The sequence below is a fragment of the Indicator indicator genome, chromosome 10, assembly GCF_027791375.1.
Source record: "Indicator indicator isolate 239-I01 chromosome 10, UM_Iind_1.1, whole genome shotgun sequence".
NCBI lineage: Eukaryota > Metazoa > Chordata > Aves > Piciformes > Indicatoridae > Indicator > Indicator indicator.
The window spans coordinates 7,275,012-7,419,190 of NC_072019.1; the positions used below are offsets into that span (position 1 = coordinate 7,275,012).

The window sequence follows — 144,179 nt, forward strand, 5'->3', positions numbered from 1 at the left end:
ATATCCTCATACTATCTAATTATTCTGAGCCAGATCAAGGATAAGGACTTAAATAGAAAAAATATGCATGATAACTGGGAATTATTTAAGAAATGCTAACAAAATACCTAAGACATTAATAACATACAACTGCAGACTACTTTGTTTAAGAAACCTGAATGAATCAAAATTATTGAACATATACTTAATGACTAATTGACTGGTCTCAAAAGTGACATGTAAATGTGAAATATTAAATGCCTTTCTGCTTTAGTCCCATGGGAACTGTTTTGGCCATGTGCTATACGACAATTTTATTGATTGCCAAAAGGAAAAAAAAAAAGGCAAATCCTGGTACCACTGCAGGATAACAAAGACTAGGGAAGTGGTAACTCACAAAGGGGACAGCCCATTCATACTGACCATGCTGATCTCTTGGTAAACTGGCTGCAAGCAAATATATGAAGTCATATATCAAATAACGAGCAGGTGCTGATCCTAGAATGGAGGAATCTATGTGAGAAAACACAGTGGAAAGCAGAGCTGCTGGGAGTCCTCTAGATAACCAGCTAAAGGTGAACCTCACTGCATCACTAAGGCCTGTGCACTTCATCAGGGCAGAAACAACAGAATGAGGCTTGAGAGGTTGTTATAAGCAGGCTGAATCACATCAGTACTCAGCACCAGTGTGACCATTTCTGGAACAGTGTGTCCCTGGTTCCTGTCTTCCCTGAAGATGCCACTGATAAACTGGAAAGAGTTCAGGGAAGGGTGACAAGAATGATTACACTGTAATTGGAAAATAAAAGCCATAGCTCTTTAATTTATCAAAACAAAGGTTAAAGAGTGTCATGATCAGAGCATTTTTTTTTCCTCAGCAGACCGAAACATACATCCACAAACTTCTAAGTGGCGCAATCTTCCTTCTTCCCTCCCAGATTTTATGAATCATGGTGTCCTCAAAAGTTACATAAAAGGGCAGTTCTGGAACTCAGTGATTAGATTTTTCTAAGTAGATTTTTCACTACTTTTCAATTCATTATTTAATTCATTGAAGCAACCTGTTTAGATATCAGTAGAAAAGATAAGAGGGGGGAAAAAAGGTCTAGCAAAGTGGAAAAGAAAAGGGAGAGAGAAGAGTAAGTTTAAAAGTTAAAGAAAATAAATAAATGTTAGCAACACTGTAGAAAAGAGTTCAGAAGAAGATTTCTCATTAAAATGAAAAGACAGTCTTAGAAATCTTGGGTTAATTTACACCACACTAGGCACAATATGGGGCCTCAAATAAGTTCTGCATTTACATTAAAATGCACATTATTTCTGGATCAGGGGCATATAATTCAGCATATATTATTTAAAAGGCTACATGTAATTGTGTTACTTAGAGAATCTACAAATTCAAACTGTCAACATGTCTTGCACCAGCCTGTATAAGCACATCAATCCAAGGACATTGGGTATGATTTAACAGACATCTAGTAAAGCAGCTGCATACATGAAAAATACCAAGCACTAGTGCTTTGACAGGCAGTAGACAAAAAAAAAAAAAAAATTAGAAGATTCTTATAAAAGACTGAGAGATTCTAAAGTGATTTTTGAAAATGTAGAACCTAATTAAACTTTGACTGAAGACTATGGGTGTTATGTAACTGGCTTAAGAAGAAGAAGAGAAGGCCCAGAACAGCATATTCCAGCTGATCCCATACTAATTTCATACTAGTCCAGCATCAAGTATTTACTGGAGGAACCAACAAGAAAGACAATGGAATCAGCTAAGTGGTATAGGAAGCATAAGAAGTTCTCAAGATCAATTTCCAGAAATGTTATCATTTTGATAACAAAGTTTTGTTCTTTCTACTGTAGCGTTTTCTACTACAGAAGAGGTAGGAAGTGCTAGAAGTACAGTCAACGCGATCTTCAGCCTCACCCCAGCACTATGCAGAGCTGCCCTTCAGGAATGGGCAGTATTTGGAGTTCAAATCCATGTTCAAATTTCTTTGAACTTTTTTTTTTTTTTTTGCATTCAGTGTTATTTGTAAGGCAGTAAGACCCTGCCATTTCCATCCACACTCTTGATCAGATACTGTCAAATGACAAACATCTAACCTTCTAACAGCTGCCTTTATGTTACCTACTTACCTTAAATAAAAAATAACCCAGCTTTCTGTGCCTGTTTAGTTAATATATTCTTAATCCTTTGCTGCCAATATTCTTCAGAGCCTTTTAGAAGCATCCACCTGTGACCCTGTTTCAATACAAGGATTTTGCCAAAGGCAAACACATAACAAATTACTTCTAGAGGGAGATACCATATTATTAGATCCAAAAATAGCCTTTCCAGATAGATTTGACACATTCAGTCTGATAGATTTCCTAAATGGCCATATTTCTTTCTGAGGTGGTCATTTCTGCAACACAGAATTTGATTTTGTGCAACAAAAATCAGATCAACTGAAAATCACTCTTTTTTTGAAAAAGAATTTTGATGTGCAGAATTACAATTGAACAGTCATAATTTTATGTTCTGTTAGCATTATCTGAGTAAAATGCCTGGGAGCCTACAGTAAAAACCAAAACAAACAAAAACCCCCAAACCAAACCCAAACAACTCAGACAAGTCTTTACATAAAAAAACCCCAAATAAACAACCAACCAACCAACATTCCTGAGGAAAAACCATGGAAAGCATGTGGAAGGAAATATTTTTCTTTATCGATCCAGGACACTGGATGAGATGCTAATTCACCCATAAATGTTCAATATATGCAAATACATCTGCTGAAAAGCTATCAATGGAATAGATATAATACAAATTAATTATATATATATATGTGTGTGTGTATGCATATGTGTATATATATATTAAAAATTTCTATATTACAAATGATAATAAAATTTTAAAAATTTATATATATAAAAATTAAAACAATAACAACAAAAAACCTGCAAAATGCCAAAACTACAGATCGATCTTCCTAAATAGAATGGCATCTTCCATTAGTCCTCCTTAGGAAATAGTTTATTTTAAGAAAATATCCCTTTTAATTAATTCAGTTTTCCTCTTGTCAAGCTTCATTTAAGGTTTTTCAAAAGCAATTATGCCTCGTATCTTTTTATAAGGACGTTGGAGTCTACTCAAATTAATCAAAATGAAGATATTGTGCTTTTCAATGAATTTACATTTGGATGTATTAAAATCTTACCAAGAGAAAGCAGGGTTAAAGCTACCTCTAGACTTCATGAGAGGATGAGAAAGCCTGCATATGAAAGCAGTCCCCGATGAATAATGACTTCCTTAAACATATGAGAAGTGCCAATCCAGTAGCATTATTGTAGCTTCCCCAAGTGAACACCATAGGATTCATAGAAAATGAAGAAGGAAAAGATCTTAAACCATCTAATCCAAACTTCTTTCCAGAGATACTTCAGCTGAACTAGAGAACAGGCCATCCATCAGTTGACTGCTATGAAGGGATGTTAGGGGCTGCCCTTCAGATGGAAACTGTTGGGAGTAACTGGATGAAGTGAAAAAACTTCCAGTCCAGTTTATCAGAAGATCATGGGTCTGGCCCAGGGGCAGTGTTTAGCAGGTTGTTGAATGAACAAGGACTGGAAGCCTGTCCAAGAGGAAAGGAAAATGTTTACATAAAAAGCTGGGGCAAGGCAGAAGAAAAACTACTTCTGAAGCAGCAAAACAAGCAGCATGGTGGCAGATGAGCTGGAGAGGTTTTTCAGACTGATTTTGATCCACAAATTACACATAAGGGAAAGAAGCGTCTTAAAAAACTCCTGAGATGACCTATCCTATGTCTGAAAAATGCTGAGATATGGTAAGCAGTTGCTCACTGTTGTTCAGAAGTTTGCATTTATGTAACCTATTTCTGTTAGTGTGTGCATCAGTGAAACTGCATGGATGTTGTGTTAGAAAAGATAAGCAACAAAATTAAAATCCAGTTGGAACAGCAGACTTGATACAGGGCAATTAAGCAATTAAAATAACCTACTCTGACTTCTGGCATTCTACAGAGTATCACAGAGGCTACCCCCTACTTAGAACTCCTCAGAGCACATCTAGAATAGTATTCCATTTTACCCCAGTAAAAAGAGATGTTGATGGACTGGAGTTGAGTGGACAGCCACAAAGATGGTCAGGAATGAGAGCACTTTCCCTCAAGTAGTTTGAGGGAACTGGGCTTGTTCAGCCTGTGGCAGGCTTAGAGGGGGCATATCAGCAGCTCTCCAGTGCTCGCCAGGAGAAGCAGATGGAGCCAGGATCTTCACATGGTGCAATGGCGGGCAAAAGAGAAATTGAGGCAAAGAGGTGCTACCTGAATAAAGACAATCATTTTCACCACGAAGCCAGCTGAGCACAGGTTGCCCAGGGAGGCTATGCAGTCTCCATCCTTGTATATTCTGCAAGGTGAGACTAGATACAGCTCTAAGCAACCTGGTCTGACCTCAAGAACTGCCAATGGTCTGACCTCAAGAACTGCCAATGGTCTGAGCAGAATGTTGGACTAGAGATGTCCTCAGGTCTCTTCCTGCCACCCGATGATCACAGATCATAGTTCATGGCCTTTTAGCATCCCGAAGCATATGAAACGCCTTGCTCTTCAACGCTAAAAGAGGATGCCAAGGATAAAGACCGCGGGCACACCGGGAAGCTTCACCCCCGCTGCTCTACACCCGTGCGCAGCCCTCCCTCCCCCCTGCACTGGCTGCCACAGCCCTCCCAGCGTGCGGGGCGCGCCTGAGGACGGCAGAAGCAGACGGTGCCTCCCGAGGAGCCGGGTCCGATCTCTGCCGGGGCACCGTGCCCGCGGCTCTCAGCCAAGCACAGCCCCTGCCCGCCTCCGCACGGGTGCCTCTCCGCAGGCACCCCCTGAAACTTTCCCCGGCAGCCTGCGCACGCTCCTCGTCCCCGCCGGGGTATAACGTGCTTTCGCTCCCTCCGTGCAGCGGGGACGGGGAGGCGGGCAGTTTACCTCCCTCCTCCCCACCGTCCCCGGCTCGGCCGCCCGCGGAAGCCTCGCTGAAGCTCCCGCATTGCACCGTCGCGTCGTGCCGTGCCCGGGGCTCGGCGCTGCCCACCGCGCCCCGCCGGCGCCGCCGGCCTCGGCTGGCGGTATGAGCGCCGGCGAGGCGAAGGAGTATCTGGCCCGGAGGGAGATCCCGCAGCTTTTCGAGGTAGGCGAGGCGGAGGGAGTGGGAACGTTTTCCGCGCCCGTCGGGGGGATGCTCCGCGTCGGCACCTCTCAGCGAGCAGCGGGCTGAAGGTGGCTAGAAGGACGGAGCTGCCAGAGGCTGTGGCGCGCGTACCTTGCGCGGGGAGTCGGGTCGCGGAAGAGGTAGCCCCCACCCCGGACCCCGGGCCGGGAGCGCTACCAGGAGACCGTGGACTCGGGGCCGCTTGGTGGGAGCTGCCGGCCGCAGAGCTAGCGCGGGAGCCGCTGCCTCCTCCCTGAGTCTCCGCGGACGCGCTGTTAGCTCGGCGGCCGCGCCCCTCCGCGCCTCTGCGACCGCCGCCTCTGGCCTCCCTCCTTCAGCCACCTGGGGAGGCAGCGAACTTGGATGTCCGCAGGGCAAAGGACCCCCCAGGACCTCTTTGCCGAGGAATTCAGGTGGGGGTTATCTTTAAGGATTTGTCCAGATTTTCATCGGTCCGGGTGAAGAAATAACCCACACCTGTTCCGTGAGGTTTTGTTTAGCTTCCTACAAGTTACATGCTGCTAATGGTTGATAATTACTTCTCTGTGCAGTGTGGATTTTTTTTTTTCCCAAATCAGACATCCTGCCATCTATATAAAACACAGACAGATACATATGTGTTTTCCCTGCTTTCTGCTGAAGCCAGACATTTTTTTTATGTATTTGAAAATTACAGGGCACAGACCATGCTAATGTTTTACTAACACATTTAAAAGGTGAATGGTTTCACAAGAGATGCAGACAAAACTGTTTTTCTGTACAGGTTCAAAGCTTTTTTTTTTTTTTTTTGTGTTAAATGGTGAATATCTTCTGCTAAAATTTATGGCTAGTTGCTGTGACCGGTTAAGTAGTATAATATGGCATAGATGCTACCATGGTAGAATTTATGTCCTATTTTATAAATTCAAACCCTGAATTTGAGATACTTTGTTACTAATGCCAACTGGGACTCAGACGTTTATTTGCACAAAAATTAGTGAAATCACAAAGGAACAGAAATCCTCCTGGAAGACATCTATTGTTAAGAGGAGGTTGGATGCAGTTGTCCTCTAGAGAGGTGAGATGATGACTTGTGTATCAGTTTGTCAAGGAAAATCAATTCCCATGCGTCAGAAGACAATCTAGTGTTCCTTCTTCCATTCTCCCATAATGCTCATAGGTAGGATGGGTGCAGAATTAATGCTGTAGGCATGGGTCTTCTAGTGGCTGGGAATTCCGTCAATTACATCTGGAAGCACCTATGAACTTTGAGCTTGGGGTTCAAGATACTTGAGGATTTCTTGTGATTTTTTAAAAATCTTTTTTTCATGATTTGTGCGTAGACTGAAGAGTATAGATAAGATACACATGGGTGCACTGTCTTTAAGGAAAAGATGCATTTTAGTGGTCTAATAAGCTACACAGAATGTGGAACTTTTGGGGCTATCTGGCTTGTGCATTGCCTTGCATGTATTTGCCAGTGGTCGGTTTTGTGTCATTGGCAAATCAAAATCATAGGATTTTGGCAGGCCTCACTCTCGTGCATTGGCTTGAAATGGAGAGGCTGAATATACAAGGAATAAGGAGTTTCTCTATGTAAAATAAAATTTAAAACAAAAGTACCTGTTTTTTCCTGGAATTATAGTGTGTACTTCTGATTGTACCTTGCAGAGTCTGTTGAATGGATTAATGTGTTACAAACCCGATGATCCTATTGAGTATTTGGAAAGCTGTTTGCAGAAAGTGAAAGAGCTTGGAGGACCAGAAAAGGTGAAATGGGACACATTTGTCAGCCCAGAAAAGAAGACCTTGCCTCCACTCAATGGAGGACAAACTAGGAGGTCTTTTTTCAGGAATGGTAATGTGTTAAGTATAAAAATTACTGTATTTCCGCTAGTGAATTATTTTATACTTACTTCTACAGCAGATCATACCTCATTCTGATTTTTCTTAGGCAGGGGACTACTCAAGGATTCTGTTTCCTTGTATTTTGGCATTTGTTTTTCTCCTCCAATAATGGAGAGGAAATTGTGATCATTTTGAAGCCTCATGTTGGATGTTTGCTATGTAAATTTTTCAGCACGTTAGTGGAGATATTTCTTACATGCTGCCTAAAATATTTGCAGAGAGGGATAAAGTTGACTCAGTGCACTTGGCACATGTTTTTAGTTGGTCCTTATGGATGATACGTGCATGGATGACTTCAGTGTAGTTGCACATAGGTTGTTTTTATAGTTTATATTGGAGCTAGATGCTAATTTACTAAATAGAATGCGCATTATAAACTCATAGAGAAAGAGTGTGTTGTAAAATCTAAGCAAATGTCATGCCAATACCTGTAATTATTTTATTTGTAATGCTAACAAAGAGTAATTAGCTCATCTTTCAGTTGCCATAGTTATTCTGTCTTGCCATCCAGCATTTCATTAAACTAATTAGCAAGAATACTATTTGTGTGTACAACATGTATCACCAAAAGAGTTCTGCTTAATAGCACAGGTTATCTGCACATTACAAGGCTTTTCTTCCCAGAGGCCACAGCCAGCTCTAGGTGCTATGGGCAGATTTTCAGAGAAGTTGACATGCTTGTGAAAAAATGCTAAAGGAAGCTGGCTGATTCTGGTTTCAATTTAATAAATCAGCTAAGCAGAGGCAAAGAATATTTAATGCAGCAACAGCAAGCATATTGTAAAATTCAGAGGTATTTGTGCTTATTTATTATACCTACTTAAATCTGTGTACACTGTAGATTTTGAGTTTTCTGTTTATTTCCACAACTCCCAGTTTATCTTACTATTTTACAGTGATGCCTGATAATTCTAACTTCCCATACCGACGGTATGACCGACTCCCTCCGATCCAACAGTTTTCGATAGAAAGTGACACTGACCTCTCTGAAACTGCTGAGCTAATTGAGGAGTATGATGTATTTGACCCTGCAAGACCTCGACCAAAAATTATCCTTGTTATAGGTATGAAGCAGAATAATTTTGACAAGAATTTATCTTTGTTACTTTGCCTTTTTATTTGTACTCAAAACACATCGAATGCCTGTGTGTATTTAAATACAATTTTCCATCTGTGTTGGCAAGTGGTGCAGCCCAATTAGAGTGTATCAGAAAGTGAAATCACACAATTAACCAGGTTGGAAGAGACCTTTGAGATCATCAAGTCCAACCTATCACCCAACACACCCTAATCAACTAAATCATGGCACTAAGTGCTTCATCCAGTTTTATTTTAAACACTTCCAGGCACAGTGACTCCACCAACGACCTGGGCAGCCCATTCCAATGGCCAATCTCTCTTTCTGTGAAGAATTTCTTCCTAACATCCAGGCTAAATCTCCCCTGGTGCAGCCTGAGACTGTGTCCTCTTGTTCTCTCACTGGTTGTCTGGGAGAAGAGACCAACCCCCACCTGGCTACAACCTCCCTTCAGGTAGTTGTAGACAGCAATAAGGTCTCCCCCGAGCCTCCTCTTCTCCAGGCTAAACAACCCCAGCTCCCTCAGCTGCTCCTCATAGGGCTAGCACTCCAGACCCCTCACCAGCCTTGTTGTCCTTCTCTGGACATGTTCGAGCAACTTAACATCCCAATCGTAACATTTTTAGGGGTCACAGTGAACACCTGTGGTCATGCTCTATAGACTGGATGCCTCTTAGCAGCTGGAAAGCTCACAGTTTGCTAATGCAGCACATCTACATCTAAAACAAACCTACCTCATGCATTTCAAGATAGCTCCACAGTGCTCTTCAAAACATGCTCCCCGTCTGAACTGAAACACTATTGTAGATGTACTCAAAGCTGCTCACAGAAAAGGATATTTAAAAATATTGGATAAGCCAGCTCAAAAAAAGTCATATGGAACATTTGTCTTCTCTGTTTAGAACCTTGAAAACTGACCAGTATGTCCAGCTGTGAGTGTACATGGTCATGAGTCCACTGATAAATTAATCCCTAGGTGTATTTTTCAGTCCCATGCCAGCTACAGGGAGAGTCAGAGATCAGTTAGCATTAGTTAGTTGAGCTCTCTCCCCAGGTTCATGTGTGTGCCCTTTCTAAGCAGCTCATACCTTCCAGCCTCAAGCTAGCATACTGTTTATTAAGAGGTATCTGCAGCTTTGGTCTAAGTCAACATCTTACTCTGCTTCTGAATTTTAAGTTCTTTGCGTTATTTCCCTTGCCATCTGGGGTAGTTGTCCTTTGAAGTTTTACTGCCAGGCCTAATTCTCTGATTCTCTGGACTATTTAAACAGTTAAAGCAAAGGTGCCAGGTAATGGAGAATCATGTTTGGTCTGAAAATCCTTACTCATTAAAAAGCGAGAGGTTGCAGAGAATAGTATGTAGTATGGTGAAAGAGTATAGAAGTGTCTTTGCATTATTGAGCAGGGTCTCTAAGAACGGTATGTCCTCTAGGCTCTGCATCCAGCAGTCCTCAGAAATGTGATGCTGGAATACACTGAAAACAGAAAATCAGGCATTTTTCTAGATGTTTGTACTATACCAAAATAATTGCATAGGCATTTGAGTTTTCTTAATCTATTGTTTTGGAATTACAGATCTCAACATGGCGAATCTCTCCATGCATCGTTGAACTACAAAGCTTGCATGAGATGGAGAAAATAACACATGCCTTCCTTTCATCTTAATTAATTAACTGGCCCTCCTTTTTATAAAGCAGAAAAATTGGCTCTGTTTCAGTGACCACAGAAAGCTCTTAATGCATTGAAATCCATGTACCTCTACTGCAGGAAAGTGATGAATGAAGGGGTAATTTAAGTGAGATAAAGAGAGATTGGCTTTCACCTCTGGAACTGAGTGCAGGGGTATTTGAAGTGAAATCCTTGAATACCAGGCATGTAGTGAACAGACCATGGGTTTTATAGAGCTTTTCTTTCCCTCCATTTATATAGAGAACATTGTAAACATTCCACAAAGGCTATTTCAGTTTTATTTTCCAACTGAGTTTCTCTGAATCTTTTATAGTGTGATCTGAAAGAAACACCACACTGTATGCAGCTTAGCAGCTATCGCCCAATTTTTTACAATGTCAAGAAAATGTCTCCTAAATTCAACTTTCTATTGAGAATGCATAAATACACACACTGGAAAGAAGTAATATAGTGAATAGAAGAGGAAAAAAGATTAAAAAAGAGTGTAATATTAATTTCCAGATTGCATAAAATGCCAGCAAAAAACTTCACTGAGGCAAGATATTTATGTGTAACTGGTGGTAACTAACCATACTGCCTAGCTCACGTGGTACCAGTCCCATTCGTTACTGGAGACCAAAATGAATAAAAGCTAAAGACCTGTCATTCAGCCTCACATTTTTAAGTGAATTTTTCTTTAATAATGGATTAATCCAAGATCTTTTTAATGCCTCCATAAAGGTTTTTACAACTTCTTTGCTTTATGAAATCTATTATACTTATAATGAACCAGGTAGCTCCGAGGCAAAAAGAGAATTCCACAGATAAAGGTGGAGGTTTTGTTCTGTTTCTGTATTTGCAGAAAAGTCTGCTGGTGACATGTAAAGCTATAAAGCTGCAAAGTGGCTGTGTGACTAGACTTTAGAAAAAATCATGTGGAACCAGCCAGGATGGCACACCTCTAAATCACCACAAAATTAAGTTTCTAAGCCATTATAATACTAGGAAACTAGATGGTGTTTTAAAAATGTGCTTCCTAATGTATTTTGACAAACACATTTTTATGTTGAAACCACCTGAATACAAAGATCTTAAAAAACTAATTACCTGGTGTCATTGGCCCCATAGTTTAGTATGGTTTTAAACTATACTTAATTAGAAATATTAGTTAACATTAAGAGAATACATCTTCCTTTTATAATTAAAGTTTAAAGGGTAGATGAAAGAAAGCAGGCAGCTGGCCCGTTGATTTGTTAAATCCAGTCCACAGATGGATTTTGAAATCCTAATTCTTTTCACAAGTATTATTATTATTACATGAATTTATTTTGGATTTAAACCAATATAAGCTAAAATGAAATTTTAAACTTCTATTGACAAAATCAGATTTTAAAAACTGCTTTAGTAAAACTTCTGGGGCATACAAATCTTCTCTTGAAACCGGTTAACAAAGACAATTTTAGATGTAACAACTGTTCCCTAGTCTAGACATCTTCTAAGAAATATGTAAAATAGTCACGTGCCTCTTGATACATGAAAAGAATAAAAACAAAAAGTGATTTGATTTTCCTTTGTTGTGAACAATTGCTAGTATGATTTATCAGAGAGTCAAGAATGGTTCTTCTCTTTAATGGCAAAGCAAAGCTTGGACTAAGAGGAATGTAAAGTCTATCTATATGATTTTTAGAAGGTTTTTTTCCCCACTTCTTTTATAGTTTTACAGAGACTGGTGATTTTTCAAGTAACAGTTCTGTTTTCTCTGGCTTCTTTTGTATCTCTGCTGGAATGCAGATACCATTTTTCTTGTCAAATTTTCTGTTCCTAATTTTCTACACTACCTTTGTATGTTCTGTATCCTTATTGCTTGTGGGATGCAGCACAGTCTGTTTGAAATTTGTCTTGAATCTCCAAGGCAGAAAACCTGAATTTCCTTCCTTGGAAATTTTATATCTGCAGGAATTAATCACAATATTCGCTCCAGTATGTTTTATAAACCCTTTGGTCTGAAGCAAGTCACAATCTACCACCACTTTTTTTCCAGTAGCAATGATTATTGCCAGTAAGTACAGCCACATAAATTTATATTAATATACACATATGTATATAAACATAAATAAGATACAGTTATGTGTTGTGCTCATTAGTTTGCAGTATGTGGCTTTATATATAGAGAAGGTGCTTATGGAAATTTACAGAGTGAATAAACATTGCAGTTATGAGTAATAATTTATTAATTCACCTTGCAAAATCTGTCCTATACAAACAGGCAGCAGTCATTGAACAACTAGCTGCATTTTTGGTGCTGTTGTTTTCATCTGCATAAGAAAAAAAAAAAAGGGCACTGGGAATCAGTTACTCCTAACCTACTGTCATTCCAGATTACCAATAGCCTGTAACAAACTGTATCCTACGTGGAATTACCTTGTTTGAACGTTTGTATCAGATACATTTTTGACCCGGGAGTGAAACACAATGTAAGGTTTGATGCAATGCATTTGTCATGGGGAATGCTGAGCAGCCATCAAAGGGAGCAGAGAGCCAAAGCAAGACTGTGTTGTAGCCAGTTTAGTGGAGGAGATGACTCCTGGTACATCGGATGCTGTGTATCTACCAAAGGGAAACATCCTTTATTCTAACAAAGAGGATAGCTAAACTCTCTATCAAAGAAAGTGTTCCAGCTGAAAAAACTAAGCCCATCTAGGTCACCTAGGAGAACTGCAGTGGATAACCTAATATAATCTGCTCAGAGAAGAGAGAAAGCTTGTTCCTTTTTAGGAGAGAAATAGCAAGTGAACTGAATGAGGAGAAAATGTTATTCATTTATAACCTTACTGTATAGAGATAAGATATAGCTTTTCATTTATTTCTTGTGTGTTTTATGAACATCTGTAGCTCTTTTGACAAGTCAGGTGTTAGGGAGAAATGCTTTTATTTGCATTTTCATTAACCTGGCTTGATTTAAGCTTCAAGCTAAAGGGGTAATGATAAAACTTTTTTTTTTTTTTTTTACTTTTTTTCTTTTTCCCCCAAAGGTGTAATTAAATTGTGGGCAGGATATGGGAACGCCTTAATAATATGCAAATTTCCCTCTGCATTATCTTCAGGTGGGTCCCAATCTGAGTTGCAAAGGCCTTTTGGAGAGTTACCATCACAGCATCAGGGGTACAGAATAGTTCCCTAGTGACTACTGGTGACATTGAAAACACTAACTTGTAATATTGGGGTGCAGGTTTGAACCTTGATACACAGAGAGTGTAAGCAAATATTGTAAAGCTTATCCTACAGTCAGATCTGTATTAATTGCGTAAAATGCCTAAAAGCTGTTTGATGAGGAAATAATGCTGGTAATACGGAAAGGGTTATATGATTACTAACAAGAAGTTCATTGTATTGGTACTTACTTTCAGTGTGTTGCAGTATTTTTTAAAGTTTATAGAAAATGTGTATTTAATTTTTAATAAATCTTAAGTCTATCTGTTGAAATAAAATGCAATATTCTCACACACAGTTCCTCAATACTCTATAGCTGCTTAGCTTCAGAAAGAATATAAAAACGTTTTTTGTTGCTTGTTTGTTGTTTGGGTTGTGGTTGTTTTGTTTGGTTTTGTTTTGCTTTTGTATGCTATTCAGTAACATACGCTTTTCTGTATACAAACACAGAATTTTTTATCAAAAGCAGTTCCCTGTTTTTACATAGGAGAGTCCAGTTTCTCTGTTCTTCACACCATAATGTTTCTTTTGGGTTCAGACATAGTTTGATTTTTTTTTTTTTTTTAAACGTATGTTCTTGCTTCTGCTGCCCAGATGACCTTCACATCAGCATTCCCTGCTCTGTAATGTAGCTGATTTTGATACCTATTCTGCCTGTGACAGATTCAGAGGTCTCTTTATTCTTCAAGTTGTCTAGCAAGCTGAACCCAAGAAATTGCTTCTCTATCAGATGTTTCAAGCATCAGTATCAAAAGTATGTGTGATTCAATAAAAGTCCTTGTACCAAATCACTATGGAAACATCTCAGCTGATTATTCAATATTCTTCTGTATTTTAAAATTAGAAAACCTCAGAAACTCATGAAAGCATATTTAGGAGCAGATTTTATTAGTTCTATTCCATGACTAGTCCCCTGATTTAATTGGCTTATTTAACCAAGTATGATTCTTTCTGACATGAATATGCTTCAGACTGTCTGGCTCTGTCTTTGGATTCACAGAGTTGAAGAGATTGCTTCTTTAGTCTGTTCTTCTACTACAAATCAAGAAAAAGTCCTTACCAGGAACAAGCCTAAAAGAGTGTGTTTGGTTTTAATTCACAAGTAGATTTGTATTCTTTTTTTTTTTTACTTCAATTTACAACTGTTAGCTCCGTAGATGGTAGATGAGACCCATTTCTAATAGCTAGTAACAAGCCGTGAAACTGCAGGATTTGCTCTAGTAATGGCTGAAAGATTGGTGCCAATGGCAAAGTCTAACATGTGGGGATGAAACATTAATTGAACGTTTTGCTTATAATTAACAATAGGTGGCCCGGGAAGCGGTAAAGGAACACAGAGTCTGAAAATAGCAGAACGTTACGGATTTAACTACATATCAGTTGGTGAATTGTTAAGGAAGAAGATCCACAGCACAAGCAGCAACAGAAAATGGAGTCTAATTGCCAAAATAATTACTACTGGAGAACTGGCCCCTCAGGTAAAGTGTATCCTGTGTTAATGTTTACTTTCGAAGGAGTCATACGTGCTGTATTAACATGCACTATCAGGAAAACCTCCTTTACGACACTGAATGAATAACTTCTTTTCTTTGTGAAAGGAAACAACTATAACTGAGATAAAGCAGAGATTAATGCAGATCCCCGATGAAGAGGGTATAGTGATTGATGGATTTCCCAGAGATGTTGCCCAGGCAATCTCCTTTGAGGACCAAGTAAGAGATTGTTTTTTATTCTTAAAATAACTTACATATCTCTAGAACAGTTAAGCTTCTTGAAATTATCGATCGGATTCCAAGAGAGACTAGATGTTATTTCTGACTGAGCATTGCTCTTTAAACTTTTGCAAGTGCATAATTACAGGTTGACAAAAGCTTTTCGCTTTGGTTTACATTATATGATCTTATGTCTGAAGACAGAGTGTTTTGTAAAAAGACTATGTGGTAATATAGCAAATAACCCAAACCTCTTGTCTCAGTAGTGAAAATCCTTGCAAGATGAAGGAGACCACATCAAATCTAAAAATGAATACTTTTTTGTATCGCAGTGATTTATAAAGGGAGAATTATATTTCCATATCTATTTGTACGATTCAATCTACATTAAGAGAAATAGGTTTGAATCAATGCATATCTTCACAGCGCTTTTAATCTCAAGTTTGTTACAGTATGTTGAAAAGACTGCAATAAAATAAGGGTCCAAATTGTCCCTGTTTTACAAGTTTTTGTTATTCAGATATTACTCAGGTTTTTAAAAAAAGAAATTTAAGTAATGTTGGTTATTCTAAACTACAATTCTAAGTTTTAGTCAGCTAAAACTCTATTCCTGAGTTCTCTGCACATGTTGTTTCCATGTGGGTATTTTAAACAAATCTAAAAATAGTTAAAATCATTGGAAAAACAAACAGCTTATGTCATTTTCTGATCAAGTGATGTTAACATAACAGTTACGGTCACAAGTAAAGGTTGCAGTTTCAGTGCTGAATTTTTAGCGCACCCGTCATGCAGAGTCCTTTATGATTGCTGGTGCACTACCATCTCTGTACTTTGAATTCTAAATGACATTGCCAAGACAGAAGTAACAAAAGAAAGCAGTTAATGAGACATTTCATTAGTGTGCTTCTGTAAGGTATTATTCTGGGCAAAACCTAGAAGATTGAATTGAGGAAATTAAAGGAAACAGACAAAATAGTTATTACAGAAAACCTCCAATGACTGCCAGCTCTATCTCCTTATAATTAACAGAATAGAAAATTGATTATTTTATAAATGATACAGCAGAGATTTAGGCTTAATGGTCATTTCCTTGACTCACTATTTTTGTCCAGTGTGGTTGTATGACTTGGTGCGTTTCTTGGTGCTGTAATTTTGTGTCTGATGAAAGAGTGGGGGGATGTGAAACTGGAAGAACTGACAGGAGTTAAGTGCTTTGAGTTATCCTGGGGTCAGGTTCTCCTTGTACAAAAAAAAAACCAAACAGTTAAACAGCACTGGAACACTCCTCATTGGGCCCATTAGTGTAATACCACTAAGGGAAGTCCAAGAGGTGACAGGAAAAGCTCGGGCAGTACTCTGCTGTAGAAGGGGAAAAATACGGACATTGTGTTTCATGCATATTTGGACCCTCACTTTGTACCATTCTAGCATGATTTTATAGCATTTCCTCATCTAACTTGAAACATTCCCCTCTGCCATCCTGGTCAGCTCTTGTTAACTATAGAAATCTACATGGAAAAAAGATTGAGAGAATGACAGATGATAGAAATCGTAACTTTTTCTCTTTTTTAGTGTGTGCTGTAGATTGGTCTTTTTTATTTTAGAAGAAACAGAGAATGGATTTAGTTATTTTAGACCTGAGTATATTCTCAGAGAGTTCCTTCATTTCATGCCTAATGGAGTCTGCTAAATCATACTCTTCAAGGCCTAATTCTGCCTGAAAGGTAGATCAAAAAAATCCTGTAGCTCTTAATATAAGGCCACCTTTCAGCCTATCATAAATATGGGAAAGGAAGGAATCATAAAGCTTTTATAGGAGCATATGAAAAAAAATCTGGTCTTTTTAGTCTCCCCGTTTTTCATTGTTCTTTGCAGCTGACCTTTTGTACGAGCACCAGTACAGGTTAGGGGTTGACCTGCTGGAAATTGGCTCAGTGGAGAAGGACCTGGGAGTCCTGGTGGACAAGTTAACCCTGAACCGGCAGTGTGCTCTTGTGGTCAAGAAGGCCAATGCTATCCTGGGAAGCATTAAGAACAGTGTGACCAGCAGGTTGTGGGAGGTTCTCCTCCCCCTCCATTCTGCCCTAGTGAAGCCACATCTGGAGTACTGTGTCCAGTTCTGTGCTCCCTAGTTTGGGAGAGACAAGGAACTACTGGAGAGATTCCAGTGGAGGGCTACAAAAATGACTAGGGAACTGGAGCATTTCTCTTACAAGGAGAGACTGAGAGACCTGGGGCTGTTCAGCCTGGAGAAGAGAAGATTGAGAAGAGACCTTATCAATGCTTATCAATATTGAAAGGGACAGGGGTCAAGAGGATGGGGTCACAGTCTTGTCAGTGCTGCCCAGTGGTAGGACAAGGGGCAATGGATACAAACTGGAACACAGAAAGTTCCACCTAAATATAAGGAGAAGCTTCTTTACTTTGAGGGTGACAGAACACTAAACAGGGTGCCCAGAGAGGTTGTGGAGTCTCCTTCTCTGGAGACTTTAAAAACCCACCTGGATGTGTTCCCATGTTGGACTAGGTGATTTCCAGAGGTCCCTTTCAACCCTTGCCATTTTGTGATTCTGTGAAATAAATGTGCAATGTATATATTTCCACATATATCTGTTTAATCCAGTGGGTTACATTCAGTGTTATTTTGGATTTATATTTTAAAGAAATAAAATGTGCTTGTTGTTTCTTGAAATTTCTCTGTTCAGTCAGACGTAATGCTAGCTGCAGACATAAATAAGAAGGTCTTGTGGTGAGGGACTGTTGGCAGATGTGATACCCATCATCCTTCACAGGATGAGGCTGACTAATCCAAGACATGTCCTGTTATTTACATTAAACATGCTAATATTTTTAAGGCACTCAGAGATTGCTCAATGGGAAGTGCGGGTGAGTTGTGGAGAATTCAGTAATTAACTGTTGTGATAATTTGTGTAGGTCTGCAATTAAAGATGCTGCGGGTGTTTCCCACAGCCTAGAAATGTTTTCTAGCAATGTGTAGAAGCACACAGCAGAATTGCTCTCATTAGCCAAAAGTGACATGATGAAAAATAATTTGTTGACATTTCAGCAAAGTTTTGATTAAGTATTAAGACACTTCATAATTAGAAGATCTGTTAAATACTGGAACACCCTTCTGAAGAAAATGGTGAGATACTACAAAATGCAAATAGTCAAATCACATTATTCTGCCATAAATATGCCTTATTCTTACAAAGACATCCCCTGTTGAACACTGAGATCTGTTAGTAAAAATGTCTGAACAAGAACTTGTTCTTAGTTATCACTAATTTTGTCATGGGTGTACACTTTTACAGTCTCTTGAGGACCATTGCATTGCAAACAGAAGAAAAGGTTGTATGACACAAGCCATTTTAAAGGTTATGTTTAGGAGAGCTGCCAAAAGATGCATGGAGTAGGAGTTAGTATTTATGTACCTGTTTTCCCTCATTCATGATCCCTTCATAGCTATTAATCATTTTGATTACAAGGGTTCCAAAATGCAGTCGTGTGCCTTCAAACAGTGACCGTATACGTTATTATTTGTTCACAAAGCAGTTAGAACACTTCTGGATTTTATGATGTAAATTAAAATAGTGATGTTGAGTTTGTGTACAGGTAAATAGAATATGCTTCTCAGTTCTTTCAGCCCTGTAGGTTATAGAGTAGATGCCAGTGGGAGGAAAGAACAGCAGGGACAAGAGTGACTCTTCATTTATCCTTCGTCATTTGAGTATGTTGGGATGCATATTCATCTGTAATCCCATGGAAGCCTGAAGTAAACAATGAAGCATTCATTTTTTTTAAATGTCACTTTCCACTGTATAGCCTTTCTACTTTGCCCTTCTTAATAGAGAAAGAAACAAACTCCAAGAATGTGTGTAATAATGACAAAAATTAATGGGGGGAGGGGGAGAGAGTGTGAAGGACAAGTTATTAAACTGAGTGGAAAAAGAGATGAGTAATACAAGATATTGAGAGAGCAGGTAAGGCTGGGACAGAAACTGAACAAATGTGAGGAAAATAGGAGCTCTAAAAACAGCCTACAAAAACCTAGCAGCATTGTAGTTCAAGAAAGCATTTCTGGTCATTATTGATCATAAGAAATCGATATTGCTTTTTCACTCTCTTTGTGAGGCACAATGCAGGGGTCAAGAAAGTATCTGGACCCAATGTCACATACAGGGCCTGGAGGTGATAAATTGAACTAGGTGTGAGCTTTTCACAATGCCCAGGGAAAAGTGGACAAGGAAAAAGCCTGTATGGTTTCTGGTCTAAGCCAAGTCATCTCCCCTTTCTCCAGCACACACTGTGGACAGTAAGTGATGAATAACTGAAAAGCAAGGTGCAAAGGGTGTGAAATCTATCTTGCCCCAAACACGAAGACTATAGTTCCCTAAATGCTATTTACTGAACCTTTTCATGTATATTAGTATATGGCTTTCACCAGTAAGAATTGTGCTGAGTTTTTGTAAAAGTAAATTAATTTATACTGGAAGTAGTTCACCATATTATTAGCAGAAAAAGAAAACATCAGCTAAGATGCCTTGTTTCTCTGGCAAGCACATATAAAATCTGTGTTGTTTGCAGACATCTTTATTTATGCTAAAATAATTCCTTCAGTTTTATGGCTGACATAGTTGTAACTGAGACCTGACACTGTTTGAGCTTTCATGATCTCTTCACTTTGTGAAAATTAAAAAAAAAAAAATCAAATGGATATATGTATGTCTGAGCTCTAGTTACAGTACCTGCATAATGTTCTAGTATAGAAATATACAATGATAATGAATTCTTGTTGAACTTTGCTTGTAATTGCTTTTGGTACTACCAGCACATTTTTATGCCCTTGACTAATCCAGAAGCTGAGCTTCTATTTTTAGTGAAAAAGCCAAAGCAAACCGACTTATGCTAACATACCCAAACATAGGTATAACTAAAAGATGATGATTTCTCCCTTATTATGTTGCCAGACTCTTGTGTGGACAGTAAGTTCTCAACATGTTGCTAGGCAAGAATTGTAAGAAAACACATTGAATCTCAGTGACTAAAGTGCCTAAGATGAAGAAAGCTCTGTACCATTTACAGCACTCACAGTATTTCTCTTTCTGATTAGATCTGGAAACCAGAAGTAACAAACACTGTTTCTAATCAATAATGTCAGTCTGTATGAGTGGATTAAAATACACTTCATACATCTGAGGAATTTTACATTTTAATTAAAGATTTTTTTTTCCTGTCTGTTTTACTGAGTTTTGTTAATATCACTATTCCTATCATCTTACTTTTCAGTGGGGAAGAAGTCTTTAATACGACTTTAGTGATGTTTTCAGATTTTTAGCCATGCTAGCCAGCAACTGCCATTCAGATCACTTACTTGCACCAGCTTAATTTCTTAATGGTCAGCTACTCATTGCAGACTCCTTGCAGACTCCTTGCAGCCTGTGAGAACTGCAGTTTTCTCTGAGTTTTCTTTGAACTTCTTATCTGAGTTGAAATCAGGCCTGCATTTTTCTCTTTGGAAACTGAGTACGTGACATCCAATTTGTCTCATTGGAAGTCTTAGATTGTTTGCCGAATCCTGACTGTCCAATTACTTAATTCCTGAAAGGACTCCTTGGAGCCTTCTCTCCTCCAGGCTGACCAACCTTATTTGCAAGATGAAAATGGCCCTGAGGTCATGTGACCATGAGAATCTATGCCCTCACTTTTAAAACAAAGTTCCAAGCAATCATGGTTGTGGAGAAAAAAAAAACAAAACAACACATGAATTTTAATGCCTTAAAGGCAAATAGAATGTCCAGCTCATATATCTGTATTAATTTGTGATAATTTTGAAGTCTTACTGCACAGCAGAGCAGATTTATTACTGATTTATTAGCCTTTCAGTTTGATCCTAGGCATAAAGCTATCCTAAACCACAAATTTCTTAAGGTATCCATGATCTACTGAGTGCAAACAGTATAAAGGTATTTAGATTCCAAGCACACATTTGAAAATGCCAAGGAGAAAATTGTTTATTTACCATTAACCTGTCAGCTTGAAATTCAGCAAGTCATCCATACCATCAGCATGGTCAAGCATGCTAAATATCTTTCTCTCCAGTAACAGCTGTGATGAAATGCCTTTGACTGGTGTATAGAACTTAAATGATTCATGAAGAAAAAACTGCATTTTGACTTTCTCTGCTATCTCTCACATGGCAACAAGTTTTTACTCTTCCCAGGAGAAATAATTTCTCACTTCAATATTTTCAAGTTAATTTCAAGTACTGCTTTGGTTTATTTGTTGGGTTTTTTTCCACTTCCAGTCATTCATGCATAACTTTCCTTCTGATTTCAGTAATTCCTTTGCTAACATTAACCTTATTTATTTCAATAAAGTAAGTACTGATGAAGTTTGCCTAAAATTATTAATTTAAGCAAACTTAAAAAAATAAATTCTATTTAACACAATTTAATTAATTTTAAGTTTTGTAATAGTGAAATGAAATGTGGAAAAGGTATTAATATATAATTAATAAATAAATAGTCATTAATGTATGTACATTGATTCCTTGATAAGAGAGAAAGACTATTTTTGTAGAAATTCTCTTTAAAATATTTTTGTGTTACATGAACTGAGTGACGAGATTGCATTTGAAGAAATAAAAGCTTAATTTAAATAACAGAGGCAGTAGATTTTATCTGATTCTTTGTTTAAAATGTCTTTAAGAATGTTCATAAATGCACTACACCTACAATGAATAACTGCTTCATCTTGGCTGCCGTTAGGACTAGCTTTTTTTAACTCCTAAACATATTCCTTATGAAAACTGTTATGGGAAAGAATTGTGCTAAAGTAGAACAAACTATAGCTGGCACAATATAGGATGCTGGGGAAAACTGACTTACCCTCTCACAGCCTTGCAAGCTAAGGACACCAATACTGTTCCTCCAATTCTGATACTTAAACCACCAAGCAGAAATTATGCCTGCAGTCCCCTCAAAGTCTGACAGAGGTGTTTGTGTCCCACTGACATATGGCTTTTTCATATGACATATGCAATGAGCTTTGCAGAGAAAACCTGCTCTTTCAGGGGCCAGGAGTGTGGGCTCCAGAACAACTAGAAAAATCAATGTAACCTTTCTGTGAATCTTCTGAAAGGGAAAGGATCTGTTCTTTGAAGTAGGTTTTTGGTCTGGTAAAGCTATTTTTTCTGTATCACAATCTTATGTGTTTTCTTTTACTCCTTCCTCGACCTCTATCTCCCTTTTCCCAAATCTCTGTGTCACAGTATCAGAGTATCACAGTACATTAGAGGTTGGAAGGGACCTCCAGAGATCGAGTCCAACCCCTGCCAAAGCAGGATCACTTAGGGTACTCCACACAGGAGTTCATCCAGGTGGGTTTTGAAAGTCTCCAGAGAAGGAGACTCCACAACCTCTCTGGGCAGCCTGTTCCAGTGCTCTGTCACCCTCACTGTAAAGAAGTTTCTCCTCATGCTGAGGTGAAATTTGTGTTCAAGCTTGAACCTGTCATTTTTTGTCTTATTATTGAGCACCACTGAAAAGAGATTGTCCCCCTCCACTTGACGCCCACCCCTCAGGTATTGATAGACATTGATGAGATGCCCTCTCAGTCTTCTCTTCTCAGTTCCTGGCTGAGAAGGCTCAGTCCCCTACTGGATGTATGCACCCAGTCATCTGTATGTGGAATGGTAGGACTAGCACATCAGCAGTCTGCATTGTTCTGGTTCATCTCATTCGTTCTCCTGGGTCTTGTCAGTTTTACAGTGCATTCTTAAAGTCAAGCCTGATCAGAAAGCCTTTAGAATGGTCTTATCATTGTCTTCTGCCCTGGAAGCTCTTCGCTGCTAGACAAACTAGGTAAAGAAGAGCTCATCTATTGCTGGTCCTTAACCATCAGAAGAGGACCTGATATTCTGAATTCAGAGTGGATGGAAGTGCCTGCTGATCAGTTCTGAACCTTACATCTTTCTTTGTAGCATTAGCATTAGTGTTCATACAGACAGAGATTCCTGTCAGCTGGCTGCCCTAGACAAGTGAAGATCTGAATCAGTTCTTAAAGATACCTACCTGTCAGTCAACGATTAGGGGGCCTAATTATGTACTCTGGGCAATTTGCTGGAAGCTTATTTCTTGGGCAGTGTAAATACAGTTCAAAACTAGTCACCAGGAAAATTTCCATCAGCAAGAGTCATTCTTTGACAACATGATTTTGCAAGAAAAAAAATCTATGCAAATAGTCTAGTAACCCAGAAGAGATGGAAATATAAAAGGAAAATCAGTAGTTACAAGGGAGAACACCCATACAATGTACATAAACTAACCTGTTAGTAACCTTTACCAATTAGAATAAAATGCACTGTTAAATTAATGACAATTGTTCATGAGCTGTCAGTTAAGTTTTCTCAGGAGTATCTAGTAGAACATACCAGGAATTATGAAACAGAGAATTTTCATCTTTTGCCTAATGAGGAATAATGAGAGAGTGTAATTGTCTAATTTCTAGCAAACAAGCACACTACTCTCACTAACAAGAGGAGATGCAGAAAATATTCCCTGAGATAAGAGACCATCCTTCCACTTATACTGCTTTACATCAATAACATCACCAACTCGCATAGAATTACCCTCAATTTTCTCCTTCTTCTAGTTTGTGAAGGAGATTCAGACCCAGTGAGAGTAGGATTTACTTAGTAGCAAATGCTATTCTGAAAAATGAGAGGATGTACCCACCAGTTTTATCTTGAGCTGATGCCATATGCTCTTTGTCTCATTTAAAATTTAGAAGGTTATGAATAACCAGAAACTTGTCTGTTCCCATAGGCAAAGACTATTCTGCTGAGTTCTAGTTAGTAGTCACATTGAGTTCCCTGAGCTCCACAGTCCTTCCTTGCATGCATTTCTGGACATAACAAGACCCTCTGCCTTCAGCACAACGTAGGTGTGCTATGGGAAATTAGCATGAAGGAAACCAGTTGTTCAATCTGTTCTGGGGCTGTACACCTTTTCTACAAGCTGAGTCTTGAAATAAAACTTCTTCCCTAGTCATAAAACTCAACAACAGTTAGTTAAAAAAAAAAAAGATCTCCCCCCTACCCCACTAGTCAGTTATAAACCCCCTTTTGTTAGGAAAAAAAGCAATTTGTACTCATGTTTACATAGGACTAGGTATATTTCTAGAGAAGCCATCCCAGATGTCCCTGTGTTCACACTAGCCTGTTACATTCCAACTTGAAGTATTTATAAGCGTGTCTTTCAGGTGCAGTTGAGGTAAGTGAAATCAGTGGTTCATGAAAACATGAGTGAAATGTCAGTAACATTTCAAGGGTTTAGCCTGAAGGTTGTAAATGGATATAGGAGAGCTATTTTAAGTGCTTTTACATCTGTATACCTGTGGGTATAGAAGAGAGGTTACCCTTTTGTGCATCTGAAACCAAGCAGAGGCTTGTTTCCAGATACCTTCTGATAATAAAGATGCATATTCTGCAGGTAAAAGATTAATTCATAGAGACATCACATAATCAGAATCTGCTTTGTATTCTGACCTCAAATAGGCTGGAATTTTTCCAAAGTTTTTCAACTTTTTTAAAGATACTTGAGACAATAATTCAGTTGAAACTAGGCTTCTTGAACTGAGAATTTTAAGCCAGTGTTTTCATTGACATTTTATCATTATGAGTGAAATATATTTCGAATTACAAGAGCTAGAGTGTAGGAAAAAGTAGTTTTAGTTCCTGGGATTCTGGTAGTATCTTTTGTGTTGTATTGTTGTTGTTGCTAGTTAAAAAAAAAATAGCAACAGCATTCAGCTCCTGTAGACAATTTTCCATTTTAAAATGCAATAGGAAATAATTAAAATCCAATTAATTAATCTTCTACAGTGATTACTCTGGTGTACCTTGTTATTATCCTCATTTTACAATTAGGAAAAAAAATAGGCTCAGAGCATGGTTTCCCATATTCTTAAAAAGGAACTGACCTCAGAAGCCAGTGCAGCTTAAGGTTGCTGAGCAAATACGAACCAGCACATCTGATGGTGTCATGGTGGCATTCAGATCCTTCCCTGGCTGCACTTACTCAGCCACAGTTTCTTTGAATAACTTAGATGGGCTGTGTAAAGCTGCATTCCCATGTCTGTGTGAAACACGAGATCTTCCCTTTGTCTCCTTCCTGTTTTTCCTTTAGGGCTCATACTCTCATGAGCAATGTATTTATTCTAAGTACTCTAAATTTTGATGCTATGTGTGAAGTTATGTGATACACAGATCTTAAGTCCTATACTGAGGAGATCTGGCATGACTTCACAGACCTGAGTACATGGTAGATGCTAGCCCTGAAGATATTTAGGGGCAAGCATTGAAAGTGAGGTGGCCAGCTGCATCTTGGAGCATCTAAAGATTTCTTACGATCTTTCTTCACTGTTACCAAGATTCACGAAATGAAAATACTAAACAAAACACCTCACTTTTATAAACTACTTCTGTTCTTCTCTTTACTACATCCCTGATTTGCAGTTATAATTTCTGAGTCCTGGTGTAATGTATGTTAGGAAGCTCCAGTCAGCTGGATAACCACAATGGTCTTTGAGACGCCTCTGTGCTCATCTTGCTGCCAGGAGCATCCCTTTCATGAGATAGTGTTCCATAACCTTAGGGTTCTATGGCTTGGAAATCAGAAGCATTTTCATTCTGGATCTATCTGTGTCATAATTTGGAGTTTTTTACTACTGTATGCTCTATAAATTCCAAATTCCTCATTATGCTTCTGCTTGTAATGAATCATTTAACAGAGCTACTGTTAATAATGTCCACATTGCATGAAAGCCTAACACAGAAACTTACTTCTGCAGTCTTTCATGTGAATAATTATGTGCCTTAAAGCTGTTATGTGGTAGTAAAATTAACTGTCATAAATAATTAATCCCCTGAAAGAATAGAATAACTCTCTCAACTCTGTATGTAGAATAGCCTGAAAAGGAAAGTTACTCTGTTTTTGTTGACATTGAAGTACATGTGTTAGAGGTAAGACAAGAGCATCTCTCCCACTGGCAGCTGTTTTCAAAAAGATTACAAGGTTAACTGTTTCAAAATCTATTAGAAACTTACTAAAATTTGCCACAATTAGTATTTTTGTTTGTAGGTTTTGTCCTCATGTTTCCAAACATCTACAATGTATGCAAAACATAATTTGATTCTCTTTAAAATCCTATTTAATTTCCTGTAATGATATACTCCACCTTTCTGCTTGCTGCTGCTGCTTAACAGACTGTCCTTTATTCTTTGAAAAGTGGCTCTGCTTTTTAGCCACTTCCTGCTTCCTCATCTCCATATCCTACTGTCAGTGGCCTCCTTTGTAAAGGCTAATTATCATAACCCCAGTTTTGAGAAGTTGTATTTGTTTCTTTTGACTTCAGAAGAATCTGAAGGAGAATCAGTCTGCCAGGAAAAAAGGCCAGACTGTCCTTCAGGTTGTATTCCCTCAGATGACAGAAGCCCAGCTAGACAGGATTTTTATTTTTTTTTAAGCTTAGTCATTAATTGTCCAGATTGTCCATCTGTGAAGTCTTGATTATTCTAGACCACGTAGTATTCTGGACTGTATATGGTTTTCTTTAGGCAATTTATCATCTTTGGGTACAGGAGCCTAGATACAGAGCGTATTCAGAAGCATAATTGGTTTATTCTGGCCCTCAATAGCAGTGTGTTAATAACAACTGTATAATGAACATCAAGATGTAAATCATTGCCTTCTTTACACAGTAGTAGTTAGAATACATCTAGATGCTTTGGTGCCATTTTTGTATAGCTCAAATTTGATTATCAAATTTACATAGTATCAAGCTGAACAAAGACAAAATTGTTTTGCAGGTAAGAAACATAATGAGGAAAATGTCAATTTAACATCCACCATAGTTTGTAATGTAACAACTGGACTATGTATTTTCTAGAAAAGTAAGATAATTTTTGACTAACATTCATGAAAACTAAAATATGAACTTTTTTGTTCAGGTCTGTAAAAGATGGCAGAAATTACTTTGTGCTTGTAGGAGAACAAATAAACCCTTTCTAATCTGTAAACAGATAAAAACTTGCACAGTACAGTAGGGTTTATTTTCATTGCAAATGTTTCTTACAGATATTTTTAATATGTTTTAAAAGGCAACACTAAGCTAGTGAGAAAAAAATTTGTAGACGAGTCTCTAAAGTGAGATACATTTCTTTGTAACAACCAGGTAGTGGAAAGAACAAAGTCAGATCTTGTGAATATGGTTAATACATACTTGTAACCTGATTTAAAAACCCCATTAAATCAAGTGTCTGAGCAACTTTAGCACTTGAGGAAATTACCTCAAGTTTCACCAGGGGAGGTTTAGACTGGATATTTGGGGAAAATTTCTTCATGGAAAGGTTCATCAAGCATGGAACAGGCTGCCCGGGGAAGTGTTTGAGTCACGATCCCTGGAAGTATTTAAATGATGTGCAGATGTGGCATTTAGGGACATGGTTTAATGGTTGGAGGTGGCAGTGTTAGGTTTACAATTTAAAATGATCTTGAAGGCCTTTTCCAACTTTAATGATTCTGTGACTTAGGATTTTTCTACTACACATACTAAATAGTGGTGACCTCTAAAGATTGCCAGTGAACATGTAGCAGAATTCTTAAGGATGTGGGGCTAACCATTGCTTTCCCCCACTTAAACACAAGAAGTATCTCTTTCATAACTCTTTGATAGCATGATATCATAACCAAAAGTTATGAAAAACACTGAAAGCCGTAAGAGCAACTAGAATTTAACTGGGTAAGAGCTAAAATTCCCCCCTGCCAAATATTCTCATTGCTCTAAGTCTGTACTTCCTGAACTTTAATGCGAGTGTGGGTGTGACATAAAACAGTGCTCACGACACAGCTGAAAAAGATTGAAGAAATTAAAATCCTCTTAACTGCTGCACTTAACATCTTGAAAAGTGCACTGAAGCTTGGGTGAGATCTGGAGAAACAGACAAAGTGTTTTAAGAAACTGTGAATCTTGGAACAAGTCTGTGGTTTTACCTGTCCTAGTTAGCTTCATAGTGGCAGATAGATTTTAAATACCACCTCACTCAAGGGCTTTTTAGATGGAAAACATACAATCATTTTCCTGCAAAATATGAGATATTTGTATTTTGTTTTTAAAGATGCTAATTTTGACTAGGGGAATCTTCTGGTATGCAAATGATGAATGTAGTTTAAAGAAGATTTCTGGAGTGAGGTAAAATTTTTTCATTAAACTTTTTCCTTGACACTCCAGATGAAATAAATTGACTAACCTGCACCTAAGACAATCCATCCCCTCCTTAAGCCTACAAAATTTCCCTTAAAATAAAAAACAAACCAACAAAACCAAAAGACAACAGAAAATGAATGACTTCCTCAAGTTCCAACGTATGCGAACAGAGCATAGCTGGGCCTCATCTAGTGATGAAACTGCTGAGTCTTGTGGTGCTGAGTAGTCAACTTAATTACAAACACTGGAATTGTTCTTTTGACAGATCTGTACCCCAGATTTGGTGGTGTTTCTGGCATGTTCCAGTCAAAGACTGAAAGAAAGGTTGCTGAAGCGTGCTGAACAGCAAGGGAGACCTGATGATAACCTGAAAGCCACTCAAAGAAGACTAATGAATTTCAAGCAGAACGTTGTTCCATTGGTTAAATATTTCCAGGAAAAAGGGCTAATCATCACAGTAAGTTCTTTGGCACATACCTCTGAAAGTGTAATTATAATTGTGGTTATGCTTGGCTTCTTAGACCTTTTGCTTTAAAATAGACTAGACAAATTATGGTTTTGGTATACGTAATGGTGACTGAAAGCTAACATTTAGTGTGGTAAAGATTGTTCTCTGCAAAATGCAGTATTGGAGTAAAATTCATGTGCCTGTAGATGACATGGTAAGCACCATCTCATTTCTTTGTCACAAGCATAAATTGCTTCACCACCTATCAGCAAACCCTCTGTTGAGGAATGACTTGTATGGAAGTGCCAGGATTTTCATCCCTTGCAAATAGCCATGTGTTTTTTTAGGTTGGTGGTCCTGAGAGGGAAGGACAGAAGAAAAGAATTACATTCTTACAAAGCGTCTCTTGGGTTGGATTAAATCACTACAGGTTCTTCAGGGAATAAATACATATGGCTGTTGACTGACCCCAGTAAATAAAATGTCCTTAGACTATCATCATTGCTTAAAAGTGCATTATTATGTGGTCTCCTATGAGCTTTACTGTTTCACATAAAAATTTTGATGACAAGGAAACTGCACCACTTGGATATCAGTAAGAATATGGATTTCTGCGATATTTAAGGCAAGAGAAATTACTTCTAAACACAGGACATACCAAAAGCTGCATTCATACAGTACTTGATGGAAGAAGTACTTTCTAGAAATAGACCTAGCAAGTACTGCTGAAGTATTTAAGTGCATAATGATGACAAATTCAATGAGTATTTGACAACAGTTGAGTTATTGACCTGTTCTAAATGACATATTTTGTTTGGTGTTAACAGAGCATGGAACTTGGTACCATATATAGTACTGCAAAAGCACAGATGGCCTAATTTTTTTCTTTTGATAGCCTAAATAACCTAGGGAGTTGGCACTGGTGTGTTCTTCTCACAGCAAATATGACTAATTTTGTGTGCTGGTCAGATTCACAATGGGCCAAAGCATCCTTAATTGTAAAGTCATCTAATGATGTTGGTAGCCTTCAACATCTCTCTGAATTTCAGAACTAAAATCCCATGACATTATGGCATTGTTTTCTCCAGAGGATATATGTTCTGTTTGAGAATTTTGGTTAACTCTGCTTGGAAGAATGAGAGGACTAGAAGGAAAGACATTTCCATAGCCTTTACAAGTGCTCTTGCTATAGAAGCATAAGAGAGCCAGTGGCATCCTGGCCTGTATCAGGAATAATGTAGCCAGCAGGTCAAGAGAGGTTATTCTTCCCCTGTACTCAGCACTGGTCAGACCACACCTTGAGTACTGTGTCCAGTTCTGGGCCCCCAATTCAAGAGAGATGTTGAGGTACTGGAACGTGTCCAGAGAAGGGCGACCAAGCTGGTGAGGGGTCTGGAGCACAAACCCTATGAGGAGAGGCTGAGGGAGCTGGGGGTGTTTAGCCTGGAGAAGAGGAGGCTCAGGGGTGACCTCATTGCTGTCTACAACTACCTGAAGGGAGATTGTAGCGAGGTAGGGGTTGGTCTCTTCTCCCAGGCAACCAGCAGCAGAACAAGAGGACACAGTCTCAAGTTGTGCCAGGGGAGGTATAGGCTGGATGTTAGGAGGAAGTTCTTCACAAAGAGAGTGATTGCCCATTGGAATGGGCTGCCCAGGGAGGTGATGGAGTCACCATCCCTGGAGATGTTCTACAGAAGACTGGATGAGGCACTTGGTGCCATGGTCTAGTTGATTGGATAGGGCTGGGTGGTTGGTTGGACTGGATGATCTTGGAGGTCTCTTCCAATCTGGCTGATTCTATGATTCTATGATCATCAGGGAAAATGTGCCTTTGTAGATGAAGCATGTAAAACAGAAGATAGTTTTCTTATTGAGGTTTTGTTTTCTGTTTCTTAGCTCTGTTTCTTGTGAGTTCTAAAGATAATTTAAATTGCAGTGTTCACCTTAGGTATTTAATTTCTTAGGTACAGAAATGGTAACATTGTATTAGTGTCCACTACAGGACAGGGAAATAGCATATTTGTAAAATACTGACAGCACCATGTAAAAAAAAAGAAAAGTCTTTAATATGAAAAAAAAAACCTGTCAGACTTGAATTTATTCCTTGATTATATCTGTATCTACTCAAAGTGTGATAATACACAGAAACCTAGAAATTACTCTAGATCTACAGTGGTGTGAAAGTTAAGAAAATTAGGCTTTGGAAGGGAGACTCTCTTGTTCAGTTGTCATTAGAGCTGCTACAGTGCAGTTGTGTTTCCCTTGTTAAAAAATCAGGATGCTTTAGTAAAGCCAAGCCCTGAGAGTTAGATGCATGAGTAATGTCATAGCCAGTGGACAAAAGGATCACTTTCTAGAATGATGATAAGGAAGATACGTGGCAGACCTCTTTTCCATAGGACTTAATTACATGTGGAAGATAACATTTTGCACTTGCTGAAGGGAACTAAATCGGTGGGGGATAAATGAGCAAAAGGAGTAGCTGAGTAATAGAAAGACATTAAGCATGCATACTCCAGACCAAATAAGCAACTGAAGAATTCTACAATGGAGCATTTATTAAAAGCACATAACCTTGAAACAGAGGAGATTTGCTGAGTTGGCACAGGAAAATATATATACTACTAGAGCAAGTTATAAGCTTTTAAGTGTTTTTTTTTTAATGGTAATTTTGTCACCATTTGTTCTTTTCCTTAGTGCTTGATTTACAGAGCAGTATTATCTATAGAGTTTTAACATTCTTCTGACAATGTAATTTCTTTTCATACACTGATTTTGTTGGAAATTAATTTGTCTGATGGGAAATCTAAGTATGTTTCTGCCAGCTTCCTGTCCTGTTTCTTCAAGGAACCATGAATGGAGATAACAGATTTTTTTCTTACTCCAAATGGCTCAGATCTCATTGTCGTCTTCACTTATGAACTTGAACTTTCTTCTGACTTTGAAAAACACCCCACCATATAATTTTCCTAGCTTTCCATCAGTGGAAAGCTGTTTTTAGGAAAGTTTTTCTTAGGAAGCCATTTGATCCAACAATTGTTGCGGTCTTCATCACCACCTTTTCCTAGTGGAAGCCTTTTATCTTCAACCTATCCTTACTAGTATGTATCTGTATAATGCGCATGTGTTATGAACACTTCTACATGTATTTGATGCACTTGTGCATGCTATTTCCTTACAGAAGGAGGAAGCAGGAAAGAAAATCATCCTGCTGATTATAACATCAAACCTGGAAGGCACTGAAATACTATGCAGATGAGAGCAGCATAAGAACTAGACAGGGTTCTACAGTAGCCTGATTCCTAGATGAGTAAGTCTTTGAGGCAAGGTCAGGCAAGGTCAGTGTTGACCAGGAGGGAAAAAAAGGATTTACATTTCTCTTAAATCCCTACCTGCACCTTGTCACTGCTTTTCAAAGCTCAAAACCTCAGGCATTTTTTCTTCCTAGCATCATGGGTCCTACATCTGGGGAGAAATAACAACAGGCACCAGTACAGGTCAGGGGCTCCCCTGCTGGAAAGCAGCTCCACAGAGAAAGACCTTGGAGTGCTGGTGGACAGCAAGTTCTCCATGGAACAGCAATGTGCTCTTGTGGCCAAGAGAGCCAATGGGATCCTGGGATGCATCAAGAAAGGTGTCCAGCAGGTCTAGGGAAGTTCTTCTACCTCTCTACTCTGCCCTGGTGAGACCACACCTGGAATACTGTGTCTAGTTTTGGGCTCCCCAGTTCAAGAGAGACAGAGAACTGCTGGAGAGAATCCAACAGAGAGCCACGAGGATGATTAGGGGGCTTGAGCATCTCCCCTGTGAAGGAAAGAGACTAAGATCCCTGGGGCTGTTTTGTCTTCAGAAGAGAAGACTGAGAGGGGATCTGATCAATGTCTATAAATATCTGAGGGGTGGGTGTCAAGTGGAGGGGGCCAGGCTCTTTTGGGTGGCTCACAGTGATAAGACAAGGAACAAAGGGTTCAAACTTGAACATAGAAGATTTCACCTCAACATGAGGAGAAACTTCTTTACAGTGAGAGTGGCAGAGTGCTGGAAGAGGCTCCCCAAGGGGGGTTGTGGAGTTTCCTGCTCTGGAGACTTTCCAAACCCACCTGGATGCATTCCTGTGCAGACTGCCCTAAGTGATCCTGCTCTGGCCAGGGGGGTTGGACCTGATGATCTCTTGACGTCCCTTCCAACCTCTGAGACACTGTGATACTGTGATGATTCTACTCAGGCGAAAGAAACAAACCCATTTGCCTTATGAAGAGTTGAAATTCTAGAACCACAACTCAGATTTTAAACATCTACTTAAATACATTGTTCTTTACCAACAAACAGACCCATAGAAGGAAAAAAACCACCAGAAGCTAGCTAAATACGATTAATGAGCAGACATTTGATATAATTATGGCCCACTGTTAGGCACCATATAAGCAAGAAAAAAAAAAATCTGAATTCCCAAAGTTATTCCATACTGGTTTTTACATATTTTGCTGAAGTTAACAGAATTAGAGAACACTTTGTTAATTTCAAAGTTAGGTTAGGTTGCTTAGATGTATTTTTTTTTTAATTTTCCTCTTGATCTTTTAATGATTTTATACACTGCAGAGCCTGTACTTGTTTGCTGCTCTGTTTGCCTTAGGATTTCAGTCTGTGCATGGTATTCCCTGCTCTCAGTGTGATCCTGGTTTCTGCTTTCAAGGGAAGAATTGAGAGCCCCACCAGTACTTCTGAGAAATGGGAAGATATATCTCTGTCCTTTCTGAAAAAGTCCTTCTTTGCAATAATGAAGTTGAAGTATTCAAGGTGTTGGATTGTTGTTCAGATTGAACAGATCTGTAAACTTACTTAAGTAAAGTAAATATCTGATATTATCACTAATACAGTCTGTGTTTAAAATATTTTAGCGGTTTGTCAGTAGGTTTCACAAGTCAAAACCTGATTTAAGTCAAATAGAATTTCAGCAGTTACCAAGACAGTAGTAATGGAAATCACAGCACTGGACATGGGAGTCTGTAAGTAGATGCATGTGCTAGCATTTATTGTATCAGTGACTTCCAAAAAAGTTTAGAACATTATGTATTTTTTTATCTAGACAGTAATTAAGCCACAGATTACCAGGGGGGCAAGATATTAGTTATATTAAATTATAAAAGGGAGGAAATGTACATGCCTAGATGATCTGCAGGTATTCCAATGTTTACCAGAGGATTTCAGTCCTGAATGTAGTTTAATCCATCCCCATATCCTTCCTGCCACCTAGCAGTTATTTAGATGAATATATTAGCATGTTACTGTATTTGGTCTCAAGTGCTCATGACAATTGGTACATGTACACAGCCATGTCAAATAGAAGAAGGCTACTATTGAGATCTGGTCATGGGTAGAGAACTTAAAAGTAGTAATAGTCAGTGTATGCAAACTTCTAGGCAGTGATTGCTGTCCAGTTAAAAATACCTAAGTGGTTCATATCATTCACCTTTGAGAATCATTGTTAGGTGCTTTGTTATTTTGGCAATGGTACCCCTGAATAAGCAGTATGGTAGCATTTCTAGCACTGATCTGTAAGGGTTTCCCTCTTTTTTTTTTTTTTAATAGATAATAATGAAAAATGAGGTGAAGAAAGAAAAAAGCCTAATCCCAAGGTAACTAATGTCCTTTAAAGTGGTTGCTGTCCTAAGAGAGAGCTAGCTGGCTTTGAAAAAATGTGCCATGGGTTTCAAATAATAAAGAGTTAATCCTTCTCCCTACCCTCTCACCTAGCACCCCAGCCTAGATAAACTGTGTTTCAGGAGAAAACTGGGCTGTGCTAGCTGAAGGTCTAGTCCAGCACATAGTTGTCTGGTTAGAAAGTGCTGTTAAAAAAGAAATTACTCTTAAGAGAATTCCTTAAGAATCAGCTGAGAAATAAAACTGAAAACTTACATATTGTTTTGTCAATTTCACGATATCTTTCTCTTTTAGACAACATATTGATTTCTTCATCATTATAGACCTGTTCCTCTGAACTACCTAGCCTTTAACAACTGTAGGGTAAGGCTTGAGGAAATGACATTCGCTGACCTTTGGATAAGTTACTAGATGTAAAATTATTCTAAGTAGAAAACTCTTTTATTTATTTCCCATCAGATATAGGGGAGTTGAGAGAACACTAAACTGTAGCATGGTAGACTATAATTAATAAACCATTGCAGCATTTGTAACATTATGTCCCTAACTCAAAGTCACAATCAAAATCTCCCACAGAAAGAAGCCTCTTGGCCTACAAAAAAGTGTTGGGTTTTTTCTCCCTCCCCCTACTGACTCTGTAAAATTGCTCTCTGTCATAGGGATGAGGTATATTCTGGAGAGAAAGGAATGAGAATTTAAAGGATAGTAAATAATGCTGGCACAGTGAAAAAATGCCAGCCTTGTACCTTTTTCTTACTGCTAATATGCAAAAAAAAAAGGGTACTTATTTTTACAAAATGAGTCCATCATTAGCAATCAGCCATGTTCAGTGAAGTAAAAATTTTGACTGTGCAATGTTTGTTGCTATTATGTTTTTATGAGATGAAAAAAATTATCAGAGGTGAGGAAGGCAAGATAATAAACAAGATATATATTTCCAGATAATCTGTATTCCAGAAACTAGTTGTTTGTATCAAATCAAAATCAGTTTTAGGAAGATAGTAGGATAGAGTAGAGGTTGGCTAGAAAGGGAAAAGAAATTGTACCGCAAGTCTGTACTGTGCCTTATTCAAACAGATTTTAAATCTCTACTATTGCCACTCCAGTGACACCCATCACCCAGATTTTGGTTGTTTTGAAAAATCTCTCCTTTATATCTATTTTAAATCTCTACTTTATCTGAACTTACCTGGTATGGATACTGGTGTAGTCAATGGAGAGGCAATCATTAGGTTACAAAAAAATCTTCCAGTCACAGTTGTTAGAGCTTTTCTCAGAAAGCTTAGCTGTTCTTTATAGAATGTATCTGTTGGTCTAGAAAAAAAAATAGAGAGCTCCTTGTCATAGCAGTGAAAGTTTCTCTTACTAGAGACACAATGAGGCCCAGGTTGCCTTATTTACAATAATTCTGTGTGAGCATAATGCTTCAGTGTCAACCTTGTTATGTTAATAAGTCTGTGTGTATTTAGAAAAACCCAACAAATTACACTTAGCAAGACAAAAATGCTAAATGTTAAAAGAAGGCTCTGGACCTTATTTAAACAGCTAGAATGGGACTGCATCTTGTGGCATGAAATGCTGATTTCACTGATACCTTCATTGTCTCACTCATCCTGGTAGGGAATTTACCACGCCTATGCAAAACACTAAAATGATGCTCAGATTAGTCAGAGAATTGAAAAGAGCCCAGAAAAAGCAGTTGGAAGGGGCTTTTGAGCAAAAATTCTGAAGTTAAGTAGTCACGGGTGAGGGAAGTATCTTACATAGCTGTCTGCACTCATCAGCATCAAGCAAGCCTAATGGCTGTCAACTGTCACAGAAAAATTCCCCATGGAACTGTGTTATATAAACTTTTCTCTTCATTTGGCTAAAAAAAGGGGGTTTGCTATAGTGTTGCACACTGGCGTGAACCTTGACTACAGGATGTGACTTATGAATCCAGTGATGAAAACCTGCTATGATCCATTCCTAATGTTTCTCCACTATCAAATAGCTGCCCAAATTGATGTTTTGAGTTGGGCTTTTTATTCACTTATTCAGCTGTGAATGGAGATTCCAAAGGACTTTCAAGTATTCACTTATCCTTTAATCCCAGGCTACTCCCCAGTCCTTTCAGCAGCTCTCAAGATCAGCCAGACCTTATGAATAGCAAACTCTTACACAGAAGCATTATCTGAACCTCCACTCTGCTTCCACGCCCTGATGGCAGCCACTGCCAGGTACCTCTCCCAAACCAGAACCCAAGATTCCAAGAATCTTCTCCTCCGTGAAGAAATGTGCTTCTGGTTTGGCAGAGTGTGGGATGAGGAGCTGCTCTTGGTTTCATGGTGGGGTGGTACTTGCTCTCGTTAAACAATCCTTGAAAAACAAAATTAAAAACTCCCACATCTCCTTCCCTGAAGTAACGCTAGGAATAGAGACTGTTAGCCACCACCTCCTCCGTGTGCTCTCGCTTCTCCTCTACAAGCTCAAGATCTCATTTACATGCCATCTGATGCCTTGCATCTTGCATTTTTGGCTGCAAAGTGATACAGACTTGGCAGGAATAGTTTCATCTAGCCTTGTCTGTATCTGAACATAGCCTTTCTCCCCACAAGTCACAGAGGTGGGTTTGAACTCACTTTGCTCTCTAGAGGATACCGAACTGAGATCTCCCATTGCTTGGCCCAGCGCCGCCAGTGTGTTTTCAAATGCCTCTCAGTTGTTTTAACAAGGTAGCAGTCAGGAACAGAGTCTTGTAGGAACGTGTTGTGTGTTTTTGACATATCTACTACACTAGCTTTTCAGGGTACTTCTGGTTTCTCGGGCATGACCAAGTGAGAGTGCAAAGAGGAATACAGATAGCTTTGAATGTCAGCTGGAGCGAGATGTCAGTGGTTTAGGACCTTTTCAAATCAGACAAGGAATTGTGTCGGTGTGAGCTGAAATTCCGCCCCCACCGACAATAACCAGGCTAGCTCAGTCTGGAAGCAAATGAAGGCTGTATTTACAAGCAGAGTCTAAAATCTACGATGAAATGCAATGAATATGTACAAATATACAAAATTCACAACATTTACAAATATATACAATCAACAGAAAAGCACAACTGATCTCCCTTTGCTTCCCCCCAAGGGGACCCTCCCAAAGGGGCCTCTCTCTCTCCCAGGAGCTTCCCCCCAGAACCCCCTGAACAGAGAAGCAGAGTTAGTTAAGCAGAAAGTTGTTAACTTAGCTGCCAAGATCAGTACGTGTTATCTTCAGCCAGAAGAGAAGAAGAAACAGCAGCCAGACAGCCCAGCAACTGCCCCCACTGCAGAACGCAGAATGTGCAGAGTGCCCACTTCGTTTTGGGTAATAGTTCTTAAACATTTCTATCTATCCAATGGAAGTGTTTAGAACAATCAGTATTTTGCTTTCTTACACCCAATAGTGACTTATTTACATTCTTTCACTTGCTCTATTCTGAACTTTGCAAGGAAAAATTAAAAAGACAGTTTCAAACCATCACAGGAATGTAAGCAGCTATTTCTGGGAACCTTCAGACCAGAGGTTTTGTTTGAGATTCAGAAGTCTTCCTCCACATTGCTGCATGGTTTCTAAATCTTTATCTGGCTTCATGAATGTATATGCTTACATAATCATAAAAAAATCCTCTGTACAGGGAAAAGGAGATGTGGGATGAGAAACAATTGCTATCAATTTCATTTTTTTGATGACTCGAAGTAATGAAAGGTAAGTTGAAGCCTTGAACAAGTAATCAGATCTCTGCAAAACCTAAAAGTCAGCTACCTGTCATTGCAAATAAAGGGTTTCTGTGTCTCTCCCATGTTTGGTAGCACATTAATACTGAGGTATGAGAAAGAACCTGGGACTGTTTCCTGTGGAACTGCTGAACTAGAGAAAGTTTATGCATGCTGTCTTCAGTGCTAGGTTTTACACTGTGGCTCAATACTATTTATGTGCTCTTGCTTTGTGTGATATTTTGAAGACCATACAAAATAAGGTACGTAAATGACATCTGTGTAGAAATGTGTCTAACCAGTTTGTAAATATATGCACATTTAACAGGGGAAAGGTAGATGAGTAATTTGTGCAGACATGGAAGTATGTGCACCATATAAGCTTTCCAAGCATTAAAATATTTTCAGCCTCTGACTTATGTCAACAAGTTAAGTATATCAGAAATACTAATGTCTGCCAGGAAATGACCAAGCTTGGAAACTTGCCATCTGTGTACATGCAAGAGGGCAAAGGAACCTTGAGGCTCGTGGAAATTCTTTGCTGAAGTGCAACACTGTGTTTTTTTTTTTTCTCACTTTGGAAGCATAATGATTTAAATAAATAGCAGCTTCTAGAAAGCAACCCTTCCCCCTGTACACCCAGTAGCTTGAATGAAGAAGCAGACTTTGGAAACAAAAAAAAAAAAAGGAAAGAAACTTTGACAAGTCTGTCTATAGAATTAGCTTCTGGTGAGTGGATGGGCCAAACTGAATTCAGAACTCCAGAAAGTGAGAGGGAATGCTGTTTCTGACAGCCATACTATCCCAGATTTGATCCATTTCTGGTACTATGAAAGCTGATGCATGTTTAAAATTAACAGAGGTTTTTTTACAGATCTGAAGCTGAAGCTGAGATAAGTAATTAAGCCAAGTTATCATGCAGAGAAATGAATTGTAAGAAATACTTAGAATAACATGCCCTACATATTCTTCAAGTTATTTTAAATGGTTCGTCTTAAGGTAATTATGCTGTGTCCTTTGGGTACATATTAGCTTCTAGCTTCCTTTCTGTAGCTAAAGTGATGCTAAAAGAAGATTAATTTTCTTATTTAGAGGAGGCATATGAAGAAAACAGCTTGGAAAAAATACCTTGTCTCTGGCAAGTCTTTTTGTAGTGAATCAGCAATATTTGACACCCACAAGCAAACTTTCCTATTCTAAACCACACCAGATTTTGTAAGCAGAAGAACCACAGTTGCATTTCAGCCACGCTTTGCTGTAAATGTTAAAATACCACTTTCTTACCAAAATTTCTATTAGTGATTTCCATTTCTGATTGCCAGACCCACCAGTGAAAAGTTTATAGTCAGTTGACTTCCCAGTTTTATGACAAAATCATTTTACTGCCATTTGATGGGAAAAAAATGGATATCAACTCATGCAAGTTGCTACATCAGCAGAATCAAAATGGTCTTTCAGCCTTCAATCTCACAGTCCTATTATAATGTTACTACCTCTGGTGACTTGTGCCCTGCAATTCCAGTATGATCTTTCAACCTTCACTCTCACAATCATGTTAAAACTTAGTCCATCTGGTGGCTTGCACCCTGCAGTTCCAGTATTTAACATCCTTATTTCCTGAATCTTGAGCTGCTGTCACTCCTTATACATATGGCAACTGAATGTTTGTTCTGATACCAACCATACTAAACTATGATTCAAATGGATGAAATGAGATTGACTAGACAGGCATTTAGTCATGAAATCTAGTATCCTTCTGTAAGTACTGAAGCATTTGCTCCTGCTCCTCCTTTCTTGCAGATGTACTGCACAAAAGAGAGGGGAGACATTAAAAATTATATTTTCTTAGTTTTTAATGCATCACAAAGGTAAACATATTCACATATGTGAATGCTCAGGTATCGTAATGATGGAAGCCTTTTGAGTGTCAAAATGAAGAAGATGCTCAGAATATCAGCAGAAAGCCTGATATAGTTAATCTTCTGGATTTTGGCATATTTCTCTAGCTTTCTGAAGTCGTAATTTGGCGTTTAGGCTCAACAAAACAGGGCTAGATACAGCTGCAGTGTTGGTGAAGAAAGCTGAGAAGCTGCTCAGGGAGCACACCACTCTGGGCAGTACTAGTGAGAACTGGAGCTTTCCTCTAGTATGTCTTCTCCTTTGCAGAATATCCTTTTGAATCTTTCTGATAGCTCATTGAAGAATTATTATTTTTTTTTCTGAAACAACTGAAAAATGTCTACCAAATCATGCTTTGAAGAACTGTATGAAATATATATTTCAGAATTAGGAAAGCCCACTCTTGTGTTAACTCAGGACTTCAGTGAAGTAATGCATCCCTGTTTCTTAAATTCACTGATACACATCAGGTCAGGTAGCCACTAAGCCATTTTGTTCCTTGCAACTGTGGTACATCATTTAATGTTAGCACAAACATCTCTGCACAGGTTATATCACGCAGATAAAACCTAAAAGTCTTGGCAAAGACTCTCTTGTCAATCCTCTGAGATTTGTCTTTGCTACAACTGAACATGTTTCCTTTATCCTCCTGTGCAGTTATCATCCTTCCTGCTCCCAAGGTTAACATTTTCACCTTTACATCTGATACAGGACTGGTTTGTTTCATTAATGGCCAGTAAGTATAACTATCTGTTCACTTTGTTGTCATCATATCGTGTTCTGCTTTTCAGTAGTCTAATAAAATGGGAAAAGGAGCCTCACAAGACATGACTATAACACTGCAATCACAATTATCATAGTAATTCTTTGTGAGGACCTGTTGTGTGGTTGATCTCTTTTTATGCCAACATGGTCTTTCATGCCAGTCATAGTATAACAAATAAAGGACAATGTGTAAAATGTGGCTATGAACAGTTATTTCTATATCTAGGATTGTTAATACACGTTACCTCTTAATCCATTTTGCTACAAATATAATTGCTAAAATTATGAGGGTTTAGGTTGGTTTCGTTATGACCTCCACTGGATATTTCCTCCTGTCTTTATAATCAGAATGTCAAACTAAAGCTACATATTCACGTTTTCCATCCTAGTGCTTCTAAATCCTCTACCCTGTCTAGATTCCCAGGTCTTATCTTTTCTTGCATTCTACCAGCCATTGTGTTTTGGTAATAATACAGTTTTTGTAATGCCAAGGTCATCTTCCTCTCCTGCCACTGCAAGATGCCAATTAGGCAGTATAAAAATATACTTTTCACTAGTTTCCTACTGCGTCCTGCCTCCTGTGTGTTTTTGGTCTGCTCTACTGAAAAGAACTGATTTATGGATAAATGCAGATTCCTTACTAGAAGGGAACATAGAATATGAGCAATAGAGATTTTAGTCAAGTTGCTTATTATTTTTTTTCAGGCCTTAGTACACCAAAACCAAACCAACCAACCAAAAACCAGTAATCCTTTTTATATCTGCACCTGGTTGCAAGAATTTCACTGTATAGATTCTATTCAGTATAGATTGACATAAACCCAAGGCAGCTAATTCCTGTTTCTTTTACAAGAACATTCTCTCTGCCATCCTTCAGGCTACGTATGTCAGCTCAGTCTGTTTTAATGGCCATTAAAGGCTTTGTGGGTACTTTAGCTTTCATCTCCGACCATATTCATGGGGTGTGGGACACAAATCACAGTATCACAGTATCTCAGAGGTTGGAAGGGACGTCAAGAGATCATCAGGTCCAACCCCCCTGCCAGAGCAGCATCACTTAGGGCAGTCTGCACAGGAATGCATCCAGGTGGGTTTGGAAAGTCTCCAGAGCAGGAAACTCCACAACCCCGCTCTTCCAGCGCTCTGCCACTCTCACTGTAAAGAAGTTTCTCCTCATGTTGAGGTGAAATCTTCTATGTTCAAGTTTGAACCCTTTGTTCCTTGTCTTATCACTGTGTACCACCAAAAAGAGCCTGGCCCCCTCCACTTGACACCCACCCCTCAGATATTTATAGACATTGATCAGATCTCCTCTCATTCTTCTCTTTCCAAGTAAATAGCCCCAGGGATCTCAGTCTCTCTTCACAGGGGAGATGCTCAAGTCCCCTAATCATCCTTGTGGCTCTTATGAAATCAATTCCAGTACTGTGAAGAGAAGCTTTTCTTCAATTATGTGATTTGTATTCTCTCATATCTCTTGAAATTCAGAAAGAGGGTTAGGAGCCATGTGAATTGTAAAATGAGTTTTGTTGTAATAACTATTTGTTATATCCTTTAACTAAAGCCAAAAGTTCTGCCACTCCTCAGAAAAATCACTAAATGTAGTCAGACAAGTGTAACAGAGAATCAGTTAAACACAGATGGATGTTTTCTCAAAATCTAGGTTAGGACCATGTCAACGTTTCGTGGAAGGATGTGTCTTCTAAAAGCCTTAGCTTAACAATGACTTACATTACAGAGAACTTTAAATAGAATCTGTTGGATAGCTTCCTGTTACAGCTGCACAACAATTTGTTGTAACCCCATTCTGATAACATACTTTGTAAATATTAATTATATTAACAAAATTATAAATTATATATAATTTAATATCTATAATATATAAATTATGTTAATTAATTATAGTTAAAGGTTACACTTGCTTTTTTGACATTGAGCAAAGTTCAAAAAGTGTTGCAAAATTCCTTTTTTCCCCCCAAGAATTACACAAGAACGGTGAACTTTGCTGATTTAAAAAACAAGTGCCCTGATAAGATATTTACTAGAAAATGACTGATCTTTGACATGTGACACAAGACTAAATCTGACCTTTTCTGAGTGCATGTTTTACCTTGAAGATGAAAAAGGACAAATAAAAATCTTAAGCAGGGATAGAGGCTTGTGATTATTGACTGGAGTAAGGATGTGGCACAAGCATGTGTAAGAGAGTCACTCTACCTAAGTGGCTGTTTCTTTATCTACGAGTTGTACAGCTCTGAGAGAAGTGTATGTAGAAAACCTCTTGCAAATTAAATCACAAAAGGAGTACCCAGGATCTTCATTATATGAAGTAAGAGACTGTGGAGTTCACGTCAGGGAATCAATTAAAAAGTAGCTGGTGGTGCAAAACCAATAGCTTGCAGAACCAGCTTATCTAAATGGGCTCTCTGTAGACTAACTTGATGCACTGGAGGAAGGAGAAAATCAACAACATCCTAAGACCCAGTGGAAGGCTTGTAGTGGAAATGTAATCTAGTTTGCTCAGTGTAGGCTGGTCCACATGTTTGCTTGATGGGGTATTTGTATTAGTTCCTTTACTCCCTTGGCATAATGCTAATAGAGACTAAGCATTGCAAATAATTTTCATCTGTCTCTTTTTCTTTTGCGATACAGAGTACTCTCCAAAACTTAGCAATAATGACTGTATGGAATGCAGTAATTTTTTCAACTTAAGACTTTGAAAGGTAGTTTTAAGAACTAGCATATCTGAAATGTCTTGTAAATTCTGCAGATCTTTTTCTTTATTAATTGTCACAAGTCCACTTGTGAGTGGAGTGAGTCTGAGCGCAGTTACTTCTTGCTTAACATTTACTGTTTCCATTGGGAAAGACTGTCCCTTAGAATGAAAAAACAACAACAACAACAAACTTTTCCTATAATACGCCATAAAAGTTGTAAGAATATGAATTGTATTAATTGTTATTAATTAACATATACTTGGTGGAACCCACAAACTGAATTTGGTGCAATGCCATATATTGTATTAACTAAAAATGGAACACATAACCAAAGAAAGCCAGAAAAAAAAAAAAATCAGTGTTTTATCCTAATACCTATCCTGAATTCAAACCAAACCATATCAGAGCCTAAGCCATTCACTCTGTCTGGATAACATGAATGATTTTAATATAAATTTTATCAATACTAAAATTTTAATGACAGAGGCAAACACAAACATACACTATATTAAGGTAAATAAAAAACAACAGGTAATTGATAAATGTTATAAGTAGCTATTATTTCTAGTCACCATTTGAGTTCTAGTAAGTACTACAATGCTGGTGAAGGTTGAAAGAAAGAGGTACACATTCTGTACATTTTGACTTATATTACAAGAGCAAATACTTCATTTTATGATTTGCTGGCCATGTTCGGACAGAATCCCAGTAAAAATGAATATCACTGTACAGCTGAAAGGTTGAGCTTATTCTGCTAAAATAATCAAGGGATGAAACAGAAAAAAAATACAGTAGCACAAGGTGGGAAACAAAAAGGTAGAAGCTTCACAGGTATTTGCCTGTCATTTCATAAGGTGACACTGAAAACAATAGTGTGAGAAATACCATGGTGTAATCCCATCCAACAGAAAAATAAGCAATGGTGAAGGAGCTAAAATGTTGAAGAATACTAGCCAGAAACTACTTTAATACAGATAACACGCACATACACAGAGTTTATAAAATAACTACTGTTTAGTAAGTGAGAAATAGTGGATTCTACTTAAGAATATCAACAACTACAATTTTCTGAGTAAATTGAAGCAGTGGTCATTCCTAGCAGTCTTTATAGATGATGTATAAATACTCAGCAGAGCTCCTTTAGCTTGCTTTTGCAGTAAACCATTGTCATCTCAACAATGTATTAATGCTATGGTATCAGACCTCAGGTGCTAAGAATATCAGATATTCTGTAATTCAGTTAGTTCAAAAGAACAATTAGTGGACAGCCAAAGATAAAGTTATGAAATATTAAAAGAAATAGTGTGGTGGCTTCATTTTGATCTTTCTTATTTGGGTTTTTATCCCCTTTCTCCTGCAACACACACTGTTGTCACATTACATGCTTTTCTTGACAATATCCCTATCTCTTCTGAGACTTCGTTTCCGTAGTCAGGGTAAATGAGCTGCTCTAATCTTCTGATTTGTACTATTTCCTTGATCAATATAGTGGCCAATCTCTTTATTACTTGTTGACAACACATCCCTTGGACATTTCTCATGCTTTGGTTGTTTTTTTTTTTTTTCTTCCTAATAAACCCATTATTTAGCGCTTCTGTGGAATCACGTTTTGTTTATTAGCCCCTAGATAGAAACAGCTTTTGAAGAGTTAAATAAGTTAAATAAGTTATGTCCAATCAGTTCCACTTTATCTATTTTTCCCCCTTTTTTTCTTTTGGTTATGATACATAAAAAATGCTTTCAGCCTGCATAATCACATGGGATTTTGTCCTACATTTGTTTCCAAAAAATACATCCTAGATACAAGAATGTCGTATTTTGTGATGACTAAAGCAATAGTTTCTGTCAGTATCTCCTTAGCCTGCCAGCTTTCATTTTAAAATCAGATGATCTCCTTTGTGCTCTGAAACAACATGCTCCAATAATTTAGACAACTAAACAGAACTTTCTGGTACAGAAATTAAAATAGCAGTGTGCTCACTTCTTGCTGCGGGAAATAAATCCATGTTCTTCCTGAGGCAATGCAATTGGAAGTTGGTTTTATGAGACTGTCCTGAACTCAAACTGGCATTTGCTGACTATTATCCTAAATTTGGTATGAGTCATGCTTCTAGAGATAAATAATTTATTTCATAGAAATTTAACACCCTTTAGCTCAAGGGTGACTAAGGGAGGGCTGATTATCAACGATTCCTGTGCTGTTTACAATGTTTGTTAATACAGAGACCACCAGTGGACACACTGCTTATCTTGGGTCAGAATGTATTTAAATACACAGGAACTGTTTAGCTGGGAAGTAAAATTTATTTTTCTCTTGCGAAGAAAACAGAGAAGTTAATAAATTTCACGTTCTAAAACTTAAGAGTCTGAAATTTCACTTTGAGTAACTACAGCTATTGCCGATGAAATGACTTCTAGTGCTACAGTCTTGCACACCTATAAATATCAAATTATTTCCCGAATTAAATGAAGATTTTTCATGTGGTAACACCAGAGCAGCTATGTATAAGCCCATGGTGTACCATGTGCTTGCTCTTGCATCTGAGTCATAAGTTCTCATGCTTTATTTAGTTATATTGGCAGTTGAAATTCAGGCAGGACTTTGCTTCTTATCTTTTACTTTGAAGCAAAGTGCAAACGATCACTGGAAGAAAGGAGCATTTACAGGAAGAAATGTCTTTTATTTCCCAGTTTTTCTAAAACTTTGCTTAGGTGCTTTATTTGAACTACAGTTATTGCTTGGCTAGACCTTTTTGGGGAAAGAGTGCTCCTATGTATTTATTTGGGGTGCCTGTCTGCGGTCTGCATGTGCTGTGGGAGCTGATGCCAGAAAACCACTTAGGTTTATTTTAAACCAAAGGGACAGTGGCACAGGAGCTCCACGAGCACTACAGGTAGGAGAAAACACATATTTTAAAAATGCCATTCAGGAAAAATCTCTGTGCAAACAAACAGATTGGTTAGTGTCTTGTATCTTTAGGGCTCATTCCCTCTGAGAAGCACTGTTGCCCTCAATGTTAAAAATTAAACAGTTTTTTGAACATATTAATAATCAGAGCTATGTCACTGAACTGGGTGCTCTGGGAATGGGGACATTCCCGTACTTGTCTCCTGTGGTACTGGATGAAACAGGGGAATTAAGCTGTAGCAACTGGGCCTTAACTGATTTTTTTCCCAAAGTGTCTTGGATTATATGAAATAGGCTAAGCTCCCAGGAAGTTATGAAAAACAGGGAGACATCCAACCCCTGTGGGAAGTCTTCCAAGATTAAAGTGGAAGAAAAGCTACTGAAGGACAAGCATTATTGCTGTGGAATTGAAAAGAAACAAACTCAAAGGCATTTGGGAAAGAGTTGGGTAATTCTAGATTCCTGTAATGACACTGAGCTGTAATAGCAAAGTGATAACTAAGCTGTTACTGACTGAGCTTTATGAAACTTGTTTGCACTGCTTTTTGTCTAGATTTCAAGATACTGATTTTTACATTAATGCTTCATAATTAGCAGCATCACTGTGAGCTCCAGTAATAGAAGAAGAAAGAAAGAATATTGCATGCTAAGACATAGAGAAGTGTTAAAGCTGTATAAGGATTTGGGCAGCATCTAGTCATACCTGACTGTAATCAGAAATGTCTTTCCCCTTCCTTTAGGGTTGGGTACATTAAAGTAAAAATCAAACTATTTAATCTGGAACTAGTGGAGGTAAGAGTAAGATAATCTGTCCCTCAGGCTGAATGTTTTCCTGGCTTCTACAGAAACAGAATAACAAATAAATCATGAAGAATCTCCTAACTCAGACTGTAATTCAGTTTTCCATTGAAGCTCTTCAGTACTGATCTGTCTTGATGCTTGACACCACTGTTCTGTTTCTTTTTAATACCATTTGCCTCTTTAAAGGCACTTTCCTTTAAAAAGTAAATGCATAGTGAAAATTACTCCAACAGTGGAATGCATATTCTTTAAAATAAGAAAAAGTAACTGCTTTCAGGGTAGAAAAGGACTATATCTGTGCATGTGCTAAAGCATCTCTTTGTTTTTAACTTATCTTCAAAATTAATATAGTTGACTTTGCTATAGAAGCAGCTGGACAGATGCTGTGCATTCAAACTGGAAGTTTTCCATCATTTGCAAAGGGAATATGCGTAGAGGGAGTTTATATGTAGAGGTGTTGGCTGTATTTCTAGATTGAAAAGTTATTTTAGAGGTCCACAAGTCAGATAACCCAGAACAAACACAGCTCATGTCCCTTAAGTACTATGCAAACTAATGCATATGCTGCCTAATTCAGAGAGAAATGCCATATTTATTGTAGGGGTCATATAAGCCCAGAGAAATGACTGTAACATTTTGAGTTGTTACTGACTATGTAGAACTGATTTCAGCTTACAAAAATTAAAGAGATACACAGTGGAGGACAATGCCTGTCAGAAGCTCAAAACCGTCTGAGGAAATGGAAAATGTGATGCAATTATTTCAGAAATAAAGCAGCAATATATTTGAGTTCTGCATAACAGTCACCAGCCATCCAGATGAATACCCTTATTGGGAAAAAAATAACCAGCCAGTGCTCTCAAATATCTGATTAGATGGAAAGGCTTTGCTTCTTAGTATTACAAATGTTCCAAAAGCACTCTGTGGTACCATTCTCTGCCTCCATCAGCTTCTCTACCAAACAAGTAATTGCTTTCCCCCATTTGTTAATTTTACACCTACCATATCACCATATTATTGATTTCTCCCCTCACCCTTCATCAAACCTAGCTCTCCTTCAATTTGTTCATTTTCCACTCCAAAAGGGCCCATAATTTTGTGGTGTCTTTCCCAGCAACTCTTGCCACCACATTGCCTGAAGCATTCATTTTTGACAGCTGAAAACTGATATAAATGAGTGTTGCTCAACATGATCACAGCATAAAGACACAACCTCTCCTCTTTCAGCCTATCAAAAGCTATCACTCAAAATAAACCTAGAAAGACAGTGTGTTAGTTCTGCTTACTGTTAATTGTTTCTTCAGATAAGATGTAACATTTACTCAATGCCATACTCTTCTGTATTACAAGTATGGATGCTGGCTTAACAGACTTTTACCATGAAGGGAATTAATGTGTCAGAACATCTCTACATTTGTGTGCCATGGCACTTAAGTTCTTAGTTTAGCATGAAATAATTGAAAATTACTTTTAAGGACTAAGAAAACCAAAAGCTTCTCTTTGTAGTAACTGCATTGTTTATGTACTGGGAAATAATGAAAAATAGAATTCCAAGTCTCTCAAGGGATCCTCTTTTGTACTAATATGGGAATAGGCCAGCATCTGACATAAGTTTTTGCATTTCATACCAACTATGCTGTGTGTAAAATAGAATTGTTCTGGGGGAAAGAAAATTATGAAAGATAAAATATATAAATCTGCAGAAAGACTGACATTACCATTTCAGCTGTTATTTCACCTGATCTAGTCAAAGGTGTCCCTGCTTGCTGCAGCGTGGGTGGACAAGATGACCTTCAAGGGTCCCTTCCAACCCAATGCATTCTATGATTGTAACTATAACAAAATCCCCATGTCTGTTCAGGATCCATGTCTTTGTTTCCAGAGGAGCAGAGCAGGTTTGATTTATCTGTGTGTGTGTGGATATGCATGTTTGTATTTTCACATTTTGTGGTCTAAGGCAGTGAAATTAGCTGAGAGATTCCATTGTAACTGTGTGTTACCCTTTTTGAGGGTCATTTAAATTCCCACTAATGTTACTGGAAAATGTTACTTAAATTTGATAGTTTATTCTTTTTTTCCTCACCATACTAGATTGTGTGCCTAATCTGTTCAAATATTACGTTAGTTGATAGCTTCAAGTTACACCTATTTTGGGTAAATGAATTTTAGACACAGAAGAGCTGCTGCAGAACTGTCAGCTCCACTCAGGGCTGGTGAACATTCACTCTCATACTTGTTTACAAGGAGCACTTACAGGAATAGACACTGGGATGACAACTGGAACTCAAAAAACTCTAATGATAGAAGTATGGGGACTTTGCAACGATTTATGAATTCTCTGTGGAACTCTTGTGATAAAAAAAAAAACCAAAAACAAGTGGCTGATTCTAGATAACCCAGAATATTCCTTAGGATTTTAAGAATGGTGGTGAAATCTCCAAATCAGTTTCTTTTCTAAATTTTTGCCTGATGATGATTTGTGATATCTGCTACTTGCATATTTTTCTATAAATCCCTGGCAAGCTGTAGTGTATAAAAATTTCACTTGTAGTTTTTCTTCTGTATAGGATACAAACTTGTACATAAAAAAAAAATTGAGATGTTGGGAGTATTTGGAATAGAGATACAAAATATTATAACTAGAGAATGGATTACAGAGAAATCTCTCTCCCTTCTATGTCCCCTCCTCCAAATTTTCTAGTGGTTTGGAAGTTTTTAGTTTGTGGATTTCTTAAAAGAGTACCATGAAAAGTATTTTGTAATGGGTAAATGTACCCTGAGCTCCCAATGTGCGCATTCCTGCTTCATTGCTCTGTTCCTCTGCTTATTATTTTTCCTATACAAGACATCAACTCTTCTTTCCTGCCCTCCCTTCCCAATGGTTATTATCACACTGTACTTAGTTTTCCTCATGTATTTCTCATGCTGCATATTTTTTTAATTATGATTATTTTTTACTTATTCCATGTTTCTCTCCAGAAGTAATTGCATGAGTCAATTAGCTTGTAATTATTAACAGAAGCAAAGTAGGGATGGAACAATGATAATAAAGAGATTTCTGTGTGGGTGTCCAAAACTTATAAAGCAGCACCTATACACTCGACTGTGTGTCTCACTTCACCCTTTAGTATTACCAAAGGTAAAATAAAACTAGTTCTTATTTATTTTCACTCTGTCAGAGGCAACCCCCAATCAAAAAAAAAAAAAAGACTGAGTTGTTCTTATCACAGTTGTAGCCTCTGACACCTGAAAATCATTATACCTTGCTCAGTCTTTATGCTACTAGCTAAAGGATTGTTCACTTTTCAACCAAAATTAATTCCAAAACTTCAAGGATAGGGGTAAAATCTTACTTCTGAATTAGGCATCTCTTTTAAAAGCATAGGAAGATTTGTGATACAAATCTTGTGATACAAGCAGCCATGTTCACTTTTTTGTGGCTTACCTTCTTGGCTTCTTGGCTTTAAATTAAAAAAAAAATAGAAAATTATTTCTCTATTGCAGGTGATAATAGGTGGATGATTTCTCCACTTCCTAAATAATGATTGTGTTTCACTTCTGTGCTTAGGTGATTAATGGATTATAAAGCCAGAAGTGACAGCTGTGGCTCTGTAATGCAATTTTTAGTCCACAGACTTTCTTGAATGAATTCCTGTTTGAATCTGAATGTATTACTATTTCTCTTTCTAGGAACAATCTTTACAATTTTTGAATAATGGGGAATTCATTGCAAATTATGATTAATTAAGCAGTAAAGAAACTGGCATCAGAATAAAGTTTGGTACTTTTTTTCAATTCTGAATTCATCTCAATTGTTTGTCATTGTTGCATCTTACACTTTTATCTGCTGCAAATTTCTCCTTGCCATGGAAAAGTACAGGAAACAGATTAAATTTTCATCCTTCTCTGATTTCAGCCCTGATTATCACTTTATTACATGTGGTAGTCATTCTCACAGCCCATCTGGAAATTCCTCCAGTTTATCAGCTGGGATACTACCACTGCACTGAGCATCCAAGAGCTGTTATGATCTCCCCCTCTTTATTTGGACTGTCACTTTAATCAGAACACCTGCAAAGACCAGCAGTGTCATTGGGGATGAATAAGTCCATAGAGGGCAGTGGCAGGCTGAATAACTTAACCCTCATCTAAAATTCTAGGTAACTGCAGTTTCCTTGGTGCTTGCCCCCAGTAGATATGAGGAAGGAGATATGCACTTTTTTTTTTCTTTAACTCAGTATGTGGAATTACCAAAACTCCTGTTTATGTTCATGAACCAGTAAGCATAGCAAAGTTCAACAACTCAGACAACATTTGTGTGAGGCTGCTTGTGTTGGCCAGGATTTGTTGGGTTCTTGTTTAGACACACTAATCATTTTCTCTCTGACAGCAGCAAGTACAACCTGGTTTCCCTAGAGAATTACTTACAATGCAGAAGACCTAGAAAATATTTTCCAGCATTTTTATATGCAACACTGTGCCAGCATCAAGTCCTGCAATTCAACAATGTTTGTGTGAAGCTGGGATAAACTTTCAAAAAAAAAAATCAATCATTATGCCAGTCATATTTTTTTCTAAAAATAATTTTAAAAAAATTCAAGATATACTGAGGTACATGACTTCTACCAGTCATTTCTTTCCTGAATCATAATGTCAGAGCAAAGCAAAACTATCAGAAACTCAACTGAAATGAACCCCTGGAGACATCAGAGATCTGTTCTTGTTCCTGCATTAATCCTTGGGGTGTGCTCCCCCAAACAAGGTGGGAGCAGAACAGCATGCAGTGCACCTACAGTGTGTTGGTGTGGTAAATTCACATTCAAATTGTGCTGTATTACCGATTCATCCCACAGAAGCACCATTACTGAACTGACTGAGGAGAGTAGGTAGCAAAAGTCTCTCATGCTTTCCTTTGTCAACGGGAAATAAATCTTGGAAGCAGGAGCATTCATAGAAGTGATATGGAGATTGCTGCTGCACAGCTTCCACATGCATCTGTTTGGCCAGGGAAGGACTTTACTGGATTCTTGCCAAGAATAGCCCATAAATGTTCTTCAGAAAGCTTCATAAAACTTTTCTTGGCTCAGAGATTTAGGCTGCTTTCTTGTCCTCTGAGGTCCTCCCTCACCTTTTCCTGTCCCAACAAAACAGAAGGTACAAAAATCCTGTTAGTGCTTCCCTGAAGGGAACACTGTAGAGTTCAGACCTCAAACGCCCCTGACCTCTCAGGGAAGAGATACTTTGCTTCTTCCTGCATCACTGGTAAAGATTATATCAATTCGAATAATAACGTAGTTAAGGTGTCCTGTGTATTGCAAATGTTTTTAGTGCCACATTTAATCTGTATTTCTATAAAACATAAGCCATCCATAAAACTGAGCCATCCATAAAGATAGTAGCAGATAATAGTTGCAAAGAGCTGTATTTTGAAGCAAGTATGGATTTATTTTCACTAGAGAATGCAATCTATTGATTCAGACATGCCTGCTAAAAAGATGAAGTTTACTGCTCTTTGTTCTTTGTGGTTGGAGTTGTTGAAGTACCTTTTCTGTTTTATTCAAGCCTCCAATAATTACCAAAGGATTTAATTTTAAAACATTTAGCAATGCAATGAAGTACAGAGCTCGCACAGTTACTTAGTTTCTCTCAAAAATAATTTCTCTGTGAAAGCTACCTTGCCTTCCTGCAGCTCAGGCTATTAGAATTCTCATCTTGTGAGGGGAAAAGGGAGTCCATGTGCAAGGTTCAAATAATTCATTTTCTTTGGCTGACAGTCTAGGCTTTCATTACAAAACCCAGATTTTTTCACAGTACCGAAGCACAGCTGGTGTTCTTTGAGTGAAGGAAGTTGATGTTTCAAATTCTTTGCAGCTTCAGAACAGTTTGAGATTGATCATGTGTTTTTTTTCATGGTAAACTGGATTATTCACAGGAAGGCTACTAATGAGAAAGCAAGCTTGTCATGTCTCCAAGCATGGTGTGACCTACACAGGGACAATCAGACACAGTTGAATTCAGTGGGTTTTATGCATACACATACCCACAAACATCATATTGTATATCTCTTCCCTAGCATATCTAATGAAACATGTACATTTTTTACCAAGAAATGGCAGAGGGAGACCTTATCCCCACAACTCCTCAGGCACAGACCAGCAGAGAAGAATTCAGGGGTCAATATTATTTTTTTGGTGTATGGACAACAAATTGTCCAACAGTGGTCCAGCAGCTACCTTATAGGCACGTTCTTCCACAAGCCTCAGTTTTGACGAGAGTTCCTAATAGGTAAATGCAAAAAAAGTTCCACTTAACACTGAAAAAGCAAAGGAACTCCTCAAAAACATAAATATCTGCCCTGACAGATGGAGAGCTGTGCTGCATCACATCAGGAACTTCTGAGTGGCCCTCAGGGTCGAAGCCAGCAACTCCATTTCTAGAACAAACCACGAAACTCCATGTATTGATAATTATAGTAGGCTCAACTATGGTGGAAACAAACTTTAGGACAGAGCTAGCGTAAAGCCTAGCATTAAGGCCTTAAAGATTTAAATCTGCACTAATACCAATTAAGATTTGAGCACTTGGACAGGTGTTGTTGGCAGCAAACTTTCTACAATGGTTGTCCATTGTACAAGTTTCCATAGTCTTTCATTTACACAGATTCATTCTTTGTCTCTTTGGTGTTCTTTTTGTAGTTTTGAACAATTTCTGACATCTACCACTCAAAATAATTATTCTTGGGCTGAGACTTGCTTCTGAGTTTACCTTGAGGTGCTGATGGAAAATTCCATAAGAAAGCAAATTCCATTACCAGTGACAGAACAGCTTAAGTAATATAGATAATGTATAAGTGATCACGAGTCATAATGAAAAGAGCGATACTGATTTTGTGATGGTGGGAGTTAAGCTAGCAATTCAGGGCCTCTCTAAAATTAATTCATGAAGTATCATGCTATATTCTTAGCTGTATGAAAACCAACTTCATGTCTAAAATGTGGCTTCTGCAGCAAAGTTCCTAGTAGGATCCGGACTTCTCTCTCCATGGCTTTTCCTTGTCTATTGTTTTTACCATGAGACAGACAGATATTGGCAAGACACCTGGAATGGTCTTGGATGTGGAAGAAAGAGCCCTTTGAAGTTTGTGAGCTTGTGATCATTAGTGTAGTACTTTTCACCCTGGGATTCATGCTGCATCCCAAATTCATTACGCTTAAGGTCAGACTGATTGAAACAGTGACTCTTAAACCAGGAGGCATGCACTGAATGACAGCCATCTGATGTGTCTGTTATTTGCATGCTCCTGCAATCCAAGGTTACAGCATTCCCTTTTTCCATGCTAATGTACCTGGCCTCAATTCAAGAAATATGAAAAAAATCCAGAGCAACAGTAATAAAACATCCAATTCCCCCCCCCCCACACCAAAGAAAGCCTTAATAAGTGATGATCTAAATGAATGGAGATTAATAAGTTTAAGAAAAATCACAAACACAGTGTCAAGAATTTCACCTGGCCATAAAAAGAACCTGTCAGACAGAGATGACAAAATGCTTTGAAGAATCAGTATCAGAATTCAAAATAAATTTCTTGCTGAGCCAGCACAGTTCTGTTAGTGTGAGAGCACTAGCTTTCTTTCCTATATCAGAAGGGACTTTCAAAAAGGCTTGGTTTCTTCTGAGAGCTTTGCTCAGCTACTAGAGGAAATGGTACACACATACATGTCACAAAAATTGGTTTCAGACAATTCAGAAGCTGCTGAAAATTTTTCACTTGCAAATCAAGTAATTATGCTAATCTCTGAAAAGTGGCAATAACCACATTTTTTTTAATCTCTGCATTGTCATTTTTTTAAACAATCCAATGACTGAAAAAGTAATAAGCATTACTAGTTTCTGCTTTGAAACTTCAGTCCCTGAGAGCAAGTCAGTTTTACTGTGGCTTCCATTTCTGACAGGCTGTTAAAAATGGGCAAAACGGTTTACAAAATTAGTTTAGTTTTCAATCAAAATTAAAATGATACATACCTAAAGCAACGGGCAAGGCACAGAGAAGTAGAAACATTCCTATCCAGAAGTCTTGGGGTGAGAAATCAGATTACACATTGATGTTCAGCCAAGTACTAAGCAATGTCTGATAGCCAACTTTTTCTTCTTCTTTTCTTTTTTTCTTTTTTTAAACAGTTTGATGCAGACAGAGATGAAGAAGAAGTGTTCTTCGACATAAGTTCAGCAGTTGACAATAAATTATTTGCAAACAAAGAGGCTACAGCAGGTGAGTTAATGTGAGATTTTCAAACCCTGTATTTTTTTACACTGCATTTGGCATTGGTGGAATGCCTTTTTCATGTTCCTCAAGTACAGATGTATGTACTGCAGCAAAGTCTTGACTGACCTCAAATGTTTCCACAACCACAGGCAAATAAAATCTCTTTATACTTCAGAAGTTCATCCAACCCACCTAACATTTTGTTTATCTACAAGCTCACCTTAAAATGCTATGGATAGTTGACTAAACAACTCATTAATACAAAAAACTTCATGAGTTGATTCATTCCTCTTGTCACCTATTTCAGTTCCAGATGATACCTCAGTGTTCACCACTGATTAATGGTCATACTTCCTCCCTAATAATGGGTACTAATTCTGAAATTGTGTGTGAACTTAAGTCAGGTGGTTGAGGATTTTATTTATATATTTAATATTTCTGCTTACTGAAGCTTGAATTTCTTTGAACAAAAAGCCTTTGAGGGACAAAGGACTGCAAAAGAAATGAAGCTAAAAATCAAAGCAATGAAAATCCATAACATCTGCCAGAAATATTTTGCTTGAGGGGAACAGGAAAATGTTCCTTGGTAACATTATAACTTTTTCCTTTTATAAATGGTATCTCTGGCTGCCTTCCTAAATAGACCATGAAGGTTTACATAGGTAGATTAGGTCAGAAATGTTTTGTGAAACAGAACACACATAAAAAAGGAAAAATACTAGGTGAAATATTTTCCTTGAAAATGTCCTAGCTTTATTAAAACAATTAGCAGCTATGTATGGTAGAAAAGATGGTGTACCTGATTTCTCCTCTGTTTAAGGGAAAAACTCATCTGCCATAAATTGTTAGACAGGGTGGGCTTCAGTTACCTGTAATTGTGAGCAATCACCTGGGTGCTTCCAAGGAAGGAGGAACTGATGAAGCACAATGAAATCTAGTAGCAGCAACACACCTCTCAGTTGGTCTTTGACAGAGGACGGATTACTTTTTTTCTATTAGCAAGACGTTTGCAGAAAGCAGTGCTTCAAACAGAAAGGTTAGATCATATTCTGAAGATTCCAAAGTGAGGTCCAAGCTAGCTAGCATACAAGAGCCACCTGTAAAGCTATTTTTGTAACGTTCAAAATGAGATTGAAGTGAATTACCAAGGTGGGAGTGCGTAGTGCTGAGACAGGGGTATGGGTTTGAGAATGACAAAAATTGCATTAGCTCAAAAAACAGGTTTCTAATGGTCAGCTTTAACATAAGATGCACACAAAAATAAAGACTAAGCTTCTTCTATTAAGTGGCATATTTACATCTTGTGAGCTTATTGATTCTAAACTTAAAATGACATTTCCAGTATATAGCATTGTAATGATAATTACCTGTGGATTCCCTAATTAAATGAGCTAAGTACTGAAGAAGAGGAACAAAGTGGCACAAAGGTTCTAGCTCTGACAAACAGACTGACAAAAGCTAAACAATCAATTTGCACAAATTGATTCTGGATGAGTTCCAGTTAGTTCCTTGAAAGTCTAAGCTACTTACTAAATTCCCCACCAAAACAATTGTAATCTATGAGCTTTATTAACAGCCACACCATGATTGTCTAATTGGTCTAACCTGAGCACCAATAATAGCAAGGAGATTTGAAATAGGATTTCTAGAGGTCCTATGAGACCAGCTCTTTAATTTCTAAAAGTCTCAATTGCAGCATTGCCTTGATCTCACTTTTTGTCTTTTAACCTTATTAGTGATATTGCAATGTATTTGTTTTCGTGGTGACTAAGATAAACAGAGTATTTCTAATATTTTCATGCTTCCACATCAGTCTAATTTGGATGTAATACCTGTAAAATCCAGTTGTAGCAATATATGGAAAGAGAACAACTGAATATTTTTATAGATTAAAATACAATTTTCTCATTGTTGCCTTCTACAACATATTAAGATTGTTGCTAGGAGCAACAACCTGTCACGAAACTCAATGGAGTATAGATGCAATAACATTTGTATTAGAAGCATCTTACTGCAAGCACAATTAAAATGTAATCATTTGAATGCTAGTCAGTCCTCCAGTAAATTATTTCTATTATATTCCATTTGAAATTTATCTTCTAAGCATTTGTCTTGCCCAAGTGCTTATAAGTAGCATGTATTAATTGAATTACTAGACAGTGCTTCAGAGAATGTTCCAAAGCATAAGACATTGTTATTTTATCAAGCTTAAACATGCTATTAAGAGACATAACATCCTTTACAGGATAGTCTTAGATTCCTTTTATGACAGTCAGTGTTGAATGGTGCAAACACTGCAGTTGTTAAAATATGAGTTTGGGCATATTTGAGCCAAGGAGCCATGGTGAGTAGAATTGCTACTGGGATTTGGAATAAGGAGTGGATTTAAGCAAGGAATTGAAATATGCTAACTGATGTGCCAAAACACAAGTGGTCCAAGAAGCAGACTTAATTAACTCAAATGATGAGGTATAGCTGCCTTGTGATGGGAAGATAAATCAACTGCAAATAAATTTAGAGAGATGAGCACAATTTTGTTTCATTGTGTAAATAAATTTAGTGAACTGTGCAAAAGCAACATCTGACATTTGTGCTCATAAAAACTTAAGGGTGAGCACACTTATGGAGAAAATGACATGCACCCAGGCTCACAACACTGAAGTATTTTGTAGTACCAAAGACATTTACAGCCACAATGCTCCTGTGTTCTAGGGCGCATTTCTGTGGCAGGAGTTGCACGCTGGCATGTAACAGTCCTAGCCTCTCAGCTTTCCATGACCAGTCCTGTGCAATTCATCTCAGGAGTAAAAAACCATATGTAAAATACAGCATAACATTTAAAAGTACAGCATAACATTTAAAAGTACAGCCTCCTAGTGGGGGAAGTAACTGAGCGCAGCCCCACACCCCTCCGTGGGCAGAAGTGTCATTTTCCCTGTCAGACCTGGTAGGGGTGGCTCCTGTCAGCACATCCTTGTATAACTGCAGCTACACATTAGTTCAACTTGTCCCTCACTGGATCCTCTTGGGTTCTTAGTAAGACTTCATGAATGATGCCTTCAGTGTCAAGATACAAAGCTTAGTTAAAAAAAAAATAAATAAATGGAATGCACTGCAGCTGATCTACTGTTTCTTTTTTCAGCAGCCTGCACCTCCCTGGGGAGTTGATTATTCACTTAATGAGGATTTAATAAAAACTTCCAACAGATTTATCTTTTAATTGTGCAGTGCTGTACCAAATAAAACCCTAAGGAAAAAAAACCAGGGCACGTAAAAATGACCAGGTGTCCTCTACCTCAACTTTATGCATGCACTGAAATTGAGAAAGTGTATTTTAAGTCACAAGATCAGGTGCTTGCAAGCTATTTCTCCATGGCAGTAAAGCTATCACACATGTTCTTAATTTTTGTTTTCTAAGCTGCTACATTTCCCCTTTTGAAACTGACACAGTTACTCAAATTGTTTGCAATAGGAAATACTCTAAGTTAACCAAGAGCTGAGATTACCTGATGGAATGGGGCATCCCTTGAAAAGGAATTAAGACGATTCAGACAGTGGTGAACAAATTGGGGTTTTTACAGCCTGGTTCTCTGTATACCAACTTATCAAAGGAAAACCAATGTAATTTACTCAGAAAAGGCAATGAAACTTAGGATCAGCTGTTTGGTTATTTAAGCACAAGACATGCAGCTTGCAGCCTTTCTGAAAGCAGCAGGGCGGGTCTGCTTCCAAACGCTTTAACCAGTCCTGCTCTTTTCCTTAAGCCAGCATTTCATGTTTCTTCTTTGACAGCTAAATGCTGCCACAAGTTTTGCATACTATATTGCCAATTAAAACTTATGCTTAGAAAACCTGATCTGTGTTTTGAATTCTCTACGCTTTGTAATATTCTCCTCTTGGCTCTGTCAGTAGCTTTGCCTGTCACCAGGATTGCTGATTACCAGCATGCTGAAAAATGGTGATCTGGTACACTTCTGTCACCACACATACTGGTGGATTAGTTAGTGAGCCTGTTGTCTTCATCTAGAAGACCTGTTTTAGCAAGAATTAATCCAAAAGTCAGCAAAATATGCACCCTCCAACAACAAATTGAGGTACAGGATAGCAAACTACTCATTCTGCTCTTTCATGTCCCCTCACAACTTTATCTTGTCCTGAGAGTAGCCATTTGCTTCAATTTATTTCTGGTAGGTTTCTCCTTAGGTGATTTGAGAAGGGTAGAGAAGTCTGTTTACTGTGCAGTGATAGATGGTTATGGGTTTTGTTAGTTTTCATTGAACTAATAAAGAAAGGAAATAAATTTTCCTGACCTTCCTTGAATATACCCTAGGAAGGAGATCTATTTCCCCAAGGAAACTGGTGCCCTAGTTAAAGAAGAAAGGCATCTTAAGATGTTTGACCATATTAAAGTTGTATAACCATTATGGCTTTTATCACTTCAGATACATAATGCATGAGATTTCATTTTCAGCCTGACCTTTACATTTAAGATTGTGGCACCATGTTTCATTCTAACGTTTCTAGCTAAGGATACGTTCTGCTCTTTGTAGCAAAGTGACAGTTAATCAAAACACTTGTACACAAATGGCTTTAAAAGTTATTAATGTGTCACTGTAAGCCAATGCTTGTGACTGAGGCTTTAGTTAATATACACTGTCAACAATGACATGGTGTTAGTAGTGAAATATTAGCTGGGTAAAATAAACCTTAAACATTAAGAGTGCCTCAGCAGTTGTGACTCTATATGGTTGTGTGTATCTTTTACAGACAGACATTTTCAAAGACAGTGAAGTGTATATGCTAGAGATCATGCTGCTTGTATATATGTATGGCATTCTGTTAGAACAAGTATAACCCCTTTCTGTTTGTTTTAATAGCAATCTGCTAAAGTATGTGTGAATATTAGAGGGGGGGGGGGGGGGAAATGATTCCCAAACACCAGCAAATGGTAGACCCAAGTATTTCACGGGTGTCTCTCATGTAGTCCAAAGAGCTGCCTCAAAGATTAATTTGGCAACAATTGTAATATTAATTGCAACCTCAGACACCCTGGAATTAATATCTCTACCAGGCAGTTAGGTTTTAGTCATCATGACATTCAGTTCTTCTCTGTTCTCTCTCTTACTGATATTTAGTTCACCACCTACATGGATTATCACTAAGTAAACTACAAAAGCAAACAAAACCAGATAATACATAAATGTAACTGGCACAAATTGAACTGCAAAATCTGTTATTGATTGTGGTTGTTACAGAAATCCAACCATACAAATGTCTCTAATGGAGAGAAAATAATTCCAAGTCAACAACAGTCTTAAAGCTGTATATCCTCTGGTGCTTGCAGGAGCATCATACCAGGTAAAGAGACAGAGATGTGTAGCCCAGAAAAGAGTGAATTCTGTCCTCTTCCTCATCAATGGTCTTGTCTGACTGAGGACATGCAGACACAAAACAATACCATTCACCTGGCCATCCTAGCATAACTCAGTGGTTCCTTGGATCCCAGTTTTGGTATACAGGCAATTGGAAATATCTATCACAGAAAGTGAAAATCTCTAATCTATTTCTGAAGTTTAATTTTCTTTCCTATTTTAGGGCCAAATGAACTTGATTGCAGTCTGATTATGGATTCTGGAGACAACGTTTATACAGAATTTGACTTTGAGGACCAGGTAATTTTATGTATCAATATGTGTTCTCCCTCTAGACGGTTTTCTAGTTTCTGTGTGTACTGAGCTGTACAGTTTGTCTGAACAAGGTGGTGGAACTTTAAAGGTACCTAAGCCAGAGGATTTGCAATGTTAAGCGACTTTCTGGTTATGAGAAGATTGAATATAATTGTGGTAATTAAGAGCCTATATCTTCCATTACTGTACATTGCTGCATTTCCTCCACAAATTTGAAAATGTCAGCAAACATGGCAAATAAAATTGTTGGAATACACCATAAATCTACAGCATATTTAAGAAGAAGTAGTAGAATATTTTTCAAAAGAGAGACATGAAAGTACAAAAAGTATGAGATGTAACTAAAACCAAATCAGTCTCTCCTTGAAAGGAGACTGTTTTAAAGACTTAACAGTGAATGCTTACAGTGTGTTGAAATCAGCCTTCCTACTGATACCATTCTATCCACATCTAAAAAATACATTTTGATAATGTTTACTTGTAGATAGGAAGGAAAAAGGGCTAGAAAGGGGCAAAAATGTTGTATACATCTTTTCCCTCTAATCACATCAGCACTAGTAAAGCCACATCTGGATCACTGTGCCCAGTTCTTGGCTCACTGGTACAACATATAGAGCTGCTTAAAAGAGTCCAGCAAAGGGCCACTAAGATGATTAAGGGGCTGGGCCATCTCTCCTACAAGGAAAAGCTGAGAGAGCTGGGAGTGTTCAGCCTGGGAAAAAAAGGCTCAGGGAGATCTTATCGAAGCATACAGAAATCTGAAGGAAGGGTGCAAAGAAGGTGGAGCCAGGCTCTTCTCAGTGGTGCTCAGTGACAGGACAAGAGGCAATGGGCACAAACTGAAACACAGGAGGTTCCTGTGGCTTTGGTATTCTGCTGAGCATTATCATTCTTGTTACCATGCTGTGGATAAGCATTGAGAGAAGCATAGTTGAGAAAAAAATATTTTTCAAGCCATGTGCCACACCACCATACTGAAGAGTGGTGGTTTTGTGGGTTTTTTTCCATCACTTTTGTATGACTTGACTTGTGTTTTCTTCACAAATAGCGCAAACGTTTCTCTAGATTTGGCAAAGAATGTTATTTTGTGCTTCTGTTACCACTCAGCTAAGTGCAGTTGTGAATGTTCTCACCTCTTTTCTCCTCATTCATAAAAGATAATATTTTCTTTTTTTTTTTTCTTTTAAAGCTAATGACAAAATCAGGGAGAACAAAAATGAATTTTCATTCAAAATCATCTACTCATTCATTGGTTTTCTTTCACAGTATTCAATACACACTTCGTCCTCACCTGCAACATGCTGTGTTCTAGTGCCCTTCTCATTTAATTTGTGATCTTTCAGTTCTTTTAGGCTCAGTTATTTCAGTTTGGGTTTTTTTGTTTGTTTTGGGGGGGGGGAGGTTTGTGGTATTGATGGGGTTTTTTTGTTTGGTTTGGGATTTTTTTTGTTGTCATTGTGGTTTTGTTTGGGTTTTGGAGTTTTGTTTGCTTGGGTGTGTGTGTTTGTTCGGTTTTGGGGTTTTTTTTTGAGCTCTCTCCAAATTTCATTTTAAATGCCATTCTTTCATAAATACTTCTTAAAACATTTTCTGCTCCAGGGAACTCTCTTAAATTTCTCATCATCTTGACTATACTACTACTTTATTGTAGAGTTGAGGCCTTTGTGCTCTTTAAAGCAGAATTCATATTTAAATCATGTTGCATGTGAAATATTAAACGAGAACGAACAAGAATTCTACAGTGGAGCCTTATTTTCTTTGTCACTGGTAAATATTCTTCCAGCCAGACGTGGTAGTTAGCAGTTAGCTTTCTCATTATTTTGCCAAATCAACACATTGCCATTCTGGCAAGAGTGCAATACTGTTATCAAGCAGAGAAGGAGAAAAACAGTGCTAAAACTCCTTCAGTTGAAGAGAAAGAGATAAATGTGAAGAGACTGACAATGACCGTCTTCAACTGCAAGTTGATATTTTTGATAATCATTACTGGTTTTTAAAAAAAAAGTATATTTCTATTATTAATAAATACTTTTATAGCCAGTTCATTTGAGATGCCTTATACAAAGATTTTTTAAAAAACCAACCAACAAAACAACAAATGTCTTTACCACCTAAAATTTGAATTGCTGCAAGGAAGTGTTATGTATAGAAGCAAAGAAGGGAGTGGAGATTACCATAAAATCATAATACCATCTAGCTACCCAGTCTGAAAAACAAAATTAGGAATTACTCTCAGGAGATAAGAGGAGATCTATAATTCAGGAGTAAGGAATTGCTTGCATTCAAACCTTGAGCTCATTTTGACTAGGTCAGAGATTTAATACTCCAGTGATTTACCACATGCTGTTTACAAAATGTGTGAAGTACCAACAACCTTTACTCAGAGAATCTCAAGTGAAAAAGGAACGTGTGTCTGGATACCAATGTGTCATGCAGTGATGTTATTGCATAGGAAATCTGTCATGAGAACGTGGGGGATGAGAAGGCTTGTTTCTAAGCAACCTTACACAGCTGAGCTACTAAAAATGGCTGAATTTTAGCAGAACATCTTGGTAGTCTCTGAACAAGAGGAGCTGGAGGTCAGAGCAGTGCACAACATGTACTAAAGACAAAGGCACGGCTGGAGATGAGTATTATTTGGCACAGCTGAAATGGACATACACAGATACCTTTGCATTTCATCATTCTTGGAATGAGCCAGAAAAACCTCCAGTGCAAACTAAGCCAACAAAGAAGTTACCAGAGTTCTTCAGATGTACACTACTCATTCCAGAGGAACCTCATACTGGCAGGCAGGAAAAAGGAAAATGAGTGGTGTGGTCCCAACTACCATTGTAGCCACCAGCTCATCTAGGAGTACTCCAAAATGCAGTGAAATACATTGAGAAACACTTGGTACCTGTTGTTCAAACAGAAGCAATACTAGTGCAGGTTAAGGTCTCGCACTTCTGAAGGAGTACACAGGGGAAATTCAATTAAAATTAACTCAGAAATAGCTTGAGCTTTGCGTTGCACATTTTATAAATTAACATTCAATCAAATTCATGTAACTAGAGTAAAGAAAAGCTGATTGTTTTCTACTGGCTATGCATGAATGCTCCAAGAACTACAACACTTGTAATCATGAGGCCCTGCAGCACTGAAATGCATGAGGCAAACACCCACTTTTGGGAAAAAAAAAAAATTCTTCATATCACTAATAACTGTTTCTCTATTCTTTCTCAGATCTGTGGCTGTCAGATCCTGTATAATAAAGAATAATCTAGGTTTTTAGAATGATTACCCCAAATGCATTCTTTCCAAAAAATAGAACTAAAAATTAGACAATGCCTCTCATCATCTGCCCCTGTACTCAGGGCTGGTTAGACCACTCCTTGAGTACTGTGTCCAGTTCTGGGCCCCTATGTTTAAGAAAGATGTTGTGATGCTGGAAGGTGTCCAGAGAAGGGCAGCAAGGCTGGTGAGGGGTCCAGAGCGCAACCCCTATGAGGAGCGGCTGAGGGAGCTGGGGCTGTTCAGCCTGGAGAAGAAGAGGCTCAGAGGAGACCTTATTGTTCTCTACAACTACCTGAAGGGAGGAAGTAGCCAGGTGGGGGTTGGTCTCTTCTCCCAGGCAACCAGTGAGAGAACAAGAGGACACAGTCTCCAGCTGCATCAGGGGAGGTTTAGGCTGGATGTTAGGAAGAAATTCTTCACAGAAAGAGAGATTGGCCATTGGAATGGGCTGCCCAGGTCGTTGGTGGAGTCACTATCCCTGGAAGTGTTTAAAATAAGACTGGATGAGGCACTTAGTGCCATGGTTTAGTTGATTAGGGGGTGTTGGGTGATAGGTTGGACTTGATGATTTCAAAGGTCTCTTCCAACCTGGTTAATTCTGTGATTAAGAATGCCTTGTGAAAGAATGAGTGGGGTAGCAATCTCTATAGCCTTTTCTGGATTAATGATTACACTACTCACGACTTGACTGAAAACCGTAAAAACATGGTAAAACTAATACATTTCTGATATTTTCATCCATATAAAGGCATCAGGAATATGTTTCTGGCCACTCATTTTTGGGTGCTTCCAATGAGGGAAGACTTGTGTTTTCAAGAACATTCTCAGTTTGCAGAATTCACTGTCATGACTGGCATCTGGTTTAATAAGGATCGTCTTTTGCTGCTGGAATGCTCCCAAGTGTGATCCAGGTTTTCACTCTCAATGCATTCATTTATACTTGCCATTCAATTTCTCAACTGTGCCAAAGAGTCTTGTCAATATAATGCTGCTTATTTCCAGAGATCAGGAAAGTTTTATATTTAAGAATTGGGGGTTTTAATTAGAAGCCTGCCATTTGGCTTATTTCAAGTGCGTTCAGGCCAAAAGGAAGTGTTGAAATATTGGCAGCAGCAAATCCTATCAAAAAGTTGCTTTAGAAAAGAGCATGCAATTATTTTCTTGTGAAAACAAGGCTTTCAAGACAGTCTTAGCTAGTCTGAGGAATATTTAGACTAATTAGAAAAAAATGTTAAAACGTGCAGAAAGATAACTGTGGAGTGAATATGCTCCTGAATAAGTGCTTGTAGACAACTTTAGAATTTGCAAAACATGAAAATCAGGTAAACTTCAAGTAAAACCCCTGAAAATATACTTAGTCTCTTCCAATATTTGGAATGAGGGGTGGGAGGATTTTACATCTACAAAGGAAGGAAATGTGTTTTTATGCCTCAAAGGAAGTTACCAGTTCATTAGTGATGCATCTCCATGTCCTTCCAGTGTCAGATTGCATTTAATTATACATTTAGTTAAATGCAATGGCACATGCAAAGGAGAGATTGCCTTTTATTTGTCCCCAAGTATCAAAGACCTAGAAAAGCTACATGCAAAAAAAAAAAAAAAAAGACTGAAAGATAATAAGAGGTTTGCTGTTCAGAAGTGGCAAGCAATCTATTGAATTAAGAAAACTGCATAACTCAATCTTTACTGCAAGTGCAGAATGTTTTATAATTAGAGAATGTGACAGCTCACTTGAAAAGCCACAAGCAAAACCAAGATGAAGTGGAGGTAAAATGCCCTCAAAGAGACCTACTCTCATTCTAACGAGAGGAAACAAGCTCTTGATTAAAAGTTGTTGCCATGTAGTGACACTTCTTAGAGCTTGCTGTCATTTCCCATCCTGAGCACATGGAAGCTTTAGGGAAGCAAAAGTAAAGCTTTAAGTGAACGAATGAAAACCAGATGCCATTGCTACCAAGGTTATAACAACACTGCTGGTCTGTCTGCATTATCATAGCTTTTGAAACCTAAATACTCAGGAGAGAAAATGAAAAGACCCTGGAAGTCTTTTCAATGCAGAAGCAGAACACAAACATTCCTAAAACAAATGCAACAGCAAATTAAAAGCCTATAAACTAGCCTATAAACTAAAGCTCTGTGGATTTAACCAAAGACAATATTTCTCCATTTACTACATTTCATCTCAGTGTCACCATTGTTTTCATTCCATTTTCTCTACATCAAAGGTTCAACCCAAGTAATGTGTTTAACCCATAAGAGACAGTACTCCAGGGCACATCTCCTTTAGCAGGAGAATTTTTTCATTAGGACTTCTAAATTAGATCAACATTGAATAAATTACTAAAGAGGTCAGATCTAGAGTAATCACATGCTTTCTCTTTACTTGAGAAGAAAAGGAACTTCTGGTGCAACAGCAGCTTCGTTCATATGTGCTGTGCAGCATGAACCATTTCAGGGCTTAGTAAAACGATCAAGAACATCCAGAAGATGTTTGGGCTTTTAATGCTGAACATTTCTGCTGTGTCAATTTGAACTACAGATTCTGGTTCTGGAAGGAAACTGATTAAAACAGTAGTATGCAATAGAAAAGAAAATGGACTCTAGGAAACTCAGAGGATGATTATGAAACTGTTCCTTCAACATTTGTTTTTCTTGAAGAGCACAAAAAGATGGAGTCTAATCTACTGTAAGGATATCTGCAAAAAAGATACAATGAACAAGCATCTAAAGAAATGAAAAAGCTGGAGAGGCAGGCTTAACTATAGAGAAAAGATGTTTAATAGAAATGTACTGAAGTCAATGAACAATCTGTTCAGTTCAAGTTGCCATGGAAACTATCCTATTAAATGCTTTACAAAAAAAAAATCAGTTCTAGAAACAAAGTACTACAGTTTGCCTGTTACAAAGTGCTCCCTTAATAAGCTGAAACCAAGTTTATTTTGGTGCTTCTGTATCATTTTGTAAGGCTGAACAATTATTGTTCTCTTTCAAAATCACCAGGCATGTGAAAGAAAGCCTACTGTTCTATTTCACCCCATGCAAACCATGGAGAAACGGGCCAGAAAAATTGTTGTGCACTCAATCAGCATTTTTCTTTGGAATGCTAAAAACAGTTGTTTGCTTCTCCTTTCAGAATGTTATTTGGATTTACTTTATGGTGGTACATATATTAGGGGGGACTGAACTGCTAAGGTTAATGGAAGTCTTCGCATCCCTATTTTTCTTCTGATTTTGAAGCAAAAATTGGCTGCCTGCACCTCTGGTGGGCAGTGCAGGGCGTGAGGACTTGGCTGCAAGGATGGTGAGCTCATGTGAACTACTGGGGATGTAAACAACAGTGACAGAATCATTCTTCAAGATGGACAGCATTTGTGCTCTACTGAATGCTTTCATGGTAACTTAGGAGGCTCTCTGTGACTTGTGGAAAGTGGCTGTAGAAAAAACCCATTACCATTTGCAGTGTTTCACCCTCGTTATTCTAGGCAATAGCACTAGAACAGCGTACCACTTCTCTTCACCTTGCCCCTCTGCTGCCAAACCAAGGCACTACCTTTTCAAACACAAAATACAACTTTACAGCTAAATTTATGACTTCTGCAGTTTACATGTCTACCTTTGCAATCCAGAGAACCTGCATAATTCTTGGGGAATGTCAGGCTTCCCATAGAGTTGATGCAAATAGGATCACATCAAAACAACTACCTGAAAGGACGCTGTAGAGAGGCTATTGCTGGTCTCGTCTCACAGGTGATTAGTGAAAGAACAAGAGGGAATGGCCTCAAGCCATGACTGAGTAGGTTTAGACTGGACATTAGGAAATATTTTTTCAAGGAAAGAGTGGTCAGATATTGGAATGTGCTGCCCAGGGAGGTGATTGAATCCCCAACCCTGGATATGTTTAAAGGCAGTTTGGATGTGGTGCTTGGGGATGTGGTTTAGGGGTGAACTTTGTGGGGTAGGATTATCACTTGGACTTGGTGATCCTGAGGGTCTTTTCCAACCTGAATGATTCTGTGATTTCATATTGCACCTAAAGCTGATAAAGAAATGAAAGGTGTGTTTTAAACCAACCCCTTCTGCCTGCTAGGTTTAGACACTTTACTCATAACTGTGGATGTCCAGCATCCCTGAAGACACCTACCAAAGCCTTTCCTTAAAAATATTTGTAGCAACAAATCCTATATTTTGAAGTATTGAAGAAGAAACAGCTTATTTATAAAACATACTAATATTTCTTAGTCATTGTCCAAGTACATACTACAGACTTTTACATGTATGTATTAAACTGCAGTGATTGCAAGGTTGCCAGTGTAGTAAATGGGATGCAAAACTACTCTTCAGCTAAAATGTACTGAAGTGGAAGAGTGGCTTTTCTGGGTGCATTGGAAACACTTCAAAAATTTTTTTTAAATCCTGTATGTATTTTCAGGAAGCCATATGTTTCCTATTTGGTGTCTTTTTACTTTTTATGTATCCCGTGATTGTGCAGTCAGCTTCAGTCATTTTGGACTTAAATACCAGTCATAAGGAGTGAGAAGTGACCTATTTTTAGAATTCCTTCACAGTAGTGCATTTCAGTGAACTGTTTCCTCCCATAGTTAAATTCTCCCTTAACAGAAAAGTTCTTGATAAACACAGTAAAAGTTCCTTATTGAAAGTTATAGAATGTAAATAGGTGTTTTAGTAAACCTAGAATGTATTTGATCAAATGTTAAGAAGCAAAGATCTTTTAGAGGTAAATTTTGAGCACAGCTGTCAACTTTTACCTTAATATCATTGAATCATATGATCTGAGTCTACATGTTGGTCTTATTTTTACAACACCCTACTCCGTGCCAAGTTCTGAAGACATTTTTCACCATGAGGGTGGTGAGACACTGGAACAGGTTGCCCAGGGAGGTGGTAGAAGCCTCATCCCTGGACGTTTTTAAGGCCAGGCTGGATGTGGCTCTGGGCAACCTGATCTAGTGTGAGGTGTCCCTGCCCATGGCAGGGGGGTTAGAACTAGATGATCCTTGAGGTCCCTTCCAACCCTAACAATTCTATAATTCTTTTTGGTATTGAGTTAAGACTGGCCTGCAGAAATGCCTTTTTCATTGGAAGTTAAAAACATACAAACAAACCCACCTCCAAACCACTGAATTCCAACTCTCAGAAGCCACGTAACAGTTCTGGGCAGAGAGACTCTTCGTATAGCACCCATGGTGCATGATTTGAGAGATTCATTCATGAGGATTGTCATTAGCAGTCTTTAAAAAAAAAAAAAAAAAAAAAGAAGATCTAAGCAGTGCTGAGTTTGCGGTTCAAATGTACTTGAAGGTCTCCTGCTCCACTTCTCTGCTGCAGTCACATTATGTTACAAAACCCCCCAGGAGAATTAATACCAAGAAACAAATACTCCACACCTTTAAGGAATGATGGAGATTTACAGAAAAGAAGAATGCTAAAGCAGAAACAGCGATAACTTCTGGGAATAATTCTGTAGGCAGTGGTAGCTTTCTATTAATATAGATCTATTGAAAAGTAACTCAATACTGTATGTGACAGCAGTGTTTTAAAATGAGCAATAGGTAATAACTATGCACAGGCAACATGGATATGGAGTGTCTCACGTGTCCTTGTTTGTGTAATACGCATATGGAGTGTCTCACATGTCCTCAAAACACAAAGATATTTAAAAATCAAGCCCCAGCTCTTCTTCAAATTAGATATAACGCTGTCCCCTCTAGTTCAGCCTTTGAAAGCTAATACAAAAATTGCAAATGAAGTGTTTGGTTTACTAGAACACTCTTATGTTGCTCTGATCACACTATCCTGCTGGGAAGGGTGTTCATATTGCATATCTTGATTGGTAAATTTGCCTTGAAAAATTAATTTCTTTTTTTTTTTTTAATTTTCCAGCATTTAGAAATAAATATAAAATTACATTACTTTTGCTTTTATTTTCATACTTTATAATCCCATAACAAAAATCACATAACAAAAAGTGTTAACAAAAAACCCTGCAGAAGTTAAAAAAACAAACAAAACAAACCCCAAACCAACAAAAAACAAACAGAACCAAACCCACACATGTAATAGAAAACAGATTGTGATTTTTTTCCCCTCCAAACTACTAATAGGTATTCTTCTTTCTGCTGTCAAGAGACCAGAATGAAAACTGTGAAATAAATCTTGTATAGCTTTGAAAGCCAGATAAATCTATTTGGTCTACAAGTGCTAAAAATTAATTACTGTATGTCTGTTAAGGTATACATTTGCTTTGTTTTCAGAATTGATAGTAGGGTGTGTGTGTTTGTATATATATGTATAATTTTTTTTTATGGCATAGAGATTCCTGTCTTTGCTAAAGCCCCAAAAGTAAAAAGGAATCATAGCAATCTAATATCAGTGTTTATAATATCATCTACAAAATGCTGGCTTTTTTTTCCTCCTGCTTTCCAGTTGTAGGCACTCCAAAGTCACTTCAATTAACATTAGCACCCTGTTCTCTTATAATAATTACTGTTAGTACCTTTGGACACAAATAACTCTGCTGAGCACTGTGAGTTGCAGAAGAGATGCCTTTCAGGGGGAAAACAAACTAACAAAAGAAAAACAACCAGCTTGAAGTCTGCATGTACTTTATTTTATTTGCACATATTCATTAGTTCGGGACCAGAGGAAGTCAGAGCATAGCCACCCCAGCTTTCCAGAGGCATATTTTGACCCTCAGCTTGCAGAAAGGAGCTCAGCCTCAAAAAGTGATTTGAATCATAAATCAGTTTTAATGGCAAGCAACTGTATGGCTCATAAAATTCATTCCCAGGGACCAATGCTCATACATAAAACCTGCAACTAACCCAGCATATCTCATAAAAACTAAATATTCACTCTTACAAGAACGAAACAGGAATTTAGAACATACATTCCACAGCAGATATCTGACTAACCTGAATTTCTTTTGGTGCTTTACCCTGCCCATGTAAAGCCTACTCTGGGCCTTTGCATTTTGCAATATATGTAGGGACATCACTCAGTGATAACCACATTCTTATAAATAGAGGTTGTGTACATCTGAGCTGAAAGACCATCCTCTGTGATTAAGTAGAAGCTTATTAAATCCAGTTGCAAGCTAAACACATCAAACTGAAACCACACAGGCTGGACAGACCAGACTGTGCTAAAGCAAATAAATTTTAAATCCAGGTGGGGCTCAAGAGATATGTCCTACTGCTTTCTGGTTCCCTAAACTGTTCTTAATCAATGAAAGAATTTGAGAGTTAAAGTTGATTTCAAGGATACTAGATGTAGGAGAATTATCTGCAGACGTTTGGAGATTTAATTTAGTATTACTGTATTGAGGACTGAATATTCAAATTAAATAGGCTAAAGAGGTGAAAGCAAAATATCTAAGCCCTACGCCTAGTTCTGCTTCCATATGTCTCTGTGTTTACACTGACAAGGGGCCCAATCTCTCTGCTAAAATGGAAATGATGCTCTTGCCTCTCATTCCCAAAGGAAGTACAGGAATGATCTATATGGAAATGTAGTGTTCTCTGAAGAAATAAGAAATAAAATGCTGCAGGAGTACAAGTGGTTTGCATACCTAAGAAAAGCAAAGGGAGAATTACATAAATACAGCGTGCTGAGAAATATATGGTCAGAGAGCTACATTCCCAACAAAGGGATGCTGATGAGATCACCATGAGAAGACTACATAGTCAGTTGGAATCATAGAATTTTCAGGGTTGGAAGGGACCACAAGGATCATCTAGTTCCAGCCTCCCTGCCATGGGCAGGGATGCCCCACACTAGATCAGGCTGGCTAGAGTTCTTGCCTCTGTTTTCTCCTGTATACATTATGTCATTCTGTATTAAAGCTGTGTTTGTCTGTGCTGCGTTTTTTATTTTTCCTTGCTTACACATTAAGTTCAATTCTCAACAAATACATCTAAGGCAGACAAATAAGTAGTTTTTATCTGCTTAAATAATTTGTGCCTGACAGGTTCCTTTGAACATTAACATTCTCAAATTCAATCTTGAAAACTGAACGTAATTTCAGGCAACAATCATGCTGTATTTTAAAGTCAGTCTCACTCTACTCCCTCTTTTCTCCTTGATCCATGATTATTTCTCCTCTTCAATAAAATTGTAGGAGGATCTTTTGTTGTATCTGTTAGAAATCTGAATAAAATCAGATGCCTTTCACTGCTATTTTTAAAAAGTGTTCAAGCAACAATTTCTTTTCCATGTCACACAAAAAAAAAATATTACCAAGGACTAGAGAAGTAGTTTATGGTAAGAGAAAAAGCACTCTCAAGTCATCAGGTAACAATCATAACAGTTGTTCCTGAATCCTAATGAAGAAAATGTCCTATCAGAGTGGAAAAAAAAAAAAAAAAAAGGAAATCTTTTAAAATGGGGCTTAAGAGTCCTAATTCATTAGTAGCAAAGTTCAAAGACCTGGAGACTTCTGTATAATATATATATATTTTGGTAATATTTGCTGTGAATTACTTTGAGAGGTTTCTTTAATGATGGAAATTACTTCACAACCTGGCAATGACAGGCAGTAAGTTAAACTCATTAACCTATGAAGCACCTAGTCAGATATTTGCTAATAATGAGCTAAATTAAGTTGGAAAATGCAGGCTTCTGACTTTATTCTAAGTCTAAATGCAAATGTCAGAGAAGAGAATGTTTACAGTTAGCACATTTCTATTTAACAATTATTTTAATGTACTATTGATACTGTTTATTGATATTTTACACAGTCCGCAATGTCTCACTAATTGATATGTTTCCAGATAGTATTTGTAGATATATCCTGGCTCTAATACCATCTGAAATCACAGACAACCCTTTCTTCAGAGTTCACTGCATAAAAGGTTTTAATCTTCCTTACCTTGCTTTCAGCTAAATAGGAACAGCTATAACGAGAACACCGAGACCATTCTGCTGCTAAATCACTGTATTCCTGATGGCAATGTGAAGTACTAGTAGCAATCTAGTAACTGGTGGGAAATTTCTTTGTGCAATCACTTGATAAATCTAACAGTTATTTCCCAAAGCATTTGGGTAACCAGGCAGAACAGTGTTTTTGGCTGATGGAGGTTAAAAATCATTCACAGTTTAGAGATCTATGCTATAGAAAGACACAATCAGAAATAAGTATTTGTCAAATGTAAATGTGAGGGACCAGTCTCTGCCACTCTCTACAAAGGACTCAAACTGAACAGCAAATCTAGCTGCCTACACAGGTCAGCAGAGAGATTGCCTGTGCTTCTGAGGAGATTGGGAGGAAAGGGGTGAAGGGAAATGGTTCCATGATGAGTTTGAGCACAGAAGAATGAAGACTATAATAGTTTGTCATCAAAACCAAATTAATTGTAGCTCAGCTGTTCTAATTTACTCCTCCTAACTTTTCTTGCAGTTCCCTAGAGACCAGGGGTTGGACCTAGATGATCCTTGAGGTCCCTTCCAACCCTAACAATTCTATGACATATGGAAAAAATCCCCTCTCAGTCTTCACTTATCAATGCTTATAAACATGTAAAAGGATAGTGGTCAAGAAGGTGAGGCTGGGCTCATTTCAGTGGTGCCCAGTGACAGGACAACGGGCACAAACTAGTGCACAGGACATTTCACTTAAATACAAGGAAGAACTTCTTCGCTTTGAGGGTAACAGAACACCCAACACCCAACAGGCTGCCCAAAGAGGATGTGGAGTCTCCTTCTCTGGAGACTTTGAAAACCCACCTGGCTGCAGTCCTGTGCAAAGTACTCTGGGTGACCCTTCTTTAATAAGGGCATTGGACCAGAAGATCTCCACAGGTCCCTTCCAACCCCTACCATTCTCTAATTCTGTGGTATTTCAGCTGTTCCTGACTTAAACTGACCTTTATTATCACCTACTGCTCTGAGCAGCCCACCAGGGTTATGGAGGCAGTTTCATTCTGTACTTACAGAGGAGAACAAAGGGCAGTACTTAAAAGAAGCAGCGTTTCTTTCATTTAATTGTAAACTTGCAACTGTGATCTTGACTTTTAGAGAAACAATTCTAGACTTCATATCTAAAATTACTGTGATCCATAAACCTACAAAAGCATGATAAGCTGAATCTAAACCTGCACCTTTTATATGTAATATATCCTATTATTACATGGAAGGAAAAGCATGCAGGGTTAATAGTGTCACCTGAAACCCAGGAAAGAAATTCATCTCTCATTTGATTTTTTTTCCTGAAATACTCTCCTGCAAGTTAGTAGACCCAAATGCTTTTTTCAATTTTGTCCTTTTTTTTTTTTTCCTAAGGTGACAGTTATCCTGCTGCAGTGTAATAGCTTGAGAATTACTGTAAATTAAAAGAAAAAAAGTTCTATGTAGCCAGTGTAATGACACTTCAGCCTAATGAAGAGTACTTGTGCTTCTGTGCTTATGGGAACACAAGGACAAACCTGCAAGGGTAGTTAGTCCAAGAACCTTGCAAATTATGATGTCCAGCAGTTTATCTGCTCTACTCATCATGCACAAATCTCTAGCAGTGGCTATTTCTGACAGTATACTGAAACAACTGAAATAGAGCTGTAAAAAACTATAGCTTGGTAACACTGCATTATTTTGAGAGGACTAGCAAGATGTATTCCATGCTAACGTTACACACTGCTGATGTCATATGAACGTGTTACTTTCCATTACTCTTACTGGTATTTTACAGTCTAGATTAAAGCACTGATGTTACGAGGACATTAACACTACATAACTTACACTATGTCAACATATATATAATTCTGATCTGTAAGAACAACAAAAGAATTCCAGCTCTAACATTCTTGCTGGCCAGGATTTGTAATTCCTCATTGATTGTACTATGCATTATGTAAAGAATTTTAAGTGGTCAAGCATTCAGTACTGTCCCACACAACATTCTTGTCTCCAAATGGAAAACTGAGGAGACGTGGGTTTGATAGGTAGACCACTATGAGGATAAGGATTTGGCTGGATGCTTGCAAAGAGTTGCAGTCAGTGGCTTGGAGTCCAAGTGCAGACCTCAGAGGTTTGTACTGGGACCAGTGCTGTGTTACACCTTTGTTCTGGCATGGAGAGTGGGCCTGACTGCACTCTCACCCTTCCCCTCAACTCCACTCCTCACTCTAGATACTGTGTTCAGCTCTGGTGCCTCCAGTGTAAGACACAGATTGGCTCAAGCAGGTCCAGAGGAGGGACACAAAGGTAAGGGGGCTGAAGGACTCCCCTAGGAGGATGACATTCAGAGAGACTTGAGGTTGTTTTAGCCTGGAGAAGAGAAGGTTCCAGGGAGACCTTACTGTGGCCGTACAGTACTTAAAGGGGGTCTCCAGGAAAGATGAGGAGGGTCACTGTCTGGGAGCACAGCGAGAGGATGAGGGGTAGCAGTTCTAAACTGAAAGAGGGTAGGTTCAGCTGTTAGGAAAAAGTTCTTGACTGTGAGGGTGGCAAGGCACTGGAACAGATTGCTCAGAAAAGTTGTGGATGCCCCATCCCTGGAAGTGTTCAAGGGCAACTGAAGCATTACTACCAGCATTTCTGTGATATCTTTAACCATATCTTGAGACAGATTAAAACTGAGAGGTCAGAATATGGAGAAGATACTGAGGTATACAGATAAGCAGATATAAGAAGCACCACAAACTATGCAGAATATTCCTTTCAGTTTGTCAATTTCTTAATTAACAGGATGAAGATCAGTCAGGTTTCTCTGGTTACGAGAGCACAGGAGGTGAGTTTCTTTTTTAGTGTCATTTGCCATTTAATTTTGATTGTCCCTTGTAATTAAATACAATTATATTTCCTTAGAAGGTAAAAGTGAATCCAGGCTGTTTATACTGTGAAAGTTATGTCTCAAATGATTTTATAAAGTGAATTCTCTTTGAATGCAAATGTAAGTGATTAAGTCAAAGGCATAACAAAATTCCAGCAGGCTCAGATATTGCAAGATCACCTTCTGTACTGGTGTAATCAGGTTAATGAATGGGAAGGAACTAGACCGGGAGGAACTGTTGTTTTAAAAACACTGTTTCAGTGAAAGGCAGACCTGCAATACATACAGTAGTTTGGGTTCTAAAATGACAGTGACAATAATAATCTTAAGTGAAATCCAGGTATTTGGCTGAATTTGAGGCTAAGGGGAATTTAAAACTGTATCTCAGATGCAGTGTGCTAAATACAGAATCTGAATGCACGCGGACAAGCTTTTGCAGCAATTATGACATAATAACTTATTCAGAGAAAATGCAATGGCTCAGGAAGCAGCTTATTACAGCAAGATGCATCTGCCTCTCTTTTTCTCTTGTTTTCATGATTTTTAAAGAACTGATGTGTATATGCAAGGTCTAATTTTCATGTAAACTATTTTTATCATATCTGCAGTGAGAACTATGAAACCAGAAGGTAAATAGGCTTGTGGATAATAGCTCCTTTTGGAATGCAGAGCACTGTAGCAGAGAGTAAATCTAGTGGGGAAAATAAAAAGCAGACCACCTTACATGAGTGTTCCACAATTCAATGCAGAAAGTGGCTAAGATTAAAAACAGTATCTCTTGTCAACTAAACAGTTTTTATTTTCACCCTAGACTTCTCAGAAGATCTGAGGAAATCACACATAATTTTTGTTATTGGTAAGTAGGATTCCTCATGTAACATTTGAAAATCTGTATGTTGACTAGTTTTAATTATGATTTCTTTTAAAGTCTAGCAGAACAGTTTGGCTGCTAGTATAGACTAGACTCTTGTTCTTGGCTCCAGGGGGTCTTATCAGTATGTTGTGGTGGGTTGAAATTCACCCCCAAAAAATTAACTTTACCAGACTAGCTCAATTTGGAAGCAAATGGAGCTATATTCATAAGCAAAACTACAATGGAATGCAATGAATATGTACAAATATATAGTATTTACAATATTTACAGGTATTTACAATTAGCAAAACAGCACAGGTACCCCACTGGCCAAAAGATCAGGGAAGGCTGCCTCCCTGCCTCCCCTTCCCTGACCCCCCTGTAGAAAGGGAAGGAAGAGAAAGAAGCAAGATATGTTAATACCAAAACAAAGTGATGCAGCCAAGGTCAACAAAGCCTGTTAGAATATCTCCCCAGCAAAGAAGCAAGAAGAGAGCAGAACACACTGCCAAAGATTGTTCTGAGAACCAAATCTTATGGAAGCTATCCCTCCATTGAAATTGTTTAGAATAATCATTATTTTTTGTTTTTACACCCAATAGTGATATATATTTATATTTTTCTATTTTTCTGCTTGAAATCTGTAACCAATTTTAAAGGCATTGCCTCAAACTACCACATATGTATAAATGTCTCATGGGAGAGAAGGAAGACAAGGGAGCCAGAACCTTCACAATAGTCTCCAGTGACAGGACAAGAGAAAATGGGTACAATTTCACTGAACTACTTCAGAACACAATAAAGACAATGGCTTACTTGGAGAGTGGTCAAACACCAGAACAGGTTTCCCAGAGAGACTGCTGAATCTTCATCCCTAAAGGTGTTCAAAACCAAGGGACACCATCCTGAACAACCTGCTTTGGTAGACCCTGGTGTAACAGAGTTATTGGACTAGATGATCCCAAGGGGTTTTGTCCAACCTAAAGGATTCTGTGAAAAGATAGCACAGTTATGTGCTCTTATCTCGTCCTGTCTTACACCAAATCCAAGTTGATTGAGTTTATTGCAAACTTAGGGTGGATGTTACATGTTAGAAAGAGTGCAATTAGGTTACTGATGAGTTCATTGAAGACTTTTAAGAGAAACAGGAACAACACTTCATTTTCAGTCTTTAAGCAAACTGAAGTACATCTTTCTGCTGTTCACTATGGTGACAAATTTTCATTCGCTCTGCCTCACGTATTGGAACATTATGTTTGGGTTAGTAGAAATGCAGATTTGTTGTTGTTTTTGGGTTTTTTTGTGTTTGTTTTTTTTTTGTTTGTTTGTTTGGTTTTGGGGTTTGTTTTTTTTACAAAAAGGATGCTCAAGGAATTTTGCCTAGGAAATTGTCCACGTTCAGACATAGCTTTCATTCACCTCAGTACTGATTTCTCTTTTTAAAGAGTGGGGATTAATTTTAATTTACAACTTTTTACAAGCCATCTACTAGCCATCTTCCCCCTTAAAACTGAGAACACACCTCTTCCTTATTTATTTCTGCTCTTAAATCCATCTCAGGTTTTCTAATAGGTGCTTTCTAGAAACAGGAGAATTTTGCTTAATCAAAAGTCTTAAGTTTTCTTTGTTGAAAATGTTCTGACGAAAAGTTTGGCTAAGTCCAAACATGGATTATTTTTCAACAAATTGTATAGAATGATTTATACTTTTTCTAAAAATACTCTCATCTCCGCTGCCCATCCTCTCCCCTCCTGAAAAAGGTTCCTTGAAGTCTGATGTGAAGAGAGAGGGTTGGGGTTTTTTGATGAGTTTTTGTTGTTGGTTTGGGTTTTTTGTAACCAATCTGAGATTTTCATGATTGCTCATTTGGCTGCAAAATCCTGATTTTACTCCATCTGGGTAGAGAAGGTAAATGGTATTTCCTAGAGACAGATGTCTTGCTGGTTGGAGTGGCCACAAACTCTTTTTCCTTATGGCCTTTTCAGGCTGCTTAATATGCCCTAACCACTTGTTGATCTATTTGCACTCCAGGTTTGCCATTCTACACACTAACCAAAAGCTTACCATTTGCCTAAGCAGGAAGGTTACCTTACATGTCAGTCAAAGGGATGAAATCTGACCAGAAAGGCAAAATAAAAAAGAAAGAGGTAAAAAAAACAAAACAAAAAAACCACATATTCTCAGTGGCTAAGTACTGCATTGCAGTGGACAGCAGAAACGTTCAGCCTGGGATACCTTGACGAGAAAGAAAGCAGAGAAGATGGGTTAGAGCACACTGCTGTAGAGAATTGAATGGGAAAAACCTGTCTCAGGTGTCATTAGGAATGTTTACTCATTACATAGGTCTGTTCATGAGGAGATAATCAGATGCTTATATAGGTATTTTAAAACTAGAGTTCTAAAGATGTGCTTTTGAGGTACTTTACAAGCTAATTGAAATAAATACACCATCTGCTATAGCAGAGGAGGTGCTGTTTATAAGACAAAAAGGAAAACAGCAGATAATTCTCCCCACCACTAATTTACCTTGAAAATTGTCCACAAAGGGAAAAGATAAGGGAAAAAAAAAATCTAATTAGCAAAGATTTACATTAGAAGCAATACAGGGATTAATTGGAATGACAATCAACTCTGAGTAATTAAGTGATAGAAGCATTTATCCAGACAGCAGAGGCATAGAATTGGGCAATAAAAGCAGAGTAAAAAAAAAAATGAGGTAAAACCAAGTAAAATTTATCCTGTGAAGTAAAATTCAAGACAAAAATAATTTAAAAAAATATATAATTTTGGGAGATGCTTTAATATCCAAAACTTACATAATTATTGCCAGTCACTACAAAAAAATCTCACGATAAAGCAAACAGAAAAAACACACCACCAACAGCAGAAAAAAAAATACAATCTTAACCATAATGAACAATGGATGATTTTGTCATTTGCAAGCAATGTAAGACTTTGGATCACATCCAGAAAATTGTTGTGCATAACAAAGTCACCAGAGCATTATCCTCCCCTATCTCTCCATAGCCATATTTGACTTTGGTTGAGGTTGAAACTGAGGCAGCAATTTTTCAGGAATCTTTCTGCACTTTATGTCACAGACAAACTCTCTGCTTACTTGTAAACGTGTTGTTTAAAACTTAGTCAGTGTAACCAATTTCCTCTGCAGCTCTTGCTGATGAGCCAAAGCCAATAATGGTTTAAGCTCAATGTAATAACAGCTTTTCACCTGACACTCTGGAAATATTATCACCACCCACACTTGCATGTAGAATGTCATCAGCTGCAGATACTAATTTCTTGTGCATACAAAAAAAAAGAAAAAAAAAAAAAAAAAAGGAGGGGGGAACCCCCAAAACACACCAAGCCAAACCCAAACAAAATATAACCCAAAACACCAAACCATCCCACAAATCTCAAACCCCAACCTCATTATTTGTCCCAAGTATGTCAGACCTTGAATGAGCTGATCTAACTTTAATTTACCCTGGCTTTGAGCAGAGAGTTTTACCAGATGAGGTCCCTTCCAACCCAAGTTATGCTACAACACCTGTACAATACCTTCTTGTACAGTCAGATAAGCATAGGATGAGCAGCATGGGGAATGAAAACCCCAGTTAGTGCAAACACTAATTGTAGAAGCTGATGAAGCCTACTTTCACCAACTTTCAATAAAAATGAACTTATAAAAGTGAACATTTTCTTCAGAGGGATGAAAATTCAATAATGTCCCAGGACATCACAACACTCTGCTAACATGTGGTCCTGGTTGTTTTCTAATTAAAATCATTCAGAAGAGAAAAAGAAAATGAAAAAAAAGAGAGAGTTTATTGTAGTTTTTAATTAACAGCATTATTCTTTATGATTTTACTTAGTCTAAAACCATGTGAATGACAGGTGAAGTGATACTGAGAAGCCTTTGAATACACTATTCTAAAGCTAAGAATAGAGTAATAGAATTGCTAAACTGATCTAGTCCTCCATAGCTTGAATATAAGGATAGCTTGACTGGGATTATTTTGATTTCTGTTCTGATGTCTCACTCTCCTTTGTGCAGCTAGGCTTCCCCTGCAAGCACTTTTCCATGTTACAGGGATGACAGTCATTATAAAAATAAGGTCTGGAAATTGAAACATTTTAAAGTGAGTAGTGGGACTCACTTGTAAAACCTGCTACTGGCATTTTTTGTAAGTGTTCATGGTATTTTGGTATATGATAAAAGAGAGACATCCCATTCTGTCTGTGTGACACTTCTGCTTTATTCATAGTTTTAGCGTCAAAGATGGTTCATGAGCTGCTCATATTGCTTTTTCCTGTCCCTGCTCACTCATAGTGGTAGCCTCAGTTCGCTCTAGCATCATTAATTCATCTGCCTGTGATGTGCTCTAGGCCAGAATATTACATTTGAATCACATGCCTAAGGTTGCTGGAGTCTTGCATAATCCAGGGGGAACTGGGGCATGAGGGAGAGCAGGTGTACAAGTCTTGATTTCTTTGCTTGAGATCTTTCACTGATCTAAGGCAAGCTGCAGTTAAACATTCAGAAGGGCTGCTTGGACAGTTGCAATTTCTCCCTACCCATTCAGACCACTGCTTTTCTCCCCCTGAAGTGTTCTCTGTGAAGAACTTCTGCAGTCAGTAATTGAATGAGGAAAGGTGACTACTTAAGTCAGTAGTGCTGCCAGAAAGTTAGTTACCAGAAGATCCCCTTGCACAGTTTCATAGGCATCTGTATCAGCATAATGGAAGGGAAGACTGTGCTGAGGGAGTGCACAGGCCTTCTAACCCAGTCTTTTTTACAGAAAAGCAATATACAGAACCACATTTAATTTCTATACTCTGTCTAGCACCCTGCTTGCAGATACTTGCTTACTGTTTGTATCAGAAAGCACAAAGGGACACAGAAAGGATTCAGCTGACTAGAGTAGTCTTGCTGGCTGATACAACCTGCTTAACTGCTTAATCTGCAATTTTTCATCAAGTTAATGAACGATCTTAAAAGCAAGATGCACTGCACTGAGCAATGCTAGCACAACACAAAACCATGCTAACATTTAGTAATTCCTCTGGCCATTTTCTAGGCTTTATCTCTTTTATCTTCACATCATACATGACAACCAGAGGACAACATAGTTAATTTGCATAACAAATAACTGTGAATCAGTGTTTCACTGGTTCAAAAGATTATTTTTTTCCTAAAATATATCTAAGGCAGAGTAAAAGAAGAAAGCATACAGGGAAAAAAAAAAACTCCAAACGATAGTGTTCACAAAGAATCTTACACCTTTCAGAACAAGCGATCCATTTGGAAAATTTCACTACCTTTTTCAATTCCACTATATTTTTTCTGTTTAAAAAAAAACCAAAACAGCATAGCAAGCTGAAGTGAAGCCTTCCTAACTGAAAATATCTTTGTGCTAGCTTTTCTTATACATTATATGCACCTGTAGTTCCTGCTAAACTTTCTTCAAGTAGATTATTACAATTTTCTCCATATTGTAATTTTTTTTCTTTTAGAAAAACGCATAGATTTTTATAAAGGGACCATGTAAAAGAACAAAATACAATTTTTGCAACACTGTGGAGTGACAGTACAGCTCATAACCGCAGGGTTAATTTGCAGTTAAAGCTGCTTTTGTAGCACTCCTATAAGTATATACCCTGAGTAGCAAGAAATTATCTCATTAGTAAGCAAATGCACTTTTGCATTCTTTCCCACCTAAATAACCTTTTTCCAGTCATATTAAATACTGGCCTTCAGAGGGATACATGACATTAACTAATACTTGACCTTCAGGCATGTAAAGTGATACAGGTATAAATGTCAATATGCATTCAGCTCTCAATAATGAATTTTGTGGAGGTGTTCAGCTTCTTCTCAGATCAGGCCAAGCAAGAACTTCCCATTTGTTGATAAGAAAGCATAAGACTTGTAAAGTGGGTCATATACATTTGTCAAGCAGTAGGACACTTTGCCTGCTTATCAAATGATACTAAATTAATAGCAGTGGCCATAAAAATTACCGTTTTCAGCACAGAACTGTTGTTTAATTATGTCTTTTCCTCTTTAAAGAGGACAGCATTTTAATCTCAGTTTTGTTGGAACTCTTCTATAAAACAAAACCAGTCAATTTTAATTAATGCTTTGGAGGCACGATAGTTTTCATTATGGTGTATGCTCTGCCATAATGTGTCCATAATATGCAACCATAATGTGTCAGTCTGACAGCATTCTCTTTTAAAATGCTGAAGGATAGAGGTGTTATGGAAATGCATCAACTTTTATGAATGTTTACTTGCTACACAACCAAAAAAATGTCCTTGTATTGTTACTTCTAAAAAGAGATCTAGTTTGTTTAGTATATGGTGGAACATTACAAAATTTGTTTCAGCTCTACACGCAGAAGGGAAGCAGTTATATAAGAAATAGAATAAATTCATCTTTATATGTACAGTGAATTAGGATAAAATTACTGCACTGCTAATACATTCAAGGCCAGGAGACAACATGAAAACAAGCCCATGCACACACAAACTTACTAATACAAAAAAAAAACCCAAACCAACCAAACAAAAAACCCCCCAGAAATAAAAATAATTGCCACTACATATATTTAACAGTCTCATGATGGATAATTTGCCTATAATTTCTCTGCATCCATTTCTCTGTAGCCACTCTGTTTTCTTTCAATCGACACTTTTACAAAAGAATAATGCTCCTCTTATTAAACAACCTGCAACCCATCTTGCCAAGAAAATGAGACTGTGACAGAGATATTTCTAGCTAAAATTTCCACATGAGTGTGATTCTTACACCATGGGCTGATAAAGGTCTTTGTGAAACTGAAAGTAAAAGATTCTGGGTTACAGCAGACAAAACCGTTTCTCTGATGCTCCTGCCTTTTGACCCAGTTTTTATTCACAGCTACAGTACTGTAACTTCTCTGAAAATTATATGTTCAGGGCAATTATTTCTTAAGTTGAATGTGAAAGTCAGAAGAAATTTCAGCTTGGGAGGAGATGGTTCCAAATTCACCCTACTGTGAATGTATTATTCCTATACTTGTTCACAGAAGGATAAACAAAAAAGGACAATCATGCATTTTCTAGAATCTTAAATCCAAATAATAGAGCTGTGTAGTCATAGTTGCAAGTCCCAACAGCTGATAAATACACAAGCCACACACTTAAAAAAAAAAAAACTTTCTTGAAAAGAGCTGGTTTTCAAATCTTGACCTTGCCTCTTTTGATTTTTGAGCACTGTCTCCCTACAAAGATATAATTATCTCCTACTGCAGTAGATCTTCTGAGTATATTCATCAGAGATTGAAAAAGTGGTGCTACACACTTTGAAATTTCTCCTCAAACCTGAATGCTGTCACAATAGAAATGTATTTTCCCAACTTCCCCCACCCCTGGCACCAATAGGGCACCAACACAGCCCCTCAGCTTTCCCTACTCTGCCAAGCACCCTGGGTCATCAAAGGAATGGTTTTGTCTATTGCAACCCAGAATCTTTTACTTCAGCTTCACAAAGACCAGCCCATGGTATGAGAATCACACTAGTGATAAAATTTTAGCTAGAAGCACCTTGGTCAGAGCCTCATGTTCTTGACAACGTGGGTTGTAGGTTGTTTTTCTATTACTTTAATATTATTCCTTTGTAAAAGTGTCAATCGAAAGAAAACAAAGAATAAAATATGAGTGGCTAGAGAGAAATATGATTCCAGACCCACCAGCAGTTCTAGAAGCCACAGCCACAGGAACAGGACCCCCAAGAAACAGCTTCCAGAAATTTCTGTGGACTGCTTACCTCTTCAGCCATGTTGGGGTGGCTGCTACTGCCACTTTGGTATTTCACCAGGTCAGCCTTCAGGGTAAGGAAGGAAAAGTAGCCACCTTCATTGAAGGACAGGGAAAGTCAGTACCTGCAGAACTAGGAAGTGTCCCAAGTTTGTCAGAGAGGCATCCAAGACAGACAGAATCAGTCCTGTGGAAGAATGCAGAGGCTTGAGATGCTGCTTCTGAGAGGAGACCATTTACAGCATTCACCTAAGTCACTGCCCTTTGTGTCCTACCCTCACTATCTCCTCTGGAGATGAGAACACCCAGCTGCAGCTGTGGTTAGCTGAGGGGCCAGCACAGGTGCCTTCCCTTCAGCCTGTGGAAAAATCAACTTGAGCAGCTTCACCTGAGCAACCTGTTTGTTGAGAGTGAGGCTGTCCTTCACCCCTCTGGTTGGTTGACTCTCAGCCTGGTTCAGAGGTGGCTTTCCAGCAGCTGTGGATATAGAAGAGCAGGGGGAACATGTGCCCTTTGTTGCTGGGGCTTCACTCTTACACTTCCTTGCAATACGTATGAAGAGCAAGCCAGTGCTACAGCTACAGAGAGCAGCATGAGCAAGCCCTCAGCAGCATTTGGCAGCTTGGATTCCTTAGTTCTGTTTTCAGCAGACATGCCAGCACGTGAGAGCTTTCCAGCTCAAAGGGAAGAGGCACTAGCACAGTGACACTTTGCTCTTCCATTTACCACAGTACAAAAGAGTTTAGTTACTGGAGGCTGGCCAATGTGATGCCCATCCACAAAAAGGGCTTGAAAGAGGAACCGGGAAATTACAGACCTGTCAGCCTGACCTCGGTGCCAGGCAAGGTTATGGAACAGGTCATGCTGAGTACAATCACACAGAACCTGCAAGATGGTCAAGGGATCAGGCCCAGCCAGTATGGATTCAGGAGGGGCAGGTCCTGCCTGACCAACCTGATCTGCTTTTATGATCAGGTTACCCGTCTGGTGAATGTGGGCAAGGCTGTGGATGCAGTCTATCTGGACTTCAGCAAAGCCTTTGACACTGTCTGCCACAAGAAGCTCCTGGCAAAGCTGGCAGCTTGTGGCTTGGACAGATTCACTCTGAAACGGGTCAAGAACTGGCTGGAGGGCCGGGCCCAGAGAGTGGTGGTGAATGGTGCCACTGCCAGTTGGCAGCCAGTCACTAGTGGTGTCCCCCAGGGATCAGTGCTACCAGGGCCCCCAGGGCCCTATCCTATTCAATATCTTTGTTGATGGTGTAGATGAAGGAATTGAGTCCATCATCAGTAAGTTTGCAGATGACACCAAGTTAGGAGCAGATGTTGATCTGTTGGAGGGTAGGAGGGCCCTGCAGAGGGACCTGGACATGCTGGATGGGTGGGCAGAGGCCAATGGGATGAAATTTAACAAGGCTAAGCGTAGGGTTCTACACATTGGCCACAACAACCCCAAGCAGCGTTACAGGCTGGGGACAGAGTGGCTGGAGAGCAGCCAGACAGAAAGGGACCTGGTGGTGCTGGTTGATAGTAGGCTGAACATGAGCCAGCAGTGTCCCAGTCAGCCCAGAGAGCCAATGGCATCCTGGTCTGTATCAGGAATAGTGTAGCCAGCAGGACAAGGGAGGTTATTCTTCCCCTGTACTCAGCACTGGTCAGGCCACACCTTGAGTACTGTGTCCAGTTCTGGGCTCCTCAATTCAAGAGAGATGTTGAGGTACTGGAACGTGTCCAGAGAAGGGCGACCAAGCTGGTGAGGGGTCTGGAGCACAAACCCTATGAGGAGAGGCTGAGGGAGCTGGGGTTTAGCCTGGAGAAGAGGAGGCTCAGGGGTGACCTCATTGCTGTCTACAACTACCTGAAGAGAGGTTGTAGTCAGATAGGGGTTGGTCTCTTCTCCCAGGCAACCAGCAGCAGAACAAGAGGACACAGTCTCAAGTTGTGCCAGGGGAGGTATAGGCTGGATGTTAGGAGGAAGTTCTTCACAGAGAGAGTGATTGCCCATTGGAATGGGCTGCCCAGGGAGGTGGTGGAGTCACCATCCTTGGAGATGTTCTACAGAAGACTGTATGAGGCACTTAGTGCCATGGTCTAGTTGATTGGATAGGGCTGGGTGATAAGTTGGACTAGATGATCTTGGAGGTCTCTTCCAACCTGGTTGATTCTAAGATTCTATACCTACGTGCATCCAATATCACAGAGGCAGGTTGTCTGTACCTTTCCGTTCCAGCTGAGGGGGCAAAATACTTCCCTCACAAGGGCGTAGTGAGTGTTGGTCTGCTAATGTTCGTTGCAGCTATCAAGCTGAACTGAGTCAAATAACCTTCCCCACTGGCTCTGTCATGCTTTTTCTTTACATGGTAATGGTGGGTTTGAAACAGGTTCTCTTCTGCAAGAGACTGCAAACTGTTGTGACTCCTTTGACTTTGGTATACATTTTTGATTCAGCAGTGTAGTAAATCAGAAGAGAGTTATATGACTTGTACTGCATTGGGTGTATTTGCAAAATAGGCAGTCTTTCAATTTTCTCCAGTTTTCTTGGTTGATGTAGTTTGAGAAAAGACATTATTCTTTTCTAATTCTAGATATTTTTCCCTCACAAAGGTGGGCCTGGCTCTGGCAAAGGTAGCCAATGTGAACAGCTAGCCAAGAAATATGGATTTACTCACCTGTCCACTGGTGACCTTCTCCAAAATGAGTTATCATCATTATCAGAGAGAAGTAAATTGATCAAAGACATCATGGAATGTGGCGAACCTGTGCCTGGTGTAAGCAACGCTTTTATTTGAGGTCCTAATGGTTACACAAAGGCAGCGGAAGGTAGATTTCCTTAAAAGGGTGGAAATAAGACACTACAGTAGATGATTCCCATTTATCTGCAACTTGAGTGAGAATTTTCCTCCTTGCCAGATGTGTGGTACTTCTTTCCCCTTTCTATGCCAGTATTTCTTTACAGACTCATTAGTCATAACAAATTAGTCACGAAATACAGTGAGACAGATGCTGCACTATGCATTGCAAATTGTAAGAGTAAGTACAGGAACCAGAAACTTTATGTCCCTTTAATATTTTCACATTTCAGATTCAGAGCTGGTCCTCCTGGCAGCTATTCTAATTTACAATGCCTGTGACAGTTCCCTGCAGTTGGCTCACATCCCAGAGTAGCTGGACTGCAGTTTAATGGAGGCTATGAAGTCAGAGTGTGTTATTCTCACCTGGGCTTGACTTTTACATGACAGGTCACAGCCTCAACTCATAGTGGGTCTTCAGCAAATGCAGTTAGATCATAGGATGGGTTTGTTAATGAAAGATACTGAGAAGTGCTGCTCAGGGGAAACTAAAAGTGGTAGTGAGGCTTGATTTTGATTGCTTTGCTGTTCTGTGTCTTTGGTCAAAGAGGGTCTCATCACTTTCCATGTAATACAATTATATCAATGACACAGCAAAATGCAATCAGACTGGAAAATGCTGCAGCAGTACTCTTAAGGTTTCACAGGTATTAACATTAATTTTGGAACTATGAAATATTCCCAGCTGTCTAAAGGACTTTAACTCTTGGATGGGTTGCAACACTAGGTTTGTGTAGCATAGCCGGTCTTAAGAGAAGCAAAAAGTATGGTGCCCTGATACCTGCAGGACAAGAAAAACATCTGCATCCACAGGACCTGCTTTTAGAAAAGCAAAGCAGTTCTCAAGGATGTAGGACTAGAGTCAGTGTAACAGAGGTAGCAATCTTTCTTATTAATTAACCAAGCTATTATCTTTATTTCCAATGCAGGATATTGTCCTAGAGCTACTAAAGGAAGCCATGGTTTCCAAGTTAGGGGACACAAAAGGATTCCTGATTGATGGGTATCCCCAGGACCTGAAAGAAGCAGAAGAGTTTGAGAGCAAGGTGACCATATAACCATGATGTTGTTTGTTGTAACTCCTGTCAAGATACAACTGTACTTCTGTTTCTGCTTGGGTCTCCATCTTTAGCTGATTGCAAAAGGGATGTATAAAGAACCAGTCCAACAGTGCTGTGATGACCATGACTGAAACTTTGGGACCACATAAATATAGCAGCTCAAGTTTTTGCCCTCAACTACACAGACTCTGTAATGCTAGGAGAAGTAAAGCTGATTTTATCCAAATGTAGTATAAAACAGATACAATTCAGAGTTTTAGAATCAGTTTTCTCCTTCCAGCAGGTGACTGCTGTATTTAATCATAAAAATATCAAGGACTTATTTGATGTAGGTCCATATATCTTCACAGTTAATATCTCTTACCATTGCAAAAGCTTGCTGCCACTTTGAAAGAGCAAAACACAGATTTAATTTTTGTGATGACTAACAGGTGGCATAGCCATAAAAAGAGCATTTCACAAGTGACTGCGTGGCAGTTCAGAGAGTTATCGATTTCCTCAGTATGTGCTAAGACCTACTGAGAAGTCTCAGCTGTACATTTCTCAATCTGCAAAAAAAAACCCCAAAACAAAACCAAAAATGCTCTATATAAGCCCTATGAATGAATTTGCCAGGGTTTAGGAGAAGCAAAGTGGTGAACTAGGGGAAATAATTAAGTATATATTCTATCATTTTACACTCCACAAATGTCCTCTTATGAGTTTGAAAGGTAATAAAACTTCAGTGAATCATCTGTTTTCTCCCTGAACCTTTAGCTGCTTTATTTAGTTGCTTGCCACAAAAGCCTGGCAAGCTTTAGGCGTCAGAAGCTGGACAAAGTAATGAGCAATAGGATTTGTTGTAGAAGCCGTACACAGAAACCTTGATCTGATACTTCCTTTACTACAACACCACAGCCTATTAAAAAGGGCTTGGAGCTTTCTTTTTGTGTAGGAGGAACTATTTCAGCAGTACTGTTTTTCTGGCAGGTAGATGTGTCATGTCCTGTGAACATCAGTGTATGCTACAAAGTATATATAAAGGACTTTGAGGTTGGAGTGTCCTGGACTCAAGGCATTACTTTGAGGTTGGAGTGTCCTGGACCAAGGCATCACCAGGCAAACAAGCCTTGATGCAAAAGCAGAGCCTCTTTCAGTTCCCACTGTAGTGGCAAAAGATCCTGTAATCCTGAGCTACTTTTGACATTTGGAGTGAAATACAGGGACCCCAAGTGATACCTTTGAACATGTTATGTCATCCCTGGTGTATCCACTTATCCACTTCAGTTTTCTCAGTGTGAACTCAGCTGGGCTCTAAGCTGCTCAGTTAGCCTGTGAAGTTTTTCAGAATGAGTCATTACTGAGATAATGTTTTGCATTTCTTTCTAAAGGGTGATGAGAAGGTCTTCCTGCATTGTAATTGAAGGAAAAGAGGTAGACATCAGGCTTTATTAATTAATGGCTGCAACGTGCAAATGAATAATGCTACATATCTAGATGATGTGTGAAAAGCTTTATAGTTGTTAACAAAGGGCTGCTCTATTTAGAAGACTTGGGGAATAGTGCTTATGCTTGAAAGGTTGACAACCCCAAATAGAATTAGCTATGCAGAAACAGCTTGTTCTTCAGCCAGTTTTGCCCAATTCCTTTCTATCATATAATTGTTTTTTTACCTAGACATAATTCTAGAGAACCACACATCCCTGCCGGCTCCTTGATCTTTCGGCTAGGTGAGAAGTAGAAAACAAATTGTAAGTTCCACATCACCTGGTGGAGTATAACCAATAAGACAAAATAAAGACCCAATACATTACTCTTGATGGATTCCTACAAATGTCTCCACAGCATGCATTGTTTAAGCTAAATTTTATCAGGAAAACAGTAATTTGAAAACAAACAAAGTATCAACCGAACAGTAGTAAAAATTGCTGTCATACCTGATAGGGGCATTGCTTTTACTTTTTGTAGTTTTTAACTTGGAAAAATAACATTTCTGTAATATTTTGAATTCCAGAGAACAGCAACATTTTGAAATTTTAAGAGAACTGTTAAGATTTTTCAAAAGCAAATCAGACCAAGTCTATCAAGTCAAATACTACCAGGCCATGAAAATGATCAGGAGGCTGGAACACCTCTCCTATGAGGACAGACTGGGGGAGTTGGGGTGGTTTGTCCTGGAGAGGAGAAGGTTCTGGGGAGACCTAACAGCAGCCTTCCAGTACCTGAAGGGGGCCTACAGGAAGGCTGGAAAGGGGCTGTTTATAAAAGCCTGTAGTGATAGGATGAGGGGCGATGGTTTTAGTGAAAAGTAGATTTAGGTTGGACATTAGGAGGAAGTTCTTTACCATGCGGGTAGTGAAACACTGAAACAGGTAGCCCAGGGAGGTGCTTGAGGCCCCATCCTTGGAGATATTTAAGGTCAGGCTCTGGGCAACCTGATTTAGTGTAGAATGTCCCTGGTCACTGCAGGGGTGTTAGACTAGATGACCTTTGGAGGTCCCTTCCAGCCCAAGCCATTCTATGATCCTACCAGTCAACAGACTCCTTTATATCGTCACTGAGAGGTAAAGATATGACTTTGATGGACAGAAAGGAATCATTCCTTGTTTATTCTGTTACAATTCAGAAGAGACCATGGAATTCCTCATGTGGAGTTGGGAGGAAATAACTTGTCACCATTCTAGCCCAATTAACCAAAAAAAAGGACATTTGTTTAAATCATTGATTAAGCTGACATATTTTTTAACTTCTTGATCTAAGTTTCTTGTGCTGCTAAAACTGCCCTGTTGACTTTTTTTAATCTTGGAGCTCAGTACTACTGATGCTAATAGCATTAATTCTCTCTGAGCTGAGGGAAAAAAAGAATGGATAAAGGACTGTCATTGAACTGTCCCACATAATCCCTTTGGCTTCAGCTGTCTCTTAGAAAGTCATTAAGGTAGAAAGGTCAACATAATCCAGACATCCTCAGTCAAATGCAGAAAGCCTAATATGGTTTACTTTTAGAATAATTCTTCCTTTGAGGGCTGCAAGCAGAGGTAGTAAAGGCAATTTCCATATATCAGTCATTTAGACTCTGGTGTAGCCATGGTAAAAGCATGAGTTTGTAATGGCCACTAGTGTGAAGAGCAGTCATCTTTTCTCAGGATTTCTCACTTTCCTCAAAATGTGTTATTCAAACCCCTGCTAGAAAGGGAAGGAATGAGAAAGAGCCCGAGATGATCATTGAAGGATTTACTACATAACAGCGTGAAAAAATTATCACATTGCTTTCCAGCATCTCAGGGAAGGAACACTGGGGAGTTGTGTTTAGCACTTGAGTCTCTCCTAAAATAAGGAATGTTTTGCTCTTTCTTGCCAGTTCTTTATCACCCACAAAATACTGCAAAACCTACAATTATATGCAGGTAGCTACAATTATTTACTATGTTTGCTTGCAAGGCCTGGGAATAAAAATAAATTAATCTGTATTTATTTTCTTTGTAAAAGCAGGCAGACTATCCCTTACAACTGGCTTGGCACTAGCCAAAAAAGCACAAAATGGTGAGCTTCTCATTGAATTTGGAAATTACTCACCAACCAGGGGCAATGGCTTTAAACTGGAGCAAGGTAGATTTAGGTTAGACATAAGGAGGAAGTTCTTTACAACGAGAATGGTAAAATACTGGAACAGGTTGCCCAGGGATTGAAATCATCTCCCTAGAGACATTCAAAATCGGACTTGATGTGGCCCTGGGCAGCCTGCTGTAGTTGAAGGTGTCCCTGCTCAGTGCAGAGATGACCTTTGAGGGTCCCTTCCAACCCAATGCAATCTGTGCATCTAGGACCTTGAAAATACACTGTGGGTAGTAATGATGTAGTTATACTGCAAATAATGACGTAAAATAGTGCATGACATAAAATAATTCACAGGATGCACTCTTATGAATACATCCAATAACAAGCATTTAAATGGTGTCCCTGAACCTGTCTGTTGCTACTCATTTCTGTTTCAAGTGGGTGCACTTTAATTTGGACATTTTCTTCTATTGCCTCTTGAAAATCTAAGCTACAGTTTGTCACTCCTTGAATAAAAGTATACTTTTCACAGACTGAACAAAGCAAGAGCTAGAAAAATAACTGTCAGATATTCCATGAGTCCAGTGCTGGGTGCATCAACCTTTTACCAAACAGTTTTATGTAATGAAAAGATGATCTTCAGTCCAAATAACCAGAATTTTTCAGTCCATTTTTTGGTGTATGTGTAGAGCCCAAGCAAGCCCAGCCTTGATCTTGAACACTGGGAACTCTTAAGTGTTGCTAGAAAAGTGGTGTTTGTTAGAAAGCATAATTTCTGCATAGACAAATAGAAAGGTAATTGGTCAATGCGTTTCTTGATGACCCTTTTGGTAGTGTTTCTTTTTTTAAATGATCCAAAAAAAGAAATCATTTTACCAGGCCAGTGATTTTGAATACCTATTTTTTTCTTTTTTTGTCTCTAGATTGGGGAACCAAAACTTGTGTTCTGCCTGGACTGCTCTGCAGAAACCATGAGCAGTCGCCTTCTGACAGGAAACGAGAGCAGTCAGCACTCCGACAGCACCAAAAAAATCAAGGAAGGAATTGAAAGCTATTACCAAGCGTCAAAACCAGTGATTGCATACTATGAAAGGAAAACACAGTTATGCAAGGTAAAATGTTTGGCCTTTTTAATTATACTATTGCTTTTTACTTTCATTATATGAGCAATATTTGGAAAATACTGGCATCACACCATTTATGAACCGTATTAATAATTTCTGCACTTTCCAGTTTGTTCTTATGTTACACTGCCCTGCTTTGTTTGCAACTTTTACAAACTTCTGAGTTTCATGGTACAACTTGAGAGAACAAACCCACAGCTTTATCTTGAGTCTGAGAACATGTCCTGAATCACTACCTCATCTCTGTAGAATCTCTTATTAAACATAAATCCTAATTCTTAAAGAAAGGCCTTCTAGCATTAATTTCTCTATGAGCGCTTTGAGAATTAGGATAAAAGATTACAGTAATCCAAAGCCCTTTAGTTAAGTGTCCAAAACTGACAGTATATAGCCTGAAATAAAACAGACTTGCACACAGGCAGATCTTTCAACATAGTTACATTCATTTCAATGCATTACCTCTGTTTACACCTGCTCAGGATGTGACATTTAAAGCATTTTTTTAATTATCTAATCAATAGTTTACATAGAAGCAAGAAAAAAATCCCATCTGTGCAATTAGCTGATGTCTAGGCTAGCACAGCTGTAAACCCATTTGCATAGGATGTTTATATTTCTTTTTATATGTTTCCCTGCTCTGTCATGGCAATCTGTACCTTATGTTCAGCTAAAGATACAGTCCTGGTGATCCTTAGTGCTTCTTTTCTTAAAAGGGAAAGAATCCAATACTAAATACAATAAATTTGCATGTAGCATACATGCAAATTACAATCCCACACCTTTCTTCTCTGCAAATTTCCCAGAAGGGAAATATGCAACTAATTTCTGCACAGATATCCTGTCCTGAGAACAGAGTAAATTACATAGTCCTGAAAAAAAATTATACTCAATACCTTTACAAAGAAAAGCCAATTAAGGCATGATTGACAGCTGTTTTGAAACAGAGCTAGATAACACAAAATGTGTAACTGCTAGCTATGTGAGAAAACAAGAGAAAGAAGACATTTAGGTTTACAGTTTTAAAACTATTTTGGCAGTGAATATATTTGGGTTGCATGTGTTGAAGAAAGCAGAGAGAAATTTTGCAATTCCCAGGACACGGGGTCAGCTTCTTATTTATGGCAACATATTTTACAGACTGCTAAGCATTGACATTAACAGCCACTCTGGTGTTCTCCAACTGAAAAAAAGGAAATTCAAGTGGAAAGCAGAAAAACTATCAGTGATGCTTCTGACTGCAGCTTTTTTTTTTGTGGGGCCTATGCTAAAATTGTCCTTGCTCTTTGCTATTTGTGATGTCCTATAGATACACAGAAGACCTAGAGGCAGACTAGCATGTTTAATATTTTTCTTCCTGATTTTAATTCTACCACCACATGTTTTCAGCCTGGGGAATCTGTTCATTCACTAATGGCTTTTTTCACTCTCCAGCACTGACCAGTGCTGGCCAAAGAAGTTAATGCTCCCATTAAGATATTGCTGCCACTGTAGTTCTGCTCACTGAAGAACTGTGTGCATGTTTCCTATCCCATTTCAGGCAAAGCCACCAAAGTTAATTTGCAAATGTTGATCTGAATACTCCTGAAAAACAAATTATGTATTTCACGTACCTACAGACCAGGCAAAGAGGAACCTAATGAGGTTCAACAAGGATAAGTGCAGAGTCCTGCATTTGGGAAGGAGTAATAAACCGCACCAGTACAGGTTAGGAGGCAATCTGCTGGAGAGCAGCCCTCTGGAGAAGGACCTGGGAGTCCTGGTGGACAAGAAGTTATCCATGGGTCAGCAATGTGCCCTTGTGGCCAAGAAGGCCAATGAGATCCTGGGGTGCATTAGGAGGCGTGTAGCCAGCAGATCAAGGGAGGTTCTCCTGCCCCTCTACTCTGCCCTAGTGAGACCTCACCTGGAATATTGCATCCAGTTTTGGGCTCCCCAGTTCAAGAGGGACAGGGATCTGCTTTAGAGAGTCCAACTGAGAGCTGCCAGGATGATTGAGGGACTGGAGCACTGCCCTATGAGGAGAGGCTGAGAGATCTGGGGCTTTTTAGTCTGGAGAAGGGAAGACTGAGAGGGGATTTAATAAATGTTTATGAATATCTGAGGGCTAGGTGTCAAAAGAGAGGAGACAGGCTCTGCTACATTGCACCCTGTGATAGGACAAGAGGCAATGGATATAAGCTACAGCACAGGAGGTTCCAACTCAACTTGAGCAGGAACTTCTTCACTGTGAGGGTGACAGAGCACTGGAACAGGCTGCCCAGGGAGGTTGTGGAGTCTCCTTCTCTGGAGACGTTCAAGACCCATCTGGATGCATTCCTATGTGCCCTGTGCTAGCTTCTATGGTCCTTCTCTGGCAGGGGGGTTGGACTCGATGATCTCTGGAGGTCCCTTCCATCCCCTAACATCCTGTGAAAGCTGGTGCTGGTGGGATCCAATAGCCTCAGGGAAGTGATGTCTTAGCAGAAGGTGCTGTTTTCAGGTCCAGGTCAGTCAGTGATCTAAGATAAACGATGGCCAAAGCATATGAAGAGAAGTTATTTAAGAGGGAAAAAAAAAGGAGGGTCTAAAAGAATCCTTAGTTATGTATTTGTGGAAAGCTATTCCAGCCCAGGCTTTTTTTTTTTTTTTTTTTCCCCAGTAGAAGCAGCTCTTCAGTGGAAGGCCCATATGAGCTTTATATCCTCTGAAATTCCAGCCATACACTTTCTTAAGAATTCAGATGAGTGGATGTTGAGGTTTTCAGATGAATATTAGTCTAAATCCCACCTAACTGCCATGAAGATTCAGCATTAATCTTTTCTAGCCAGCTTACTGCAATGTAACTGTGTGACTATGTAAATGTGACTAAATACCACTGATAATTGTAGGTGATATAGCCTTTAATCACATGAATGATCATGTCTTGTAGGGCTTAACTGTAGCACCCAGTCCATGCTTTGCCACAAAAAAGATGATCAGAATTGCTAAATAGACTTACTTAACAAGAAAATAGGGTTGGTATGTTGGTATTATTTGATTTCTCCATTTTAAGTGTATTTAGGGCTGGTCAAAGTTCTCCACAAATTTGGGAGAGCACATGACAGTGGTGCTAGGTGTTTAAATTATCCTACCCAGCCAAAACTATTTCAGTTTTGAAACGTGCAGGTTATGTATGCAAATGTAAAAGTCAGTCCTACATAAACGACCAGAAAATGTTCTGGTGTAGGAGTTAAATGTTGGATGAACACTTAGTGGAGGAGTGCCATATCAAGGTGTTCTTGAGACTATTGTCAAATTAGCTTCCTTATTCTCCTCATTGAAATGGATGTTGGGGCACAGAGAGAAGGAAGAGATGGAAAAGCTCTAATCTGACCAAGCTTTCTCTGCTGTCATTAGAAATTCTCTTTTTGCTTTACTTGCACAGAAGGTATATGGTTGTAACAGCATTCCCATTTCAACCAATAACAATTTTATGTCCTTCTCTAAACCTGGGGTTATTGTACATAGATGCATTCATAATAGCTAATACGATACTTGGAAATACAACAGCCTCCTTTCAGCTGACCTCTGAGCAGGAACAGTGGCCTAATGAAGCTGCCAAAAGTTCAGGATTCTGTCTGAAATTTCCCTTTGACCAAGATCACCTGTCAGCAATTCTCCTAAGCAGTGAAGTGAAGCATGAACAAAGGCTGGAAACTTTGGGTGCAGCTGAAGTATCTGTGTACCCAACAGGAATAAATAATAGTCATCCTTCCAGCCACCCAGCTGAGATGGAGAACTGTGATCTAACTCAAGGGGCTGTATTTACACAGAAGTATAAACTGACTGAAGAATGAAGGGCAAAAAAATGATACTGTCCTTTGCTTACTTTACAAAATCATGTTTTGGGGAGACAGTTTAATATTCTATAAATTCTTTCATAGTCAGTTACAGAACACCCACCTGCACTGCTGCCAGGGCAGCAAGTAAGTGCTCTTTAATAAAGGCCTCATACTGGAAATGCAAGGACTGAAAGTGGTTTCTCAGTGGTTTCCAAGACAGCTGGACAGAAAAGTGTGTCTTAAAATTTAGTAGTACTTGTGTTTTAATATTGCTAACTGGAAATATCCTTGAATTGGACATATGGTATGTAGCCTTCTGCCAACTGAGAAGAAAAAGAGGAAGACTGATTGTTTTTAATACCTCTCTCATCCTTTAAAGCTTTTTTCAAGTGACAGTATGTAGAAGGGTAATAAATAATAGAGAACAGCAGTGCATTGGCTGTCAAACAAGACAAAACTGGTCCTGCTTATCTGACATAAGACACTTAGTAAATATCTTAAATCCCTGTTCAAAGTCATCTGAGGAAAAAGGGTGTGAATATAACAAATAAGGTAGGCAGTCCAGAGCAGAGGATTTTCAAGGATGCTCGAAACCCTTCACTATTTCAGATCACATATTATGGAAGCTACAGTAAAGTTCAACCAAATTGCATTTTTATTTCTACCTTTTTTTTTTCCCCACAGTGTCATTCTACTGTTGCTTTTTCCCTAAAATCTTCTGAAGCCACATGCTGAGTAAGCAGTAGTTATTAGATTCTTATCACAAACATTTTCCATAACTGTTATGAAAGAATAAGTCTCCACCCACTCTCTCTCTCAGTCTTCCATTTCTGAGCCTTCTCATGCTGATGCTCTGTTAGGAATGTCTCTGGAGAAAGGGGAAACATGTAATTCTGCTTTTAGAGAAGTGATACTCAAGGGTAATAGTGATGGCAGGTGTGCCATTTATTTCCATCATTTGACTGGTTGTCAGAGAATCATTAACCCTGGTAGATAAGTGGGTGGGGAACAAACCAACAAGTGACTGTCACCCCACTTCATGGCTTGTAAACCCTTAGATGAAACATCAATCTACAAGGTTACATCAGGAACATTAGCAGGGGATTGTAGACAAACACAGCAGTAAATTCATGCCAAATGAAACCAGGTATTGGGGCAGCATGTTTCAGCTGCGTTTCCAGACAGCTTGATCCATTGCACTGAGAACCAGGTTCTGCATTGTCTCAGAGAGGTATTTAACACTCTTTTTGATGACAAAGATATAAATGTTAGTGACTGCACAGCTGAACTTGACTGACGTTCAGTAAACAACTTCTAGCTAGTGACTTTATTCCAGAGCCTCACTCTGTCTTTCTGAAAAGGTGGTCCTCAGCTATAATAAAATGTGTATTTTTATATATTTTATAATTGAATATCCTGGGCAGTGTGGTATCTTCAAACACTGCTGTGACTTATTTACACAGTGTATTTACAGGTTCTATTCGGTTGTGGGTATTACATTCCACATATAAAGACAGTTTAATGATTTAAACACAGATCTAGAATTTCCAACACAGCAATTTAAACTGGAAATACAGGGGCTATGATCTGTGGGTTTCCCACAAGTGGGATCCTGTGGCAGATTAGCCAGGTACTCACGGTTTGCTCCTCTCTCTGGTATCTTCCCAGATGCTGTGGCTATAATGCAAGCAGTCCTTGGCTCGGAGAGGGCTCAGGAGCCTCTCTCTGGTGTTCTCCATTGCCAGGCTGTAGCCTCTTCTGGGAGTCAATTCCCTTGGAGCTTTTGCCCTTTCTGCCTTGCCTAGGTGCAAGGTCTGGGTGTAGTTGTTGCCTGTTAATGCAGGCCCTTCACTGCTACTTGGGCAGGAGATGGCTCTTATCTCTTTGTGGTAAGCTACTACTTGGGCAGCATTTGGCTCTTGTTGCTGTCTGGGTGAATACAAGAGCCAGGTGTAGTTGGTCTGCTAGAGCAAGCCCTTCAGCTGCTACTCGGGCAGCAGGTGGCTCTTGTTCTGTCTGGGTGAGCAAAAGGCAAGTTTCCTGACTTCTTGGCTGGTTTAAATACTATCCCAAAACAATTAATGGCCTTTGGTAACACAGAAGCCCGATAACTGGATCTCTAGGATGGGGCATGTCCAAACATGGCCAGGGGCACAACAGAATTCACAGCTGTGTTACAAAGTTATTTACACATGGTGCATGTTTATCTGGACCCCAGGAAGTGTCCAAGTTTTGCATGTCTGCAGGTGCTTAGCCCATGGTCTGGGCTAGGGCATGTTTTGGGGTTTGACCCCTCAGAATATCCTCTTTATAGTCAGGTTTTTCTCATTGGCAGTGTACAAAGCATGCCACAAATGGTGATGTGATGACAGAAAACTTAATTGGCTGATTTTAATGCCAAAAGGAGCAACATTGTACTATGGAAATAGTTGCTGCAGTATTTTTTTTTTTAATGAGCTTTTTATAATTCCATGTATTTGAAGCTACCTAAAGCCATTGTGACATTTCAGAACTGCAAGTACCATGGAAAACTGCATCTGGATCTTGCTTTTATGAGACAACAGTAGCCTTGAATAACCTTGAAAACAGTCCTAATTTATGAGGCTTGTTACCATCTGAGCAAGAGAAATACAGAGTTTTCTCTCCTGGTGCTGTGGAGAGCATCATTGAATTAGCATGGTACTAGCTGTGAAAGCTGTGAATTATTGTCACATAAAGTTAGTTTTGTGCCACCACTTTAAGTTAGTTTTATGAATGGGACCTTTGTTATTTAGGATGCCAGTGTGTGAAGCACTGGGGTTGTTATTATTACACTCATCCCTATTTTACTGTGCCTGTTAGGAAGTCAGCATTCCAGCCAGCCATAAAGGGTGGCAACCGCCATGCTTACAGCTCTAATTCTGCATCAAAACTGCCTGGAGCTAAACTAGAGTATCAGTCCTAGTTGTAGAAGAGGTTGCCGAAAAGCCTGTGCCTGGGAAGATCATGGAGCAGATTCTCCTAGAAGCTGTGCTAAGGTACATGGAGAACAGGGAGGTGATCTGAGATGACTGGTGTGGGTTTCCCAAGACCAAGCCCTGACCAACCTATTGACCTTATATGATGGAGTGACTACATCAGTGACAAGAGAAGAGCTATGGATGTCATCTATCTGGACTTCTGTAAAGCCTTTGACAAAATACCCCATGGCATCTTTCTCTCTGAATTAGAGAGGTATTGATTGGATGGGTGGACTGTTCGTTGGATGAGGAATTGGTTGGATGGTGGCATCCAGAGAGCAGTGGTCAACAGTTTGATGTCAAGATAGAAATCAGTGGAAAGTAGTGTCCCTCAGGGGTCACTGTTTAATATCTTCAACAGTGGTATAAGACAGTGGAACTGAGTGCACGCTCAACAAGCTCACAGATTACAGCAAGCTCAGTGGTGCAGTTGACATATCTGAATGACAAGATGCCATCCAGAGGGACCTGGGCAAGCTTGAGAAGTGCATCTGTGTGAACTTTATAAGGTTCAATTGAGGCCAAGTGCAAGACCCTACATACAGGTTGGGGCAATCCTTGGTATCAATACAGGCTGGAAGATGAAGGGCTTGAGACCAGAGCTGTGAAGAAGGGCTTGGGGCTACTGGTTAGTGAAAAGCTGGACATCAGCTGGCAATGTGTGCTCACAGCCCAGAAGACATCACAAATGTATCCTGGGCTGCATCAGAAGTAGGACCAGCAGGTCAAGGAAGGTGATTTTCCCCCTCTGCTCAGGTGAAACTTCACCTGTAGTACAGTATCCAGCTGCGGAGTCCTCAGCACAAAGACAGACATGGAGCTGTTGGAGTGGGTCCAGAGCAGGCCACAAAAATCATCAGAGAGCAGGAGCTCCTCTCCTATGATAACAGGCTTAGAGACTCAGGGTTGTTCAACTTGGAGATGAGAAGGCTCCAGGGAGACCTTATTGCAGCTTTTAGGTACTAAAAGGAGGCCTATAAGGAAGATGGGGACAATCTTTTTAGCAGGGCCTGTTGCAATAGGACAAGGGGCAATGGTTTTAAACTAGAAGAGGGGAAATTTAGACTAGATAAGGAAGAAATGTTCTACAATGAAGGTGGTGAAACACTGGCACAAATTTCCCAGAGTGGTGGAAGCCCCATCCCTGGAAACATTCAAGGTTAAGCTGGAGAGGACTCTCAGCAACCTGATCTAGTTAAAGATGTACCCGCTCAATGCAGGGAAGTTGGACCTAGATGATCTTTAACGTCCCTTCCAACCCAAAACATTTTATGATTCTGTGAGAGCTCACCTTTCTAAGGCACCACCTGATGCTTCACAAAGTATTCCAGCATGCAGGTGCTTTCCAGCATTGCATAAACCAGCAATGTCAGCAAACACCAGCATGAGGGAGAGAGCAAGGGAAACAAGCTTGCCACGAGGGCACAGGGTAATTTAGCTCAGAGTGTAAGATACCCTTGCTCTGAGTTCAAGTGGTCTGGACCTGTCAGGTATGGGCCCTTAAAGGTTGTCCAGACTGGTCATTTCCAGTGCTGGAGCAGTTGTGTGTGGAGGTAGATGGGCTGGAATGTGCCAGCACTTCCCACGCAATGCAACAGGGGACCAAACTTTGCAGTTTCTGTGGATGCCACCAAGAGCAAAACCAAGCTATGGAGAGTGAATGCAATCTCTTGCTAGATCTCTGCAAGGAGCAGCTGCTGACTCCCACACAAAACTTAGCACCAAGGGACTTAAATGTACATTGAGTGCAGTCAGACTGTACAGGAGCTGGCTGCAAGCCAATATCATATCTGAGAGGAATTTCATGGCCTATTTCAAAAATACATTATTTTGAGTTTGAAACTCGTATTCTCCAGCAGAAGAAAGAGGTGCCAGTATGTATGGTGGTCAGGAATGTCTCCTTCAAACATTACAAGTGTCTGGCATTCTGGTCAGAAATTTGGAGATGAGTATGCACCACACAGCTCAGAAAAACAGGCTTTAGTAAAGCTGACATGGGTTGGCTTAAATGTATGCAAACCCCATGGCATGCATGCATGAAAGACTAAGCCTGGAGAAGCGAAGAGGAAGCTTGCTTTAGAGCAGAGAATCAAGACTCTCACCAGACATTTGAGAGGAACTGAATAATCAGCAGATGCAGTCTGTGTGGTTTACACAGCCAGGCTGAAGGCTTCTTCTGTCACTACTGCGAAGGCAAAGGACAGCTATCAAGTAATTCAAGATATCCCTCAAGTGATAATGTGCATGGCACTCTGTGCTTGGGATCAACATGAACTCATCGCTCAGAAAAGCTTGGTGCTACTTTATGTTTTCTAGAGAACATACAGAATTACTGGCTACAAATATCATTCCTCTTTGCTAAAATGGAGCTCCTCTCTTCTTCAGCATAGGAGAATGAATTTGTCTTGGTTTTGTTGAAGTCCACTCATGAAAAGTAATTTGAACAGTTTGGACCTCTTTCCAAAACAGAGCCATTGGGGTGTTAAAATAATTTTGTTTCTTCAATGAAAGTGAATTCTTGTACAACAAAACCAGGGCCACTATAAAGCATGTGTTGCCCAAAGGTTGTTATAAAACCAGGACAAACTGAGCAGGCTTGCAAATACAAATGCACTGAAACATACAACCTGGCTGAGTTATTGCCATTGGAAAGCTTTCAGGTCAGTCTCAGCATTACATGCTGACACTGTAGATGACAAGCAAGAAATTAACCAAATCTCATTAGCAGTATGGTATTGAAGTTATTCTAGCAGCTTTCTTGTAGAGGGTATTAAATATTAAAATAGTTTCTAAAAGTCTTTGGAAACTGTTCTGTATATCAAAAGTGTAATTTTACTTTTAAAAATGCATACTTAGAAGAAAGAACTTAAGGTTCCATATTTGATCTATGTACTTTGCCACAGAACCTTCTCACAAAAACATAGCGAATAGTTTGGTTTATGGAAGCTGCTCCTCTGCATTAGAATGCTTATGACATTAAACAGAGCAACTTTTATTTTATATTGGACCAGTTTTTTGTTCCAGTGTTTAGGTTCTGAGATAATTCTTTGTAACCTAATTTAAACTGATGGTTTTTTTTGCCTGCTTCACAGATTGATGCAGAAGGAACACAGGAGGATGTTTTTCTGGAAGTCTGCAAGACAATTGACTCTTTCCTGCAAAAGGAAGAGGCAGCATGTTCTTTTTCAACAGAAACACAGTAATGGTGTGTACACCACCTCACCTCATGTGCACTTGACAGTCACTGTTGAAATGCTGTTCAAAGCAATACTGCTTTCTTGAGAGGTATCTGGAGTTTGTGCATGTGGTATGTTATTCTAGGTGAAATCCTTTTTCTCTGTTCCACCAATACACTCAATAGAAAGTGGTCTGTATGCTAACTCTATACTAAGAATTGTATATTGTTTTGTTGGCTGGTTGCTCTTCATGGGTTAAAAGCAGCATGGTGAACAGCAGCTCTATTTCATGATCTCATGTCTGATGGAAATCAGACAGTGCCTCGCCAGCAGTGACAGCAGTGAGCTCTTCAACCACATCATTCAGCCTTTGGCATGTTAACTTTAAGATTGCTGCATACAGTTTTCCCATTGGTTATTATTTTCTTTGAATTAACAGTATTAATTTTTGTCGTGTCACGCAGCTTGTTCTTGGGCTTTAGTGACTAAAATCTGTTCTCTGTTACAAGCAGCTGTAAGAGAGATGGAATTAGTCAAGTGAGAAGGTAAAACTTTTCACATGTCCCCAGAACACTGTTAGAAGAAGAAGCAGAAAAGTAAGTGGAATGTGAAGATGTGGTTGAGTATTTTGAAAGTCTGTCAATCCATCATTGTGGAGCAGACACCGTTTTTCAGAGCCTTGTCTTCTGCTGGGAGTTGTAGGATATTATAAAATACAACTTCTCAGTTTTGTGAGATTAGATGAAGATAATGATTGTATTGTATTGTTGAATGTGCAATCCAGTAATTATCCATATTAAGAGCAGTTTCACTATGTTACAGTCTACATATAAAGTTGAATATGCATCAGAATGTATCAAGATACCTTTAAAAGTCATACTTCTGAGGTATATCAAGTGCAAAATTCTGATCATCTGTTGTCTTGTACTGGCATCAACAAAACTTTGGTGGGTGAGAAAGAAAGAAAAAGGAAAAAAATGTAAAAAGAAAATGTCAGGGATTATTTGACTCTCATTGCTTGCATTTTGAATAAGCCATTTATCCATAATACCTGCAAAAAAACTCAGTAAAAATCCAATCACGTTTTCTTTAGGTTAACCAAAACATTGTGGAGTTTCTTTGGTATTCTTATAGCTAAACAAAAGCTGTTTGCCATTCCTGTGAAGTAATTGCATCCTCTTACAGGAACTACAGGGTGAATTCACAGTGGGTTGCATGATTGTTCTTATGTCAAAAGTTGTACTTTATGCAGCAGATTTGTATTTTTTAAGTTACCTTTCTTGTAATGAAGACGTAAGACAAATAAAACATGTACAAAAATGAGGAGTAATGATTTCTGTTACAGTATAGGTGGGTTTAATCCTTTTTAAAGCACAGTACATGACATGACTTGAAAATATAGCTCAAATCAGCATGCTTACAGAGTATGTCCTTTTTTCATTCAGGGCAGGTTCTTCTGTTTTCTTTTTCTTCCTTGGCATTTGCCCTGTAACTGCTAATTCAATTATTTTTTAAGGGACTGTTTTAGATACACTCTTATCCTTCATATGCTGGATGTTCCTTCTTTCCTGGGTCCTTTTATAGCCTACATATTACCTTGGATGCCCTAGGAAATACTTCTCCAGCTCCATACCAGTGCCATTAACTGCCAGTAACCTCTGCAGTACCACAGCTTTAAGCAAGAAACTTTCAGAATGCTTCAGCTTGAGAAGGCAGTTTTCTAAACGGAGCCTTTGAGCACTAGCAGCTGTCTGGTGTGGTATTTGTTCCCCCCCCGCCCCCCTCCCAAAATAGTAAAATATTCTGGAGTTATCATGAAGTTGCAAATTCTTCTGGGTAGGTTTTCTGGAGTACTTTTTTGTTGTTATTTCTAATTACAGTATAAGTCTAAAAGTGTATCACACTGTGTAGGATGGGAATAAAGGCAACAATCAGCTGCTAACTTTTTTTTTTTTAAGAAAATGTAAAATTACAAAAATTATTTAACATACAGTTTCAGTTTAATTTTTCTTTCTCCTTTTTCTAGCCTTTTCGGTGGAAAGAAAAAAACAAAACAAAAAATTCCCATGCTTGATTTGGTGTATGTGCATTAGATATCTATTTGCCTATGTTTATAGTGTATGCAAGAGAACTAGCTGTATATGCATGCATATGGAAATACAAATATTTATACATATTCAATAAAAAGAGGATTTATCCAAAACACTTATTTCTTGGGTGACTCAGACTCAAAATTCTCCTTCTGTTTCCAATCTCATTCAAATTAGACTGTGGCTTTTTGTTCTTCCCAAGCTATCCTAAAATTGACAACTGAGTATTTTCACTGATATATTTCTGCTGTTTTCTTCCATGACTTTGTTCAGGCTATCAGCAGAAAATAAATAGTACTGCAGATTCTCTCCCTGATATTACACCTTCACCAAGTCTATCTTCCTATCAACAGCATGAATGATGTGCCAAGCACATTTTTACAGTATTAGAGCCTCTCAGAGCAGTATCTTTTCCAGTTAAAAACTAAAATACATCATGTGAATTTTTGTGTTGTATTTTTTTTAAAGTTTTTCGTTAAATTTGTCTAAGTATACTAGGTAGGTGAGATATGTATACATATGATACTTGCTCAGTGTTTTAGTAACTGTACTGTATTACCTTCTAAATAGATTTAATAGTTAAAATTATTTTTTTCTCTGAAGCAAAAAATAAGTACACCTAAAGTTATTGCAAAACTTAATACTGATGAGTTTATAATTGAAGTTATTAGGTATGGCCAGCCAATTATCCTTATTGCCAATTTTTAAAGTCAAATTAGTTTATCTTCTAGCTAATTACTCTTGAGTTTCAAGTTTCAAAGCAACTGGAAGTCTATTACAGTTATAAAATAATCAAGTGTTTCTCAATCACAAGCTATACATTTCAATAGAAAATATATTAAGTAAAATATGTCACAATAATTACAAAGCTCCTCAGACAATGGTATACAGTGCACCAAGGCTACTAAAATCTGACTTTGCTGCTGCCTGAAGAGGAACAGTCTACGAGTGAGAGATGAGAAAAACTAAGATGCTAATCCTGCAAAAGGCGAAGCGTATTTTAGTGGGCGCTGAGCACCATCAGTTTCCATTGAAATGGACAGCAGAAGGCGGCGCTGGGCATCTTGCAGGTCTGCATAGTGAGTATTAAAATGTCCTTTTAATGTTTTCCATCTTGATTAAAAAGTCAGAACTACACAGAAAGGAAGTCACAGCAAGCATTCTATATATAAACAGACTGTATCCACATAGTTTATTTCTCACAGTTCTCCTGACAATTGAACATTATTTAAGAACATACTGTATACACAGATAAGAAGAAACATACAAAATGTTTTAAATGATGCACAACAAAATCCAGCAGTATAAAAGAATGCATGTGAACCCTTGCTCACTGCTCAGGCTAAATTTAATCACTGTTTAAATAGTAATAAAAATACAATCTTTCATGGATCTTGTGCAGACTACAAAAGAGGAAAAATTATTACCATATATATGATTTATATTAGGCAGTTTTCTTTGATGAGTTGCACGAACAACTCCAAATACAGAGGCAGAAGGCTGTGTATTTTATTTTAAAGGAGTTAATGTTGAGTATTAGAGACTTTACACAGTTACTACCACTGGCACTTTTCACCATATTTTGTACACATCACACAATCATCTTATATAACATTACATTTAAAAAATATATCTGAGTGACAATTTTATAACATTCACACACCATGAGCTGGTTAAGGAAGCAATGCCACAGTTGCCCCCTGTAGTGCTTCACTGTTGGTAAATAGAGTTCATTGTGGTTTTAAAAAAAAAAAATTAAAAAAAAATTTAAAAAAAATAGAAAGTTGATGTGATTAAGCAGCTCCAATTTAATAAAGGCCTGTAACCAACCATTGCTGAGACAGTGAGCAATTTTTAGAGTACATCCTAGAAGCAAACACTGTCATTGGTTAAAACCTTGCCTAAAGAAGTCAGTTACTGTGCTGAAAACTATTTCACAACAAAACTGCAAGCTACTAAACTGTTTTTTTATAAATACTTCATCTCCTCTGGATCTCATTATAACCAAGTTCTTCAAGCCTTTGGAATTTACTCTATCTTTAATGTGTGCTCTCATTTCTGGCTCACCCTTTTGTATGTTTTTCTTTTGTGTTTAGATTCACCACCTAAAAATGACTAACGTGGTGAAAGAAAAGTCTCCCAATGAAACCTTCTGCACACTAGGAATGTTCAGCTGCTGTTCAGTGATCTAGAACCATGACAGCTCAAAGCTGTAGTTTGACAAGTACACCCAGGAAGCTGTCATGCTCTGAGTGACATTTCAGGGAAAGCAGAGTCTTTCCAAAATGTGCACAGAATTAACAATGGTGCCATTGTTATTTTTCAAAGAAGATAGTAAGCCCAAGATGGTAGATCTGCTTCCCATGTCATCTATTTGCTGGAAAGTAGTTTGGGTCAAGATAATTGTAACTGGTGCCCTGGGACATGCAGTAGTCTCTGTCTAAAAATGTCTCTGCTCTGTAAATAGGTTCTAACTGATGATCTTCCTTATGAATCTCTGTTTCATGCAGACTGCAAGGGAAAGAAAAAGATAACAGTTTAAAAGTCAAATATTTTTTCCTTAACTTTCAGAAACAGTGATCACATTAACATTCCTAGCAAATTTGATACCAGTTAACTACCACTATTTAGCAGTACCAAATGTGTCTGTCCACTGCATTAAAAAACCCAAGAACAATTGTATACATCTAAAATATGCTTACAGAATGTATCTCCCACAAATATATGCTCAGGTATTTTCCACTTGACCCAACACAGGATGTGTTCCAACACGTACAGCAATTAAGCCACACAGAGAGATTGAATCTAGTAACAACAAGTAGAAGCATATGCTGCTCACCAGTCAGAACAAGAGTCACAGAAATCCAAGGACATTCCTTGAGGGCAGTCTTGGCAGTGCCACCGAACACCCTGGATAGGTTCTGTTCCGCAGTTATCACACTGGAAGCAGAAGGAAGAGCATTGAAAAAAGAGCAGCTGCAACCACTTCTGTTACTAACAGTACACGCTGGTGCACCCTATGGAAATACACCTATGTAGGCTGATCGCTGCTAGCCCACACAGCTGAATTCTTCTCACCACAGACCATAATGTATTCATGGATAATGAAGTCCTTATACTCTAGGAGAGGCCCTCCAGCATCCTGAGAATTGATCAATCTTTCTCTTCTCTTTACACCTCCCTAAATGCTTCATATTGACATTATCCTCCTGCTCCACAAAAGCAGACCCAGTCCTGCCTGCAGTCACTGCTTATCCTCACATGGCTGTAGCTTAGGACCAACCATATGAAATATCTAAATATACATGCACTTTCTACAGTAGAAGAAAGCAGGAAGACTAGACCATTAGAGAGGCTGCTGATGGGCTGCAGGTCAAGACACATTTCAGGCTGATAATGTACTTTCAAATTCAGGAAATACAGTAACATTATATAAGTGGGCTGGAACTAAAAACCAGGTGGCTGGGTAGAAAGTGGGACAGCATCTGCAGGAAGGGAGTAGAAGCCTAAAACTAAAGCTGAGAAAAACCTGAGAAGAATGAGGGAGAACACAACAGCCACTGAGTGCAAGAGTATGGCACGAAGAGAAGGAAACAAAGTACAACTGAAACGCCAAGACTAGACGAAAAATTCGCAATGGTAGGGAAGAGGAGCAGAAATGCAAAACTATTTAATAAAATATAGGGAATGTGGAAAATGGGACTTGATGGCAAGGAGAACTTTTGAAAAATGTAAAGCTTGTTTCAGAGGCAGGAAAACAAATGTGAGAAACAAGCCTGTGCTTATCCTTCTTCAGAACCCGAAATTCTCTTACAGTGAAACCCACTCGCAAAGCAGCTCACTCTTGGCCACAACTAATCCATTCAAGTGTCTCAAACACCTTACACCTCACAAACAGCTTTGCCACAGCTGTATCACTTCATTGCACAGATGGCTTTCAGAGTTTGAGGACTGATAATGAGGAGGAACTAAGCATACTCAGAACCGTTCTCTGAAAACATAAAATTCAGAATAATGCTAAATCACACATAAAAGGCAAGAAGAGGAAAAAAAAGATATACTGGTTCCAGTTATCTTAATTTGAGAACTAAGATAGTGGAAACCCTTGACCTTCATTTCTGTGTTCCAGCTTCCCAGGACTTTCATTTCCTCAGGTGGAAAAAAAAAAAAAAAAAAAAAGAGAAGTATTTGCAAATTGCTCTAATATTATAGCAGAGAAAGTCATAAAAAGCCCATAGGGGATTAAATAATTTGATATTCAAAGTGGAGTTTGAATAATGCGTAGTAAATGAGGTTGAAGGCCATGTAGAACCAAAAATGTTCAGAATGGTTGCTTATTAGGCGAGTTCAGTGAGTGCATGCACTGAGCAAGGCAGCACTCCTGAGGGAAAATAGTACCTACTCATGTAATTTCACTTCTTACTATAATGCATAAGATCAAATACAGACTGCAAAGAAACTTTAAAACTTTGAATGCCTGACATTGCATAATTCTATCTTACTTTTCAGAGTAATTTTATGTAGAAAAACCAAATAGTTTCTTACCTAGAAGTCTGGTCTGCCTGATCAAAGTTTTTATTTTTTTTGGGAAGAAAATGCTGACTTGAATTAAAAAACCAAAACAAAACACACAAAACCCAAACACACCACATTTACTTTAAAATATAATGGCAAAGAGAAAAAGCACCTTGGCTGCCTAACAGCAATGATTAAGTCTACCATTGTCAATTGATGGGGCTGTCTTAATTTCCCAGTCATTCTGAACTGAACTTTAACTTTGCAGTCCTATGTAAATAGGTTTAGAAAACAAACGTAGCTGTGTAACACTAAACAAGGGGAAGAAACTGTTCTAACATTGTAACCAGTTACATGGAAAATCCCTTATAAACCAGAAAATCTAATTTACAGAATGCCCTTTCTTTCATGTCACCTATTAATGGCTGGTAGCTGAAGAACACATGGGTTTAATGTCTGTTTTCTTAATTTCATGTAACACATTTTGTGTCCTTGCTTCAACTTCTACAAGTTATTACTTGTTAAGGTTGGGAAGTTACTACAAAACAAAAAAATAACATTTGATCTATGACTGATCTCATTCCAAAAATCTTTTTCCCTCCTTTGGCATCAGGTAGAGGCAAAATGACTCCAAATTCATAATCTGAGAATTATTATCCCTGAATCACTGTCAAATGGAAATATAGAATGATTTAATGAGGCTCTGGAGCTAATTTTTTTCGTCATATGCATGAGGAAAAGACAGTATGCTTATTAATTTTCAGACAGTAGCAGTATTCAATGAAACCTGAGCTACTGGATTGTTTTTATTCTTGTTATTTTCTTTGGAAAATGAGGGAAAGTTGACACTGTTTGGAACTGAAGTAAGGGAACCCAAACTTGCTATATTAAACAATACCTTTTTAAAGAAATCCAAGCCATGTTAACTTCTACAGTCCACTGAGTAACAGAAGAACATCTCTTAAACTCACCTTGAATCCCACATGCTGCACAAACCCACTTTCTGCATGCATCTGCTGGAGTTTTTGTTTCTTCAATTTTTTAAACTCTAACAGTTCTTTGTATTCAGGTAACTCTCGATATGTTATTGGAATACTTTCTTCATCCTGTTCATGGTTGAAAAAAGAAGAGAAACATTCTTTATTTAGGAATATAATTAGTAAGATACGTATTCCATAAATCAATATGTATGATTAATAATCTTTGAGAAAATGCTGGCAATGTGTTCTAACTAAGAAACATACTGGGAAACTATTTTTAAAAGCAAATACAGCTAACCTACATTTTATTTTTGTATTCTTTATACTATATTATTTGCATTAAAACAAACCCCTTGTTATCCAACAGAAAGTTTCTTCTGGTGAAGAGCTCAACTCTAGTAAAAAGGAGAGAGCAGTGCCCAGCTTTAATGCCTAGGGTTTTTGTCATTTTAGATGCCTAACTGCAATTAGCATATAATCTCCTTGTCCACACATTGTGGCCAAGATGGCTTTTCTTTAAGACAAAGGTAGCTTATTTTAATTTTAAGCCCTTGGCAACAGATGTACTTGAGAATAGAAATTTAAGGTCAGTTTTATCAAGTTACTTGATCTGTCCCTTCACTACTCTGTGAAATGTTACAGAATACTATATTCAAAGGATAGCTACAATCACTGTTCTGAAGTACTTCCAAAGCTGTGAACATAATACAAACAAGTGACACCGAAAAAGTTTTTCCAGTGTTACAAATTTTTGCATATTTTTAAAGGACCCATAAATCAAGACAGTAACAAGGCTTCCATTATATGTATTTTTATATGTATTAATACATCATACATGTTTTTTATTTGAAGTCAGTCAATCTTAACTTCTCACCTTTACCCATAAGAATAAAAAGTGATGAAAGCCATCATTCCATGACTGAAGAGTAGATTTGGAATTATCCAACTCCTTCAGCCCTTTACTTCATGCTGTCTCAGCAGCTTAAGAAAATAGATTGCAGTTTTTTTTCCTAAATTTTAGAAAAGTTTGTCTCCACACAGGTTGGTGCATACTTTGCCAGAGATGGTTCTCTTTAAAAAAACCCACACCATATACATTTTTTCCTCATCCAATTGTCTTCAACAAACGCTGAGGATCTATATGTTGTAAGAAGATAGAAGCTCTTGTTCCAGTTCAGAGGCCTGTTTCAAGCTGGCTATTTAATTGTAGCAGCTGTACTTGATAGGTTATCAGCTGTTTTCAAAGCTGACATGTCTTTATTGATGTAGAGCAGTTCTCAGATCCCATACTGATAGGAATGTTTAGTTATGGAAAACAACTAAAAGATAGTCATCAAAATTCTTTGAATGTAACTTGCATATATAATTTTAATTTGTTTTTACAAATTAGTGAAGATTAAAGAATCTCTATTGCTTTGTGAGCTTATTACAGGAAGTGAAGGAAAGAGGCTTGCTCTTTAGCATTCAATTTCTAAAGGTCCTACCAATTATTTAACTGTAATTATGAACCTATATAAAGGACTAGACTGCAAACATTCATTCACTTCTTTCTGGCATAGTAAGTAGCTGTACTTTAGAAAAATTAGACTACTGACAAAATGAAGTAATTGTAACTGAAAAGCAAATTCATTCTGTTGGGAATGTAAGGTCTTGGGAATAAACTCTTTTACACTAAGACAATTTTTCAGGAATGCTTAAGCCAGTCAAGCTGACTGGTACTATCCAGACAAAATCTTTTGTTTTTACAAGGAAACAGCACCTGATACTTCCGTTGTAAAGGAGTCCAAGAAAACCTTTCTTACAGTTTTCTTGCTACACTGGAACTCTTCTCCATTATGTTGATGAAAAGTATTTTTTCTCCATCACAGTGACTGTCACTGAGAGACCTGCCTTTTAACATTAGAACAAAGTCCTGCATGTTCACTTTGAGTATAGTTAATGATGTGTTTTTTCTTCCAAATTGCTTCTATTTTGCATTGATAATGGGGATCTCTTTGGTAACAGAGCTCACCTGTGTCTTTCTACATTACTGCAAGCAGACATATATCCATCTGGAAATGCTGCACTAGTGAAGAAAGAAAAGATTAAGCCAATTTTTTGTTTGTTTTTACAAAAAAGAAGGAGGGAAGAGAGCACAAATCCACCATTATCATTGCAAAAATGTAAATCAGCAACTTTTATCCAAATTAAAATAAATCCCAGTTGATTTATGGTGCCCATAGGACACCATGGCAAAACCAAAGTATTTTAGGAAAATATTTGTAAATTAGAAAGTATGTATTTAAAACCAATACAGAGGCAAAGAAAGTTTGCTCAGAATCAGTTCCAATGTGATAAATAATCACAATCTGAATCTCTTCTAATATGCATTTTTCTTTCCAGGTGTTTTTAGGTTCCTATTGGAACATGCAAAGTTATGAGGAATGTCTGTAGATGAACCAAAAGACCATCATTGAGATAATACAAAACATAAGTGAAGATGGGATTTAAGACTGAGTAAAAGACTGAGTTAAACCATTTAAGGAAGATTGTGTAGAGCATGTAGAGAAATTTATAAAGGAAATGAATGGGTGGCCTAAATACTTCTGTTATGCACCAAGCTTTTCACCAGGCTCTCAAAAATCCAACAAAAAAAAAATTGGTAACAAAAAACCCCAAACAAACAAACAAAGCAGAAATTTAACCATCAGGTTTTTCAAGCTAAGGCACAAGTAAAGACACAGTGATTCACACCAGCTGTGACATCTGCCCAGCATCCTGGTATTAGGATATAGTCTCTCTACGATTCTACGACTCTATATGGAAGTGGGAAAGACATCTGTCTAAATTCTTGTAGTGTTACTGCATGTGATGAATTAGGAAAGTGCAACACTGCATGTAATAATACATTGGGTTAGGATGTCTAATAGAATTTGCGTCTAAAAGCACATAAATTTGCTTGTTGATTGACAATTCAGTCTGTTAGTTCGTGCTCTGAAGCATATTTTCAAAAACTCCATAATTGATTCAGCCAATGAATGAAGAAAAAAAGCAAAATGACACCAAAAACATTCAAATGTCTGACTCTTCTACCACACATCTTTAACCAGAATCACAGCCATGTAGTTTACATGATTTTCAAACTCATGTCAGATCACTTTTTGAAAATAAACAACTAAAACTTTTTATACCTATTTCAGGACAAAACTATTTATTACTTCTTGTACATATTCCCTTTCTCATATGCTTAATCCTCATATTATTCATTAAACAAGGTTAAAATGACAGCAAGCATGACATTCTCTGACTAATTTAGATAACATACCGATACTTCCTCTTCTGCTGCAGTATCCATATGGCTGTGAAAACTGGATCTGTCATCATCTTCATCCATATAAACTGGAGGTTCATGAGATGTCATGAAAGTTGAAGGTTTGAAAAGATGTTTATTTAAAGGATGCTGCCGTCTACTTGATGACTATAGTGAAAAAATGATATATTTTTAAAAACATTCCTTGGCTATTTATTTAAGTAATCCTCATCAATAAAACCTTGCCAGAAATTTGCTCTTTTGCACTCAACAGTCTCTTGTATTTCCAATTGTTTTAACTGGAATTCCATATCGGAGCCTGAATTTTTCTCCCCCATAGCAAGTGAAATCAGATGAACAGTGCAAAGGTTCTTTGGTAAAAATGCAGTAAGAATACCATAAAATCCCAACTGTCTAAATAGATGAGACTGGTAACAGTAGAAAACCAGAAAGTAATGCTGTCACAGTTTTGAAAATTGAGAACCAAAGTGCAAAGATATTAAGACTTCCAAGAGTCACAAATGGTGTGAGACTAAGCAAAGAAGTAGTTTAGCACAGGTCCAAAATCCAAGAGACTAGTTCATGTTTGGCACTTATCATCAACTTCTTGTTTTAATTTGTGCCTTAGAAAAATCTGTCTAGGATAACTGTCCAGAATTCCTTCCTAGTCCAGGGAGAGAAAAGGCACTTCGCCATAAAAAAGTATTATAGTAGTTAGAAAGAATTGCTTTCTGAAGTTTTTTTTTTTTTTTCATTGCCACTGCCTGGAAAAGGAACCTAAAAAGTGTTAGATATGATAAATTACTCTGTTAATGTGTATCTAAAACCTTTCACCTGTAATGCTGTCTGAAGGTGTAGAACGCATGGCAGTTTTAAAATAGATTACTTAAAGGCACTCAGCCTCTATTACTTATTCCCCATGGAAGAATATTACATATATATCTTAAAAAGTAGGGTGAATGAAACTGAGTCAACTTTTTACTTTGCTACTTTCAAGACTAGCACTTTGACATCTTAAATATCACTCCTCAATTTAAATAAAACAGTGTGAATCAAAACCCACAAGTATGAAAAGTAGTTTTTTTTAATAATCAAAAGAAAGAATTGTCTTGCACTGACTAGCTTCAGTCATACACATAAAGCATGAGGAATATTTGCAATCATTAACACTTCTGTTCTATGCAAGACACCCCAAAGATCCTACGCATCTTTGTCACTGTCATGGAGAATAGGTTTGAGTGAACCCTCAGCAAGTTTGCTGACAGCATCAAGCTGTGTGTTGCAGTCAAAACACTGGAGGGAAGGGATGCCATCCAGAGGGACCTCTACAAGCTTGAGAGGTGGGGCTCTGTGAACCTTGTAAGGTTCAACAATGCCAAGTGCAAGGTCCTGCATCTTGGTCAAGGCAATCCCCAGTATCAATAGAGGTTGGGGGATGATGCAATTGAGAGCAGCCCTGCAGAGAAGGACTTGGGAGTGCTGGTAGATAAAAAGCTGGACATAAGCCAGCAATGTGCACTTGCAGACCAGAAGGCCAACTATATCCTGGGCTTATCAAAAGAAGTGCCCAGCAGAGGAAGGTGATTCTCCCCCTCTACTTCACTCGGGTGAGACTTCACCTGAGTACTGTGCCCAGCTCTGGAGTTCTTAGCACAAGACAGACATGGCAGAGAGGGTCCTGAGGAGGAGCGTGAAGATGATCAGAGGGCTGGAAGGTTCCCCTATGCAGGCAAATTGAAAGACCTGAGGTTGTTTAGCTTAGAGAAGAGAAGGATCCAAGGAGACCTTATTGCACCCTGCCAGGCTACAGGAAAGATGAGGAGGGGACTCTATCAGGGAGTGTAGCAATAGGACAAGGGGTAACACTTTTAAACTGAAAGAGGGTAGATTTAGATTAAATATTAGGAAGACATTCTTTGTTGTGTAGGCAGTGAAATGCTGAAACAGGTTGCCCAGAGAAGTTGTGAATGCTCCCTCCCTGGAAGTGTTCAACAGCAGGTTGGATGGGACTTTTAGCTAGTTGAAGGTGCACCTGCCCAAAGTAGAAGGGGCTGGAACTAAATGACCTTTAAACTTTCTAACCCAAACCACTCTATGATTCTGTGATTCTGTATCAGTTACAAACACATAGTACTGTAATACAACTGTTTATCTCTACAGAGGGATTCAGCCTCAGAAGGATCTTACATTACTTCACAGTTGTGCAGTTTTAAAGTACAGTTGTACTTTAAAAGTCATAGCAAAGATCACACAGATTATTTTAGATGGAATGTAGCTATGCACACAGAAGTATAACAAGGAATTGAGGCTAGCTCCATTCACTCAAGGGAAGTGATAAAGTCTGTAGTAACGATTGGAAGCTGGTATCTCTGATCTGCAGAAGTACAGTGTGCAAAATAAAAACATTTTGTTCTAAGACCAATGTACTACCCATTATGTTGAATTTTTACACCTTCTGCCTTGTGATCACTGACTTCCTGTGTTTTTCTATGTTTTTTTTTCCTTAAGATTTGAAACTTCCCCCAGTTACTTCCATTTATAAGGTTAGACAGTACTTCAGCTTGAGCCGGCAGTGATTTAAATTTTCTGTTGATGGAAAACACTTTTGCATTCAATACTAGATCTAAAAATCAAGAAAGGAAAACTGTGTCTACACTTAAATAGTAGCACAGTTATGACTTAGGAATTTAACTGAGGATTTCAATGATATTTTTAACAAGATTCTACTCCTGCTGAAGAATTAACTAAAATGCTACTTAGAAGCAGACAGATTTAAAAATCATTTCTCCTGTGGGAAATATATCTTCTGGATTAAGCTTAAAAGCAGGTGCACTAATGACATTATATAAGCATTAAACTGAAAATGATAAGCCATTGAAGAACTGCATTTTGGAGTTCTAAATCTCTGATTCAGTTTTATTTTCACCAGTAGTAGATAATGTTTATACAGGAAAATAAACTGCTGCATCCTGTTTAATTTTCTGGATTGCTTTTGAGAAGAGACACTATGTCATATGAGGAGAAACACACAGTAATATCAAGAAGATAGGGAAGAACTGAATAGGCTTCTCATCTCCCCAGTAGCCATTTGAACAAAAAGCATCTGGAGCAATGCCCATGAAGAAATGCAAATACCATCTTGTGAAGTATCCCTTTGACACAATTATTTACATTAAATATATTTACATGTTTTATTCTTCCACAGATGTGTGCTTTAAGTATCCGCACCCAGTTTTCATACTTTTATTACAGGCAATAAAACCTAATGATACTGCAGTTGACAGTGTTATGTGCACACTCAGTATCAAAGGAAGGATGAACACAGCATAAGCATGACCCAAGTTTCCAATATCCCTTGCATTTCCTTTCTGCAACGTTATGCTACCTCCAACGGAGACCTGGCAGTAACTACAGTCTGGTACAGTGCTATCAATTGGTGCTCTAAGTAGACAGCTCTATTAGCAGACTGAGAGCTCAATTCCCTCACATATGCTATTTGTTTGATTTTTTTTCATCTGCTGTGTTTCTTATGTGGGATACGAACATGAAATGAAAATGCTGCCTTAATACAAATCAGGGCACAATGACCCTACTCTCATGACTTGGTAATAACGATATGAATCATACTGTGAAAACACACATTAAGTATTAGACTTGTTCTAAACAGAAGCTTAAGAAACTTCTGCAAGACGGTAGCATTATCATTGTAGTATGAAAATGTTATGAATTTTATATAAATAAATATGTTTTGCTCTTGTTTATATTCTGATTGTATGCAGGGGCAATGGGGTTAAAGAACTTTTGGATCACTATTTGAATTAGTAAAATATATGACTAAAATATCACACATGTACTGATTAAGTATTTCTACTATTTATCAAATACAGTGATCTGCTGCCTGGCAGCATTGCACACATTCTGCAGTAACAGCCTTTCCAAACAAAAGTAAAAGGAAAGAAGAAAAGATATCTGAATAAGGTAATTTAAAATGGCACAGTGACATAAAGAACTCAAAGGATCATAAATTTCAGAACTAAATTTTCAACCCCTTCTGAAATTAGCCCTATAGTATAAACTGTGTGAATAATTTAGAGTTCTGACAGATGAATCTCACCACAGTATTTAAAGCACAAAAACTTCCAGATGTTTTTTTGGTTCTGCCAGAAACTGCTTTTCCAATATACAAGGTGGCAGACAGAGTCATGTCTGCACTTTCCCTGCCTCTGTTTTATAGAGCAGAATAGCAGATTAAAATCCTGGTGGAAATAAATGGCATTACTATGATGGATGGCAAACTGGAGGGCCTCTGATACGAGTGTTTATTGTTTGCAGGAACTTCATAGACCACTAGAAGACAGATGGGGGTGTGTAACGTTTTAAATCATTACAGATAAGCTGTGGTAGATCTTCCTATCAGGCCCCTCTGGCAGTAACTTTTGTTCCCAGCCTTTCAAGGGACTAACTGAAAATTTGCCTTTTTGCAGAATTAATGTAAGGCTTACTCTGTTCTTAATCAGCAAACATCATGGACACCTGGATGCAAAAAAGTATTATGTTTTAAAGAACTTTGGTAAACACAGTGGTAAGAACAAAACATAACAAAAAAATCAAACGCAACAAACAAAACCCCAACAAAACCTGAGATTGTCCTCTTCAAATGTCTAGGGTCCTCATTAGTACCTAAGAGTACCACATTTTTTAAATCAAAGTATTTGATTGGTCTCCAGAGAAGTGGAATCTTTTTTCTTTTGCAAATTAAGATTTCTAAGGATCATATTCTTGTCTCATTCATTCCAAGATCAGAAAAAGCATTGTATTTTAATGGTCATTTATATGACCACTCTATTTCTTCTATGGTCATGTATGCCGCTTGTGAGTTTTGTGCTTAGTTATACATAATTTTCTATGGTTTTGTAAATTAGAAGATGATTGTGCAATATGAATTATAGAGCTCCTTATCCTTATAATAAAAAACAGGGTTCTCATTATCCTTTTCTAGATCAATTATGGTAAACTTCCAAATGAGAAAGTATCCAATGACCAATCGTTCAACCCTGTTTGTTCAGCCTGCAATGTGACTGCTACATCCTCTTTTCTGACACTTCATATCCGAGAGATTATCCTGATAGAGATGTAATCAATCAATGTTGATGTGAAACTAGAATAACACCATCTCACTCTATAGTGCTAATGACAGGAAAAAGATTATTAAGTAAGAAACACATGCAAGGTGGAATTATTTAGTAAGAAAGCACTGTTCAAAATATTAATGATTTTCCATGTAAATGCAAACAGAAATACAGAATTTTTGTCTCACCTTTTTGGAATATAAATATAAGTTTGGAGTTCTTCCTGGAACTGGAATACCAGCTTTAGTTAACTTAATAAAATATTTTTGCACTCTGCTGGCAACCTAGAAAAAAACAACATGCCACAATTAAACGTTAAATGAAATATAACAGGCCTTGGCTTCAAAATTTTGCCAGCATTGCTAAATTGGTTCAGAATGTAAGAGCAAAAGATACTCATTTTTCTACTTTGTGACAACTACTCTAAGCATTACCTATGACACAATGTTGCATTTGTAACAATTTTAGACACCAAAGGCTTTCAGAGAAAAAAAATCTATTGTAAGGAAGTACACAGGAAATTGAGCAAAAACCGTTAAGAGAAAGGAAAGAATTTTAGCAGTTTGTTACATGCTGAAACGAAACTTAATCTTTCTTAACCATGACAGATAAATTAAGCAGTATTAGTGTACAGAAAGTATTTCTACGTTTCATTTATGAAATAAGTAAGCATAGACTTTATTTTTTTTGAGGTAATCTTATACACTGAAATACTGAAGTGTATTTCCACACAAAACTGAAACAGAAGAAATTAAAATACTGTAACTCAGAACATCAGCATTTTTTACTTCTGGTCAAAATTGAGAAATTATGTTATTTTAGGGGAAAATTTGTAAAAAGATAGATGCAAAAATACATCTGTGTCCTTTTGTGGATCCTGTACAGAAATAATTCTTCTGTTCATGAGTGTCCATACCAGCCCATGCTACAGTTTTAAAGTGCAGGAAACCCAGCACTCCAATGTAACTCAATCTGGGAAAAGTTGGTGTCACTATACCTGCTACATAGAATTAAATTATCAAAATCTAATGAACAACTAAATCTGTCAGCTTTGTCATAGGCTTTGGGGCACTTCTAAAATTCTGTACTTCAGATCAAGTCATACTGTTAGCAGTGAAATGTAGGCCCCACATTTTTAAGAAAAAGTGATTACTGAAAAGATGCTGGATTTTATTTATTGGTATTTCAAACAAACAAACAAAAATAAATTAATTGCTACAAATAATACTTCTGCAAATTTGTAGCAACTGCTAGGATGCAGTGACTGACATCACTACTACCACAGCATAAGCACTCAAAACAATGGATAAGTCAAATGTTTTTCCTAACAAAATTAACTTAATTGCTTTCATTACGAATATTATAGAAAATACACTTTTTAAAAATATTTAAACTCCTCAAGTTAGAAACAGATTACTGAAGTAGTGAAGAGAAATCTGGACACAATCTCTTATCAGTGCTTCCTAAAAAGCTTAAAACTGCAGGGAATGGATTACTTCTCAAAGTGTTTTACTTGTTACCTGCTTTGCTGTTCTGTTTCCTAGTTCATCAGCTATCTTCTGCCACCGTCGGGACTCTACTTCCTCTGGTGGGTACTTCAAAAGCAATTGCTCAAGTTTTTTCTAAATCAACAGGGGAAAAAAATACATGCTTTCTAGTAAAGGCATGAGTTGACAGTATCTACCTACATGTGACTCTGAACTTGTAGGTGTTTTAAATATTACTGCAGAATTTAATTTTATTCTCATGTATGTTATCACAGCTTCAGTACCTGTTCCTCTACAGTCCACAGCTGGTTAAAAGTTTCAGGTTTGGTCTCATCACAAAGTCGCCCTCTTATCATCTGCTCAAAAACATATATATAAAAAGGAGTATGTGTTCAGAAAACGTACAGTTAGGATAACTTGATTTTAACCCATTTCCTACCTAAGTTAAACCAGAACCAAATACACGCATGAAAAATTTAAGTAAAATTTGCTTAACCCAAAAGTAAGTTTTCAGTTTGAGTACATGAATGACATGTCATTACCAGCATGAGCATGTAAAGAAACAGTTAAGATTATCCATATACCCCTATTAAAAAGAAAAAAATGACTGGTTTTAAAAATGTTATCTTCCCTTTTGTAGTAACTACCTGTGGACGACTGTTTGTAGAACCTTCTGGACCATCACTTAAAGGCAAGACAGAGTATGAAATAGACTCTCCATCCTTCTTGGGATCCAAAGGACTTTTTGGTCTTGCAGGTATACCTACTGTAAGCAACACAAAAAAGGAATCATTAAACCTCCACAGTGATCATTTCTTTTTTGTCACATCTGCCCACTTCCTTTTACCTTTGTCAAAAATCAGCTTTACTCTCCTACTGTTACGTTTTCGGTTTTTGAATTCTCTCTCAAAGTTTCCAAGACTAGTGGTGTATTGGTCCCAGGCAATCTCAGGGAGCTGAACAACCCTCTGAGGATAGGGAAGACCCATATCAACCTGAAAAAAAACAAGAATGAAAAGTGAAAAGCAGTATTTAACAGAACTGCTGTACATTCAAACAAAAAATTACACCTCCTGAGGAGTTATAAAAAACTGATACTGCTTCTTAGCTAAAGCAGCCAGGATGTTTAAAGTGACATACAACACAGTCTTTTTAAGGAGAATATGTATTTCAAGAATAATACACAATGGTGCATATAAAATATGCAGCAGCACGGTCAATGATGGCTTATTGAGCTTAAAACTAGCGTAGCACATGTTTCACAGTTGAAATCAGGTGACTCAAAAATCTTGTTACTGCCTGTCTTTTATTTCAGAGTGTGGTAATCTGAAAAATCTAAATTTTTCCCTCCAAAAAGTATTTTATACTGATTTTGCTGTCTTCAGCCTAGAACACAACTGTAGCAAAGATCACCATTTTATTTAAAAGCCAACCTTAAGAGTACCATTCCTTTGGCTTGGAGACAAAAATACAGCAGATACTTTCAGCTATCAGTACTATTTTCCCATACAATGATTATCAATTGCAACATCATGCACATTAACTCATGATTAACTCTAATGGAAAGACAAGTACCAAAACTAACCGTGCTTATATCAGACCTCTCTTTAAACCTAGACTCTACAAAACTAGTCAAAAAGCAGCATAAAATACCTACTTCATTCTTCACTGAAATACAACATGTTGCTACCAGACTGAATGTCAGCCCTCCATCAGACAACATTATGTTATGTTATCTAAAACTCAGATTATGTTTTCTAGCACTCGTTTTTGGTTTAGGCAATGAACTACGTTTCCCTCTGTTTAAAAAGCACACTACCGAATTCACTCATAGCAAAACATTTACTTTCTCTAATGAGGGAAGGTTCTGAATTCTTGATTTGATGCCTTACTATGAATTACTTCCAGTCACTTTTAGACTTCAGGTTGTCTTAAAATAATTAAATTACAATTAGAAATTTAAAGATTACATTTCTAGATACCAATAAAAAGGAAAAAAAAGGCATATCTAATAAAACCATTTAAGACCTATGTCTTACAGATTTAATGAGTAATCAAAGGGCGATTTTCACTCAGCAGATAAAGGATTTTAAACTCAGTGTTGACACAAGTATATATAGAATTCTTGGATTTCTACAGACGATGCATTACTAGTTATTAAAAAAAAAAGAATCATGTAAGACTTAAGTAAAGCCCATTGCAATACCTTCTTCTGGAGTCTTTCCACAAATCCAATAGGATCTTTCAGTGCTTCTCTCTGGTGTCTGCCTAAACTTTCAAGGTCTTGAACTGCTTGAGTACGTTGAGCCTCAAGTACAGCAATCGTCTGTAACAGTCTCTGATAACTACAAAGAAAAATATCTCACTAAATTTGTCTTTAAAGGTGACACCCACTCTATCTAAATACTAGCCATGATTATCTACTAGCATTTACCAGGCTTCATAGCTTATCTGAGACACTTCATAGACATTTTCACTGAATTAGATAAAAAAATTAAATCAAATGTATTTTAAGTAAATTAATTTATATAAACTCATTTTAAAAACCCCACAATTTAAATCCTTGTGATTTTCTTTAAATGCAGTTTCTATGCTAGCTAAAATAGTATGGTAGCAGGGACAATCTATTCACATTCTCAACAGCTGTGACCAACAGGCTTTTGTTTACCAAGTCAAACAAAACCAAACAAAATGCCTAATTTCTCTTCCACTTCAAAAGCAGATCCCATTTACCCCCCAGCACAAATGACTCTACTGTACAGTTTTGACATTCTGTTCAACCACTCATGGGGTGGACACCAATGGCTTACAAACTGTATCTAAACATTTCAGATGCCTCACCTTAGAGCAGAATACGAGAACCATTTATGAAAACAGTAAACCAAGAAATAAGTACTTTGCAAAATTAATACATATAAACCAGACTCCTCTAAATACAGAAGTTGTGTGAAAATTAATGAAAATATGCCACACCAGATTCACACATAATTTTGATTATTTAGCAGATATATTTGAGAGTCATTGATGTGCCTACAATAACTATACCAAACAATATGTTTTCAAAATGCTTTTCTATGAAGCTAACTCAAAGTCAGGCAATCATACAATATTGTAATACAGCTCAAAACAACAAATAACTACATTTAATATCTTTCATTAGCTTTACACTTAGAGGTGTCCACTCCAGTGTGTGAATCATAGAACACTTTAGGTTCCAGTGTGTGAATCATAGAACACTTTAGGTACCTTTAAACGTAATTTAGCTCAACACTTCCTCACAGTGAGCATGGAGATCATTAACTAAATCAGGTTGCTCAGAGCCCTGTCCACCCTTCCAGGGATGGGGTCTCACTCCACCTCTCTGGGCAACCCATTCCAGTATTTCACCATCCTCACTGTAAAAAAAAAAAAATTCTTCCATTTATCTAGTCTAAATCTACCCCTTTTTTAGTTTAAAACCATTATCCTTTGTCCTACTGTAACCCTGTCATGTAGTTATCCATGGCCTCTATTGTTGCAAGTTATGAATCAACTTAACTCTTTTCAAGAATATATTTTCTGACATTTAATAGTAAAACTGCATTTTAGTTCTGAACAAAATGCAATTTAATATATATCAAAGTTAGGTAAGATCTACTACAGCATTTCAGTAAGCTTTCTGTCTATTCCCTCATTTCTAAAGCAAAGACAAACCTAACACAAAGATCTGTAATTAGCAAGGAAAACTATCTTGTATCCTCTGCCAAAATAAGGCAAACTCATACAACCATAAATGCATAATCTGAGTAAACTCACAGTCGGTCATATCCCTTACAATGACTAAGGTTACACATTTCTCAGTTCTAACTACCAAATTGTTAGCAGATACAAAACCCAAAGCAGCTTTCTTTGCATTCTACAGAATGTAATACTGTGCTTCCAAAACTCCAGTATTGAAACATTCTTGCAATTTATTCAATTGTGTCAACTGCCAGGAGTCTTCCAGATGAAGACTTGAATAATTCAGTTTAGTACAGAAACAGTCTCAGTATTTCTAAACTGAAAAACTTAAGATTAACATGGGTTTTTTAAAGGCCAATATTTAAAAAAGGAGAAGTCACTTCTTAAACACTGATACTGATCAGCAGGCATTCCTGCTGATTCAGTCGTTCTTCTGCAGTGATAATTAATCCATTCTTTTGAATTGCTCCATAAAATAATTATCATATATTACAGGAATATTTCTGGAACTCATGCCATAAGCTATTAGTTATTACTCTACTTATTTCCATGAACCTTGATTTAATAGTGATAAGGGACAGAGCAGCTTCTCTTGTCTCTGACAAAGCTTGAAAATAGCACAGCTAGTACCTTAGTGAGACACTTCCATTTTTGAGACCTATTATCAACATGCTTCCCCCCCCCCCCCCCCATTCTTTCCATCCTGTGATAACACTATTTGCATTTCCAGATCTAAATACTTGGAGTTACAGAGTTCCTGTTTCTGTTTGGATGAATAAGTGAAGCTTTTCAGTTAAACTGTGGTAAACAAATATGAAGTGTTAGCTTTGCCCTGTCAGAACAATGTAAGGGGCAGACAGAAAAGTTGCTGTAGGTAACATTCACCAAACACCACAAAAATGCCTCCTCTAAAAACAAGCCACCTACAAAGTCTTAATGCTTAAACATTTAAGAACATGTGAGAAAATTTCCTGCCACTGATCTTATCTATAAAAAAAGAATCCTCATCTTAAAGTGTCTTTATCCAGAGTAAACTTACACACAAACTTGAAATCAGCCAGAGGTATCTCAAACACTATTTTTTGGACTGTCCTTATCTAATATTCCAACACAATTACAATGCATTTACTCACTTTTTTAAGCTAGGCTTTGAAATAGCAGTATTTTTACTCTCCCCTCAAACGAAAATACATAGAAGCAGCTCCTTGCCAGTCTGAAAGTTAATCCTTATCTTTTTAACCTTAATCACCTCTTAAGTAATGATACAATGAGAGTTCTCGTATTTACTTGCATATATTTTGCAGCTTTGACAGATAGTGTTCAGACAACCTTACAGACACACAGCTAAATGGTTATCACTTGCTTTTAACATGAACCATAGATGGATGTAAAGTCCTTGCATTGTTATCACAATGAGAATATTTTCCCTTACTTAAATACTTATCATTGCTAGTTCACTAATGGAACTCTGTTCAGTTTTATGAAGCTAGCAGGTGACAAAGGTGACACTTCTCAACAATGGAAAACTGTAGCAGAAATTATTTCTAATTTATACAATAAAATCAGCACACAGAGCCCCCTGAAATTTGTTGTCTGGATGCTTCACCAAAATTATCTGAAATAATAGTAATAATAAAAAAGTTACTTTGTCAGCTATATTTGCCTTACAACATTTGTTTAGTACCTTGCAAAGATGTGTACTTTGATATCTCATTAAAAAGAACTGACATCCTCTTGACTGATAAAATGCCATACAGATGGTGGTCATCACTTTCGACTACCAAGACTAACTGCACTTGTATAGTTCTTCAGAACTATAGTTCACAGTATGATAAAAAGCCTGGTAACATCAATTTTGGAGACCAGAAGGTACAAACGTGCACTGCAACTTAAATTTTATACTAGAAATACTGATTATTTCTTATGCAGATAGGACTTGTTTTAAACAAAGTATACACTTCTCGTAGTAAAATACAGCTAAAATATATATAGAGAGAAACATCAACTTTAAAGTAAGTGTGTACTTTTTATGTCCAAGAGCTGTGACACAAAATTGGTACTTATCAGCAATCACAATTTCATCAAGTCTTTGTTTTATTGCCATCTGCTGGCACTCCAGCAAAGTACAGATTAAAACCTGCTTTCCCATAGCAAAGTCATTTTATCACTTTTAATCACTCTTTGATCTACTAATAGCAATCCAGAAAAAAACCCAGAAACAACCTTGCAACATGCTAAGATAAGAAAGTATTGGATATTAAACATGTTATAGTGTAAGACTGCAAAATACTGTAGGAAAAGGGAAACACATTGCATTTAGCATTTCCAAGTTAACCCAAGACATTGACTTCCTGGAGAAATCTTCAAGACAGATCAAACACAACCCTCTCAGTTCAAAGAAGTGTGTTTTGTTTGGGATTTTTGGTTGGTTGGGGTCTTTTTTGCTTTTTTTCAGTTCAGAAATATCAATGCTCCCAGCTTTTAACCTTGGCCTGAAATCTTTACTGATGTCATGATTCAGTAATTTTGACACTGTAGAGTTTTTCACAAATTATTTTAAAAAATCTGTTACTGCACTAGGGACAGAGTGATGGATTCAGTGCTAGACTTGTAGAATGCACATGCCAGCAATGAGGAAGCCGAAGGCACTGATGAAGAGTGGTCCTTTGATCTCCCCTCAGAAACAGGAAAGAGTTTAAGGGCATAATCAATAAGAGTATATATCAACTCCTGTCAAGACTTATAAAAGCACTTTTGCCCGGAGAAAGCAGCATATGATAGGTTTTTACTTAGCTAATGTTTAGATATTATGACTAAGGTAATCTACTTATGGTCAATTCTGCAACTCATTATAAAACCATTTTCCACTCTAGCATAACCTTTTTACATGTACTGTAATTTACTGTATTTTCTCTATCCATATTTAATTATTTGTACTTCAGACCTTTTAGAAGATTTCCAGATAACTAAATAATTCAACTACATCCCTATTTTATATGTGGGGGAAAAAAAAGTATACATTAAGTAACAGACTATTTCTGAATGCCAGCATCAGGTTACTTTTTTTAAAAGGACACTTAAAAAGAACTCCAAACACCACTACCATCAACACAACAAACCCTAAATCAAAACAGGAAACCCTACTGCAGCCTTCTACCTGCATGCAAAAGACACTTTCCACTCTATTTTCACATTCCTTCCAACTTTCACAGCTCCAGACTTTGCACTTCAAACATCTAAAGTTATGAACTTCTGATGTCCCTTTCTTATTAAATCTTAAATTAAATCCTTAACTTTGTCCCAGAAACAGAACACCCATTCATACATTTCTACAGGCTTCATTTCTCTCGAGCTGTCCATCACACTCAGTAGCAGTTAATATGAGCCATACAAAAGCATCTTTGTCCACATTTTCAGCAAGTTTTCAAAATCTTTAGTAGCAATTATGTGTCTGTACCTCTAAACAAACATGTATCTTGTTTCAGTCTTGTCAACATGAAAGGTTAAAACATCCTCCATCAGCCCTCCTGCAGCAAACATATTTTAATATAGCCTTTTGATCTTCCTTTAATGACACTTTCTAAAGTATTTCCAACAGAACAGTAACATTTAGTAGGAACAATCTAGGTTCCTGTCATTCCTTTATTTTCAAGGCTTAGACTGACATGAGGAAATGGCACTAACATGATTTTCCTCACAAGGAGCATAGAAAGAAAGACTGGACAGCATATCCCCAACTCCTCCTCTTTTCTCACCATCTCTGAAGAGAATGGTCCCAGTTCCTGTACTGAGAGAAAATACCAGACAAACTCCTCCAGTATCTCCACTTAGTTATTCTTCTCTAAAAGGATGTTGGGGAAAACAACCATTCATAAGGGAGTTTCTTCCAGAGAGAAAATAGGAGCAACCTATGTTACCACAAACCTGACCCAACTGTATGGAAATCCTCTGAAGGAAAAAAATAGAAAGTTGACAGCACTGATTACTGTACTCCTTCAACTCACTCTGCATTAGCTTACGCAGGTTTTCACCCCAGCTATTCAGGTCTATATTCTTGCAGCAGGTGCAAATTACCATATTCCCTCAACTATACTGTTAAGAGTAGTACCTGAAGACCATAACTCGATTTCAAGATTGTGATGTGCAGTCATGAGAAGCTGATTCTTCTAACAGTAATACAAATAATTATTCATTCTTTTTTTTTTTTTTGGCTACAGAAGGGGAAGAAAAGTTAGAAATAAGGAAGACAATTTGTAAAATGTGTATTTTTATTAGTTCTCACTATGATAATAAATCAAGGACAAACACAGTTGGTCCTTGGCTTCAGAAGCATCAAACTTTCAAAGGCTGTTATACAAAACATCATCACTAAGCAAAGTAAAAGATGTGCAATAACAAAAAATTACGTATCAGCTGGCTAGTCCTACCAAGAACAAAATTTAAAGGAAACCAAAAGGTAGGATCTTTCCTCCTCTCAAAATAGCACGTACGTACTTGCCAGTATCAAGGAAACATCTGTCTTGATTAGAACTTGATTAGCTCAGACTAAAGCATGCATTAATACATAATGCTCGTATATCTCCTTTCTAAAATATCCTGCCAGTCAGGTTTGTATTTCATGAAGACATTGTCAAAACTTATGTAAGACCAGAATTAAGACTGGTGGTGGAGTTCTTTCAAGCTAAATTTGCTAAAACTGGAAAGTAGAGATACCCGCATTCTCACAGCATATGCCAGTCACTATGTTCTTGTTTTCTCGGTGGCATCATTATGTTTATTGATATTTTACTGAAATACTTGTACATCCCTACCTAGTAGGCAATTATGATAATATCATTTATTCCTTGTCCCACTAGACATATTTTCACTGGTGTAAGTGGCATAACCACAATTTAACACTTCTGCTTTTCTTAAGTATTCCTTGTGTACACAGCCAAAGATATAGCCAGAGCAAACTCCACAGAGTTGTGCTGGGTGAACTACCCCAACCTTTCTTGTTTTTAACTCTCCTTTTCTTTTTTTAATCAGGACCATGAATTTCCTATGGCATTTGATCCAACTGATATTTCCTATATACACCTCAAAACCATTTTTATTATTTACTAATACTTAATTTGCAAGTTAGATTAATTTACTAGTGAGAATCCTTTCTAAATTAAAAGACAGAAATAAATTTCCACCTTTTTCTGCATTAAAAAAGTTTATGTTTATTATTACTTTTTAATTTGTATATTTCCTCCCATGACTTTTGATCCACGTTGATCAAAGAAACTGTAAAGACAAGCTGAGTTCGTGCACATTCTCTAAAAAGTGGCAGTTTGGAAAGGGGGGAGAGATCATAACTACTGCTCCACAAGACAAGCAGAATTCAACTGTACTCTTCACATTCTTCAGTCAACCTCTCTGCACACACATCCACCCATGCCACCAAGCCAGCCAGCAGGGATGCAGCTCTACACTAGAATGCTCAAGCTCTCTCTTCCAGGCCAGGATGCTGCAAAAGAGAACTCTTGGAGGTGAGAGTGTAGGCAGAAAGAGAAAAGAAGTATCAGGAAAATCAGGAGAATTCAAGGAGTAAGGGACACAAATCCAAAAGAAATCCAGCATTGCCCTTTGCATTATTCATATGAGGTTTGCAGTGTTTGATGGTGCTGTTCATTAGGATTGTGCTGTGGGCAATAGCAAGGTAACTAAGTTCAGAGAAAGAAAAAGAAGTTTGACAAATGTACTTGACATGGGCTCCAAGAGTAAACCTGTTACTGGAGAGAGAAAAACAGATGCAGAATGCGCCCAAGGCATTATCTCTTGCAAATTAAGAAATCTAGTATTTAGCATTTATTGAATAGTTTAGGTAATTATTGAACATCATTCTATTATTACAAAAATGCTCTTAATCCTTATCCCCACAATAATTTTGTGTTACTTATTACTTTTCCACTGGCAAGTACCTACAGCTAGAAAATAAAACATGATAAAATAATATTGCTACCAGGAAAAGAAAATATAAAAATACTATTATTTTCAGTTGGTATGAAATATAATGAGCATTTAATTAATAAATGCAGTTGTATGGCTGTTAATTAAGCACATTTTAATAACACAACTGCCCTACTAAGCAGCAGTTGATCAGAAATTGATATTAGAAGTTTCTAATTGATTCCTGTTATATTGTGATTTTGCAGATGAACTAGTTGCAGCATTGAACCTATACACAGAAGGAGGTTTTTACTTAAAGCTCATGTAAGTTTTTGTTCTATACTAAAAACACAGACCAATTTACCAAACAGTAGAAACTACTCTCTGAAAAAGAGTAACAGTTTTTGTATGTTTATTCGACATTAATTAGTAGTTGAAGAAAATTGTCACTGAACTCACAAGAGTTCATCCACTCTTGGGTTGAACAAAGGATGAATTAAAGCACATTGTAATCTATGTAATCCATACCTGAATTGCATATATACATTAAAAAAAAATAACTTCTATTATTCCTCAACACTAAAAGTGCATATTTCATCCATTCATCTACGTTTATGATATATTCTATGAAGTAATCAGAGGTTACATGCTTACAAAGTAGTTGTCATCTCGTGACATTCTTGACCCCAGAAAGGATTAAAACTCCTACTATACGATGTAATTGATTTACTTTATATCAATTCCCTTTATTCCTTAAGATGAAACAACATAAAACTCAATCTCCTCAAACTAGAACTGTATGTCTCATAGGAAAATGAGAAAAAAAAGTCCTTAAAATTAATATAGGAGGGTAATTTATTCTATAGTAGTAGATACTCATAGCTACATGACATCACTACAAAGCAATGATAGATTACCTGACATATCTGTGCATTGTATCATAAATCTGACTTTAAGCCTGAGACATATGTGAAAATTGCAGTTACAAAAATGATGTACTGTTTTTACTCTTACCCAATATATACAAAGATAGACATGGAGAGGTTATCTCAAAATATATTAATGAAAGGTAGTTTTATTTTTAATTCTAATTATCATCCAGTTAAGGAAAAAACACAGTGTAGGTAAAATTAGAGGTAGTGAGAAAGACTGTTATAGGATTCTATTAGAGTTACACTTTAGGAAAATTCTGCTTAGAACAGTTCTGAAACAACTACTATGGCAAGGTGCACCAGATCCTACTCTCACAGGTCAAGTGAACTTTATAGAGAACTATTTCAATCTGATTGATTAGGCAGAATTCATGACTGAATAACACACAAAACCTTTATCAAACAAAATTCCACAGATGCTTTTTTCTAACATTCATATACTAGTAAAAGTCCATTCAAAGACATTAACAGTATTACTATGAACTGTCAACTATATATTCAATCTGGTCATATGATCCTACATGGTCCTCTATCTTTCCAAGGCCTCTGCAACAATACACAATCCATAATAGGTAAGAAATCATGAGACTGGGTTTCAAGAGATGTACTAAAATATTTCATTTTTATCTGTCTTCATTTTAAATGCCAGTACAATTGTTATGATTTTAAATATCAGGAAAAATTGAATTAAAGACATTAAAATACCTATTTAGTGAAGAAATGCAAGGTCCTAACTCTTGCAACGGAAAACGTGTAGGCAACTGCTCATGCAGGATTCTTGTATTTCAAATGAACAAGCTTACAGGACTAAGTGGTTCCTATAAAGCTAACCACCATTTACAGGATCCTAAAAATACACTGTAAAATGCATTATTTGCATATGAAAACTCAATTCCCCAATTACATTTTCATCTAGAACTCAAGATGTAAGTGTTAAACAGAAATTCTCCCTCCCTGTTATCTGCCAAATGCTGCAGATCTCCAAAGAGAGTAGAGAGGAAGAAGGGGGGGGAAAGGTACTAAATGAAACACTGGGCAAAGGGGAAATTGCACTGAGAATAAAATATTGCATAAGATAGAAAATTAAAGGAAGCTACTGCACTGTAAGAAAGAATTAAGCTATCAGAAGATACAACAAAGAGATATGAGAAACTCCTGAGGAATAATATATGCATAATACTAAGCATAGCATACAATAATATTAAGCCCTGCAAAAATATTTAAATCAACAAATTCAGTTTTGATTAAAACACCTCAATAGAAACTGCAATAGAACTCAGAAAGGTTTCTGAGCTAGAACATAAACCCAAGTTTCTCAAATATGCACTAAATCATATTTTTTCTGAGATGAATAATACACAAAAATCAACATTACCAGTATTTTACAATTCTACACCTCCCCAGATCAGTTTGTTATTATCTACACCAATATTTATGTTGTGATAAAATTTTTGTTTACAGATCTTGGATCTGCCTTTGTAGGACAGACCTAATTTTATTAATGAGGTTGTAGAACATCCATCGTTTCAGCCTTCTCTCTCAATAATAATACTCCATTATTTGCTTTCTGCAATGGTAATTTTTCCTATTAGAACATCCACCTTTCCCAGAAATACCAATATATGAATGTTGTTTAAACATGGTAACATTCACACAAAAATACCACAATACACAATTGGTTGTTTTACTTATATCAAGCCTTATCAACAGTTGTTGAATGTTTCAATATACATTTTCCAGTGTTGCAATAATTCTCCGGAGCATGAAAATCAGCTGCATGAATGTGTATGTCATCAAGCTATGTAATGTAACAAAAACTAGTGTAAGTTTACAGACATATCAAATCGCTTATATAACACAGAGAAATACAGCTTTTATGTCTGCTGTGGACATAAAAGACGCAGAGAAGGATATTTATGTCTTCCTGAATAAATCTGCCTCCTGAACCTGGCCAGGATGCTAATGTCTCTCTGAATTTCCTCTGAGAACAGAAACATAAATCAGAGAAAAACTAATCCATAAAGCCAAGTTTAATCACAAACTGATGGACAGAAAACCAAACCAAAGCTGTGGACCATCTGAAGCTCTGATAAGAAGACCAGCATACATTGCTTAGGAGGAAATATCAAAGGCAATGCGAATAGGCTTTACCTGACAGCACAGGAACCCTGGCATCCTTTGCATATCACTGATCAGTGAAAACACTTCTGCTGAAAACCTTTTCTTTTCAGTTTAACATTTTAGAAAATAAGCACCAAATTAAATTAAACAAGGCTACAATTAAGACACTATTAAAGAACTGTATAAATTAAGAGTATCACATAATGAACTTAGGCATTTTTAAAATCTGAAAAAGCATTTGATTAACTCTCGAACATCAAAATTTCAGCTCAAGAACTGCACTCAAGTATCAAAATACAGACTTAGGTTCTTTAGAAGAATCCTATTACCACAGAGAATCATCATAATACTAATTTATTTTCTTGCAAATATGAACAACAACAACAAAAGACTGCCCATCATTTTCCAATTATATCAGCATTTTTAAAAAGCAAAAAAACCCATCCAGCTAACACTACCTTCAGTAGCATTCAGGCAGCATGTTAGTAACAAACTACCAAGTTCCAGCTGCAGCTCTCCAACAAGCTCTCGCAAACAAGCTGCCAATGTAAACAATAACTAGATGCATCTTCAGGGCAATTGTGCATACTCAAAAGCTAACACTAAAACATGTTCCTGAAATTTAGTAACGTTTATCTGTGTTTAATTGTAAGAACAGAAGAAAATACTGTTATTTTTACAGTATTTACATCCAATTGCTGATTCCGATTTTTTGAAACCCTGTATTTCAGACATGTTTAATTTCAAAGCAGTAAAAATTGAGGCTACATCTAAAAAGCTGATCTGACTGTTATCGTTCTTGATGCACAAAGACCTATTACTAATGTATCTTTGCACTAACTACTAAAGTCAGCTACATACAGATACAAAAACATCCAAGAAACACTGAAAGACAATAGCCCATTTTTACCATTTATAATTTAGGAAACAGCAATATTTTATCTACCAGGAAATGTGTCCTTGCAATTTGGGCTGCTGTCTGAATCTGTAGATATTTGATTGTTATTTTGAAGTCATAGTTTGTCTGAGCCATGCTCTACGTCACAATTTTATCTGAATAATTTATTCATATCTAATATTAAACAAAATGTATTAATATTATTATAAACAGATGTAAAATCATTGGAAGGGACCTTGAGTCCCCTGCCAAAGCAGTATCACCTAGTGCAGGTCACACAGGAATGCATCTTCCGGATGCACCCTGAAAGTCTCTAGAGAAGGATATTCCACAACCTCTCTTGGCAGCCAATTTCAGTGCTCCATCACCCTTACAGTAAAGAAGTTTTCCCTCATGCTGAGGCAGACCTTTCTCTGTTCCAGTCTGCACCCACTGCCCCTTGCCCGATCACAGAACACCACTGAAAACAGACTAGCACCTTCTTCTTGACCCCCACTCTTGCCCAGAGAGGTTGTGTAGTCTCCTTCTCTGGAGACATTCAGAATCAGCCCAGATGCATTCCCGTGTAGTCTACTCTAGGTGATCTTCTGGCAGCAGGGGGTTGGACTTCCAACCCCTAACATTCTGTGATTCTGTGTGATTCCATGATTTATAAAAATTAAGAAAACATTAATAAATTATAATAAATAGAAATAATGCAACTCTAGTAACAAAAAACCCAGTCAAAGTTCTGCTGGATTAGACATCTCTGCCTTGTGCCCGGTATTCATAATAATTGTGCTGGGATCATTCACAGAAGCTTCTGGTAGTGCTTTAACTATTTATATGAACCAAGCTGAAGATCATCTGCATTTGGCTTTTCAGTACTCACACTAAAATGTAGAACATCTACCAAAAAGCAAACCACCTCAGTTAAAACAGCATTACAGACTGTGCAATCAAAGCTGTGGCCCAATCTATCATCTGAAGGTGAGTTTCTCCATGTAAACTTTCTTCATGGAGAAAATTGCTCTTTTGTTTCAAGATCCTCTTTCACAGTTACCACAAATGTATGATTACTACAGTTCTACTAACAGACATTGAGAAATATAAAACAAGTTAGTGCTTTCTTCTAATCATATTTAGAATATACATATATATTCACATTTAGTGAATATAAACACCAGTGTAGTAGACTTAATCTACTCTGGGGAAAATTCTCAAATGGCTGCACTGGATCAATTTATCTTCCTTAATACAATAATGACAAGATATTCCCATGACATTCTCAAAACAGGTATCTACCCTTAAATTTGATGTAAAACATAATGATAATTTCATAAGCTGTATGTGCTATGCTTGTTGGGTATGCTGACGTATAACTGAACTCTAATTAGGGGGTTATAATTATTTTGGTTTTGTTTCCAGCTAGTTGTTTAAATAAATAAATAAATAAATGTGTGTGTGTGTGTGTATATACGCACACACACACATATATATATATGTATAAAACATATGTGGTTTATTTAAAACAAAACAAAACCCCAACAAGCTCTGGCTAAAGAATTCATATTGCTAGAAATGTATAAACCACATTGCTGTACCATGCTGCATATAAAATAGAGTTTAATTTCTTTTTGATGTAGGAATGAAGAGCAAAAATAAAGATTGAAGAGTATGAAAATTATAAAGCACTTAAATTTTTGTGGAAGTAGTTTCAGTAGGTATCAATTTATATCTTTTTGGTAAGAAACAAAAGCAGAATTCATGGTTACCATAGTTACACATACTCTTTGTTGTGTTTCAATGCCACATGATCTGATTCAAAGTAATACACATCAGGCTCTTCCTCATCATCCTCTGCAGTGTGGATGTTGGCACTCTCTTTGGCAGATGGTACATATCCAGCAACAAGCCTAGCCTCAGAAAGTGGCTTTCTTAGTCCATCACTCCCATGATCTCCCGTATTACAGTTTCTCTCTTTTTCATTCTGTTTAATTTCTTCAGAATTTTTGGGAGATCCATTGATACTATTAATACCTACAGGTACATTCTTTTCAGTGGGACTAAGATTATTTTCCTCAACCTGTCCGTTTTCTCTACAAGGAGAGTTGTTTTTAGTAGGGCTACTTCTGGCAGGGGCAGCCCTTCGGGGTGAAGTTCTCAAAGTATATCTGTGTTCTTGAAGTTCCGACATAGATGTCATTTGAGCCGAAACACAGTCAAGCACTGAAGAATGTGGTTCAGGTTCACCTGAGATTGATGTACTGTCATGAGTATTCGGGTTGCTATTGGTATTTTCAGCACACTGTTCCTTAGAGGCACTACTATCTCCTACAACATCTACTTCCTCCTCCGAATCCCTTAACAAAGATGTCTGGATCTCAGAAAAGGACCCTGTAGCTGGCTCATGTGTCTGATTAGCATGCTCCTCAGGCAAGCAGTCATTTATTATTTTGTGGTCCTCTAACTTTACCTGTTCTTGTGAGTTTGTGCAAGGCACATAATGGTCTACAACACTGTCCTCCTTGCTGCTACTAAGCAACAATGAAGAATGGGCAAATGAGTTTCCATTTTCTGCTACTGTTTTGTCCTTGGGCATACAGGAACCAGCACTGTTTTGCTTAGTGTTCCCATCAAGCTGACAGTCATCACAGTTAAGAGAATTTGCGTCTCTCTCAGCAACTCCATTGACAGTCTGATAGTCTGCGACCTCGTCGACTATTGCAGAATTATTAAATCCTTCTGCACAGACATTCACCTTTTTAACCTCCCTTTTGTCACAATCATCCAATATAAGACATCGACAAGCTCGCTTAGTCCCTGTGGAGATTGCATCATTGTCCGACACTAAGCTTTTATGCTCCAATGGTTCCTTCTCTGTTTTAGTAGGCAAGTCTTCTTCTGAACTGTTGGGTGCCTCTGAACGCAGACAGCGCTTAATTCTTTTCAAAACTGGTGAAACAGATTCTGCTTGTTTTTTTTCACAATTTTCCACAGTTTGTTTATCAACATTATCTTTTTCTGAAGTAGACAGCCCTCTCTTTCTAGGGCTCACCCATGATTCCCGGGCACTCTGCTGTTTCAAATCAGTAGTTCTTCCACCGTTACTTCCCTTCTGAGTTTGCACAGACTCTGGCCTCTTCTTTGGTGACCTTGATCGTATCTGAGGATGGGGTGAAACCTCTTCTGGATGAGCAATACTACGGTTTCTTAAAGTTCTACCACAAAAGTTTTCATCTAAACCATTTAAACCCACTGTAGATCTTGTAACACGAGTAGATCGAGAAGTAGCCATACTATGGCAAGTCCCTAAAGTAGGTTCATTGTGATCCACTCATTGGGAAACCTTTAAAAAAAAAGTAAACAAATAAAACAGTGAGAAAAAAATATTTTAAAACACTAAGTGACATAGCAAGTCTGAAAAATATGTTGTCACAAATATACCTAACATAAAACTGAAAATGCCTATGCAATGCATTAACATGACTTCTTTCTGTGTTAGTTCTTTAGGGCATTCAAATAGTTTTCCATCTAAGACACAAAGTAGATTGTATGGTATTTGCAGTTGTTCTAGCTTTAGTACTTGTGTGTGAATGTTGTTTGTATTTATGCCCTATGTAAGGCTAGAATGTTTCAGTTAGGCTTCTAACTGAACTAAAATACACTATTTTCATGTACTGTACATATAATGTAATGTATTGGTATTACAGTTTATGTCTGCCTGGTCAAATGAAAGGTATCAAATCAAATTCTTAATATTCCACAGTTTCCAGTTACACGGTTTCTCATACTAAGGCAAGAGCGATTAAAATTGTATTTGGTTGCTTAACATAAACCCAAACTGCTCACAAATAACAGAATTGCAATTCTAATTTAACAGGAGATTAAAAAAATAAATGACACCAGTAAAAAACAGTTAGTTAAATTGCATCTAAGTAAATTCAAATTCAAAGCTAATTTTAAAACACTCCCTTTCAGAGTGCCTTTATTTCCAATATCAGGGCAAAATGCAGGAGTAGTCAATTTGCTCAACATCATTTGAGGCATTTTTAGTAAAAATCAGTTCAACTTTATCCTTCTGTTAATTTCATCTTTAAAAAAATCATTGTGTTGAACTGCATGTCACCACAAACATGTTGTGATATCCAAGATAATGAATAGATTCGCATTTGTATATAATGACACAATCTACCCAAATTCCAGATTACACAAATGTGTTCAACTAACACATGAAGATCTAAAATTTTAACTATGTAATCAAATCTTTCACATGTCATTTAGAAAGGTTAAAAATTACAAATGGAGGAAAATTATTTCAGTAGGAGTTTTTCATATTCAGCAAAGAGAGGAAAAAAAGAGCAAAAATTCTCACAAATCTACTGTTTAGGTGTCAGATGGTCCTAGAGCAGAAAAGAGAGAATGAAACAAGACCAGTACACCTCCTAAGAGATACAATTTTGTTTGACAATTAACATTAACTACTACGTTGTCTCTTTAGCTATTCATATAGCAAGTATTTCTTAACGAAAGTAACATATCCTAAAAGTATTCCTTAGTGTAGTTCTAGATATAGCTGTCTAAGATAGCACAGCATTTTGGGTAACAAACAAACATAAAAAATTACAAAGTGGAAGTTTCAAACATTCAAACTGTGTTGCATTTATGTTGCCACATAAATCTTCTTGCTGGTTAGCTATTCCCACTTGCCTTACATGAATGCCTGGAAAGATAAGATGTTTTTTGTTCCTGGAGATACACGTAAAGAACTTGTACCATACTAACTTCCATTCTGTTCACTCAAAAGTCCTGACAAAATATGAGGTATCCAACGAACTTAGGAGCAAACAGCAAATGGGCAAAACATCAGTAGTTTTGTTGAAAAGAGAAAAAAAAAATCTAAGGATGTGTTGTCTATAATGATTGTTTGTACCAATTTTTCACATGGATAAACTTGCCTGTGTATTGTCCCCTTTTACACACAAACTCGGTAACTTCTGAAGAGTGATCCATTTTGGGGTTGAACTCAAACAAGAAAAATAGGGTCATTTATATATTCCATTTTGCCTCAGTTGCTCTAAGTAAGGCTAGAACACATTAAGGATGAGTAATTGACATTGCAAGTGGATACCAATAAAACAAATCAAACCAAATTCCAGTGTATGGTTTGGTAAGCCACCACTGCTGAACTCAGAGATTAGAAATAATACGGAAGACAGAAACTTTTACTGATCTGCTGGTATGTTACTTGCTAAAGAAATAGCTTTTATAGTTTAAAAAGTTATTATTTACTTAGTACAAAACAAACTTACCATTGTAAACCCAGAAGAAATACAATCTTCAGATATTTCATACAGCAGACTCTTAATGTACCACTCAATCTTAATCACCATTGCTGATATTCATGATGCAATCCAAATGCTTTTTTACTAATAAGACTTTGAAAACTGTTGAGAAAGAGATAAAAGCATTGATTTAAATTATTTCATTAAAAAGGAAGAATGTAACAGGATACATGGAGTAAGCTTTTTAAAGAAGCAGTTACCCATTTTACAAGTGTCCTATACATAAACAGTATGCTATAAAGTAATTAAGAACGCAACATGCTAATTTAGGTTTTAAATGTGAAGTATCTTTCTTGGTTATTTAAGTGATTCTCTGTGCCACAGTAAGAATGTGCAAGCAAATGAATTCACAAGAGTCATGTGTTAGGGTGTTCAAACCTGAGAAAATATTTGAAGAGAGACAAGAAAACAAGTAGTGAAAGACATTGCTACAACTAATGAATTCTGAAATGCACTGTCAAATATATTTTATAATTAGATGCAGAGTAACACCAATTATTTATGCTATTTAATTTTAATCAACTGAGCAGAACTCAAAACTTATTGGCTCCAAATCCCTAAGTAACCTTCATCTACACAACAGGAGTGAAAGCTCTCTAGAGTTCACATTAAAACCATTCTTCACCCAAGAAAAACAATGTACACTACCTTGTTTATAATATAAGTGAACCAATGGCGATATGGAAAGCCAAAAATAAATCTATGGATCCAAAAGACACACAATACTTTCAGCTAACTCCAGAGTTTGGGCATCAGTGCAAATGCCCAAAAGCAATTACTTGAAAAAACATACCAGGAATCACATTTAATTAAAGATCATCTAGTACTATGGGGGCACCATAAATCACTATAGGTAGTGATTACTGAATCCTTCTTCCTATTTGGTTGATGTCATAATGTAAAACACAAGCTGACAGATTTCTCCACATTTTTCTTTATACACAGTTACTACATTTAGGTTATGTATGTTGAAAGCCTTTGGAAACTGTCTTCACTTTCAACCTACTTATAGTTTCGTACTGGTAAGAGCAGAAAATTAATTCCCCCCGTTAAGTTGACAACTGAAAATACAAACTGAGTCAAATAAGAGGAGAAGAGATTAATTATGTCTTGTTACACTAAAATTCAATAATGAAAGACACTGCTACAATGATGTTATATAAAGTGTCATAAATTCTATTATAGAATAACTAAATCAAATTAGATTTCAATTATTCAGTGGAATTTCTTAATTTAACAAACAGCAGAGAACTGCCGTAATAAAAGGCAGCAAGGAAAACCATTTGAAAATGCAAGAGACTGTAACCAGAAACTGTGAGAGATGAACTCCACAAGGAGCTCCAACATCAAGGGACTTCAGCCTGTGACCCCCATCCCCCCTGCCTTTCCTATAGATCCATCTAACTGACAGGAAAGACACATTGGTAGATACCAACACTGACATATTCTGGCACAACCAACATACTCCCACAAAAGTCCCATAGCTAAGTAACTTTGACAGAATACAAAACATAGGAAAAAAGGCTGAAACAAAATATAATAGTCAGGCAAGCAGGTGGCCTAACCTCAACATTTTTAATTACTTGACCAGTTCATACGAGAAAACTTTAATAGGGATATACTAAAATGACTGCACCTTAATTACTGCTTAAAAACTAGAAAATAACGTTCACAATAGCTTATGAAGTGAACAATTAAACTTCTCCCAGGAGTTTCCCTGGAAACTATCACTTCTTTACATTTCATAACCAATTAGAATGACTCTTTTTCACTTAGAACAACCATATCTTCCATGGCAGAGAAAGTCAATGGAAAAACAATTTAATGCTTTGGAGGTGATCTGCTAGAAAGCAGCAGCCCTGTGGAGAAGGATCTGGGAGTCCTGGTGGACAAGAAGTTATCCATGGGTTCTCCTCCCCCTCTACTCTGCCCTGGTGAGGCCCCACATGGAATACTGCATCCAGTTTTGGGAATCCCAGTTCAAGAGGGACAGAGATCTATTTGAGAGAGTCCAATGGAGGGCAACAAGGATGATGAAGGAACTGGAGCACTGCCTTATGAGGAAAGGCTGAGAGACCTGGGGCTTTTTAGTCTGGAGAAGACTGAGAGGGGATTTAATAAATGTATATAAATATATGAGGGGTGGGTGTTGAGAAGGAAGGGACAGACTCTTCTCACTTGCACCCTGTGATAGGACAAAGGGCAATGGATGTAAACTACAGCACAGGAAATTCCATCCAAACATGAGGAAGAACTTCTTTACTGTAAGGGTCAAAGAACACTGGAACACAGGGAACCACATCAATACTTAAGAGAATATGGCAATAAAGACTCAAAGCTAAGAAACAACGTAGTCTGGTTGGCAAAGCCCACTAAAAAGTTAGAAGTGAAAGTAGAATACAATGTAGAGTTTTACATTTAAAAATAGACTGAATTTTTATCTTGTGGGGAAGGACCTACACAAGAAGTCAGCAAGAGATTGCTGAAGCTGAAACCTTACAGGAAAGGGTTATATGTTAATCAGTATGGAATTTTTTCAGTGTCAGAATGAAGTTTGATTGCTTACAGATATTGTCTATAAATCTTACATACAATCCAGAATTTGATGACAGAATAGGATGGAGCTCTAGAGTATTCATTTTAGCATTTGAGAACACTTAAAATGTTACTTACCTTTAGACAGCCTCCACTGGATACACACCTGAGTTTCACCTGACCCTCTATATATAACTCAGTCTTCTACTCTGAAGTGGTTTAACAAAGAAAAAGCATAACATCTCCTGTTTGTCATTACCTTCTATTATGAGCATGTAATAATTTTTTTAACCAATTCCTGTACCCATACACTATGCATGTATGCACACAATCTCTAATAATTAACAGGATCCTATACATGCTTCATGCTATGGCCCTTTAGGGGAGGTGGGCATGTAAGATTTAATCTTCTGTTTTTGTGTTTTCCACAGAGACTTATATCAAAGGTATCTTGAATTATCTTTTGTGTTCTAATTGCCTAGAGACAGCCTGATAATTACACTGTTATCTTTTTTCTTATAAGCTATACACTCCACACTACATCACTTCAGTAACACAGAAAAGAAAAACAGTTAGACTCTACAATTTAAACATGCATAGTACTGCTTAAGTGTGTATATCAAAAGAAAAGAATATTCATCGATGACTGAAACTAGTAAAACTGGTGTGTCTCTGTGGTATAAAACAGTGATTCTTAAATGCTCTGCAGAACAGCAGTATGTTATCTCTAACAGTACCTTTTTTTTTTTTTAATGGAGAGTTCATTGTTTAAAATGAAGACAGCAGAAAATGATTATGCAAGCAGTATCTAATCACTTACAGAAGTATTTGCCCAAAACAAACAAAAGAATTGAATCTTTGAGCAGAAAAAACCTGCACAGAGAACAGATTACCAGGACTTTGGTTTATCTCCACATACAAACATAACACTTCCTAGCAAAGTGGTATTACTAAATTAGGAATGAATTCCATGTAACAAATTACATTCAGCAGTCTATCACATCTATGGTATGCCAGCATCTCTTCCCACACATACTGAGCTTAGCATAACTACATTAGCAAGAAATTAAGTTTTCTGGAGAAGGCACTATGTTTTTCTGATTTTACATTACATCAAAATAAGCAATATTTTAAAATGACAGAAATAATGCCCACCAAAACACATTACAAAGACCTTACTTGAAATAATAAATTGTTATTTAAGCAGCTTAAAGCTGTAATGAAAGTTTAAATGCGAGAAAACTAAAAAGACTCCATGATCTAGGATTACTCTGGGATTTTAGCCTTGTCTGACACATGGATCAGATATAGTCAAAATACAGTTTGTCAGAATAGGGCTACTTATATTTATCTTTTACATAAGGAAAACAAGATTAAATAAAAAAAAAGAGTAGTAGGAAAAAATTGTCAATAGGTTTTTAAAAGCTAGCAAACTAGCAAGGGGCATGCTTTAACAAAAACTAAAACTGGCAAAGAACCAGAATGAATATTTCAATATGTTCATTTTCTTCCTTAAAATAAATGGGTTCACCATGCCAGAATAACCTATTTTTACATAAGAGGGGAAAAAAATATTTTCAAAAGAATCTGCTTATGGAAAATATTTTTCTAGTTCTTTTGGAGGGAAGGGGAGGAGGTGGAGAGGGGGACGAAAAAGTAATGGTTGAGTAAGACAAATCTGGTACTTAAATAATAGGATGTCTGAACACAAATGAAAGCTTAACCTCTTCCTCTCCAACAGTGCTTATGTTGACTCCTCTTTCTCTAAACCCAGAAAAACAAAGGTCAAATCTGCAAGTTATACGTCATTAGTAATTAGTAATGCACATCTGATTCCTCTATATACCTTCCAGTCAGCAACAAGTTATCAAAAGAGCTGACTGCATTGATATTTTCACTCTTCTGGGCTACCTACATAACGAAATTACTGGGAGGATGGGTATGATGGAGGCATAACTCCTTGTCCAGTCATACTTTCCAAGATAAGGTCGCAAAGTTACTTCATACAAAACTAAATATGAATTGCACAAGTGTAACTAACTGTAAAGCAGAACTGTAGAAAAGTAGCCATTCCCTGAAATTTCTTCTTCTTACAAACCCTT

General features: G+C 37.8%; 2 protein-coding genes across 3 annotated transcripts; one reads left to right on the plus strand and one right to left on the minus strand.

Moving 5' to 3' along the window:
* Positions 1–5,106: 5,106 nt before the first annotated feature.
* On the plus strand, positions 5,107–103,168 carry AK5 (adenylate kinase 5). Its single transcript, XM_054384252.1, has 14 exons — positions 5,107–5,166; positions 6,838–7,024; positions 7,971–8,138; positions 14,339–14,508; positions 14,629–14,742; positions 28,277–28,468; positions 55,111–55,201; positions 60,791–60,867; positions 75,856–75,898; positions 76,752–76,796; positions 87,200–87,363; positions 88,374–88,490; positions 92,966–93,154; positions 103,058–103,168. Exons 1-14 carry the CDS (start codon positions 5,107–5,109, stop codon positions 103,166–103,168), a joined length of 1,728 nt encoding a protein of 575 aa, XP_054240227.1.
* Positions 103,169–107,572: 4,404 nt separating this feature from the next.
* Positions 107,573–137,507, minus strand: ZZZ3 (zinc finger ZZ-type containing 3). Of its 2 annotated transcripts, none has more exons than XM_054384168.1 (11): positions 135,988–137,507; positions 122,838–122,976; positions 121,479–121,626; positions 121,279–121,394; positions 120,916–120,987; positions 120,665–120,766; positions 119,333–119,428; positions 114,031–114,183; positions 110,718–110,852; positions 108,071–108,171; positions 107,573–107,742 (listed from the first exon to the last, which is right to left on the minus strand). In XM_054384168.1, exons 1-11 carry the CDS (start codon positions 137,493–137,495, stop codon positions 107,598–107,600), a joined length of 2,715 nt encoding a protein of 904 aa, XP_054240143.1. In that variant the 5' UTR covers positions 137,496–137,507; the 3' UTR covers positions 107,573–107,597. The 2 variants fall into 2 exon arrangements, with proteins under 2 accessions (XP_054240143.1, XP_054240142.1); XM_054384167.1 differs by having other exon boundaries at positions 121,279–121,397.
* Between the last annotated feature and the right edge of the window lie 6,672 nt (positions 137,508–144,179).

Coding starts and splice junctions, on each gene's coding strand:
- AK5 (XM_054384252.1), top strand. CDS start 5,107: ATGAGCGCCGGCGAGGCGAAGGAGTATCTGGCCCGGAGGGAGATCCCG. Junction 14,743..28,276: donor CAATCTCCTTTGAGGACCAA/GTAAGAGATTGT, acceptor TTCTTTTGACAG/ATCTGTACCCCAGATTTGGT. Junction 75,899..76,751: donor TGGTTACGAGAGCACAGGAG/GTGAGTTTCTTT, acceptor TTTTCACCCTAG/ACTTCTCAGAAGATCTGAGG.
- ZZZ3 (XM_054384167.1), bottom strand. CDS start 137,495: ATGGCTACTTCTCGATCTACTCGTGTTACAAGATCTACAGTGGGTTTA. Junction 110,853..114,030: donor CAGCAGAAGAGGAAGTATCG/GTATGTTATCTA, acceptor AACCATGAACAG/GATGAAGAAAGTATTCCAAT. Junction 108,172..110,717: donor TGCAGCATGTGGGATTCAAG/GTGAGTTTAAGA, acceptor TTCTGCTTCCAG/TGTGATAACTGCGGAACAGA.